Source organism: Pleurodeles waltl, chromosome 4_1 (genome assembly GCF_031143425.1).
Source record: "Pleurodeles waltl isolate 20211129_DDA chromosome 4_1, aPleWal1.hap1.20221129, whole genome shotgun sequence".
NCBI classification, from domain to species: Eukaryota; Metazoa; Chordata; class Amphibia; order Caudata; family Salamandridae; genus Pleurodeles; species Pleurodeles waltl.
The window spans coordinates 343,249,629-343,393,807 of NC_090442.1; the positions used below are offsets into that span (position 1 = coordinate 343,249,629).

The following is a 144,179-nucleotide window of genomic DNA, read 5'->3' on the forward strand; positions in this document are numbered from 1 at the left end:
CTGGGGCTAAATTTGAATACTATAGACCCTGGCATGGAGACTAGCACCTCTCAGGGGCTGTTTAAGTTGGAGGGGCCTGCGGTCCCTTTCGAGGATCCATAGATGGCCCTGAGGACTGCCACCTCCCAGGGCCTTCTCCTGCTATATTCTGAGGTGATCACCCCCCGGAACATAGCTGCTTGCTCTGACTTGGTGGGAGCTTTGGCAGCTCCTGCCAAGACAGAACAAATACTCCAGTCCCAGCAAGTGAGAGCTGTTAAGCAGCTTGCTGGAAGTGAAGGTTTCCTCTGTATCCCTGCCTGCGGATATGTAGGCAGGGAAACAGAGGAAATTATTGCACTCCCAGGGAGGGAGCTGCATGTTTAGCAGCTCCCTCTCTGTGACAGCAATGCGGGCTCCCATAGAGTTGGGGAGCTGGCTGGGATCCCGTGGCCTTCAGGCTCCCCCTGTTGACCCCAACATTGTGACTGGGTGCCCAGGGGTGTGAGAAAAGGTCTCTTTTGTCATGATTAGCCCCACTTTCTTCCTGGTATTTGATGTAGTCTCAAAGTTGTCATTGCCCAGGGCCCCGGCTAACCAGGTTTCCTGGGCCAGATCTCATTCCCTAAAACTGTTGTGATGCATTGGCACAATTGACAGCACCTTTACCTGCCACTATAAGTCCTTAGTAAATAATACTTAGGTAACCAGGGCATGGGGAACCCAGGGTAGGCCCCTGAGGGCAACAGCACAGATTGTGCCAGCCTCTAGGGCCATGCATACAGATGCACCCAACACTGCCATTTCAGGCTGTGTTCTGATGCAATCATTAAAGACAAACTTGACATGGCACACGGCCTGTGTGCTCTGTCCATGGCCTGTGTGCTCATGCACTATAGGTAAGTCACCACCCTGGCAGGCCTTCACTCCCTAAGGCAGGGAGCACTATACTGTATATGTGTTGGTAGAGATAAATGAGCAATATGCCCTACTCTGTCCTTGCCATAAAAGTGAACAGAGCAGCCATTTTAAATGTGTGTGCTAGACACTGGTTAGTACAGGTTCCACACCTACATGATGACCACTCTGAACCTTGGGTTGTTTGATATCAAATAACCCAGAATTATAAATCCAAACTGGTACCAGTAGTCACTGCATCCAGGGGGCACCTTAGAGGTGCTGCCTTCAAAAGCTAACTGCCCTGGCTTGGTTGCTGGCCGGTCACAACCAGTCTTCCCCAACCAGACAATATTCTGGAACCCTGGGTGAGAGATCCTGCTCTCTGTGCCTAGAACAAAGCCCTTCCTGGGTGGAGGTGAAAACAGCCCCTCTCCTCAGGAATGTGCACTGCCCTGCTAGCTAGCTTCAAAGGGTTTACCAGCCCTGAAACATGACCCGAGCCTGCTGCTAGCCGCAGATGGATGCTCCCATTGCAAACCCTCACTTTTGGCAGGCGGAGTGGTCATCCCCAGCTTGCACCACCCCTAACCTGTTGCATGTGAGGTGACCCTTTCATTTCATTTTACTCCATCTTGCATGGAAGGAAAATAGCCAATCAGGTGTAGGGAAGTGACCTCTGCCCACAGGAAGTGGTCACTTAGTGGGTGTAGCCACCCTAAGGTAGATGACCCATTGGTCACCACTAGGTACTCCCCTAAACACCCACTAAATACAGTATTTATCCAGCATCCCTAGACCAAGAAATGAGATTCAAAGGACAAAAGGAGACCAGCAACAAAGAAGATCCAAGGCTCGAGAAATGAAGTGCTGCTGCACAGAAAAAAGGCACCAAACCATGCCTGCTGCACCCAGGGCTCAATAATCGCAGCTGAGAGGTTGCTTGGACACTAGATGGACTCTACAAACCCCCAGTGGTCCTCCACTCTTTGAAAATTGCCAAAGGTTTCCCTCCAGAGTGAAGACGTCAGTCTTCTGCAACCAAGTTCAAAGGCCCAGTGAAAGCTACTTCACTGACTGGCTGCTGACCAAGGAACTAGACACTTCAGCCAGACAAAACTCCACCCAACAGGGAGTGAGGACAAGCCCTACAAGTGTGCCAATCTTGATGTTACTGCATCCTCCAGTGGCCAAACCGTGCAATACCCCACTGGTCACCTCACATTGGACACCAAGAACAACAGTACACTCCGGACTGAAAAAGGACCAAGTGGTAGCCCCAATCGAGTGACTTCAGTAACCACCAGGACCTCCCACCAGAGCGCCCCTGCTGACCTGCAGGCAACTTTCAAAGTGACAAAACTCCTACTTCCAAGGGCACATTTGTGCACAGCTCCTGGTCACCAATTTTCTCTGTACCCAGCCAACCTGTGCCTTGCACAAAAGAACTAGCTACTACTTGTGACCTTGACACTCCAAAGGGATCCTCTGGACTTACCTTTAAGTCTACTTGTGCAGTGCTTTTTCAAGTGGTCCCCCTCAGTGGCCTTGTACCAGCTCTAATGACTTTCTGCAGCTGCTCCCGCCAAAACCGGGAGCAGTCCAAACTTCTTCAGCTGGTCCGTAGTGCCCACTAATGATCTCCACATACTTGTAAAAGGAGACTTTGGTAAACAGATTGCCTAATTTTATGTGCATTTTCAAAGTATTTTCTCCATTGAGTCCAATGGTGAGTAATTACGCACAAAAACTACTTTTATTAAAATTTTTAAAATCCATAACTGAAAAAGTACTTAACCAATTTTGATGCTCTTAGTCTTAAAAATCTTATACAAATCTGACGTATTTTTCTAAATTGTTCTCAAGTTATTCTTTTGAGTGTGCGGTCTCATTTATTGATACTATGAGTACAACAAATCTTTTGCACTTATACAAGATTAGCCTAACTGCTCGACCAAGGCACCATTAAAATTAGAGCATTAGGTGGTCTAGTTTCAACCTCTGTAAACCAACGTGTGATTGCCTGGACCCTCTGCACAGTGTGCCTAGTTTTGCACACTTCATAGAGGGCTAGTCTCCTACAAGGGGGGCACCCAGGTGACATATCTGGGCCCTAGGGATGGTCCCTCAGGCCTAAATTGAAGAAGGAAGGGCCTTCCTCCCCCAATTCTTTTTAGAAGGCTGTAACCTGGGGGATGGGGTCCCTTGGGGCTGAAATTGGCCGAGGGAAGGGGTGGCGTGACCCCCCAAAAAGCAGTTAGATGGCCTGGCCCCAGGGGATGGGGTCCCTAGGGCCGAAATCTGCTGGGGGAAGGGAGTTATGTGGACCTGTGGCTAACTCCCACTGCACTTGGCCAAAGGCAATGCAGAGCATGGGGTTAGGTAGTTAGAGGTGTTGGTCATAGGGACTGGCCACAGACAAGGACCTGCATCAAACCCCACTGCACACAGCCCAAAGCCATGTGCAGCACAAGGTTTTGTTGTTATAGGGGGTTGGCCACAGGGCCTAGCCACAGGCCAGGTCCTGCTTCCAACCGCCACCTCTCACACGGCATGAGTTAAAGTCAGCTTAGGCATGAGTTATAACTATAACTTGTACCTTCACCATGCATTGCTAATTACCCCACAAATGACGGCACTCATGACATCTTTGATAACATCATTGATAATATCAAAGTAATATTTGCAGTAAAATTCCTGACAAAAAAACTGTGCATGGCGGGGGTTCATGTTATAGTTACCTAAGTGCATGAGCTATAGTTAGTTAATATAGTTACTATTTCAGCCCTGGGAACTCCATCCCCCAGGACCCACCTCTATTAAACGGAGGAGGGGTGCCACCTCCCTCTCCCTGGGACGATCTCAGCCCCAAGGACCTCATCCCCTGAGGCCCTACCTTAATTAAATGGAGTGGGCGCACACAGACCCGTTGCCTGGCCTGATTTTGACCCCGAGGACTCCATCCCCCAAAGCCCAGCCATCTGTCCTGGGTGCCCCGCAAGGCACCCACTGCAATTACACCACAGAGGAGCATGAAGGCCCCAGCGGTCCCAGCTGGCTCCCCACCTCTTGTGGGAGCCGACATTGCTTTTTGCACACAAGGAGCTGCTAAACATGGGGCTCCCTGTCTGCAAAAGTAATTGTTTCCTCTGTTTCCCTGCCCACATCTTTGCAGGCAGGGAAACTGAGGAAACTTCTGCCTCCAACAGGCAAGAGCACTTTGACTGCTAAACCCCATTGAAAGCAAAGTGTTTGCTCTGACTTGGCAGTAGCTGTCAAAGCTCCCACCAAGTCAAACAGCTTGGTCAAACAGCTTGTCATAGGAGTGAGCACGTCGGACACAGCAGGAGCTGGCCCTGGTGGGTGGCTGTCCCCATGGCCATTATTGGCTCTCCAATGGGGTCCCCCTCCAATGTTTAAATAGCCCCAGGGAGGTGGTGTCCACTGGGGCTGGGGGTCTGCGATGGACCCTCTTCTATAATTAAGTTCAGCCCCAGGGAGGTGGTGGGCCCCGGAGATGTGGGGGGACATGTGCGGGTCCCCCACATTAATTTCACATTAAGTCCCGTGAGGTGACAGTCACTGGGGCTGTGTGGTGGTGCTCTACAAGCCTCCCCCATTTGAAATTAATGTTTTGCACTGTGGAGGTGGTGGTCCCTGGGGCTAATACAAGCAGCATATTTCTCTGTCATCCCCCGGGTGAGATGGCAGTCCCAGGAGCTAATACTAGCCTTAAGAGTGGGGCCCTGTGCGCCCCCACTCCTCTTTCAATAGCCCACTTCACGCAGGACCTGCAAAAAGGGTGGGAGACTGCCTTTTTTTGTTTTTTAAATGTCGGGGAAATCTGGGGATCCGAATCCACAGATTTTTACTAGGTTTAAAACAAATGCCTTTTAGTTCTGACAGGGTCCATAAGGTACCCCTAAACCTATGCTAGGGTGTCAGGGTGACCCTACCATGGCACTTTTTCTTTTTTTTCAGTTTTTTGCTGGGACTTGGATAAAGCTGAGTCCCCAGATGGCTGCCAACACTTCCTTGTTGAATTGTTGGCAGCCAATCAGATACCAGCATTGGGACAGTTGGATCCGTGGATGATCCGCATCCCCAGATATATATACCTACATATATACTATTTTTTTTACCTTTAATATCTCCAAAACTACTGAGAGGATTTGCACCAAATCACAAAAAGCACTCTTCTGGACTAAGAGCTAGCTTTCTGCCAAATTTGGTGTAATTCCATCTGGCGGTTCTGGCTGTAGCAATGACCTCCTACAGATCCCCTTTTTCCCAGCCCAACTTGACAGATCACACTGAAATTTTCAAGACAGCAGCTGAATGGACCAAAGTTTGTGAAAATTTGTCAAGCGGCGCCAAAGTTATTGGAAAAACAAAAAACGCTCCTCCTATGGAAACTAGGTCCTAACTATAACTACCTACTGGTGACGGCCCGTAGGTAATTATAGATATATATATATATATATATATATATATAACGTAATATATATATATATATATAAAATATCATATACCACAATATCATCTTCCTATCATTATAATCTTAAATACCAAAATATTGGGGACAAATGACACTAATACTGTCAACAATATATAACAATATCTATTTTTTAATACCAATACAGTTTAAAGTAGTAAATGTTAAATATTTTAATATATAAATTTAATTACAAATGTAATCAATTCTAGTAATGTTGAACATTATTCATAAGTATCTATTTAAATAAACATACAATGTATAAATATAAGCATAGCATAATTAATAAAAATAATTAAAAATATGATTTAATATTATATTAATCCCTTTCTATTTATATATACATATATATATATATATATATATATATATATATATAAATATATACACATGTATATAGCATAACATAATTAATAAAAATAATAAAAAATGTCTTTAATGTATTACTCCATTTCTATTTTGTATATACTCCTTTTCTATTTTTTATATATATTATTTATATATATTAGTTTGTTTCCTCATAAACAAAATATATATCGGACACCCTCATTCAATACTCATTCAGCACTATTATTTTGCTATTACAAGTGGCGATATTTGTTATCGGTGGTCGCATTGTGTAACATGTATTCATAAATCATGCTAACATTCACTTCCGATTTCAGAATGGATGTAATTCATTTGGATACAATTCCCTGTTCAGAGCCATTGCCTGGCACGAAAACATAACTTGTGTTAATTATTCAGTGAGTTAAACCTGCATAGGAGGGTTCATTCCTCCTGGAAATATTTCCAAGCTGATAATACATGGAGTGCCGTGGGCCGACAATGGAGTAATTTAATTTCTTGTGTGTGCAGTGAATGAACAACTAATTTATCAAAGTAAACAGATCTCTCACTCCCAGACAACACCCAGCAGTACAATAGATAACTATCTTTTTAAATGCAATAGTTGTGCACAGCACCGCGTGAAATAATTCGGTCATATTTCGTATGCTCCAACCAATGGTTGTGATAGTTCTGAAGTTTCCAGTCCCTTGTTTGGATTCAGCACGAACCTGTTGCTAAATCGCAGCTGGAATTGAATAAATTTAAGCTCAGGAAAAAGGAAAATATCAGCTAAATAATAAAAACGGGGCACAGGCCCAGCCAGATTTATGTAACAGCTCCAGCTTGACCTTTCCTCATCTCAATAATGATGCTTTCGACCAACGGTTAGACTATTGTCATAAAGCATTGGGATAGGTCCACTATAAGCCAGTTAACCGATTTTTATGAACTTGTAAAGCTTTGTGATAGATTGCATGGAGTGACCCATCCATGACCATTGGCATCACTCCATGGCTGAGAGGAAGTGTAGTACACACACCAAATCACTACCAGATCATGATACAGATCACATTGTGGAGAGCACATGTTTTGGCAGTTACAGTTGGAGCAGGAGGAATATGATGTGTATAATCAACAAACATTGGTTATTATAAATGAGGCATTTAACAAGCATTGGATATTGCAAACATGATATTCAAGGATGTAATGAATATACCCAAATACATCTCTGCATGTTGCAAGCAACAGCACCTTACTGTAAGCTAGCTCTTGGATGTGCTAGTGTACCCAGAACAGAGAGGCAGCTGATGATTGGTTGAGGACCAGAGTATGTACCAAGTCCCATGGAGGAGAATCTAAGAAAAGGGGGGTCTGGTATACAAAAACCTAAGGTGGGAGGTCGTAAGCCTACCAAAGCAAACCCCTCAGTACACCAGAACCCTGAAAAAGGAGGAAAGTAGAACCCACTCCCACTCTGACCATTAGAGACAGGGAGACCCAGGGATACAAAAAGAGCTTAACAAACAGGGACTGCTTTGACTGTCATCAGACAGGTCACTTCAGAGGTGATGCAGCCTGTCCCAAGAAGTTGGATAGAACTGGGCTGTCCAGTGTAGCCATAGAGGAGGACCCCTCAGATGATGATGTCCTCATAGCATTACGCTGGGAGACGGATACAATTGGTAGCCAGTGATCCCTGATGGTAAGAGTAGGCACTTTCACTCCCTTCAGGTGAATGGGATTCCTACCACTGGCCAGAGAGACACGTGCCAGTGACACCATAGTGAGTGATAGACTGATATACCTAGATATGTATGTGCCAGGAGAAACCAGGAGGGTAAGGGTAGCCCCAGGTGGGGTCACAACCGAACCCGTAGCCATAGTGCCCCTAGAGAGGGAGGGTACCCTTTGGCTGGTATAAGGTGGGTGTCAGTATTGACCTCCCCTTAGATTGTATCTTGGGCAATGACCTTCAGAGATTGATCTGATCACAGATGGGGTGGTCATCCAGGGCAACAAAAGATCCTGGAGAACAAGTCCCTACAGTTAGAAGACAAGGGCCCCAAAGGAAGGGGGAAAAGAAGAGGAAAGGTAGGCCACTCTTAAAGAGAGATCCAGTGAGCCAAGGACCTTCTGACCCAGGAAGAGGGACACCCAGAGTTGACACTGGTAAGGCTTCACCTGACCGTCAAAAAGCCCTGTTCAGCTGCAGGGTTTCACCCCTGCACTAACAGAAGGGAGAGTGGAGGAAGTGTGTCTGCCACAGGATGTGGTAGCCCCCCACTCTGAGCAGAAAGAGTGATGTCAGGATCCCACAGTTGCCCCTAAAGCAGCTCACCCACATGTCAGTGGAGCCCTTAGGGTGTGGTTCCAGATTCCAACAGATATCAGTAGCCTCTGCTCGGTGCTGGCCTTCATGGCAGCACTACAGTTGGTATGGGAGGCAGACCCCATAGCCAAAAGGAAAGTGGGCCCACTGACCAGTTGGTCATGGTGGGATTACACAAGTGCTGGGTAACCTCTGTGGGAAAGCTATGTATTGCCCTATCAAAGCTATGGATGGAGGAGGTGGGCACCTCCCTACCCAAACTCGCAAACGTGGAGGAGAAAAAACACCTCTAGAGTGAGGTTTCATGTTAAATTGGGTCCAGTTACTGTTGGGATGGGTCAACTGCCCAGGGGGAGTGGCCCTGACAGGAGGCTGTAAGGCAGAGTAGGCCCTGAAATAGTACAGCCAGTTTTCCTCACCGTCTTTCTCACCTGACGAGGCAAGAAGCCTCTCGCATGGTTGGGCTGAGTCACCTGGGTGTGTTGGCTGGTGGGGGCTGTGCAGGAAAACTGGGCTGATTGCAGAATCCCCCTCACTTTTATTTTTGCCATTTTTATCTGATACTGGTGTTTTCTGACTCTGGCACTACCATAGGCACTGATAACCAGTCCCAGGGCCAGCTTAACATGGTATAGGCAAATTAGGCCTAATTCTAATTGGCTCTGACAACCTATATATAAGTCCTTAGTTCATGGTAGGGCATGTAGGTTTAGGGACCACAGTATAGTTAGTGCACCCATAGGTGCACTGTCATGGTGTCCAGTGTCATTGTAAAGGCAGGCTTGCCTTGCTGGCTGCTTTTAAGTTAAATGTAACCACAAATTTGACTTTGGAATTATAAGTACTTTCAAAGTCTCAACCCACCTGATTTTTGCATATGTCATCCCTAAGGTCTGCCCTAGGTGCCCCAAAGGTTTGGTGCATTGTACATATTAGCAGGGACTTTCTAAAATATGTTATTTAAACCCCTGTGAGTGTAAAACAGCCACATTCATTTTTTCCCAATTGTAGTCCATGAGCTTCATAAGTTGAAATTGGGAGGCTTCATTTTAAAATAAGAAAGTCTTATTTCCTATAGAGATGGGCTAAATATACACGTTTGGTACCAATTGAAATGTTATAATAAATCCAATAATGTGCCAATGTTGACTTTAATATACCTAGCACAGGAAAAGAGTTTTAGAACTCTTCCTGAAGGTTACCAAATTCAACCCTCTAGTGTCCTTTTCTGATTGGTCAGCCTCTGGCAGCCTGAGCCTGGCTACATTATTGAGGTGTGAAGTGGCCTGGGCTGTGACAAGGGAATCATCTGGTGGGAGAAGAACTGATGCTGCAGATGGCAGAGCAGGATGGGGAAAGAATAGCTAAACTGGTTTTCAAAGGAGAGAATGTCACTTGGAACAAAAATTGGACCTCCCCCCTTTCATGCTCTTCCAGACAGATGGGAGCCCTAATGATTAGATTAGGAAGGGGGCTGAAAGGGTTGTATTTGCGAGACCTAGCCACACCAGTGGGTGGACTCAGCCAGATCTAGCCTCCAAGGAGGAATTTTCTCCATGTTGGATTTTTAGAGAATTGTGCTTCCTGGGATTGATTTTTGTGAAGTGGTCACCTCAGAGGGTGGCATCCTGCACCCCACTAGACAGAAGCACCCCCCTGCATCCCACCCAGGAGCAAAGATAAATATGGCAGAGCTGTCCCATAATTCGGATGGAAGATGGTACTGGAGAAGGACTGCCCTGCTGGACCCCTGATCTGCACCTGAAGAACTGCACTCACAAGGACTGCACCAACTTCACACTTTTGCTTCACCAAGAAAATGACTTTGCCTTGCTTCTGCAACTCTAGGAGTGGAATCCCTGTAAGCAACAGTTACAAAGGAGCTGACCAGAGTTCCCTGCATCAAGTCCTGCAAGAAGAGCCCAGCTGACCAGTGTCCAATGGCCATTTGAGGATTCTGACCACGTGCATTCTGGGAATTGTAGTCCCAACTCCCAAGGAGCAACTCAGCGCTTCTGGAACCTTGGATCATGTTTGTGGACACTTAATGGAGATGTTTGGAGCAGTTGTGGTGAAAAGCTCTATAAGTTGAAGAGGTACATTGTTCGAGTTGGAATCCTAGGCTTCAAGAGGCAAACCAGAGCCTCTGAATCCTTGGCACTTTCCTGAATCAAGAAACACTTCTGAAAGTTAGTGTAACAGTGTTGCATCATGGTGGGCCTGAATTCTGGACTTTGTCCCTGTCCAGTGTGACCTTTTCAACCCTTTGAGCGGTGTTTGCTTCTTAGCTCTAATTTTACTTTTAATCTTTTTTAAAAAAAAATCATATTCTTGGTTCCCTACATTGTATTATTGTTGTTTTGGTTTCATTTTAAAGATAAAAATGTTTCCTATTTTTGTAAAATTAGTGTCAGATTTATATTATGTGTTGTTTTACTCATTTAGGGCCTGATTCTAACTTTGGAGGACGGTGTTAAACCGTCCCAAAAGTCTCGGATATACCACCTACCGTATTACGAGTTCCATAGGATATAATGGACTCGTAATACGGTAGGTGGTATATCCGCCACTTTTGGGACGGTTTAACACCGTCCTCCAAAGTTAGAATCAGACCCTTACTGTTTTGTTGATATTAAATGCTTTACACACCTGTCTCCTAATTTAAGCCAGTCTGCTCATAGGCCCAGCTGCCAAGGGTTGAGCAAGGATCAATTTACTGAGCTTGACTGGACCTAGTGGGCGTGTGTGGCCTATTGCTAAGTGTAGGTACCCAGCTGCCCTTACCAATAATCTATTTTCCAGCAGTCCCTTCATCCTTATCACTGTCATCTTGCTGGCACATGTCACCAACATTATCCTGGGATTGAAACCAACAGACTTCATCAGGGATTAATGTCATGATTCTCTGCAAGGCAATGTTGTGAAGTCACAACAGGGCATCCAATCTTCTAGTCCTTGTTAGGAGAGTAGAGGACGCCTCTCCTGTCTTGTCCATACATATGAACTGGGCATTCACAAGCCCAAAAGCCCATTAGTACACAGACCTCAGTGATTGAAGTGGACTACCCCTGGAGAAGTGGGGTTCCTCAGAGGTGTCAATCACTATCTAAGACATAGCTACCACAAGTCCCCTGAAAATATAATCACAAACATTAATGAACTGATGTTAGCTGACCACATTTTAACAGATGAAATGGCTGAGATTCACCAGCAAGCCAGGTCCTACCTGGTGCAAGGATTGCCATGTGTTGTGATATGCAGCTGTTACATAGCACCAGCCAGTCATAGGTGGAACCTGGAAATCCTTAACAGACACCGGTGATGTAGAACCTCATATATTTTGTGATTTCCCACCCTTTACTCAGAATATTCACAGTGATTGAAAGGACTCAGAACTTCTTAGTTATGTGTACATTTTTCTAGATCACTCTGTACTGTGTAACTTATGTGTGCTTTTTTATGCTATCAGCTTGCTCCAAGGCAATCAAGGGAGATGCTGACCACTCTTCTTGGAAACAGCAAGAGGGCCTCTGTAAGCCAGAAGGTGCAATTTACAGTGAAGGAGCAAGTGGCACTGAGTGTGAGTGGGCTGGCCAGGAGCACCATCTGCATAAGACTTTGAGGCAATCAACTCTCTCCAGCCATTTGTGGTGGCAGCAGAAATGTTTAAGCTAACAGCATCTGTTCTGGTGCCTAACACCTAAACTAGCACCTGCACCCCCCTCTCTGTAGCCCCTCAGACCAGCCAGCACCAAGTTCAAAAACACACTGGGGTCTCATTTGTCCCACACACCTCTCATCCTGCTCCATCATGTGAGCAGTGGGGTCAAAGGAGGCGCTGGAGGTTTACAGTTGGGCAGGCAACATTGCTGGATGCACCCCAGGGTGTCAGTCACCAAATTACAAAGGTCTTTGAGATCTTGGAGTACATGGTGCTCTGCCATGTCTGACCTACATTAGAGGCATGTCTATGCTAGTGGCTTCAGCGGTGCCAGTGCTTCTGGGATATCTGACCCCATTTCTGACACTGCCCAAATTCTTCCTCCTGCTCTAATTCCTCCACCCTCCACAATTTCACCTGCAGGCCCACATCACCGCCAGATTCCAACCTGCCCAAGACCTCACCATGTTCCAAAAATCTCATTAGGCCCCAAGAACACACTTGCATTACCAGACCTTCCTGTCTAGAATGCTGACGCCCTGCCACTCTCACTAAAATCCTTACGAACTCACCCCATCTTAAAAAAAAAAAATAGGTACATGGTTTACCATCTACTCTGCGAGGATGAAGATCCCCATCAGGAAGAACCTGGGCAGAATGAGAAGCAACCACTGAGGCTGTGCCCTACTAAAAACTTTGAAATTATGATAGGACACTGTCACCCTCCTGGGATATTAGTTATCATTTTTTGACATTTGTGTATATTTTTTAATCTTTTTCCCAGAGGATCAAGATTCCATTTGTCTGTTTTAATTTAGATAAAAATACTTCAATTACAACAGTTTGTATGTTCTATTTTTGATGTAGATTTTTGATTCAAAAGTTATTTTTTTCTAAATGTGATTGCCTACTTCAAAATGATGCCTATGTTAACCTTTTTATTTAATTTCCAGACCTAGTGATCTCCTAGTTGATGCTTTGTAGGAGATTCAGTTCATGCCCTTTACTGTGTGTTAATGGGACTGGAAGAGGTAGTTTGAGGAGCTAACGAGTGCCATGCTTAGTGGGGGTGAGTATGACAATATTATGTGTTGTTACTTTGGAGACAAAGTGTTGTTGTACCTTCAGGTTTTGTGCCACATACAACGTGTACCCAGACCTAAGTACCCTAATTTACTGTATTGTCTGGCTATATGGTTGTGCATTCTGACCTTAATATAAACTTTTAAAATGTAACATAGTATTGAATTGCTTGTGATAATACCTAGTTGAGATACCTGATTTTGTCATTCCATTGTGTAGTGTAAGTTATCTGCTTAAACAGGGACCAAGGATGGTCTCATATTAGATGTATTTTCTAAACAAACCACTTCTGTCATTAAAAGTAGACAGAGGCAAAATATCTGAAATTTCACAATTATTCTGCTTTGCATAATTACACACCATTCAATGTACATTTTAACCTTGAAATGCACCATTTACATTAAAAATGTACCACAAACACACAGGAACAACAGAACCCACATAACTGTTGTTTGTGGTGCTTTTGCTTAAATGCATTCTTGTGCAAAAAATATAGTGCAAAATGACAGTTTCGTATTTCACATAATTATTTGTATGTTTGGATAATTTTGCAAAAATGTGCATAATTACATGAAAGCAAATTATGCAAATTTCACATATTCCAAATTATAAGTATCCAAGTAATAAATAGTGCATTTGTATTAAATGTTTGAATGCCCATGTACCTTATGCAAATATGAACTAGCTTACAAATTTGAGATGGGGAAGTAGTAAAATTATGTTACACGAGTATTTTATGAGGTAGGTAGTGTTAGACATAGCAACAGAATGAAAAAGGATAAGTTATTGTTAGATGCTCTTTGGTGTACACACAGTTATGTTTATTGACAATGGTTGTTAACATAGTAGGGAATCAGCCTTCACAATGCAACATTTACCGTAAAGGATCTTTGTCATGCAGTCTTTACCATGCAGCTAAGTACCATGCAGGTAAGTATTTTGTTTAAAATAATAGAGTTTTTATGTTATGTAAAAAAAGGTGGTTTAGGTATGGGTAGATGTAAAGAGAGGTAAGGGTGATTTTAGGGTTAAGGGGTGGGTAGAGGTAAAATGGGGAAGGGCAATGGCAAGGCTTAAGAATGGGTAGTGATAATAGGAGGGAATAGTGATTTCAGGGTTTTGGGTGGGTGGAGGTAAAGGGATGTGTTGAAAATTGCGTGTGTGAAACCCTGCTCAAGCAGCAACCACCGTCTTGGTCGGAATGAACCACAAGCAAATCTCAAATTAGCCTGTGGTTAACTCTCTGGTAGTTTGGCACAAAGGAGCCAGGCTTAAATTACAGGCAATGAGTAGAGCAGAGTAGCAGGGCAATAGAGTGTCAGCGAGGCAGAACAGCAATCCTTCTTCTGGAGTATCCACAGGTCCAGCAGTGTTCTGAAGAGTTGGGTCTAATGGTCCATCATTTATACCTGGTGCCCACTTTGAAGCAGGAGAGGTTTATAGAAGATTACCTTTGAAGTTCTCACAGTTACCCGCCTTTACTTCCCTGGCTCCAGTCTGGCTGCATGAAGAATGCAGACCAGGCCCAGCCTATTCAGTTGCAAGTGGGGCTGTGTCCATCTCCAACCCTCCATCCTGCCAGTTGATGGCCATCAAGGAGCATCTAACCCATCTATTGTGTGGCTATCTGAAAGGAATAAACAAGGCTCACTGCCAGTACAACAAGTCAAGTGACACAGGAACAAGCTGTTGGCACCAAGTGGTTAGGAAAAGGAAATGCCAACTTTCAAAATGTTGGCATTTTCTGAATTGTGACTTGAAATCCAACTTTACCAATTAGGAAGGTGCTAAATCACAATTCGTTAGACACCAAACTCGAGATTCCAACCTGCTCCAACTTAAAAGTGATCTCTTATTAAATGTAATAAGTTAACCCATTGTTATCCTATGAGGGAGGTAGGCCTTGCAGTAGCGAAAAACAAAATTAGGAGTTTTTCACTATTAGGACATGTAAAGGTTAAAAACACATGTCCAACTTTTTAAATAAATGGCACCCTGCTGTACAACCTGTTCTGGGGCTATCATAGCCTATGGGGCTATCATAGGGGTGACTCATATGTATTAGAAAGGAAGGTTTAGGCCTGGCAAAATATTAATTTTTTCAGGTCAAAATGGCAGTTTAAACCGTACACATAGGCTTAATGGATGGCCTAAGACATGTCTAAAAGGCTACTTAAGTGGGTTGCACAATCAATGCTACAAGCCTATTAGCAGCGTTTAATTTACAAGCCATGGGTACATGTAGTGACACCTTACTATGGACATACAAGTAAACTAAATGGGCCATTTGGATATAAGCCAGTATTCCTATGTTTAAAGGAGCAAGCATACTCACTTTAGCACTGGTTTGTAGCAGTAAAGTTCACAGTGTCCGAAGGCCAATAAAACCAAGATCAGAAAAAATGCAGGAGTAAGGTAAAATGTTTGCAGAGAAGATCATCGTAAGGCTGACAGGTCTAACAGCATGTAAGGGTTATTTGAGGGTTTAGGGATGGATATGGGGTAAGGGTGAATTTAAGGATTCAAGGTGGGTAGAGGTAAAGGGAGATAAGGGTGAATTTAGAGTTATGAGGTAGGTAAAGGGAAGTAATGGTGATTTTAGAGGTCATGAAAGGTAAGCTGTAAATGGAGGTTAGGAGGTTTGTAGAAGCCCCAAAAATACAACAGATATGAATATCATATAAATGGCTCTTGCCATTGTGCAGTTATAATTAGGAAGAGTAGTTTTTTGTTTTGCTAATAGCTTTGCACCATTTGATGAATCTTCACAAAACATTTTTTTTAAAGTTCAACCACCATAGCTCCTTACTGGAAAGTTTTGGAGTGATTTGTCAAGCAGCGGCATTGAAAAAAGAGGGGAGGGACACAAAAAGCTTTTTCTCCTTGCAATTTCCAGGAGGAATTTTTGACAATGATGTAGAAAAAAATTGCTAAACATAATTACACCAAATTTGTAGGAAAGCTAGATGTTTACTCAAAAAGTGTGCTTTGTGTGAATGGGTGTAAATCTGTTAAGCTGTTTTTGAGAAATTAGTGTTCAAAATGTACAGATATATTTACAGTTGGCTCCAGCTATGTTCTGATTGGCTGTTTGAAGGGGACTAGTCACTCCTGATTGATTGATCAGAAACTGAGCAATATGTTGTGGTCCCTGTGCCCTGAAAATTAATTAAAAATATATACGTGGTAAGGTAAGCACACCCTGACCCCAAAGGGCATATGTTGTTGTTCCAACATGAACCCCACTCCTTAATTAGTTAGTCACAACATTAACAAAATGTTTTAGCAGTACTTACAGAACTCTGGGACATTGTTCCCACTTAAAATGCATTGCAGTGAAAGCCTGATGTTTATGGTCACAGAAAGGCTCAGATATAAAGGGTGATAACAGTTTAAGTCACAATATAAATAATTTGTTGATTGGTTTATATTAATTTCATAAATTGTGATGTATTCTGAGGTAATTTTTGCTTGTGTAAAATGATGATCTTGTTCTGGGTTTGATGAACCATGTTTGAGAGAAAACTGATTTCTCTCTTGATATTGTCATAAAGGTCATAGAGGGTGCTCCACAAACTCAAATGGGAGCATATTTTCTGTACATTCACACTATTTTCCTCAGCTATGAGAATAAAATCTGACATACTGAGAAAAACATGCACTTTCTTGTTGAGCAGCAGCAACCTGTCACTTGATTCCACAGTGTTCTACTGCAGCCTCCTTCAGTATTCTAATGAACAACTATAACAATAAGTTTCTTATTTATGGCAAAAGCATGGCAGATGTAGCTATCTTGACTGAACCAAAGCTGTAAAAATGAAAGCATTTCCTACAAAGGATGCTTCAGTAAATGAAGGAATGAAGGAACCTGATACAAAATAGTCCCAAGATGGCTACCCAAGAAAAGAAAAGTGCAAATGTAGCCCAAATATCATCTAGATGTAGCATAAATACCATCCAGTTATAAAAGTGAACACAAAGCTTAATTAAATTATGCAACAAGTAATAAAGTGATCAATTGGATAAAAATCATAAACATATCAGCTAGCTCAAACTCCCTTTGCTGGTATCTGAAAACTCTGAAAATGTTCCCTCATTTAAGCTTTTGAGAGCACCAACAATAATTTCCATGAGAAAAAATCTAATTTTTAATTTCTAAAGGAAATGTTTTCAGTTTTACAGTTTTGATTCCATCAACATGATTTCAGATGTGACATATTTTTCTCATAAAAACAGTATATTAATATTCTAGTTTCTTATTAGAACTAGGCCCTGGTGGTAAAAGTCGCTCTGCTCACAGAAAAATGCGGAGTTCTCAGAATTTCACCATCTGGCACATGGCTGAATTCTTTTTACAGTTGGAGCGTGCAAGAATTGTTTTTATCAGGTGCGAGCGCCACAATATTCTCAGGCTGCTAGCAAGTAGCGTGTTATTTCACATCTGCTTGCACAGCCTCCGGCTGAGACTGCACCTTTATAGTGCAGGTCACGAGTGACTGCGAGTGCACTTTAAGCAGATTTGAGAAGCAGCTAAATCTAATCAAAAAGATGTTTTCGTGTTGATTTTCTACTCCAACTGACTTTTCATGTTGTTTTGCAGTGTGAGAAGCCTTTCTATTTTTGTACTTTTTTCCAACAGGAAGGAAGTGCCCCAGCGATTCCAACTTCCTGTTCCTGTCCAGCAGGCTCCTCCCAGTGCTTTGTCAATCTCTTAGTCACGTTCCACTTGGATTTTGAGGTTGAAGGATCACTCTCTTTGTCTGCTGATTATATACCTTTGGATTTAAGGACTTTGTTTTTGAGATCACACAAGTAAGTTAAACAAATATATTGTATAAGGGTGTTGTTTGTTTGCTTGGGTATGCACCTGTGTTTCTTTTGTACTTTTATTTAATTTTTAAATTTCATTGTTGTGGGTGACTTAGAGTTTCAGTAGGGACCTAGATTTTTTGTATTTTATTTTTCACTTTTTGTAAAGGAAAAATGTTGCACAGTTCAGTACCTTTTCTCCATGTTTGTTACATTTACAATATTCTTTTATTTTACTATGTGATCTAGTCTTACAATGGGCCATCCAGTCAGTAGGCCTAATACTAGACATTAGTGCATGAAAGAAATAGTTTTGTGGTATATGTTTTTTTTAAAACATTATTTAGGGCAGGGATGGCATTGGATTAAATTTAAAGTGTTGGCTATTGTTTGTATTTCATATTTTTTTTGCAAAACGTTTATATGTGGGATAATACGTGATACCATAGGAGAATGTGTGCTGTAAACTTTTTTTTGTATGGTTAATGTGTTTAATATGTATAGTGTTTGGCATTGCTAAATTAATGGCAGTGTTTGCTTCATTGTTACCATGTCTCCTTTGTCTGGCCAGTGTGTGAGAGTGTGTTCGCCATAGGTCACCATTTGTCTTTGTTCTACATGGCATGTGGCCAGTGCCATTTTGTGTAGTCTGTGTCCATAGGCCTGAATGAGCTCTTTGTACTCCATGCCTCCTTGCTTGTTTTTGTTGTTTCACCACGTGGCTGGTGGGCATTTTGTGCAGCCAGTCAGTGTGTGCTTTTTGCCGTAGGCTTGAATGTGTTGTTTCTTCTGCATGCTTGCTGTAGCTGTTTGACCATGTAGCTGGTGGCCATTCTGTGAAGCCAGCCAGTGTGCATTTGCCATAGACTTCAATGTGTTCTTTGTTGTCCATCCCTCCTTGCTTACTGTTGTTTGACCATGTGGCTGGCGCCCATTTTGTACAACTAGACAGTGTGCTTTGCCATAGGCTTGCATGTGTTCTTTGTTCTCCATGCCCCCTTGCTCACTGTTGTTGTTTGACCATTTGGCTGGCGGACATTTTGTGCAGCCAGCCAGTGTGATTTTGTCATAGGCATGCATGCATTCTTTGTTCTCCATGCCTCCTTGATCACTGTTGTTGTTAGACAATGTGGCTGGTGGCAATTTTGTGTGGCCAGCCAGTGTGATTTTGTCATAGGCTTGCATATGATATCAGTTTAATAATATGCTTGAGTATCATTGCAGTGATTGCTGTGGTTTGCACCTCTGACCGCTGCCACATCAGTTGCACAGGCCCAGTGCGGCTGGAAAAAAACATTTCATATTTTAGATGCCAGATATGCCTCTCTTTGTTATTTAAGTACTAATTCAACAAAATACAAAAGAAATAGATCACTACAGTTTTATCTTTGTCTATCATTCACTTTAGGAGTTTTGTTAGTTAACTATTTTAGGAAAGCCAGGTAGTCAAGTCAAGTGAACCATAAATGTTTCGTAATGGAGGGGCAGAGCTTAGTCACTGAAGGGGTCATTCAAGGATAGATGATGACGTCTTGGTTGGCAAATGCAATAAGAATGCCCTTATACTACTTTCCAGTCATGCTGCACTGTCATCTCAACTACTGCATAAGTGAATATTACATACTCGGGGTGGTCCACCATGACCATAGGGGGAGGGTCCATCATGACCATGGCCCCTCACTCATTTTACTGTTTGAGCATGAGCAAGAAAAAAAAGCCATCTCACAAACATGCATAGAAAAGCTGACTTTGGCATGCAATCTTCACGATAGAGTACCTGTCATAAAATCTATCCTCTTAGTCTTATAGTACCAGTAAACAAGATATATAAAAGGAAAAGGGAAAGATAAGCTTACTAACAGAGCAGACAGAAGAAAGCTACAGACTAGTACAGACATGAGGTAGTCAGCTATAGAAACATGAAATATAGAAAAAAAATCAGGATAAGACAGGGATAACAATAATTTAACAAGCCTTAGAAAAAACAAAGATGTGTGGGGAATTTTTTTTTAACGTATAGTAATTTTTATTACTATATGTTCATCCAACCACTGCCATTCATGCCCTGCAGCTGGGCCCTGAGACCAACTCCCTGTAAGCACCCAACCTTGCACCATGCACAGCCTTCCCTCATATGCAGCGGAGGTTGCCTGCAAGACCTGGCCTGCAGCCAGACCCTGAAGCCAACCCCCTAACCCCATGCTGTGCACAGCCCTTTGGCCATGCGTGGCAAAAGTTGGCTGCAGCCTCTTTGGGTGTCAGAATAGGCGTGAGAGGATGTATGTGGGGATGAGAGTGACTGTGAGAGTGTCGGTTTGGGTCTGAGAGTGCATACATCAGTATTTTAGTGGGTGCGTCAGTGTGTGTGGGTCTGTGAATAGGTGTCTGAGTGGGTCTGTGAGTGGGTGCATGAGTGTCTGAGTGGGTCTGTGAGTGGGTGCGTAAGTATGGGTGTGAGTGGGAGAAATTGATTGAAAAAGAGTGAAACAAAGTGAGAGGGAGAGAGAGTTTTTTGGGCTTTGATGTATGGTATACTTAGAATGAGATATTTCTGTACGATTTAAAAAAAACAATGCATCTATAATTTTTAAAAACAAAAATTATTTGTACTTGAGAAAAAAAAAAAAAAATAGGGAAGCGAGACCAGCTGGACTAAAATCCTGAGTGCTTATTGTGAAGGTCTGCAACCTTCATACTGAGCTATTGCTTTTGTGATATTTTTTCATTTATTTAGCCCTTTATGGGCTATCTCTGACCGCGAGGGAGCCCTCAAGGGCTCCACCACAGTCCCTACATATTTATTGATTTATTTTTTTATTTATTTATTTATTTAATCAAAATGCCTTTTACGGGCTATCTGCCACTGCGGGGCAAGGCATAAGGCTTTCCTTGCGGTGCCATTGCTTCGGCAACCACAGAGCAGCTTTGAAAACAGCTCCCTGCTTGCTGAAGCATTTAATCTCTGTTCTTTGCAAGCATGCAAGAGAGAGAGATGAAAGTTTCGTTTTTTGAAAGCTGGTCCAGCTTTACAGGTCCCACTATCAAAAACCGAAGTGTCTGCAGTGGCTTGGCTGTAGCTGCAAAGCTGAAGCCAAGCCACAACAAACAGCTATGTCCTGGGAGTGGACGCCCTGGGGCATAGCAGGAGCCGGCCCTGGTCGGGCGGTTCCCAGGGCCATCAGTGGTGCCATGGGGGGACCCATCTAACAATCATCGCCCCAGGGAGGTGGTGATGCCCAGGCACTGGAGGTCTGAAACAGACTCCCATCACTTTTTTATTATAACCCCGTGGAGGTGGTAATCCCCAGGGTTGCCTGAGAGGGGGCACAGGGCCCCCACTGCACAGTCCTTTGGGACCCCACCACCAGAGCTAAGGAGTCAGGATGTTCATACCCTGGCCCCTTTTCTTTATTTTTACCTTGTTTCTGGGACTCAGCTTCAGCCATGATGGCTGCTAACAATTCAACAGCTTCGTTGTTGAAGTGTTGTCAGCCAATCAGATCTCAGCATGAGATCGGGAGGAGTTGCGAATCCGTCGCGTCTTTATATATACAAATTTGTTTTTCCTTTAATTTACTCAAAACTACTGAATGGAATTACACCAAAACAAAAAACAAAAAAATCACTCTTTCTAGATCAGGATATCTTTCTGCCAAATGTGGTATAATTCCGTCCAGTAGTGTTGGCGGTACTCAAAATCCCCGTGGAAAATTGAATGGGGAAAACGTGTTTTGGAACTCCTCCTTTTTATCGGCTCCCCAATTCATATCTTCAGTTCCCTACATTAGCTTTTGTTGTCACTTCTTATGTGAACACTTCCATTATTTAATTCCTGACATTGTTTACTTTTGCTGGAATGGCTACCAACTCTCCCCTGACAAGTGATTTTAAAGTCTCCCAAAAGGTACTCAGTGAAACTTCACCCATGTTGTTATCCACCCGGTGATTACTTTTTCTATAGGTGTGTATACAGTTGTATAATGTTATCTGTAGGCCTCCATGGGCCTCACTCTCTCTTATTGACATTATCAATTTCACAGAGTGAAAGGCAGAGGTGTACAGTAGGACCATGACATTGCTTTTATTTCCACACTACATACTCTATCTTGCATAGCCAATGTCTCTAAAAATTATCTATGCAGGCATATGTTTTGTGTGAGGCCGAAAAATAAGTATTAACTATTTGTATGGGATTCACTTTTCCCTAAATATCTTCCAGTCCACTCTCCCTCAATCAGTTTATTCCTTTCTGAGTGAAGGTCCTAGGTTGTCCGAGTCATTCACCTAATCTCTTGGTCTCATTATCCATAGCAAGATTTATGTCTTCTTCAATCAATACTACACTATCTGGTGTATACATGATGTCTTTAATCGCCTGCTTCAAAAATGGTTCCTGACATTCATCAAGTGCGTAGATGTTAGCTAAGGCATAATATTCAGCCCCTAATCTTAAATGATACAAGAGTACTGGGAGTGCAGAGAATCCTACATTTATCAAATTTTCTGCAACTCTTAGACACCCAGGAGGCGATCTTTAAAATGGACTAGAAATAGAAGTTGTAATTTTAAATGACAAGACATCAAATATATATCTTTCAGGATTCAATAATGAGAGTTTTAGTTAGAGTTTAAAAATGTTATTTATTGTTTTAAATCTTTCTTCATTAAACAAATTAGATTTACAGAAAATTGCATAAAGTGTGTCTCGAAATCCAGTCTAGTATTCTAAATCAGTAAGATTAAATCAAGATTTCTAAGAAGCAGTCTAGTCAACGTAGCTATCAGTACTCAAAGAATACTGAAACATGCTCTGATAGAGAACAGTCTGGGTAGAGAGCAAAGAGAGAGAGAGAGAGAGAGAAAGAGCAGAGAGAGAGAGCGCAGAGATAGAGAGAGAGAGATACTGAGTTGAGTCCTGAGAGTCTGTGTGTGCGAACAAGCCGTCTTTTCTTTTCCAGGACACTTTTTATAACAAATACAATAATATACTTTTTTGTACAAATTGTTTCAGTTAAGATATTGGACAGCCAATCACAGGCAACAAACGTGTGAGACAAGAACAGTTTCTGTAGAGATGGTAACTTCTAACAAAGACAGCTCTAACCATAAGATACATTTGACAAAATTTCGACATGAAACTACAATATTTTCCCAGTCATCTTGGTTTTTGAAAGAAAAGACAGTCATGTAAATGTTATGAACAAATACCTTGGGTCATATTGATTCTCACACATCTCCACAATAAAGCCTATTCATAAAAAATCAAGTTTCAAATTAGTTTAGCAAGTTTTGAAACTGCAATACAGGTCAAGGGTTAAAAAGAATAAAATAGTATAGTTTTCTTTGTTCGCATAATAGGTTTGTGTCATGCAAAAAAGTTACAATAGAACATTTCTACTGAGTAAATGCTGTTTAGATTTTGTTAATATTATCAATTAAGCAGTCAAGCAAATGTGGGCCATGCAAATTTTAGAATTGTATGTGTATATTTAAAATGCAGTTTTTGGTTAGGATTAGATTTCACTCATACGGTCATAAATTAAATGGATTTTATTTTTTTATTAAATCTCTATCAGTACCCTCCCTCTCACCTCACATATGTCCTTAAGCTCTCCTTGGAAGTTCAATGAAATAAGTATGCCCAATCCTACCATTTTCATGGGCCCTGAGGTCAGGTATTGTCTAGGAAATATCAGTATTGTAGTCTATTCCAATCCTTAGGAAAAAGGTCCATCTCTTGAAAGAGAAAAATATTGATTCCCATCCGTTCAAGCACAAACAGCATTGCTAATCATTTAATGGGGTTGTTCAAGCCTTGTGTGGCGGTTGAATATTTACATTTAAGGTATTAAGGGTTTGTGAGCATTGCAAGCATATTATCCAGTGTTGCTGTGGAAAGCCGAGGGGACAAGATGTGGGGTCAAGATCTTCACATACTGTATCTCACATCTGGGAAGGCACTGCATATTGAGTCATTGTGAGTGAATAACTCAAAAAATAACCCCAAACTTAGTTATACTAACAAAACAGTTATTGCATCTTACCAAAGTGGGAACAAAGCAATAACATCCACTGGGTGTAACCTGGATGTTGTAGGAAGGTGGCACCTTAAATGCCTATAACTGTGCTCCCCTCCTCCCAGCCCAGATCTCACACCCACAGGGATGGATGCCCTGGACCGCAGAGGAACAGCTACGGAGTCACATCTCCATCACCATTGTACAAGTAGTTATGAGTCCTGTAGGCTGGTATCTTCTGACAATCGGTCAAGCACACCCTGCCTTTCTTAAGGAGTAATTACTAGGATCTAGTTGTGTTCCCTTTGGAAATCTATTTATTCTTTGTCAGTTGTTGCTTCTAGGGGCTTGAGCCTGCCTGTTCTGCTAGTTTGTAGCCAGCATGTTTTCTTCTGGGCATCTTAGACTCAATCTTGCCTCTGCTATTGAGCGTATCTGAGGAAAATAGTCTCAACAGTGAAAGAAGAAATAGAATACATGAACCGATCCATATTTACTGACTTTTCATCTCAGAAGTTGATGATAGGCTTGACGTCCCTGCGTTTTTGGAGGGTGATCACTGAGAGGTCCTGGAACAGTGTTATGCTGCTGCCCTGGATGATGGTGGGACCTGCATTTTGTGCTTTTTTTGAGTATCTCTTCATTTAGCTTATTGTTTTGAAGGCGGGCTAGGATGCCAGGTGGTCCTGAATTGCTCCCTTCCAGTTAGCTGCTCTTTGTTACCGCTCCATATTAATGTCACCTTTGTCATTGGTGGCAAGTATGTACTAAAAAAAAAAAGACTTTGCATATACCATTCAACATCAAGCCCATCTGCATTTATAGGATGCAATCAGATGTATATATTTTGCCACAGAGTGAATTTCTGAATCTTCTGTGCATGCAGATAGATTCAGATGGTGTTCTTTCAGGGTTAGTCCTTCTTGTTGTAGCATTTCAAATTGTTTATCTCTGGCCATTTCAGTGTCTTCAAGTGCAACTATCCTATTACCACAAGCACCAAGATCTTGTTTTACTTCAGACTTCCTTGGATAAATCTTGTTTTACTACGTGCAGGTTCTGAGGGATTCAAACAGGAATTCCATAAATGCCTTTGTGTGTGGAGCACTTTCCTCTGAGTAGTGGTGCAGCAATAGGCCTGCCACTGGCTTGTGTGTCAGACCGTCTTTGTTTGACTCAGTTACATATCTTGTCAACAGGTCTTTTACTTGATGGTCCTGTTTTCCCTTAATTGAGGCCACCGATAGGGCAAGGGACAAAAATAACAATTGCTGTCTTGTCAAAATGGGATTTACCTCCTAGGCATGTCAGATGACATAGGGCAGTCTCAGCAGTTGTAGTTCCTTTATCAAGACCTGTGACGGTTGTATGTCCCAGGGGAGGAGTCATGACTGTCTTTTCTTCTACTCTAGGACGTTCCATAGGAAAAACAGCTCAAATTGAGATTGTTAATACAATCAATTAGACATGCTCTCACAGAGTCATTAGCTTATAGAGGCTTCCTTGTCCCTTACGTTAAAGAGTTGGAGGATCGCTTTCTCACTTTGTCTTTAAAAGATCTCCCAGTATACTACTAATGTTGCAGTGAAAAGATATTGAAATTAGTCAGATTTGGGTTGCAAATCCTCTTACTATTTAGCTTTGTACTGATTTTTTGTAATTGGGCTGTAGCTTCAAGTTTTAATCATTACCTGTATTTTTTCTATAAGTTATGTATCCATAAAAGCTCCAACAGGTCAAGTCCCTTGACATATAGGGGCCTCATGTATTGTCTGTAGAGGATGCCACAGCTTCTCACCAGTCACTATCTTGTGCCATTGTCTTTGCCAATTAGTTATGGCCAGTCTCTCCAGGCCCAGGAATAGGTACCAAAAACCTAGTCCCTGGGTACCATACTCTACTCATGCAGCAGCCCACAGTCAGTCAGTTGTTGCTGCTTCTAAGGTCTTGAGCCTGCCCACAACGGTCTATCACCAGGCTCCCATAGAGCCCACAAACTACCAGCTGCACATCCATGAGATAGACTTTCATTTCAGGCCCAGCAAAGAGGGCCAGTCCTCAGATCCATGCTGGGGTTTCTGCTTGAGCCCACAGCAGGCACACATCTCCCCATCAGAGCTAGGAAGGACCCACCACTCCGGCATATCTGTGCATCAGAGCCATATGGGACCGGGCTCAGTCTCTGCTGGGGCAATTGAGACTCCTAGGAGTACCAATCAGCTGATCCTTAAGTTGCTGTAGGTATGTGCAGAGGCCAATTTGAGCAGTGACAGCCTAATGTGTTTGAATTCTCACTTTCACTACATGCCTAGGCATCCATCCCAGTCGGTGGCCAGCAGCTTCTGACTATTCTTCCATGTGTTCTCTGGGCCCAAAAGGCCCAGTATGTCAGCATATTAGGCCTGCATTGGGCAGAACAGCCCTGGAAAAGGTCTATTGAGCTGCCATCTTGGCCACCATCAAAAAGTAACTTTTGTAAACTAACCTTTTCCCTGCCTGAGGGTCCTGAACACCAATTTGGATCTGCGTTCTAGCAGTGGCCCAGTCAGTGCTTAGCTCTGATTAGGTGTGAAAACTGCTTCCAGAGCAGAGACAATGACCAGAGTGTAAGGATGTGTTGGTAGGAAGACCAATGTGTCAAGGAACTTAGGCCTGGATTTATACTTTTTTTGCACCGAATTAGTGTCATTGAACTGCTGTAAACGGGGGACAGTTTACCCCTAGGAACTTTTATCCTATTTGTTAGGGAAGAAACAAGAGTCACCCTAACCTGCAACCTACTGCCAGGCACATATGTGGCACCGAGACACTTTCTTCAGTATATTACTGGACCTGAGGAAGAACAGAAGATGGCTGGCCCTGCTGTCTGTGAGCTCAAATTAGCCCTAAAGGAAGGCACCAACTTAGTCTTATACCCAGGGTTAAAAAGTGGTCTCAAAGGGTGAATTGTTTGCCCACAGGTTTGGGTGCAGGTATGCTATGAGCTTCAGGAGGCCTTTTTCCTGCAACTCCCAGCTGGCCAGATCCAACTGGACCAGACTTCAAGCCTGCTGGATGGACTAGAAGACCTCTGGAGGACTGGGACAAACTTGCCAAGCCTATCCACCCAAGACACAAGCTGGCTGGGATGGAAATTTAGAATATATATTTTTTTTAAACAGTTTCTCCACTATGTTTTTCTGTAGCAGTAAATCCATTTCAGCAGGAACAAGACAAGAAAGTATCCAGCATTGTGGAAACTTAATCTGACACAGCCAGGGGCTATGCCCCACTTAAGGATTTTAAGCACCCAGAAGAGACCAAGTCTGAAGGTACAAATTATTTGACTTCCAGAAATAAGACTAGGACCCAAGGAAATACCTCCGGCTGAGCCAAACCTGGATGGGTGTATCCCCACGAGGGCTCTATCGTGGTAAGCCTCAAATTGCATCTATGTCCAGGTTTATGGTGACCATTAACTGCCACTGATCACTGGCACTTTGTGGTGCTACACTTACTTAAAATGTTTAAGAAATTCATTTTATGTTCTCTTTATTGGATTTTTGGTAATTAGTTAAATGTTACCCTAGTTTTATACATTGGATTGGACTTTTTATTTTGTTGTGTTTTTGACTAACTGTTTTGGTATTTCTAAATGCTTTCACCATTTTCTTTAAGTTGTCTGCTCTGTGCCATTGCCACCAAGTGTTGAGCTCAGTATAAGTTACTGAAACCTTTAACTATACCTAACAATATAATGCATTTACAGCTTGTGGTGGACTTCAGTCCTCCTCAACTAATAAACACTTTCTCACACTTTCTTCAGTGCCAAGTTAGGCAGAGGAGGAGGAAACCATGAAATCCCCCACTACAATGACCTAGTGTAGTGCAGGAGAGTCATTTTCTGTGTATCCTTCAAGTAGAAGAAGCAAATGTTAAAATCCCTTTAATTTAAAGCACTGTGCATATCTATTTATGGGCCCAAGAATTGAGATAAAGGAGAAGGACATTAATTACAAACAACGCATGTCTAGGATTTGGCACTTGGGTCATTCGTTTCATTTTATCTAATCAACTGCTGGTGTTAAGAGTCGAGTTTTGTTTTCTGTTGAGACCATTAGTTTCCAATTCTTGCATCTACATCTAGTTTCAACCCAATATTTCCAGCAGTAGGATATCGTCAATATCCTTAAAGATATTTTGTTACCTCTGAGTCCAATGCCTCTCACTATCTGTGGCCAGTATTTCTCACCGCCATGTTATTTCCCCCTGGGTTGTTTGTTGCCGCCATCACTGGTTTGTGCACTTTTTCACCTTCAGTGGTGGGTGCTGTTAAATTGGTATTCATAGGGCCTTAGAGAGTTCCATTCTGCAACGCTGGTTCAGTTGCACACTGCAAATGGCAAAGTGAGTCACTGCTTGTTTATGCTCACATTCCATGATTGACAGTTGGTTGACTTGTCTATTTTTCCGCTCAGCTCTTATGGTCAGATCAGGCTTCACTAATTTGCTTTTAGTGTCTGCATGGGCCTGGGTTATTATCTCTCTTTAGCTCATGTGCAGGCTTGTTCAGGGTCCTGATGTGTGCAGATTCTGACTTTACATATGACGGTCTTTGGACTACTGCTGGATAAGGTTCTTCTGCTGTGTCTGACTATTTCATGTGTATTGCAACTGTCACTTCTATCAGATTTGGAATTCCTATCCTGCTCTCCTCAGGATCCAGTCTCTGCTTGTGGAATTCCTTCCTAGGTATGTTCTTGATTATGCACTACTGCTTCCACTCTTGACTTTCAAGTATAAGTGGTACCCCCTCATTTTTATTTATTTTTTTAGATGTAGGAATGTCCAACGCTATGTTTTGGCTTTTGGTTCGGTGTTCTGTAATTATTGGTCTCCTATGCTGCGTTTTCCGCTGCCTTTCCTCTCCAATGTCGATTTTGGGCCTCGCAGCACTGTTTTACCCTTTTATGACATGGGTTTTTAGGTCTACTGCCATTCTCTCTGCCTTCTCTTATGTTCAGTAGTTGGTAGACCTTACTTGCAACTGGAATAGTGCGTTTCTGCCTGGCAGAGCACTAAGTCTGTCAGGGAACTATTTTCTGTCCCCTTGATTATCTGTAGTAGTATACTGTTCCATCTTCTCCATCAGGTTTCAAAACACAGGTTGTAGTATGCGGTCAATATATCTAGCCCAGCTTTGTGGAGCTCCTTATGGTGGTCTCTATCCGCCACCCCACCCCCATGTCAGCAATCTATGGGTACCTTTAAGGGCCCTCATTAGGAAGCTCTTCCAGGGTTCTGCTTGTTTGGGTTGCACCACAAGGTATCTTGGATATCAGCTCCTGCTGTTGGGGTGGGCCACCCTTCTATTTGATTTTCTCTGGATATGAAGAGGATTCTTCACTTCCTGAGAGCTCATCTGCATTGACACCAATTGTTCATGTCAATGCTGCTACTTCAGCATGCCAGTGCTGGCACACCCCTCCCAGGCTGACTGTTACTACCACTGGCCCTATCTTATTTTCTGACTTTTTCCCCTAAAGGGATGAAAGATATTAGAGAAACGGTCTTTAACCTGGCACTCTGCGATTGAGCGTGCTCTTTGGTCAGATCATTCTTTCTTCTCGGATAATGAATTCTCCCCATCCTCCTCCTCCCCCCCCCCCCCCCCCTCCTTCCCGCCCCCACCATTATTCAGGGGCATCAGTAGGTCAAAACACAGCAGCTTGTTTGGTACTCTGACAACTGAAAATCATCACATTCTATCAATCTCAGTCATCTCTATTAACTGCCTGTTGCCAAACTGAGCCTTTTGAGGCACCTTTCCTTTGTCACAAAACTCTTTGTTATACCAGGAGGCACATCTCTATGTCCTCCCTTTTTGTCCATTTCCTTCATACACAGGCTCTGCATCACATCTGCTTTGCATGCCTTGGTATTTAAAATAAAAATAAAAAAAATTCAGCACTGCTAGGGATCATCCTCCACATCTAACTTGAAAAGCATTGAATGACAAGCCACCCTCTCTCAAAACTGAACCCAGCTCAAATAGCTGAAAACCTACCTATTTTAACTAACAGTTTAGTGCCAACCCCACAATCTCATGCTCTCGTTTCCTTTGAAGGGCCAGTGTTTAAGAGTGTCTGGATAACTATTTGATGTTTATGTTGCACTATAATAATTTAAACTCCTCATTTCATGCATTGATCTGTGTCTCCCGTTCCTTATTTTAGCTTGATTAGGGTCACATTTGTGTGATTAACCATTGACATAGGGGTGTGCAGAGTTCTTGTGTGTTTTGCTCCTTCTCATACCACATCTTTCCTTTGTGTGTGAGGACTCATTTTCTGTCCCTTAAACCATGTCACATTTGCAGCTTGCCCGTGTGCCTTTGGATGCAAGTGCCTTTTCCTCTGAATTTATTGCCCTGTTTGGCTATTGCAGCATCTTCTTGGTACTTCCTTATACACATAAGAACTATGATGAAAAATACTGATGAGGCGGTAATGGCACAATGTTTTATTCAGATTCCTACCTGTCCTTATTTAATGCCAATGCTTTCTTCTGCGATTCTCCTCTGTGGGTTCCTTCAGGACTTGACTGGTTGGTGATGGTGTTTGGTTTCCAGCAGTTGGGGCCTTCAGATCTGTATGATCTTTTGGGCAAGTGTTTGCCCACTTGTGGAGTTAGTAAGTTTCCCTTTTCCTTGTAACAAAGAAAATTAGCCTTCTTTCCAATTATGAAGAGTATATCCTTTATATCAGGGTCAGAACTCACATCAAGTATGTGAGGTCTGTGCAAGGAAGATTAACGATCTCAATTAACAAGATCACCGGGATAAGGCTAGTAGGGCTGACTACAAAGCAGATGGATAGACCCACCCCCAGGACTAAGATGCTCACTGTCTTCCGATTAGTCAAAGCCCTTGAGGGCCCAGCTCCAGGGACTTGAGGCACCTGCCTTGCCTCTCTCCCTACTGCACACTTCTCTCTCTTCCGTCTCTTACAGTTACTTTTGTGCCACTTCTCTCACACTGCCTTTTCTCTTCTTGCAACTTTGTGCCCTTTGTGCCTTTTCCCCCCTCACTTTTACTGAAACATGTTTGCACGGTTTCCCTTGTTCTTTTTGCCTCATGACATTTCTGTGATTTTTCTGTGCCATTTCTCCAGCTCTTTCTGTCTCGTTGTGCAATTTCTCAAACTTCTGTGCTCTTTTTCGCTCTCTATGCCAATTCTTTCCCTTTTCACACTCCAACGTTCCTGTGCCATTTCTTACTCTTTTCTCACACTGACTTTTCTGGGTAATTAATTTTGCCATTTTGCCTCTTTGTGCCATTACTCGTGCTCCTTTTCTGACCTTAGCAGTCTCTCCAGCTTCTCTGCACCCCTTTTACACCCTCACTGGCCTCTCTCCTTCATTGCTGTCATGCTTGTACTCCACCCTCCCAAGACCTACCCAATGTTGGCCATAACATAGATGTGCTCTGCTGGTGTGCTGAAGACAAGCCCAACTGCAGCAGTCTGTGACTGGACCACACCCAGCACAAGAAACCCTGGTCGTCACCCCCCAACCTACCACTACCCTGCAGCTCTCCTTTGTCCCTTGAACCCCAGATAGCCCACCACCCTCTGTTGGTGGGCCACAACACAGAAGGACCCTTCACTTGCTCTCACTGCTGCTTCACCTGCACTTCCATGGTTGCAACATCAGCCAAGAACATAAACCCCCCCCCCCCCCCACCGCACCCCCTACCAACAAAACACCTTCATTCTCCACACACACACACACACACACACACACACACACACACACACACACACACACACACACACACACACACACACACACACACACACACACACACACCCACCCACCCACCCCCCCCCCCCCCCCCCCCAGCATTCATGCTCCTCAACTCTGCTCCTTCAGCAAGCACACCATGGAGATTTGGGACCTGTGACCAATGCCACCTCAGACCTCCACTTCTGTTGTATTGCATGACACTGCATTAAAAAATGTGTGTTGTACTACAGGCCAACTATGTTCCTTATTGGAATGCTGAGGCCGATGAGAGAAGGCTACAGAAGAAGCTAGACGCCATCCCCGCTGGACAAGATGTCTAAGGTAAGATTGCTAAAACCATCCAGAGGAGGAATCACCATTGTCTACAAAGACAACTTCATCTGCACCACCTCTGCTGAAGCCATAAAGTACATGGAGCACTTCAACTTCAAATTACAAATCACAGCAGATGTCACTTTGGGTAGAAAACTAGTCTACTGTCCTGGGCAAACTTCACAAACATCAGATATCATTGGTCCCTAGTCCTCAATACCAGTGCTTTCATCTTCCTAAGAGACCTTAATTTCCGATATGAAGACTGGACTGACCCAATCTCATCTGCCCTTCTTGACAGACTCAGGAACCTGGGATTAACCCAATGCATCTAGAAGCCCACACATGCCACCAGACACATCCTAGACTCAGTCTTCACATTTTTCAAGAACATTAGGATCAACATCACATGGATATACTATTCCACAGTTAGTTTTACAATGGACAGCCATCCACCTAGAAGAATCACCACAGTGAGCCCAGCATGCTGACACTGGAACAATCAAACAGAGGCAGGCTGAACAACCTCCCCTACTCATGAACAAATCATGCAACATAGAGAACTTCAACAAGTTGATCACTAACTGTGCCCCCATAAAAATTGAAGCAACAACAAATCAGAACACAAGCCAGCTGGTAAACAGAAGACCTCAATAAGACCAAGCAAGAGCAAACAACTGCAACTGAAATGGAGAACCAACAAAGATTAAGTGGAAATACTCCTTCAAATCTGCCCAGAGGATGTACAACCAGCTCATCGAAGAAACCGAGAGAAGGACCTAGTCCAATGAATAAAAGCCAGCTCCAACAGCAGCAAATATTTGCTAATGTCAAAGATTTCACACCCAGGCTGTCACTGAAAATATCAACCCATCACAATATCCATGCAACGGCCTCTCGAACATGTGCAGAAAAATCACAACCACAACCAGACCTCCTGGCCCTCTCCAGAAGTCTCCCAGTGACAAAAAAATTTAACACAATCACCACACAGCACACCATTAGCACAGAGGAAACCATAACAATCATGAAGACCATTCACTCCATGGCCCCAGTGGATCTCTGCCCCCACACCTTCAATGAAGGAGCAATCCCCATCAGCAAGACCCTCAGCCCTTATCCGCAACACCTCCCTCAGTAAAGCCACATTTCAGGAACCATGGAAACACAGCCATCAACACCCTGGTAAAGAAACTCCCTCAGATGCAACCAAACTAATCAATTACCAACTGATATCCCTCCTTCTCTACCCAGTCAAAGTCCCTGAAAAAGCCATCACCAAGCACCTCTCTGACCATCTCCCTAAACACCAACTTCTTGTCATTATCAAACAATCAGGATTCAGACCCAACAACAGCAGGGAAATTGCCTTTATAACAGCAACAAATTACATCCGGATGATCCTAGGCAGGGGGCCGCTGCCCTCATATTTCTAGATCTATAAGCAGCCATCTTCACCGTCACCATCCCCATCCCCATTCCCATTCTAATCCTATTCCAATGACTCCACAAAGCTAGCATCCAGGGACTTGCCCTCAAATGGATCAAGTCATTCCTTTCTGGAAAAACCTAAACGGTCAGCGTGCCCCTATGACTCTGGTGCACAATATCTGATTTGGGGGGTCCCATAGGATTTCTCGCTCCACCCAATGCTCTTTAGCATCTACATGACCCTAGTCATAAGACCTCACAACATCCTCACTTAAACCAACACCCAACTGATACTGTCTATCTTGGACAAAACACACATCAGGAACAAGCTCACACATGGATAACAGAAGTAGTCACCAGGATGAAATTCAGTTGCCTCAAATTGAACTAAGACAAAACTGAGGAGGTAGTCTTCGGAAAGAATGACTCACTATGGGGCTCCACCTGGTAGCCCATGGACCTTGGATTCACCATCACACCCTGCTCGCAAGTGAGAATCCTTTACCATAAATTACAAACTGGACATCACCGTCCAAGTCAACGGAGTGGTCTTGGCACTGCTTCAACACACCAAGGATGCTGAAGAAAATCTTCAAGTAGCTATTGACAACACCAGAAAAATTAATACCCCAAGCCTTAAAACATCCTGTACACAGGGACAACCAACCAGATCACATGGAGACTGCAGACCCTCCAAAGTGCCACAAGCTAGACTAGTCCTTAACCTGTCACGCTGAGCCCACATCACACCTTAGCCAACTCTTCTAGCTCCTGATACACAAGTGTGCACACTTTAATCTACTCATTCACACCTACAAAGCTCTCCACAACACAGACCCTGCCTAACTGAACAGCCTGATTCAATTTCACCAACCTTCCAATCACCTCCACTCTGTGTCTCTCACTAGCACACCCTCTAATCATACACAAAAAAGTAAGGAGCCACACGGTCTCATACCTGGCCCTGAAGCCTGGAACAACCTCCCACAACACAGAGCCACATCCTATCCTCTCGACTTTCACAAGAAGCTTAAGACCTGGCTTTTCTAAGAAGCTTCCAGGGCAGGTCTCACACTAACTACAGAACACCTGAATACACTCACCAATGATGAGCTTTCTATAAGAACTGATAATGTAACACACATTTCTGAAAGAACTAGTTTTGAAAAGAGTAAGCATAAAGTTTTAAATTCAACCCCTGTATTTATTCATGTAGGTTCTTATTAAAATAGCTGTTGAGATGGATACAAGTCCCCTGCTTTGCTTTTAAGTGTGCACCATTTCCTCAAATTCCTTATAGTATCCTGTAATGTTTCTGGCCCCTGCCTCAGCAGCCAGGACGCTAATGTGTGCGGGCTAAGGCTTTTCTGCAAGACCTAAATTGGGGCTCTGTGGACAGAGGGACACATCAAGAGCACAACTTATTTTGGCAAGTGTAACTACCGCAAGCTAAACGCACAGTGGAAGGTTGATGGTGGTGGAATCACTTTCTATTGCCTGCTAGGGAGAACGGTTTTCCAGCCATCTCCTGTATTTGTAAACCTATACTGCTATTTTCTTGTAACCAGGCCCTTGACCCATCCAAATGGGACATGAATTTTGTGAGTTAGTACATCACTTGCATGTTATGCAATGAAACATGGATGTGGATAGAACATGCATGGCCACACTGGGTTCTATTTTAAATTGAATATTTTATAGTGGCATAAAAGATCTGTGATTGTAGAGCCCTAGACAGCAGATGTGACTAGAAGGGCACTTCATTTTTTCAGGAACCCTTTAAACTTTGTCAGAAAAGTGTTAAGGACAGAGACAGTGGGTGCCTTTGAAACAATGGAGTTTTTCGCTTGCCCTTTCCAGCACATTGTTCTGACAAAGACACCCCACACCCCACCCAGACATACCTCCACAGGTTAACATGTAGTTATGTGTGGCAAAGACTATGACGGAACCAGTCTACATGGAAATCACAAAAAAGCAGAATTGCCCAGTCTGAATTGATGGGATCCACAAGGGCTGACCACAACAACAACAAAAAAAACTTATTTTCAGTGTATTAAGATTTCCTGACCAGCAGCCAGAGCTCAAACTCCAGTGGTTCCGAATAAAACAAATTCAGCTCCAGGACTAGAGTACTGACCAACAGACCCCTTTGCCAGGTCTGAGACCAGTTACCTGGGACACAGCTAGACCAGGGTACCAAGATAATCTGCCTAGACTGTACTTCAAATGAGAGTTGACAGATTGCTTAGAAGTGGCGATCGAGGCAAACTTATAACCTTGTACGACAGAGAGAGAGAGAGAGGAAGAGAAAGAAAGAGCAAGAGCAAGAGAAAGAAAGAGAAAGAATAGCTCTTGCAGGGTGTGTGTGTTTCTCCAAGTAGTCCTGTCGATAGCCTCCCATACATGAGCTAGAGTATATTACCACAATGGCCTGGGCCCGGATTTCTATTGTTACCGTTTTCCATTGATACTACCTCCATCTACTACGTTACCTTTTGCAGAGGGCAATTCAAATTGATCCTGGTGAAATTGCATCTGGTTGCCACAATTTCAATAATGCGGCATCATGGAGAGTGAAATGGATTGTTTAGTGCAGAATACAGAGGCCAGGTTCCTTTGTGCAAAACAAAACAGATTCAGACTCTAAATTTTTAATGTAATGCAAAAGAGATTTAATACATTTCATAGTAGATAATTTATAGTTTTATGGTTTGGTATAATTGACAGGATTTGCTCTTCAGTTTTTACTAGAAAGTTACAGCTCATTTAAAATAGCTGGTCGATACAGAAAGCATAAATATACAATAGTTTTAAACACTGATTGTACTAAATGCAACAATACAAAGAAGCAACCAAGAGCACAAACTAATACAATAAAACTGTATTAAATTTGTGCTTCAAATATTACAATACAGTATTTACAACAGTAGTCCAAAATAAACATCTCATGCCAAATGACACAAAAATAAAACAAAAGCAGGCAAAGAAAACAAAAAAACGTCAGCATTATGTACAGTACCCTTAAGAAATATTCATTCCCCAACTTAGGCGATGTAACTACAACGATTCAGTCCACCTTTTTAACACGCGTTTCTCATGTCTCCCCACCTAGGCCGTTCTGTAAATTCTCGTGTCAATTATTATGTACATGTTGAGCAAAAAGATGAAATAATGTAGTGCTTCTTCTTCACCCAGGTCAGCGAACTTGGGGCGCGTAGCCTTCTTTCATTAAGCCTTCTTCATAGTCTGTCTGGCAAAGGATCATGTTGTTCTTCAGGAAAAACTTGTCTCCGACACAAAACCTAAAGCAAAAAATAATAACACTAATAAACATGGATGAAGGAAATGGTTTGCTGATGTCAACCATATTAGCAATACCGCATGTGTGTGAAATAACGAGCTGCCAAAAAAGCTGAGGTTGAACAGAATCAAGCAACATTTAGAGTCTTCGAATCGCAAACTAAGACCTAACAGTCGGAAGGTGACTATTGGATTGCACTATTTTTTATTAGGTTTCCTCACATTTCTTTCAGTTCGGTGGTTGACTCAATTTGTGCAAAGTTAGGATTACATTGGTTACATTGCTATTGTGTAAGAGACAAAATCCGGTTTACTATGAACGAAAGGATACTTTCAAGTGATAATCATTCATCACAAAGAGAAAGGGTTCATTTATTATGTGCCTCGGCATCTTTTATGTGAGACATCACAGTTTCCACAACACTGAAATGCACAAAAAAGAAGGAGAAAACCTGGTAATTTTCTAAAGGGGCACATACCTGTAACTCATTGACAGTTTTACTTTCAGGTGTATTCCATTAAAAAAAACATAACTAGTTTAAACAAAACAAAACCAAAAAAAAAAAAAAAAACTTACAAATTATGTGGCTATAGGAGATTAGCTCTTAGCTAATTTTATATTGTACCTTATACAACATTGGCTCTCAATAGCATTGTGTTTCCTCTGCAACTATTTCGGCACAGATGGAGGGGGGGTTGTAAAAAACAAAGATACGGTTTACATTGTTCGTGGTTGATTTAGGCGAGATAGGAATGTGAATTTCTGTGTATTGTAATATAATTGTAACACTTTAACCTTCAAGCGGCGCAGTCTGTTGTAGTTAACCTTTTGCAACTTCACAATTACACCGGTTGACCGGGATGACCTTCGGAAGGGGGCGCCTCTTCATCAGGCAGTCAATTTCTAATGACGTTCAACACAAAGTCTTCGTCTGAATTGCCAGATTAAATTGTGGATTCAAAGCAGTCCCTTTAATGTTTTGTGAAGCTAGGGGTTTTAAATGAGTAGCAGTTGGGCTGATTTACATTTGTAAAGATTGGAATGCCAGACAAACACTGAAGCCATTTATTTTCCAACTGGATAGCTTTGGAAATGTATCCTTATTTTATCTCGATGAAAGAAAAATATGGTGTAATAACATGAAATGAATGGCATTAGGCTTTGCTCTAAAAGGAAAATTGTTCAATTTAAACGCAGAATTTCTTTTTGCTCAGGATTACTGCCTGCTGAGGTCCCTGATTGAAAATGCAGATTGCGCTAGGATCTTAAAAATCAGGGTTACGTGGACTTTTTTGTAATTAAAAAGAATGTAGCGACACCAGCCATAAACCTAGTAATCAGTATCGGTTAGCGTCTTATGCAGTTCCAAAAGAGTAATATTAAATCGTGTAGTGAATAGGAAACAATGCATCCCCATGATGAAATTAGGAGTAAGGTAACGCAAGTGGAATGCTGAAGCACCCTAAATGTACAAAAACAAAATTTTAACTCAAAAAGGAAAGTTACTCATAGCAGTATGCGAATTTAAATTTCAATACTTGGCTGGAGCTTTGCCTGAGAGCACACGAAGCGAGGCCAACGCAAGACAAAATCCTTAGATAGTTGGATAATAAGACACTGATTTCCTTTTTAAAATAAACATTCTCATTTGCATGTATGTAATTATTTGCATAGTATAGTTGCAAGCGATTGGAGAGGCAACCGAGCTCTGTGAAGTGGATTATTCTACTGTGATGCATTGTTCTTTAAAGATGTGGGTCTTCAGTTGCTTCCTAGTTTAGAGCAGGGTTGGTGCACTCCTGGTGTATAGAGGGATGCCTTCACATATTTTAGATGCCAAAATGGACAATGACCCCATGGACGTATGTTTACATTGGGGCCGCACCATATACAACGTTTTTGCCTTTAAACTGGTCCAGGGTGCCAAAGGAATAAATTATTTAGAATAGAAAGGTAACACCTGGAGGCATTTTTATATTTTTTGGCCCAGACAGTGAGATCCTTCATAATAAAGTGTTCCCAAAAAGTGGCACTGAACCTGCCAGGCATCATTCACAGTACCATGTTAAGTGGGTTTCAGCCCTTCAGGCATCCTTCACAGTAATGGGCAAGGATTTGATGCCACATACCGTGGGGTAACGAAACTTGAGGTGGGAGGCCGCAAAGTACATGGGAGGGGGAGGGGCTGCACAGTACACGGAGGTGAGCCCCCTAACCACTCCCTGACCCAGTCAGAGCTCTCAGGCAAGGGGCCTGCCACCCATGCACAGTGCTGGCTATGCTAAGGGGGACCCCCCTAGAGCAAGCAGGTGCTAATGTTACATCACTGGCCACATAGAAGTACAGGCCACATAGAGTCCAATAAAAAAAAAAATATATATATATATATATATATATATAAATATATATATACACATATATACATACACACATACATATTTCCCCTTGTTCAGTAGGTAAGAAAGATTGTGTAGGAGGTCACCTCCCTTTTGATAGATTCGCATTAAACTCCCTGGGAATGGAGGCATCCCTCCCGAAAAAAGAAGAAGAAAAAAAAATAAAAAATAAAAAAAAAAAAAAAAACACCCCTTCTCATTCCCTTCTTTCCCTGTTACAATTATATTCACCTCTTTCAAAGCTCTGAAAACTGAAAGTGTGCTAAACTTGGCTCTCAAGATTGTGATGAAATGCCCAATATGATTAATGCTCATGTATTTCTAGAGTCACTCCTGGTCCTCTCAAACACACCAACAACAATATCACCACTCCCCTTTGAACCAAAAATATTACTCAACTATTGACCTATTCCCAACTTTTCCTTACTAAGCAAAACTGTGGAAAGGGAGGTGATGACACTTTGAAGAGAATATGAAATTCATTCCACATTCTCCATGACCATCAATCCGAATACCCACCTGGTATGGGTATCAAAATTGTCATAACATTACACACCCTAATGCCACTGTCATCCACACAATACTGTTATATTGATTTGACTTTTGGGCAGACCGTTTCGAACTAATACAATGGGTTGAATAATTTTTCAACAACTACAATAGAGGACCGGTTCTGTCAAATTGTTTGTTCACGTGCCCAGTGCCTTGTGACACACTTAAAGGATTTTCCTCTCTAGAAGGTTAGCGTTTATTATGTATGAAGGACCCCCCAGACACAATTAATCCTTGTTAAAGTCCAAAGGTATGCATAGAATGCACAGGTTCACTTTGGCTTTGAAATGGTCCATGGTCTCCAACTACCATTACTTCATGCCTGAACTTTGCACTCTACTGGATAAATGACTGCTCCAGGAAGGAAGTGTCCTTTTATGGCCACTTCAAATACAGCCTTCAATCACCCATTAACACCAGAGACCAGAGTTAAATTTGAAGTTAAGGGATGATTCTCATACTGGGGCAAAGGTCCTGAATACCATTACAATTAGCAACAATTTACTATTTTCCAAACAGACCTCCACTCTAGATCTTCCCTTTTTCGGGAAACATGACAGATCTTTCTGAGCACAAAGACCAAGACTTCAGAACAACTTTAGTCCTAACCAGGGGTCAGAACCCAAAGACGATTCTGGAAAGCATTCTATTCAAGCTTGGTCATAATGAAATTCAGGGCAGAACTGGGGCTGTGACTAAAGGTTAATAGTCATGGCTACACACTGCACAAGTCAGCACAAATGTCCCTTTCCAAATAAACTTTTTATAGTTTCCTCCACTCACAATTGCTCCTCTGAAGCAATAATAAAGTGACAAGCCTTTGCAAAATCAGACAAAAGTTGGAGCTTATATTTCAGGACCAACTGGTGATTACTCAAACCACTCCACCCCAGTCACTGCAGCCGTCACCCCTTTATAAAGCCCTATGATCACATTTTATTCAACCATGTCCACCTACCCTGATTAGCAGTCAAATAAGGCACTCAGGTTAGCTGACAAGGAATTCTAGACCACTCAGCCTGCATTACCTTACTTTGGGATCACCCACTGCCTGCCTACTTACACACTGATCGTATAAAGAAAACCTGAGCCAGTGATCACACCACCTCCGTACCTGCTCTAATGCCGACCATGGAACATCTTTGCTTCAATATGCACTCCACTGAGAAAGAGGTGACATTTCACCACCTACTAAAAAACAGTGGAGACTTTGTTTAGGAACCTCTTTCATAAACATGTTTTCAAAATCTTCAAAATAAGTGGTGGTGCACAGAATTCTCTAGAATTAGAAGCTATCAGCTAACTACAGAAAGTCATTGTTTCAAATGAGTTAACATGCTTTACATAAGGAATACAATGTGCTTTAAGTGTATAAGAGGTTACACTAATATCCATCATTTATATTAAAATAATAAACAAGAAAACCCTCCTACATTCTTCTGAAGTACCTTCACATCGACTAGACTACGCTCTTGACAAACAATTTAAACAAAAAATTCTACTCAATAGGAATTACAGTCCACGCAATAGAGCATTTTGAGAATGGAGAGAACAGCACGTGATTGTGTAAGGGATTATGAAATGAACTGTAGGAGACCATACAAACAACGTAGTCGTACAAGCTTGCATTAAGTATGACCAAAGCAATGTTGCCCCTTTGATTTTAATGGGAGCTACCTGGAACTCCTGGTGGAAAACATCCACGCTGTTGACGCTTATCCATTTATAAATTCTATAGGTCTCATCAAATATTTATGTAGCATCATGTTACTTTTAAGTTAATTATTTGCATGGAATGAACACTGTGGTGAGAGAACTCATTAGCACCACAGGAATAATGAAAATCAAATGAGAAACAAAATACATGAAAATGTGTGGGATGTTAATTAAGTTAACTTTCACTAGATCTGTGGACAACACATGCACCTGGTCACCCTCAATGCTATATTGTCAACTGGGGCAAAGTGGAGAACAATCAAATTATACATACACAAAGCTATTGGTGACAGATGAATCACATTAAACCATTTAGTAGCCATCTCTCTAACACATACATACACACACAATTGCACACACTTTACTGTCATTGCTTGAGAGTTAAAGAGATAAAGGGGGAACATAGACTGTCAGATGTTTTTATCTGCGAGAATCCTGGAGGCATCACAGGGATAATTGAGCAGGCCAACTTTTATCAAAAGTAGATTGCGACATTCAATGGGATGGATGATCAAGTAGAGGTGGCTGCTTCATAGATCCTCTGTCAAAAGAACAGTTCTTACTTGCATTCTGGGACATTTCATAATTACATCTGGACTTCTGCGCCCCTTCTATGAAAGGGCAGAGATCTTAACCTGTATTTCATTATTCATGAATGACTTTTTGATCCATATTTTACCATTCACATCACATAGGATGAAGTGTATCTACTGAATTGCTAGCTATGCTTCAACATTTATCATGTGAAATAAGGGAGGTGTAAGTGTTGCCCACTGTAGATGGGGCAGCCATTCATAGTATTTAACAAAACATACAAAAATAAGATGTAGCTTTTTTTGATCAAGTCCTTTGCCAGATGAAAACGACTAATTGATAGAACTGAGTCCACAGAGTAGTGGATTAATCAGTTCCCTGCTTGCCTCACAATAATAACAGTCATTTACATTATCAATTACTATTTTTGTAATAATAAGAACGTTAATCCAATAAATCAATTTAATTGTTTTACTTTAGGAAGCAGAATTCAGATGTCACATTTGTTTATACTTTGGAAAAAGCACATAATGCTAATATGGAAGAGTACTGGGGAAAATCAAAGGAATCAGTACCTTAGCACTACAAACACTCAACTTTGGGAGGGGCTAAAGGTGAGGTAGGTTCAAGGTAATGCACAAGGAGGGCAGGCGGCAATGGTGGTGGTAGGATAACTGAGGTGGACAACTAGCATTAAACCTATGAATGCACAATATACTGCAGACTTTTTAAACATTTTATCATTCAAAAAGACCCATTTTAAAGACATTGCAAGAGCGCTACATTGAAATATACCTATTAAATACTAGATCAATTTTTTACAGAAAAAAATTGCACATTTTTCTGTATACTAATTTGCTCAAAATAACTAAGTTTGTACTTAATAACATACTGATAACAGAACTATGGGTGCAGACGTTTTCCTCTATTGAGCACAAATGTTATACTGAGAGCTTCTCAAAATCAAATAGTACTGCAAATTCCACATCACAATTCGCAGAATCCGCATTTATAACAGTATGGCTCTAAGTGCTTTAAAAACCACTAGAAAATGCACAAATATGGAATATTTCCAAAAATCGACATTTAAAATTATGCCCAGGATGTCAGTGTTTCATAGCAGAAGCACACAGTCCAACAATATCAATCTAACTTACTCTACCCCAAAAAACTAGTTTTATTCTTAATAAAAATAAAAGTCTGTAATCACCGATCCTATACCCACAACTGCTAAGTTAACAGCCCCATTTCACCAGCTTCTTCTAAGTAGTTCAACCACGAGACCCCAGCCTAGCAAAAAAAAACTCAGATTAAGAAAAGACTCCATTTCAGCTGGTTCAGGACCAACATTTGCCTCCTGTCATCACATTCCTGAACAGAGGTGCAAAGGATTAAACCAGTCACGGATCGCTCTTCTCTTCCAAAAAGTAAGTCTACTCTGAACCAGGCAGACACAAGCAACTACCTCTCCATCAAAAACCTTCTGTGAATGTCCAAGATGTTAGATAACATAACAGCCCATCTTATAGCACACACAGAATTCAACTGTTATTTATGTTTTTATTTTTAATTGGTGGTGCTTTACAAAAACCTCAGTTACCTTACAATAACCTCAGATGTTATGCCATATACTACAACAACAACAACAACAACAACAGGGCAACAGGTGAGGCTTAGATGGAATGAACAGCCAGAAATAAGAGTCCACTGAAGAGAATCCTCATTCTTGTATGACAGTCGATTATGATAAAACATATTAAGGCAGTCGAAATCAGAAACAATCGTAGCCCAGAGATATTTGATATTTAATGATTCTAGACCTAAACTGATATGACCAGATCCAAACAAGTTGAATCACGCTCATACCGACTAGTCACATTACAAGGCCTAAACAAGCAAATTGCAAGCCCTACTTACCAGTTCCTGAGTCAGCATTCACATACATCCTCAAATGGACTTCTTCAGGCTACATAGAATCCACCATGACTAATATGCCAGCACCAAGCAAAGTTACTTGTGAATTAGAAAGTAGACAAAGTAATTTGATAATGATTTGAGGTATTGCTTCAAATACAGGCCAAAATAGAATGAAGTTCAAAGGATTCATAGTAAAACCCTTGTTTTAGACCCACTCTTTATACTCAAAATACATATGGAATACCTTCTTCAATGACATAATTCCAATGAAGCATCAATTCAAGAAACGAGGTCAAACAGAGTAAGAAATTGCCTTTCCACACAAGTCTGCAATTCCATATTTTGAAAATGGAATGGCACAAAAAAATACATTCTTCTTTCCAACAGAACATCCTATGATGGTAGGCAAACTTTTCATCTCTTGTCTATGTTATGCCAATGTCTATACAACAGCCATGATATATATATAAATAAATTTAAAAATAAAAATAAAAAAAAAAAACAAATGGAAAACCTCTCACCCCACTGAGCTCACTTTATCTTGAAACTACTCAAGGTTCCGAAAGAAGGCCAGAATAGTTTTTTTTCTTTCTCATTACCAGAACTGATTTACCTCAATATGTTTAAAGGAGTCATATAGAAAGCTAAGCATATCATTAAGAGTCAGATTTCATCTCTGTGCAGACGGTCCCAATGTGTTGGTACAAAAAGAGAAAACTAGTCCACACAACCTCTGGCAATGGGGGCAGGACACAAATTTTGAAGAAAAAAAATAAAAATAAAAGACTAGATTAAATTATTTCACGTGTACAATTACAATTTGTAATCCATGTTAAGAAACTGATAGAAAACTGCCCTAGGAAACAGTTTAAGCACAGCCTCAAACAGGAGCCTGGCATCAACTTGACAGCTAGCTTAGAATTTCTGAAAGTGAAGTGACATGGCAAAATCTGTGTGCATCTACCCTACTTTTCACCATTTTGCACGGATAGAAGTCCATTTCTGTAGTGTAATCCAGGGCTGTCACTTTTTTCCTCTCTAAGTCCAGCAAGGGCACCATGGGCAAAGATTGCTCATTATAGTGGTAGCATCCAACTGTCACTACTTCGATTCTGACAACCATAAGAAATCTCAGATCACACCCTGTTTGACAGTCTCAATTGCAGTGGGGCATAAAGTGTGCTCTTCCAGAAAGCACCCATCAAATCATAGGTTAGACTCCCACTCTACTATCATGACCTAATAAGGAAATGTAAATGAAAGCCAGGAGCTTCCTGGCCACAATCTTTTGATGATGCACATGCAGCACTTCCAACTTCACATACTTCGATCCCTCCAAGTTCCTACTGGACGCATTACACAAGATCACCCTAAAGCAACTGGACAGCAAAAAAAAAAAAAAAAAGTGCAGCCATTCAAATAAAGGCAGAAATACTAGACAAGTTAAATGTTTATCCTAATAATAGCTATTCATGTGAAACCTGCCTAAAGATAGGCATACTAGCAAAAAGGGCGTAAAAACAAACTTTATGCTGTATGGGTTAAACAAGCAAATACCTTTAAAAGCAGCTAAAAGAGTATTTCAGGGCTACGAAAAGGCCAAAGAAGGGGAACTCCCACATTAACCAAGAAACATGTATGATATAGAAAAGTATGAATGAAGAACTTGTGAAGTGTGCATTTGTGGTAAATATTTCAAGTTAATGGCCAGTATACACAAAGTTCGTTGTGGCAGCATGCTTTTAGTTTAAGCAAGAAGCTACAATAATTGTACTGGGATAAAGTTATCTGCATGCTTAAAACTCGTGTACCCCATATTTTAAGGAGAAGCATCCATGGATCTTGATACACACATTTGCAGGTTTCCTTCAAGTAACTTCGTGATAATTAGATGAAGTTCAGAGGTTCATGAGCCAAGACTTGATCTGGATTGTCGTCCATTGCAAGTAAATCTTTTAACCTACTCAGTACAATTACATTATAGAAGAGATACCTCACACTGGATCACAACAAAAGCTAGTGATTGTCACATGTTGGTGATCTGTTTAAATTGATCACTACTATGAGTTATTATAGCAAATGGTTCCACCCATCTATTTCCCCTATATTTTTTGCATTTGAAGTTTTGCTGTGAGGGAATTCTCACTACTGTTGTCTCACTCTGAGTTAATTTACCCTTAACGTACTGAGTGTGTTAACCACCATTGTCAGCTGTTTAAGATGAGGCCAGTACTCTACACCTGGGTTAAGACATTCTGGGGTGGTTGTACATGAATACACAAGCGCTCAAATGTGCTGGTTGGCATTTGAGAGACTACCATCTTGCACAGCCTGGTATCTAAGCACAGAAGGGACTTTTCAGAGTTTGGTACGGACTTGGGGTGCACCTTGTATCGTAAGAGGGCATTCCTAGTGTAGGTCTAGAGTGTTTACCGGAGGTCAGTGGTGTTTAAACTGTATTACACATTTTGGCCTAGTTTTCCAGTAAAGTATTGTTTCCCCTTCATTTAACTCTACAGGGTCCAGTGTCAATCTAGGGTTAAATATGTATCCATAGTGTAGTTTATCTATCTCTGACATCAAATCTGTACTCCTAATGCCACTAAGAATTTTCATATTTCCTTGACTTAAGCTCATAATCAGGTTTCAGGCCTTTGTCTCCTCCCCCTCCCCCCTACTGAGTCATGGTAATTACTCTGCTGGCCAGCAAGAGGATTACCCTCCATTTTAAAACCCCTTTACAAAGAAGAAACTGAGGAGAAGACACTGGAGCGAGAAGTAATGACAGGGAAGACTGCCATGCTAGAAGGAGAAGACTAGTGGTGCCTGTGCAAGGATTGACTGACTACAGTTGGACTACTGGAACATGACGGGTCTCTCCTGGGCCTGTGGCCCTCCGGCTGAGGAATATTTCGGGGAAATGGACCTGCTGGAGGACCCTGGATGGTTCTCCACCCCCTCCAAGACTTCAGCAGATTCTCCCTTGACTTTGCTGATACACAGGTGGCCTGTAAGTAGCCAGGAGGCTCATCATCTTGGAAGTGGAGCAGTGATGGTGTTCAGCTGAATCGCTGTGTAGAGGCTGGTGGTGATGGGCTGTCAAAAGGGAGTGACCAACAGAAGGTGAGGCGAAACAGGTCTGATGCAAGGAAACTCACCTCAAAATGAAAAGGAGGCCAGCAGGCCTCAGAAAATGCTCCTGGTGGCCAGAGATGTCCATGAGGAGCAAAAGTATTCCCAAATGAGGAGGGTTGGCTCTATGGGGTAAGAAAACACACACACACACAAGATCAAGCCAAGTACCCAGGAGTGTTTAAAGTATTATCCACCCCCTTCAGGTAAACCACCTCTATAGTGACTTGGCGATCTGGACACAGGTCTAGCCAAAAAGGTAACATTTGTTGCCCCGAAAAGGGAATTATTTCACCACCTAAAAATCGGCTTCGAGTGTTTAGTCTCAATTAAGCAAAAACGCTTTCCTGTGGGCCCAAATTGTTAGGGATATTAAAATGTTAATATTATTTTGTTAGAGAATGATCGTACCCAACAATCAAAACAAACAACGAAATATACTACTAAAGGCAAAATGGGTGCAAAAGGCAAACGAAGCCAGTTGCAACACTTCGCATGTATGAATCTCCTAATTTGAAAACAACCCGACAGTGCGGTGGCTTTCTGCTTCTTTAAAAGGTTTGAAAACTATACTTTAAGTATGGACTGCAAAACCGAGGAATAGTTGTTCCGAGCTGTGTACCTTGAGGAATGCTATAATTTTCTTACCAGGAATCGGAAAGTCCATAATGTTAAAAAGCACAACTCATAGAATAAGCTGCTCACGGCACTTTTGTATGTGCCAAATTGCCTGGCTCGTGGTGCTTACTATGCCTCACCACACAGAGCCTGACCTTTCTGGTATTCTTGCAAAGTAAATGTCACAACCTTCAGCTCTATAATGTTCAATTGCAAAAGTCATTCTGCTCATTTGCTGCTTTCAGTTGATTCTTAGTGTACTGTACTTTGGCGCATATAATCAGGCACCTGGAACCCCATGATGTTTCAGCTCCTGCAAATGCCACCGAAATATGCCTGCCATAGAATAAAACGATACTTATCAGTAATACTAACTCCCTCGTTATGTGTCCCATTTTGAAAAGCCTGAATGATTTAAATGATGGAATCTAGTACCCTCCAGCACTAATACAATGCCCCACGTTTTAGCCTGATTGCTTTATTGAGTGGATTAGGAGCCAGTTTCCCATTAGGTAGACCACCACTAGGATGCCTCACTAATTAACACCAGGTTCAGTTTCAGTTTTAAGTTGGCAGGTCTAGATAACGCATCTGTGCTCAGGAGTGTTTGAGGCATGTTTTTCTTTACAAATGGTGCACACGCTTGAGAATTGCATCTCCAGCTTAACTTTCTCCTTCAGAAACACAAGCTGCCATACAAAGTTTTCGTGGGACTGTTGGGCACAAGTGCCGCAGCAGCTGCCTTGCCCCCAATTAAGTGAGCACTGGAATGAACTAGCATTGGAAAGCTATTCTATCACAAATTGGTTTGCTAGAAGACACCTTACAGATTATTTTTGGTAAATTAGGTTTTCATCCACATGGAAAAACTAAAGTTGATATGATGTCCTTGTAAACATCAGACAATCATTGTTTTCATAATAACAGTGGGGAGCCCTGATAAAATTAAATCTGTCATGCTTGCTCTTGGAAACACAAAAAGATTAACGAAAACAAGTTATGTTGGCTTGATTCAAGTTGAAAGCCTAAAACAAATGAATCCTTATTAAAAGGGACCGGATAAAACTGCAAACCATCCACCACACACATTTTGCAATTTTAAGGAATAGAGAATAGCGGTTAGGCTAAAAGGCTTTCTAGGCTATTGCTGTGCCTAGCCTCGCAAGATGACATAATATACTGGTCTCTAAAAACCCCATTAAACTAACAAACTGGAAGAACAAACTAAATAACAAATTCGGTTTCAAACCTTCAAGGAACTGGTAGAAACACAATGTGAGACATTACAAAAAGGCCATTTGCTGTGAACCTAATCAAAGCACTAAGACTTTTCAGAATTAGGCAGTTTTAATCAAGGGCATCCTCAGACAGGCTGGATAGACCTTAAAGCACAATCTAGAAAAGATGACAAAGCTTCAAGAGACAGATGTTCAATCCTCCAATAGAAACCCGCATGGATGTCACCACAAACCGAATTCCAAACGTTTCGATAAAACGCCATCATTAGAATAAGACGGTGGTAACCTTTTATTTCTATCAATTCAAAGAATGTATCCATTGTTTATATAAATAAATAAATAAATAAATAATGAAGCCCCTTTGCTACAGTGTATTAACTCAGTGCAAAAGAAACACCCAATACCTGCTAGTGCACAGCTATCCAACAGAATCAAGCATTTGAATGCAATAGGTCTCGCATTTGCACGAGTTAGAGGTATTGTTGTTGTAAATAACTAACTGGACTTTTCTTGCCACATAAATTGGTCAACTCTGCCTCATAATCTGGTCCTTAACCACTAGCGGTTGCCAGCTTTCCCAGAACTGATATCAGACCAAAGCTTTCAATCAGTTTACGAAAACAAGTACTGAAAAACACTTATTAGGCATGTTGGGAACAGCATTCTGTGCCACTTCCTAACGAGCATGACTGGAAGCCACCAACAAGGGAAGTTAATTCTGCTGCATAAGAACCACTCATACCCAGCTTGTTGCATTATTTAATAAGGATACTTATGCGGACACTGAAGGTGTGCGGTGGATAGACATAAGTGCCTCCACCCCTTTTCCAAACAGCTGTATCTGCACATCTAAAGCAAAGCTGAGGGGGTTCTAGAAGCAAAACACTGTGCAATGTACTGGGTCTCCCCCTCCTCTTTGCATGGGCTTATTGGTGAGGGGTGGGCACTAAGCATAGCGGCTTGGTGCAATTTTGTACACTTTTCTTCAATACAATGAAATATGCAGACACTGTATTTTGCATCACAGCTGCATTACATGACAAATTAAAAAAAAAAATAAATAAAAAAAAAAAAAAAGAAAGAAAATGTAGGAGTGTCCTTTGTTACTCAAAGGTGTATGCGCCTTTTAAGCAGACCTTTAAGATGACACCTCCTGCTCTGCTAGTGCTGGAAAAAAACCTTTATTTTGAACAACAAATCACATGCTGTGGGTCTGTTTTTCAGTGTGGGAAGGTTGGTTCCCACAGTTCCTGCCAATTGAGTTTGCGCTGAATTAAATTTCAAAGCGCAATAGAGAGCAAAGTGGAGAGGAAAAAAAGTAGTCCTCTCACACTAACGCATATTGGCAATTGTGCAATTATCCATGGAAAAGGGTCACTCTGCAAGTAGTAACAAAACAGCCTGAGGCGGGACAAATGTAAATCATTTACCAATTACATCCAGGGATTTTTACAAGGCAAGCCCAAGAACGAATGAAAGTGATGGATGTGGTTAAGCCCCACACATAGCTCACAACAGGTCAAAGAGCAGCGCTTGAGTGCTGCTATTCTCAACCTAAAAAGGGAATGTCCTTGAGAAAAATACAACCTATAGCATAAAGCAATGCAAAACCCTAAACATAGCAGTCTTGGCCAGTGCAGATCAGTATGTCTGTAACAATTCTTGACCTGTAGTTATTTCAATATGGGGTTTTGCGACTGAAGTGAAATGACATTAACAAATAGGCTGCTTAAAACTAAGAGTGTGAGTGGATGAAGGATATTCCTTCTCTTATTATCTTGTCTAGAATTGTGTTTTCTTCTGGACTCGTTTTGTATGATTTCCCACCAACTAGCATCCAAGTTGTAGGCAGCATACCTGTATAATGTTACAGCTCAAACAGATTTGATCCTAAAAATAGTGGTCCTCAAGCCACAAGAAGGGTTCTTGATGTCTTCCCGTGCTTTGAGACATATGAGCCTGTGTTTTATATTTAGGAGAGACAAGAAGGGGTGGTCACCCATCATAGTTTCATATGTACAGCCCACATCATATTTTTGAGTAAAAGCATGGAGCAAACTAGGCTTCTGAGTTCCAGACTTGTGCTTTCCGTGCCCGATAGGATATACAGCCCAAGTGATTTGAGCAGGATTCTGAAATGCAGTTTTGTGCCTTATATTCATTCAACAGTCACCACCTGCAGCCAAACTGATACTGGTTTCCTTCTCAGTAGCACTCAAATGTGTACCCCTTACCTCTGATTGCAAAGCTGACAGGCAAAGCAGTCCAGGTGGTACACATTGTCCTTGGCCCTCATTACCATCTCAAATGCAGGGATGAGTTTACTGCAGGCTGCACAGTTTCCAGTAACTCCAAATAACCTGGGAACATGAAAGACAGACATTAGTGTGCCACGTATGCAAATGAACCACACCTTCACTTTAGCACAAGTTTAGGTCTCAGTGGAAAGCAGACCTTCATTAAGAGCCCCAATTTAAATAATCCTAGTTCTTTCTCAAGGGTACGTGAAACAGAGTACCCAGACAGATCTTAATGAACAAAATATTAATCCACCTCCCTGGTAAAGTCCAACCTTCTATGCAAATAGACTGCCGCTAGTACATCACAAATTATTCTGTTCTTAAAGAAAGTGTACCCTTGTTCTAAACTCAGGTAAGTCTAACAACAGTTACAATGCACAGATTAAAACCGGTCTCTAAAGGCAATCCACCACCATGCAGTACAATGTACAACACACCCTTTTCCAGAGCATTTCTAATTGCACACGTTCTATTTATAGTACTATAATCAAAGTGCCAAACAATTAATGATAATGTATATATATATATATATATATATATATGTCTGTTTCAACCGCACTTCAACAGAAGCAGGGCAACAATGTACTGAAGTCAGAGGAATAATACTTATGCATTACCAATGTATGATAAGGAAGTGATGCAGATTATAGTCTCAATAGTTCAAACTGGAACAACCAATGTATGGTTAATTACAAATATGGAAAGATTTTTGTGTTGTCACTTTTTTGATCTGCCGTTAGCCAAGACCTTTTGATTTTTGAAAAAATATATATACACAAGATATGCTGCTTTGAAGAGGCGTTCAGCCAGCTTCCTTTATGCATTAGTCTGTTGGTGTGTCATTCACATTTTGCTTCAACCTATGACAGTAGTATACAGCATGAGGCTGCGGGTCAGCCCTCTTCAGCCACAAGATCACTTCACTGAGTGAGTTCATTTTGCTCTTTCACAAGAAGCACATCCACACACAAGTGAACTCCCTTCTGTGCCTTTTTTTTTGTATTTTTTTTTTCAATGTTTTATTGTTAGTTTGGTGTTGCCTTTGTGTTTAGAGCCTGACCTGACAGCAGGACGCTTCACAGCAGATGCAAGAACAGGCTACATTACACACTTTCAGCTCATGTCGCCAGCAAATGCTGTAGTAAAATCCTTTTGCATTGTCCTCGATTTGCGGCTTGACTGCTGGTATGTCATAACATATTGTGACCATGGGAAACTGTTCTGTATAAAATTATCAAAGGCTTGTGAAGGTGAAATCATGAGCCGATAATTATTCAGAGCACGTTTGTTATAGCCTCAGTTTCACCAATGGTTCTTTAATAATTTTTGCCCAGGAAATATGCAGCACGTGTAACACTTTTATTGTCTTCTTTAATTTATTCTTTCAGGCTTTCATTTTTTCTTCAATTCCTTCTTCCGGTCTTTCCTTCTCCTTTCCTTCTTCCCCTTTTTTCCCCACTTTCTTGCCTTTTCTTTCCTTTCTTTACTTTCTTTCCTTCTTTTCCTCAAAGCCCATGGCATAACAATTGATTTTAAGTCTGTGTTAAGATATAGCCACATGAGAGTTTTTAGCCACTCTTCCTATATTTGCCTGTAGTTGTGCGTTCACATTTTTCCCCAACTTATTTGAGCATGCATCAATAGGCAACGAGTTACCCCACTTCAGTTTACAGATTGAGTTCACTATGAGTTGAGGCAGCTTTTTTTTTTTTTTTGCAAAACTTTGGAAGCTACCAGGAGTTTGTCAAAGCCATGACAAAACAAGAATTGCCAAAAGGTCGGCAGACAACTCCAGACTTATTGGTTTTGCCAGTGCTCGTTCAATCATGGCGTGCACATTGCACTTTAGAAGGACGTGAAGCCCTTCAATGTTGGATTGTATTTAGCTCGTGAGACGTATTTCTTCAGAATACGTTTAAATAAATGTATTTTCTTCACAGAATATTCTGGCTGTATTTATCCTAACTTATTAGCAAAGGGTTAATGGAGCGCCACAATTTGGGGTATAAAATATTCGATAATTAATATTCCTGTTGAGACGTTTTATTTACGCATACCCTACACCAGTGGTTCCCAATCAGTGTGCTTGGTGCCTGGGTAGTTTTGACGGCGCGCCAGGGTGCTGCGACGCACAGATTTGTAACCACTGCCCTAGACCACGCTAGGCCTTATGGAAACTATAACGAGGCACTAATGCAAGCAGGATGCATGCAGGCACTCCAGCAGCGTTCCAGCTCCGCATGGGCTTTTTAACAGCTGACCTTTCCTGGTGACAAGAGATTATTACTTCCTCAGCAAACAAGGAAGTGGCAAACACATTACAGATGTTACAGTACCACCGACATCAGAGTTCAGCCCGTGTCAACGAGTAGCAAGAGCACTCTCCTAGGATCATGTGGTAAATTGGACAGAGGCTCGCGCGTTCCAGCCTCACTTCTGTGTTTCTTATTAGCGCTAAAGAATAAATAAATAAAAGAAACCACTAACAAACAGCCAGAGTACTTCACTCTGACATCTAATGCTAAAAGCATTTCCATTATTAAGAGAGCATTTCATGAACGAGACATTGCGAGTCGTCCGCGGCATTAGGAGGTTCACTCACCTTGCTGCCCCGCGCCAGGGCTCCTGAAATGATTAGTTTTTTTTTACATGGCACATTAAAGTAAATGAAGCTGTATGGAGGGGCCCGCGGGAAGCAAGAGCAACGCTCTAGTCTTCCCGCGGGTCAATTCGGGAAAGGAAGTGACGGCGAGGGACAGGGATTGGGAAAGGTAAGTGGGGGCGGGTCTAGGGGGAGGAAATAAAAGGGGTTGGGGGTGGAGGGACCGGCCTCTTTTCCGCGCTTACATCGCGCGTTTTAATTTGGCCTCCCACCCACCCGGCAATTGGAAGAGCGATTGGAGGGACGGAAGTTAGAGTCGAATAGCAAGGAGGGGAGGGAAATTGTCAGTGAGGGCAGGTTGCAGGGGTGAGCGAGCAGTAGATGGGGGAGGGTGGTGAGTCAGATGCGGGCTTGGCCACCCTTCTAGGGAATAAACAAGCAGGTGAAGGCTCTGAGTGGGGGTACGCACGAACCAAATGGGGCATGAAAGGAAAAGGGGAGTGCGTAGGGGAATGGAAACGAGATAAGGGTTTGAAGAAGAAGGATGAGCGAGGAAATGTTAGCGTTATTAAAGTTACGGTTACCTTTGAAAGTTAATGGGTATGTTATTTATGCAATCCTGTCCTAATAAATGACCTTTTACACTAAAACAGCTGTCACTGAATTATTTCCCGAAACCACGCGCCGCCAGTGAGTGACGCAGGAATAAAGGGCTGCAAGAACATTTTGCCATATCAGACACCACCAGTCCAATGCTTGAAAACGTTTTGGAAAAAAAGAAACTAATTTGCGACAATTCCCTCGAAACCCATTTACTGCTTGGAACGTTGTAGAATATAGTTTGCCCCTTGAAGGCAGACGCAGCACGTTGTGTTTTTGCAAAAGTGTCATTAAAACATGTCCTGCCTGATCTTAGCAGGGTATGCACTTATTTTAACTGAGAGCCAGGTCAGATGTCACATACGTCATCAGCCACAGATCCGTGCTCTCCCCCAGTACCAGACTGACAGGAGACAACTATAATGCCTCCCTCGAGAGGCGCCCAAATTAAAAGTATTTATGTGCTAATGACCACAAAAAGGTGCTCGGCAGAAATATTAGACAGACACTAAAATATGACTGCACTCCCTCGATTATGTTCCAACCATTTCTCAGAACAATTTCATTCCGAACAAGCCCTCCCGCATCCTAATTCCTTGTTAAATTCTGTTCCTGCTTAAGGCGCACGAAAGTCCATATTATGCAAACTGCCTCATCTCCCAGTTCGGCACAAATCTGCCATTAATGTATCCCTTGTCTTTCCTTGAAAAAGTTCTGTTTCAGCAAAAATAATATGTGGTAATGATAGATGCAATTGTTATTGGCAAAATCGAAGCAAACACGACCCACTTGAAATAGAAAATATGGATTTATGCTAAATAATAAGGTTTTTCATGTTATACTTTTGAAGGAGATCCCGACAAATGTGGTAGAGTCGAGTAACAAACTTTAGGAGGACACTGCCAACAGGGTATTTGGTTTTCATTGCAAGATTCCTGCAACCAATGAAATAACACTTTACTAAAATGTGCAAGGTTATCGCAAAGAAAAGTATTTAATTGTCCTGGAATAGGTTTTATAGCGTGGAATATACCTGGTTCCAAAATAGTATTACAGAAAAAAATGCTCAAAAACACCATTTGAAATTCTGGACATGGTTTCTTTATCCGTTGTCCCCAGGTTTCAATTGCTCGAGCTCCCTGAGCATTTATCAGCCACCTTATTAGAATTTGTTTCCACACAAACCATTGATCATCAGCCTATTACTAGGCAAATGACAGTTAATTACCCACTACATTAACCACTGGGACCTGAGACCTGCTTCTGCTGCCATCAGTCAACATGATAAATGTGGCAAGTTCAGCAATGCATGGCCAGCCCTGAGCTGCCTGCTATAGTGTGAACAACCCTCAATCTCACTTCCAGGCCCGGGAAATCCATGGCAATCTGCATAATTACAAGCTCTGGGTTAATAACAGACAAATGATTTGTTGCATCCAAACAAAGTCCCTGGAATAGGACTTGGGTCTCTCGTGGTTCCCCGCACTGATATTCCGCCACTGGTGTACTTGCTATGACAAGCAACAAAAAAAAAAAAAAAAAAAAGGGAAAGATAAAAACTAATCGGAGAAGTTACATCCATCCTGTTTGTTGACCTCAAATTTATTGATTCTACATCTGCGATTTTAATCGTTAAAGAGCTTGTGAAGCAGTATTATCTTAATTATTCTCTGGTGCAACCAGCCAATTGGGCAGATAAACACCCTTCCCTACACGCAGGCCAGCCCCTTACTCCCACCCCAGTTGGAAGCCCCATCAGTTTTCATCTGCACCTGGACTGGGAGATCCTAATGATGAATTATTGCACCTTTCTCTGGGAGGGGAAACCTTCCAAGGGGCCATTTTACTGAACTGTCAGTTCACAGGCCGAGGGTATAGTTGCGGAAATCTGATCTAATTAACTGCAAAACGATGCATTTGTTAAGCTTTCTCCACAGTTTAGTCCAAGAATCGGGGAATTACTCAGCACCCATTATCACTTCATCATGTTCTTCGGTTTTTGTAGTACCCAATGCAAGCATTCGGCTTTACGGACCACAAAGAAATAATGAATCAGAAACTATCAAGTAAAAGTCGATAGGGTTAAAGGAATTTTGCGCGCAAAATCGGACACCAAATAAAAGCAAATGTTGGTAAAGTCAAGTCAAAAGGTCAGGCATTGGCAGTCAGCCATTTTGCTTCGTCAATGCTAGTTTTGTTATGTTCTTCACAAAAGTATTTATTGGGGAATCTTCTGGGACCTCAATCAAAAGAGCAAAGCACTGGCTAAAAAACAATCTGGTGGGCAAAAAAGGAACCAAAAAAAAAAAACCACACCACAGTTATTGGCACAGTAGTCCCTGGCACAAAAGGGGACTTCTTTGTGTATGGAAGTATTACTGGTCAAAGGGTAGAACACAGTGACTCACAGCAGTGAAGTCAGCTAAAATGTGAAATGGTCTGACCCACTGCCCCATTCTGTAAATCGTAATTAGTGACAAAGATTTGTATGACACAATAACGAACCAGTGGATATGTGAGAAAGCTTATGCAAGTACATTGTACACATTAGTAAAATCAACAGGTTTTGGCCAATTAGAGTACTAATAAGCTCTTGCAAAATCAAAGATGTATATGGAATTTAATTTCAAACACCTATTTTAACAAACGTAGCACTACATGGAAAACTAATGAAATGTATTTTTATATCAATTTACTGCAGATACAATGAGTCTGATGAATATAAATCATAGTATTATTTTGGTTGGTGTCTCTTGTGACTCCTAATGATTTCATTTCCATGTATCAATTTGTCGGATACTTTGGGTTTCAGAAAAGCCACAGCCCAGGCCGGGTACCTGGGTGTGTGGCTCACCTCTCCTAGCACAAAACCACATTGAAGTGGAACACAGGACAGAGCCAGGGGGCATCGGCATATCAAATCTTCAGATTTGAAACTTTCAGCTGCATTTATTTTATTTCATCCACGAGGTATTGATCAAGGCAGGTTATTGAAATGTGCGCACCAATAATGTCTAAGGCTGTCCCAGCTAAAATCAAAAAGGAGACTTTATGCTACTGGTGTGGGCTCTTCATACCGGCAATCTAAGTGCATAATACCACTTTTTGGGCTATTTATATGGTGTTTTAAAGCATATATCGGTCCTGCTCATTTTTGCATAAGACCAGTAGAGCAGATGGTTGGCTGTTGTGTGCAATCATGGTGTGGAGTACTGCACATGCCCAATTTGTTGGTCCTTACGTCATGATTGTTGCATACATTCAGGATATCTTTGCTAAAGCAGGGTTGGATCAGCCAAGAGGATGTTCAGGGTGATATAGGTGTGTGGGTGTGTTGGGGGGGGTCCGGATTTTAGGAAGTGTTCTGCTAACAGCAACATTTTGCTAGAAAGTTGCCATTTTAGAGGCTCTCAAAGTGTGAACATTATAGTTGGCTATATGACTTCCATGAGGTCACCAGAAATCAAACTATGGCTTAAAATGAGAATAAGGACTCGGGTAAACAAAATGCAGCATGCACCCAGGAATTTAATACCATTGAGATACAGGTACTATAAGAAAAAGTTGGTAAATAAATGACCAACGTATGAAAATGGTAAACAATGTTAAGCAATCAGTCATATGTATAGAGAAAACCATGCTTTTGGTGAGAAGAAATGATTGAGCATGCTGGCTTGCTTGCAAAATGCACGACTCTAAGCTATTGGCATGATGATTTAAACTAAGTTGATGTCGACAAATACAGAGTTCTAGAATGGGTATTTTCAAACACCTCTTGAAATGTTTCTAGTCTCTGACTAGAAACAAACATTAATGCTCTAAGATGAAGGCATTTGGGGGGGGGGGGGGGAGGGGAAATCAATGTTTCCTTCGGTGTGAGGATAGACTAATTGGGTATGTACATAAACATATGTAATCACAAAAAGAGCATCTCAGTTAATCCAGAGGATCTGGGTAACCCGAGGAGGTTTCGGGAAACCCACTCTTCTACGAGCTCTCTTCAGAGCGGGTGTGCCTATATTTGTGGTTTTTACAACCATGGACCCTCCTAAAGGGGCACTTTTACATGAATATATTTCATAAGCATATTATTTATGGTAACCTGGTGTGTAAATGGATAATAAAAATTAATTAAAAAAAAATTAAAAAAAATGTGATGATAGGTTAGGATACACTTATGATCACAGACCAGACATTCGCTACGGATTAAAACATGCAAACCTTTCCAGAAGAGAAACAGGAGATGGTATAACGCAAATGTATGGACAGGGAACACAAAGCTACAGTTGCTAGTACAGAGGGAAAACTCTACTGCTAGCTCCAAAATATTTAATGGAGGAACCACTAAAATCCTTGATGTCTTTATCTGACAAAGTGTGGATGGTACAGCCAACAAGGAAGGCAGTAGGAGCATGCAAAAATGACAAGGTTCTAATGATAGTTTTGAATACAATCACCTCTGCCCCTCCCCCTGTGTTGCCAGTGTATCCCTCTTAATGTGTGCGATCCACAACCAGGAAACCCCACTAGACACCAGGGATTTTACTTGGTAAGCGTGAGGGGGGACGGGAAATCAGCCCCATCTGAAAATGGTCCACTCCTGCCCCCCCTCGGGAAATATTTCCAATTTAATATATATAAGTTTACCTCTGGGAGGGGGAAGCACAATCGCACCCCACAAGGGTTAAAAATAAATAAATTTGAAAAAAAAAAAAAAAATTAAATTGATATGAGGTCGCCAGTAATGTATGGTTTCCCTTGGGGACAAGATCGCACTCGCCCTCCCCCCAGAAAACCACAGAGAGAGATCGAGAGCTAGAGAGACCACTTTTGTCAATGCATGTGTGATTTCCCTGGGGACTGCGAGCGCCCCCCCGGGAAACTGCATCCACATATAAAAGTGATCTCTTTACACATAGATATAGATCTATCTATATCTATATGCGCATCACCTGTTATCTCGCAGCCAATGCGTTCCAACCGTAGCTTTTAGGCAGCAATAAAAAAAAATTTTTTTTAAAAAGGCAAGCTAACTCTTGTGATTATGTTTGCTAGAGAAGAAACAAACTTTTGTCTAGTGGCTGTTTTGATGCCATAAAGTAGCGCAGAAGGTTTATATGCCTGCTACAAAAATCAAATCTGTATTTTATTTGAATAGCCGAGTGGATTAGTAAAGCCAGCCATTATCTGCACTATAATACAGATGAAATGTATGAGCGAGGGGGCTATGGAGGGATGAAGGGCACTTTTGCTGGGGGGTAGTGAGAGAATCCAAGGAGGAGGTCATGGAAGTGGGAGCACCAATAATGATGGTCTGACTGGGCACCACAGGTGTTAAAGACTGACGACGGATATGTGACCAGGTGAAGTAATAGTGTGTCTTTTTTGTTTTTTGGAGTGTCTTGAGAGAACATGCTGACTGAGGGAAGAAGCGAAGGTAAGATGACGTAATTTTAGTGTTACACATATCACACAGACACACACCAGCAATTTTGTGACCGTCTACGTAGGCTAGTGTTTTAGAGGGACAGTTTAGCCAGTAGGAGAGATGGCGTCTCGTTGGATGACTGCTGCTCAAGGCCTTACTCAGGTTATGGAGGACAGCTTTGACGTAGGATCAGAGACTGAGGTAGCAGATGCTGAGACTGCATCTGAGAGAGGAAAATGGAGCAGACTCTGGGAGTGATTTTTCAGTTGGAGAAGTCCCATCTGACAACTCCTCTTCCATTGATTGAGGGAGGTGATGAGGACAGTCGTGCTGTCCCATCGCAATTACAGTCTATGCAGCGGGACAGTAGCAGATTAGACCAACCCAGAGAGCAGGTGCATGCGGCAAGCACAGAACACTCTTGGGAGCTCCCCAATTTCATTCAGCCCCAAATTCCACTGCCACAATTGTATTGTGGAGACATCATAATTATCTATCACTAAACAACCTGGTTTTGTATGGCAAGCACCTGGGTTTTTGGCCCTGGCCTTGGTGGCCATGTAGGGCAACCTATCAAACCCAGACATTTCTGTAAACTAGACACCTGGGGGTGTCCACGGAGGTACGGCTTGTGAGGATTCCCCAAATTTTCTTACCCAGAATACCCTGCAAAGGTGAAATGTTGGATAAAAAAAAAAGTTTTCTTGTATTTCTGTCACACAAACTACAGGAGTATGCTGGGGTCCACAAAATTTCTACCACAAATGTGTTTCCCCACATGTCCTGATAAAAATGCTACCAACTAGAGTGCCTGCGTCAGGAATGGATCACCTCAGGATCAACAGTTGCCCTCATGTATGGACTAACAGACCATTGTGTGATCCATTCTTGTCACAGGCACTAGGCCTACGCACCCAAGTGAGACACCATTTTTTGGGGGAGACTTGGGGGAATGCAGGGTGGAAGGAAGTTTGTGGCTCCCCTCAGATGCCAGAACTTTCCATCACTGAAATACACAGTAAATGTTTTTTAGCCAAATTTTAAGGTTTGCAAAGGATTCAGGGTGACAGAACCTGGTGAGAGTCCCACAAGTCACCCCATTCTGGATTCCCCTATGTGTCTACTTTCCATTAATGTATAAGTTTGGTAGGTTTCCCTAGGTGCTGACTGAGCTACAGCCCAAAATCCACAGGTAGGCACTTAGAAAAAAACACATCATTTTTCAATAGAAAAATGTGGTGTGTCCATGTTGCGTTTTGGGACGTTTCCTGTCACGGGCACTAGGCCTACCCACACAAGTGAGGTACCATTTTTACATTGGGAGACTTGGGGAAACAGACTAGAAGACCAAGTGTTCTTCCCAATGGTCTTCCTCTACATTTTGCCTTCCAAACATAAGGCAGTGTATAAGAAAAGCCATTTTGAGAAATGTCCTATAATTCACATGCTAGTATGGGGCGCCCCAAATTCAGAGATGTGCAAATAACCACAGTTTCTAAACTCCTTATCTTGTGCTCATTTAGGAAATACATAGGTTTCCTTGATACCCATTTTTCACGCTTTATATTTTACCAAATTAATTGCTGTATACCAGGTATATAATAAAAACCGACTGCAAGGTGCAGCTCATGTATTGGCTCTGAGTAGCTTGGGTTCTTGATGAACCTACAAGACCTATATATCCCTGTAGTCAGGAGGGTCCAGCAAACATAACTATATATTGCTTTCAAAATCTATCATAGTTGGAAAAAGTTACGGAAGAAAACAGTTAGCAAGGGCTGCTTTTTCAACTCAATTTCAATTTTTGTTTTATTTCAACTGTTACTTTCTGCAGGAACCCCTTTAAGGATCTACACAAATGACCCCTTGCTAAATTTAGAATTTTGTCTACTTTTCAGGAATGTTTAGCTGTCCGGGATCCACCATTGGTTTCACACCCATTTCTGTCACTAACTGGAAGGAGGCTCAAAGCACACAAACAAAAAAAATAGTAAAAATGCGGTATGTCCCAGTAAAATGCCAAAACGGTTGAAAAATATGGGTTTGATTCAAGTCTTCCTCTTCCTGAAAGCTGGGAAGATTGGACTTTAGCACTGCAACTCCTTTGTTGATGCCATTTTCAGGGGAAAATCCAGAGACTTTTTTTCTGAAACACATTTGGGTACCTTTACAATCACCAGAATATTGGGGAAAAAAGGACACAAATTTGTGGTGGATAGCTTATGTGCACAAAAAATTATGGGAATCTAAGCACAAATAGCCAAAAAAGGGCCAGGGGTGGGGGGGTGAAAGGGTCATGCAAAGGTTAAGAGGACCGCATTTGGTCCCCAGTCCTACTGTGAGTATCACAGGCCTAGGTGGTCAATCACGAACTGGAATAGATCGACCATAAAATTCATTCACGGAAATTAGGCAGCAAGTTTGCAAATGGGTTATGGTCAAGTTAGCAGGAGAAAATATGTTAAACATGCTCTACTATGCTGTAACTTAATCAATGTAATGGAATATTTACATTTTTAGCTCTAGAGAAGATTCTGTGCGAAGGTTATCTGCTCCAAGAACCATACAGGATTTGTTGTTTAAATGGGCAGGGTGATCCACTTAACCTACAGATGCTGAACTTATATGTACTATATAAAACTTAGGAAGTCAAAAGTTGCAGGCGCTTCAAAATTGCAGACTAGCCAGTATCCTGCAACAGAAAAACCCAAAGGGTCTGAAAAAATGTCCAGGCTATCTATTTGAATTTGTATCTTGGCTATATTCCAGGAACATCGTGTAATGTGGGTGCAATACAAACAACCAGTGTCAGTAAATGTCTTGTTATTCTGGATGCATTGCCAATCTATCCTTTCATTCGGATTATTAAATTCATCGTCTAACCTGTAAATCTCAGTTGTGATCAGAAATCAAAACAAGACCACTAGAAGGGAGCATTTGCCTGCTTTCCTGAAGACGTGAGAGGCAATGGAGGGATGGGAACCAGGACAGCGGTTCCCACTGTACCTTTTATCAACCATTCACAAAAAGATTTTTAAGCGTGAAACCTGGATTCAAGATTAATAGGACTGGTGAAATGAGAAAGCCCATACATCACAAATCAAAAAAACTCTGTGGTATACTGGTATACCTTCAAGCTAGTCAGAGTTGCAAGGAAGGACACAGGGTCCATGACAACAGAGGTCAAAGTCACCACCTGTAACTGGGGCGTGGACAATGACATCTAATACTTGTATGCAATAAATATACAAAGATGATTTGTCGCATTTGAATATAGAGCAGAAACAGAGGACGTCAGTATCCTTGATTAACGATGTGATGGGTGCAGCTGCCATCAGCTACGGAATTAGATTAGTTTACCGACGGGCTTGGTTTTGGCGATTTATTTTGCTCTAATTATTGGAATCTGAGTCATACTATGTCCTTTTCAAAAGGTTAGTGAGGAATGGGGTGATACTGAAGAGTTCTGTCAATGTGTGCTTTTTCTTCCTCTTACATAGTATCACTTCGATAAATCAAGCACACCATCCCCACATCCTTGGATAGGTAGGTTCTAGTATGACAGCAGTATTATCCAGAAAAATTGGGCCATCCCATTTTCCTTGAATTTCGGATAGAGTAGACGTGCTAGCAACTTTTGTCTTTTGGGCTCACTGGCAGAATTCAGTATTCTCTAGTGTGTGGTGCAGTAGCACCAATGTTCTCAGTATTGCAAGACAATTTGTGTCAAAACTCAGTATTCAATAGTTCCTTTGCCTTTACGAAGAGTTAACTATGCCACTTAACTGACATTTAACATACACTTGGCATTGATCTTCCCTAGCCACAATTTAATCAGTTCAAGTTGGGATCGTAGCAATTCAAATGCAGTCACTGAAATCAGAAATTTGTTATTGTTAACTAATGATCAATGGGGCAAATGAAACCAGAGTTACCACCTGCAATACTGTAAAACATTCCCTCTTTGGGGAGTAGCAAGATGTTGCACAGAGCAGCATAAATGTGCTCGGTAAAGTGGGTCAGAAAAACCTTAGTCTCCTTAATAATGGCCACCGTATTAGAGAAAACATTTTCCGGACAGACTTCATTCATTATTAAATCAAAACATTACAATCTGTGTGTAAGATCCTAAAATGGCTCCCCATGAAACAGACGGACTGAATGAGTTTTGCTGACAGTGTCTCATAACACTGGGCCTGTTCTTCCATCTAACTTGGTAGACCCCTTCAGACCAGGCATGAGCACTATGATCTGCTCCTCTTTTTTGTTTTTGTTTTAAGAATCTAGTTAAAATGCAAAGGGTGACAGAGCTTTCAGGGCAAGCTGTTGAATGACTTCTCTTGGTTTGAGGAATTTGCAATTTCAAAATGTTAAAATGTATAATCAATTGCATCTTCCCTTTTATTTATGTGTGGTCTGTACCAGTTTCCAAACTGTGGTGGTGGAAGTAATACTATGAAGCATTTATTCTGGTCTGGGGACAACTAGTTAGAGCTGGTATTGCAGTCATAGGCACCAGTGGTAATGGGTTAATCAGATTCATATCATTTGGCATCTGTTGGAAATGGCCATTTTTGCAGGGTTATCCCCAAATGTATGCATAGAAACTCTTGTTTTTGACTGTGTGTAGATTTTTTTTTTTGCTGGTTTTAGGACTCTGTGTACTTTACCACTGCTAAAGTCAAGTGCTCCCTGTGTAAATTGCATTGGTGATTGGTTTATACACTATTGGCATATTTAATTTACTAGCAAGTCCCTAGTATAGTGCACCGGGTGTGCCCAGGGCATGTAAATAAAAATGCTACTAATAGGCCTCCAATATTGATTGTGCCACCCACATGATTAACCATGCAAACATCTCAGGCCTGCCATGTCAGTGCAGTTTCATAAACTACCATTTCGACCTGCCAAGTGCACTCACTTGCCAGGGCCAAACTTTCCCTTGTACTACATATAAGTCACCCCTAAAGTAGACCGAAGGTAGCACCATTGGAAGGGTGCTATGTACTAAAAAAGGTAGGATGGTGTGTTTTACATGTCTTGAAAGTGAAATACTGCTAAACTCGGTTTTCACTATAACAAGTCCCATCTCTCCCATAGAGAGACATGTGGACTGCCTTTAAATAGCTTTTAAGTGCAATTTCCCATTGGGTGCATGTTGGACTTTTGGCCATACGCATGGTCATCCCTAGTCTTTTTGCCTCCTTCCTCCTGGGTTTTCTGACCTCTCGCTGTTGGCTCTAGGACTCTGAGCACTTTATCACTGCTGACCAGTGCTAAAGTGCAGGTGCTCTCCCATCTAAAGTTGGTATGATTGGCTTATACCTAATTGGCATATTTAATTTACCTATAAGTCCCTTGTACAGTGGTATCTCTATACCCAGGGCCTGTAAATTAAATACTACTAGTGGGCCTGCAGCGCTGCTTGCGCCACCCACGGAAGTAGACTTTCAAACCTGTCTCAGGCCTGCTAGGGCAGGGCCTGTGTGCGCAGTTCTCTGCCACAGGGACCTGGCATCTAAATTTACTTGCCAGGCCCAGAACTCCCCTTTTACTACATGTAAGTCACCCCTAAAGTACGCCCTAGCTAGCCCTATGGGCAGGGTGCCATGTATGTAGAAAGGCAGGACATGTGCCATATTGCATGGCCTGTCCTAGTAGTGACAAACAGCCTAACTTGGTGTCTCACTGCTGTGAGTGCTGCCTTCTCATAGGATTGCATTAGAAATGCCCTGCCTTAGGTGTAAGGGGTATTGTCTGATTTATGAGGGGTAGCGTAGGCGTGTTTGGTATGGTTGTGATGGTGATAATAAATACTGCTTACTGGTGTGGGTGTATTTTTTATTACTATCACAGAAATGCCACTTCTAGAAAGTGCGCATTTATCTGTGCTTATAATTCTGGTGTTTTGCAGCTTGACTCCAATCCACGTCTGGGCAGAGTGACAGTTGGGGCTTTGTGCATACTTTTCAGACAGCCTGTACACAGGGAGGGTGGAGGTGTAACCGAGGTGCATCTGCATACTGAATAGTCTTCCTGGGCTGAGAGAAGGGAGAGGCGGGGCACACCTGCATTTGTAAAGACTGTGCCCTGGCCTCACACAATAGGGTCGTTAACCCCCCACTGATGTTTGGAGCCTGTGCTGAAAGGAGAGAGGGGGCACTCCCAGAACCAGTTGTAACTGGCTGGAACCTCCTCTCCCTACCATTGTAAAACACTAAGAACTGACTATAAGTACAGGGGAATTTTCCCCACAATTTGAACATTCTTGGAACTTGAAACTGGACACAGAACGCTGATGAATGGACTCACCAGGAAACCGCCATGGACTGCTGCTGCTGTGCTGACCTGTGACCTGCCTGGTCACTAGGAGGAACTGCCACCATCTGCACCCCTTGTGCTGGCCTGTAGCTGGGCCCAAGAGCCCTGTGCTCCTTCTTGTTGAGTTGTTCCCAGGGGCAGGGTGCTGTGGCCCCTGACCCCTGCAACGATCTCTTACATCTTTGCCAGGAGGGAGCGTGAGGTGCCCCCCTCCCCCTTTAAAGGATTTCCCTGACTTGGGCCCCCCCCTTGGAGAGGGCCGGTGGAGGCCCGGGGGGCCCCCCAGTGATCACGGGTCCCAGAAGGGGCCCGTCAAAAATTCAGAGAGGGTGCGTGCCGCCCCTCTCGGTCTGCCATGTTGAGGGAGGCCCCCGTTTTTGCGCAGAGGAGCGCCGGGGGCCCCATTAGTTGTTTTAGGCACTGGAAGTGCCTCCCCATCAAGACAGGTACTTTTAAATGGACCAATATGTTCCTAATCTAAAGTTCTTTCTACAGACTTTGCTATTATGATATATTGCCTACCTGTTCTATGATGCTTTTACATATGTGTGCACATGTTCCTTTTATGGGCGTGACTTGCTAATATGTTTCCCTAACTTGCCATAGGTTTTCTAATGTTCCTACTATGGGCGTTTTATGATATCCTTATGACAAGTGTTCTAATGTAATTACGTGTTTCCGGACTACTGCTTATGTTGCAGAATACTGAGTAACCTGTGTGTTATGTGTGACTACTGCTAGTTTGCAGAGTAACTAATGTGTAACGTTCTGACAACTGCTAAGGTAGCAGGATAGTACTGTTATGTGATGTTGGTCTGATAATTACGTTGTGTACAATACAGTATATTTTCATATAATCTGGTGTTGTGTTTCCTTTGTGGTGGGGATATTGCGTCACATGTATGTGTGTGTTGTGCAAACACTTTACGCATTGCCTCCGGGTTAAGCCTGACTGCTCGTGCCAAGCTACCAAGGGGGGGGAGCAGGGGTTATCTTGGACGTGTAACTCCCTTGCCCTGACTAGAGTGGGTAAGTTCTGCCTGGCTGAGGTGCATACCCTAGCCAACCAGAAACCCCATTTCTAACAGTGTATATATAGATATTGAGTTTGGGGTCCCTGAAATCACAGTTTAAAAATACATCTTTTGGCAAAGTCGGTTTTTAAATTGCAAGTTTGAAAATGCCATTTTTAGAAAGTAAGCGTTTTCTTGCTTAACCATTCTGAGCCTCTGCCCATCTTCTGAATACATGTCTGGATCAGGATGACAGATGGACTGTTTGCAAATTCTTTCTAGTCAGTCACACAAAGGGAGCAGGGGTATGCCCATCACCAGGCCGATGGGTTTTCCTGGTCTAGAGTGGTGGGAGTAGCTGACACTTCCATCTGAATAGGGCTGTGCCTGTCCTCACACAAAGCAGTCTCCGACCCCCTGGAATGTGTCCGTGGCCAGGGCGGGGAAAGGCAGAGTCTTGTGCACTATAAAGACTTCATTTTGAAGTTTGCTTACTTCAAAGACAGAAATGGGTATAAGTACTGGAGCTCTGACACCACATAGTTAGAATCCTTCTGGACTGAGGAAATTCAGCCAAGAAGAAGAGCTGGATGCTGCAGAAGAGACTGCCACTCTGCCTGCTGCTTTGCTGTGCTGCTTCTTTCCTGGAAGTAAAGGTAATGGACTTGGCTTTCTACATTCTGCTCCCACAGGTTCTCCAAGGGATTGGACTCATCTTGCCTCCCTTTAAGAAGGCTCCAGGACTTCACCTGCAGGCACCTGGGCTCTATTGCTTAGAGTACGGACTTGCCAAGTGGAGCCAAATCCAGTTCCTAGGGCATTAGGAGTGAGTTCTGGTGCAACAAGAAGAAACTAGTGCATCAACTTCCAGATTGACTTTGGAACTGGCACTGCTCTCTGACCACCCCCCACCCCATGCCCCATGCCCCACGCCTCTGCCTGCACTGGAGCCATGGTCCCCTCTGGGTGCAACAAAGGTGACTTACAACACAGGGCTAATGCAGCCACATAGCCTCTGAAGTTAAGCAACAGCGTGAGTCCAGGGTGGGGTGTCACTAGCGTCTCTGGCACCAGACTCCACCACAGCACCTGTGGCCCCATGGTGTGATCGCGACACCACAAATTTGACGGTTCATGTCTGGACCTGCAGGATTCATTGACCCCGGCCTGGTCTTAAGGAACTGACGCCACGTCACCAACACTGCATCACCTACTCTACAACTGTAAGGAACCGATACCTCCCCTGCGTAGCAGTAAGGAACAGACACCTCACCTCCTCTGTGGCTGTAAGGAACCAAAGCTGCACAACTGCCATCGATGCCTCACCTCCCTGACGCTGTGCAATGTATTTCCTCATCGTTTTCCAAAGTACTGTAACCAGGGTCTACTCAACTCTGTGGTGGGCTGCAGCCCCTTGATGGTGGTGCCAGGCTGTTGGAAGCAACTCCTTCAAGCTATTTTAATAGCCCCAGTTGGAGTGATTGTGTTTCAAAGTGCTATGCTACATTGAATCTTTGAAAACTTGCATCTTTACATGTGTCTGTAGGATTTTTGTTTTACCTTGATTAATATTGGCTATTTTTCTAAACTGGTGTGGAGTACTTTTTCCCCCACTGTATTACTATGTGTGTGTACAAATACTTCACACATTGCCTCGGAGATAATCTCAGCTGCATGAGCCAAGCTGCCAAGAGGGTGAGCAGGGGTTATCTTAGCTGTGTGACTCCCTTTTTCGGACTAGAGTGAGGTTCCCTACTTGACAGGGTGCAGGCCACTGTCAACTATATACCCAGTTTCTAACAGCATCCTTAAAAAAAAAAAAAACATCAAAAGTCAAAGTTGGAATAAAGACCATTACCAGTAACAAAGAAGGAGTTATGCAATTTCCCAAACTTTCTGAAGTAGTGTCACTCATATCATCGATTCAGAGCTATTTGTGGCAGTAAGTTCTTTTGCCTAACACCTCAATTGGAATAATTGTGCACAGAGCCTATGATTGCCCACAGAAAGTGCATGGGGTCGGATGGGCATACATTTAACGACAAGGTCTGTGTTGAACAACTCAGCAGCAAGAGATGTAATCCTTAGAGCACTTGAAGATGGAAGGTGAAGCTTGTGATTGAGGGGAATTCTAGTCTTCTTAGATCAACAGGCAATTAGGGCCAACAAAGTCAGTGACCTGAACATCATAGGAAGTAGCGGCATCCCCAACTCTTCTAGTGGCCTGTGCTCCTATTATGTGATCGTGCAGACAACACCCCATAGGAAACCCCACATATCTATGGTTGTCAGATTATAGACATCAAGGAGTATTTTCTTAGTAAGCTTTTCACGACCTGTTTGTCCCTTTGAGAAAAGCAGCTAAATATTTAGCAGATTTAAGAAAATCTCTACATTTCTCATTACATCTTAAGAGTGCAATGAGATTTTAGCAGGGTAGCACCAATATATCACCCCTAATGTGATGGAAAAAGTATTGTTTGTGTAGGTTCAAACAAAATAAAGAGATATATAGGTTTGTAAAACCTAACTTCAAAATGTTTAAAAATAAAAAATAAAACTCTGCACAAGAGCAGTAAAAGGGGTTAAAATATAACAAAGCTCATAAACCACAGGGCATAGGGTGGTTCCAAAAGGACTTTACATTTTTACACGGAATGCAAAGGACTGTGGACAGGACATTGAATTATGAGGGGTCATAAATAAACGGAGCATATTGTTTACAAAGTACTGCAAAAAGCATGTTAGCTCCAGAATGATGTGTGTATACAACCTGTACCGTACTCTGGCAAGATAATAGTAATAGATGCATGAGAGCAATGCACTGCCCCTCAAATGGTGCAGTTTAACATGTTTGGCTGTTTTTCTATTTTTTCCCTGCCACTCATTCAAGTAAAGTCGTCTGAGCAGATCAGTCTTTGTGATGACATTTTCCTCTGGGTACCCTTCAAAACATTTCCCAAGTTGACCCTGGGTACAGTAGCATTCATTTCATAAGTGTGCATGTGAGTGAGCTGCTCTCACAACAATGTGTTTTGCTGAAAGAATGAGGAGGGGTAGGGTTGGCTTCAGAGTTTACAATTGGAGGTCAAGCAAGTGTGTGTCCAGATGGAGGAGTGGCCATATTCACGGACCATCAGTTTTTTTGTGAAACGGATAACATTGTTAGCTGTGAACAAAGAATATTTGTCAGCTGAGGGCCCAGGATATGCTGAAGGCAGCTGGTAAGCTCACCGGGACCTGGGGGGTGGGAGGGGGATACAGGGGTGATTGACTCAGAACAAGGAACAACAATGGGTAACACAAAGGAGCAAACTGGCACGAGGTTACCAACAAAGAGTAATAGCAAACTACAGCCTTGGTCTAGAGTGATACCACTAACCGGACAGGAATGTAATAACTGGAGAGATCTGCCACATGCAACTGGTCATTGGAGGACTTTAATTTAGTCCCAACGAGCTCCATACTACAATTGCTTTTTCTTCATATGACAATTACAATTAGGATGATATTAAATTCCATCCGAGCAGATCTCAGATATCTCTCCCTAAAATCTATGCCTGCTCAGGACTCTACCTATAAACCACAGAGGGTAACCCATATACCCAAAAGGGCTGGGTAGAGACTAGATATAAAAAACTACAATGCCCCAAGGGAAACAAGAAATATTTACATATATCCTAAAACAGCAAAGGTGAACATACAAAGGAAGAACAAATCATTTTATTCATTAACATATCAACATTAAAATCATAACTCTCTATACATTCCATAGGAAACAACCCATCTCAGAAATAAAAACCGGAAAGACAAACCAAAAGCTTTTTTTGGCAAGAAGTTACCAGGAGACGCTCTTTGTAAGAGGATAGAAACTCCACCGGAGATTGAATTGGATGAATGTTTGAGATGGTATCTATGGGAAGTATTGGGAATGGAATGCAAATAGATTCAACTGTTTGAAGAATGAATACATAACAAGTAAGAGTGTCCGGAGATACGACAGGTTAGTCCTGAAGACGACCCAGTATGGAGCAGTGATTTGGCCCAGGATATAGAGGGGTCGAAACGTCGACGTATACATATCTCAGTCTGGATTGGTTTCTGTGTAGGGTATTAAGGAAGGACTCAAGAAAGATTTAGATTCTTTGATTGGATATTGTTTCAATGCAGTGAAAGTAGAACCAACCAGCTGTTTTTTACTTCTATTTAGTCTGTGGATGATTGGTATATTGATTACCTTTTTCTTTGCTATTCATCAAAAGCACATTTTCATCACTTTGGTTTGTCTTTCCGTTTTTTCTTTCTGAGATGGGTTGTTTCCAATGGGAAGTATATAGAGTTATGATTTTAATGTTGATATGTTAATGAATAAAATGATTTGTTCTTCCTTTGTATGTTCACCCATGCTGTTTTAGGATATATGCTCAGGACTCTAAGCTTCAAAATAAAATATCTCAGAATGGATACCCCTGTGCACTAACTTGGTAAGTGGATTATGGTAATAAATACCATAAAGGGATAGCACAGTTGTTCAAAGTTGCTGGCTTATTGAATACCATAAAATGTGTGCCTCTTCATCACACTTCATCCCTCATACTAATGAGCAATGCCTCCCATCATGATAACCACATATTTGATCATCACGCATAACATGGAACTATTTCCCAAACAGGATCATAACAAAGACAGCACGCTTCCAACCATACACAGCATGCTACCCCTGTAGGCAAGCACGTATGCACCTATTAAGCAGTAATTAATCAATCAATCAAGTTGATTTATATGGTCTGATTATTTACCTAAGGAGTTTATCTGAGCCTATAATACTCATGCAGCTGTGCTCAATTTAAGAGCAGTACTCTCTCTGAAAGCAAGCAGTCAGCGGTGTATCAAAGAATGTTCAGAGACAAGAAAATAAATAGGGCCATGAGGTACAACTCAACACAATAACCAAATCAGATTAAGACTTCTAGATGTCAGGTGAAATAGGAGACAACAAGGGACTTGGAAGGCAAAATGTGGACATCACGTTTGTGGATTTAGTGTGTCAAGAAAGAACTTCAGTTGAGAAGATTAATGTTTTAGAGTATATGGAAAGTTTAAAAGTAATACCAAGTCAATACTAACACTGGTAAAGTACATCTTGGCACAAGAGATGTGCTGCATTTTCTACTATGACAAATGGAGCTGTATACAATTAAGTCACATACACAGGTCATTCTACTGGACAGAAGACAGAACAGTATCTTGCCTCCATGTCTTACTCATCTGGCATTATAAAAACTACAGCCGAAGTTACAAAGTGTGGCCTATAAAACCTACAGCAAGATGAGAAAGAAATCACGAGCAGTTACACAAGGCAAAAGAAGAAGGCAGAGAACATGAATATTGCATCTACTTAAGTCTAAAACAGAGCACATCAACCAAAACTACATATCCCCACTAAACCATCAGTAAAGTAAACTTATGCAGAAGTTCCAAATAAGGTACCATTCCATTAGGACGTCTCCAGCAACAAAGACAACTACACAACAGTGGAACAGGTAAAGGAAATCTAGTTTACAAGTTTTCCCCCTCACATAGCTTCTACCAGTCTGGTAATCCTTCAAGACATAAGCCATAAATAGTGCAGAGCACCAAATCACTATATATTCACACAAAAAGGCAAACCGCAACAGGACAATGGCACTCGAATTTGATAGGAAATATAAAAAGGCTCTTTGCCTCCCCCAAGGCGGTCTTTGACACATACATATTCATGCATTTTGCATTAAGACTTAGAACATGTGCCTAAAAAGTAATCTAAATTCTAACGTCTCTATGTAGAGAAGCCATGGGACATTTTAGCTCTGAGAATAAAGGTTTAGACGAAGTAAAAAAAAAAAAAAAAAAAAAAAAAAAAAAAAAAAAACACTAGAATTAAGAGGGTTTCAGTATTTTGTGCATGATGGCATGATATTTATTCAGCCAAATAAATTAAGCCAGTCACTGTTCCATAAAGTGCATATTATCTGCGAGAAAAACAACGTCGTGGCCATAATGACATTAGAGGAAAAACACTCTGAATAAAACGGAGCCTTGCCAATATAAACACACGCTGTAAATCTGCTTGAAATACTGTACTGTGAAATCAATCACTTAACGTAATCAGAAACTCCCCGCCCATACTTTCACTATGGCCCTAAAGGCCATATAGTTGTACTTGAAGGAGACACCTGTTTTAGGTGGGGGATGCATATAGAATTGCTGTCAGTGCATGTAATTAAGCGATCACATGAAGCCCGTCTTCCTACGTGATTTATAATTGACAGCTCATAAAACCTCGGGATTCCTTTGCGAATTCAAGAAGTTAAGAAGAAAGCAATTTCTCAGCTAAATTGCTTTTTCCGTAGAACTGACGTCAAGTTAAGTTTTCTTCATTGGAATATCGCCCTTGTGAGATCTTCATAAATAAGGCAGCAGAACCGAAGTGTTTCCTTTGTTGTGTCCCCTTTAGGACTTTCCTATTATTGGAAGCGTTTCTTTGAAATTGCCATGCTACATGTGATGTGGAGAATATTAAGTAAACCTTAGACCCGTGTACGCCGCACAATCGACTCCTGGCTGCTGCTATGAAAGACACTCCCCAACAATATGCCACCTGCCTCAAATTAGAAAGGTTTGTGAAAACGGCCCAGAAATGACGGCTTTGCAAAATCATAAACATGAATGTACTCTCCTAATCTCATTTCCAATCTACTGGCAAATGCCAAGTAACGGGACATGAAAAGAACTCAGAGAGGTGGTTTCATTTGCATTAAACGCTATAAACTGTTCAAAGCATTTAAAATGCCATCGCAAGTAAACGGATTTTCTTCAAAAGCCATTTATGAAATTTGAAGAAAAAAAAAATGTGCTTTTACATCTCATCTTAAAATTGCTGACTGAGAACTACGATGACTAATGTTCTGAAGACCAAGATTCTAGTGCTTCGAAGTTACAGAAGGGTGATACTTTACACAACAAATAAAAAAAAAAAAAAAAATATATATATATATATATATATATATATATATACGCATTATTTGGTTACAGTAGAGTCAAGAAGTACTCCTCCCCACTGATGGGCCTACATTCTACATTGAAAGAACATATACCAGTAAGACTGATGTACCGCATAATCTACACCTAGTCTAAATGCCCGAGCTGAGAATTTGAGATCGCATAAAGATTGCGTTTCTAATATGAGCAGAGCGGGAACGGGACAGAAAGCCGTCAAGGAGACACCAGGTGTCATGTTTAAAGCAAACGGAGAACCTTCTACCAATATCACGTGTATGAATTTATGTATGCATGTATGCGTAAAATGACAAAGCCACAGGCAATCAGAAGCAGCCCTACCCTTCTTCTGCTTAAGAAAGAGCCGAAGACACCGATTTAAAGTCCAGTGCAGTGTTCGAGTAACCCGTCCAGCTCCATGCCTACATTCACTCCGATTGTATTATCTGCCTTTGACTCTGCGCGGAGTTCCACTGCCTTCAGCTAGGTCAGCTTTCTAGAACAAACGCCACAAACAGCACGAATATGCCGGAAAGTTTCCTGGTGCCAAAGCAGTAACTAAACGCAACGTGTAACGTAAAATGTAACAACCTAAGGGAACAGTACAAGCATTTTTTAAGGAATTATAATCAAACGTTTATAGAACTGGGGAAGGGGGCGTAGGTGACGACGTAAGTCCATATTTGATTGGCCAGAGCTTAAAAAAAAAAAAAATCCTCAAAAGCAGGTATGTGTGGGGGGGGGGGGGTTGGGTTATGTGGGAAAAGCCAACAGCCCCCCCAGATTGACAAAAATTTGCTTAAAATAGCCTACGCCCTTTCTTAGAGAGAATAGACAAGCACCGAGAGGCTCGGAGAGGGTGGGTTATAGGGTCAAATTTTCAACCACTCAACCGTCTGTGAATTTCTAATGCGGATGGTCTCAGTGCTCCACAAGACCTACCTCACCCCAGATTAGTTGCAAGGGATTGAGAAGTAAATCATACAAGGCAACTTGTTAAGTGAAAAGTTGATTGTAAGGGGTGGGGTGTCCCGGACTTCTGATCTACTATGTTAACCATGGATATCAAGCAGTACTAGATTGACGTAGTCAAATCACCATCCCAATACCACCACAAGCCAGGAGCTCATCACACCCGAAAGAACCTTGGTCCATCATCATGGTACATTAATGAAGGAACACATTACAACGGTGTAACCATGATCTTTTATGGATATTTTCTACCTGCCTCATTTAAGGCCGATTTGAGCAGATTTTTTAAGTTACTGATTGTCATACGCCACTTATCAGATTTACCTTTGCATTTGCTGTTGAGCTACCCTTCCCAATGACCTCGCTAGGTTAGAAAATGGCAGATCTACCTGCAGGACTATAATTCTAACCTTCATGAGGAATGTGGCCACAATAAAAACGCTTGATGGGAGTACTTTAAATTTACAACACTTTCAAAGACTGGTATTAAGTCTCCGAAGACGAAATTCAAAAAGCTGTAATTAAATTGTCTCTCAGATAAATTGAGCCCTCCATTACTTTAACGCGACTATTACCTCTACTTGACTCTAGTTTGAGAGGACAGGATTTACAATAGAATAGTAGCTGCCCAACTGAATTAATGACAAATCAAATTAAATGACGAGGGCAAATTAATTGGTTGATATCCAAATCACAAAAGAACAAGAGTAGTACTTTGCGGGTAACTGCACTGTGAAAACAAATTCAGATAGATTTCGGGTTATAAGGAATCAGACATAACAATGCAGTTGTCACACTAGTTCCTGGAGCATACATTAGGCATGGCCCTCAGCAGCATGCACTTGGCTCAATGACACCACAATCATCTCACCCTGGCAGCCAGAAAACATCCTTGCATACCCAGCTCCCGCCGGCAACTCTTGGTTCACTGCTTATAAAATGTGACATTCACGCAAAGACTGGCTGTACAGTTGGCTGAATTTGGCATAAGTTAGCAATGTATGCATAAGAGGAGTAAGATAAGATCAGGCTGCTGGAGATTAGTTAACTCGCCAAATTCACCACTCATGAAGATGCTGCAGCAGAAAATTGAATTGCATCTTTGGCTTCATCATCTTGGTAGATTCAATGGTGCAACCTCTGTCTGCAGACTGAAGACCTTTCTGTTAACGCTGGAAAGTCTGCTGGGCATTGTAACAAACTAAACAAATTCAGCAGCCACTCAACGCTTTACCAATGTCTAGAAATAAAAAACAAAAAAATAAAAAAGGAAGGAAGGGGGAAATCCTGTGTTTTTGCCGCTCTCCTCTAGTTCAAAGATGCAACTTGGTTCGTTAGTTGCCCAGCGATTGGGCGAATCGGAGAAAGGGCTTTAAGGAAATCTGAGCCCTGAAATTCATTAAGTGCTACCATCAAAGTAGCAACACAGTTAGCAGGCAAGGGAGGGAAACGCTGGCAAGAATAAAAAACTAAAAAACTCAACAACCTGAGGGCCAGACTTATTTTTTTTAAGCTCAAATCAGCAGGAGCTGCAAAGATGTGAAAAATGAAAAGCAGCATTCAAAGCAAAGACTGGAACATCCATACTGACTGGGAAGAGGAGGCTCACAGATGATGCAGTCATTATCACAGATTCATAGGAAATGCTGCCAAAATGGATGGATGGAAGCCGTATTCGAAATGTTACAGCTAACACCCAAGTAATTTAAATTCATGATAAAACAATCACCACTTACCACAATGAAACACGGACAACAAACTGCTGGTCAAATACACTGCCAATTGTGAGTATTATGGCATCTCAACCAATGACTGAATAAGCCCCCTCAAAAGAAAATAATTAGATGCTGCAGACATATGTTGTGGCATAAAGTAGGACAGTCAGAGGTGGAGTACCAATGAGGTATGTTAGCGTGAAACTGATTTTTCCATCATAAACAAGAGGAAGATGCCGGATGCTGAAACAAGGCGTGACAGTTCAGAATATTGCCGAAAGAATGGAGGAATCCACTACGTGTTCAAGCCACAAAAAGTGTACTATCATGAAAGATCAGGAGGGAATTCACTAGCCCCTTTGATTCTTACCAGGATTACTCCTAGGCAATTTAGATGGGTTGCCAGCAGAAGGTGGAGGATAGTGTGCTCTTAGCAGTAACAAATCTAAAGCTCAAAGGATGAAATTGTCAAGTAGAAACACTAAACACGCAAACGTTAATAAAGCATGTTGGCAATAAGTCTAACCACTGGCAATTGCTCAGAATAACATTCCTACCCATTGTTCTGTTGTCCACCATGCATCCTAATATCAAACGCAGGTATATGCAAATCAGTCTTGATTGTGCTCCAATGGGAGCAAGTCCAGCCTGAACTGACAGTCAGGTCCTCTCTGAACCCAGAGCAAAAGCAACCTGAAACTTGTTTCATCCTGGTTGGGACTTTTTCAGTCAGGTGTAGCTTGGTTCAAGTGACACAGTGAGCAAGGGACACAAGCCTGGTCATAGGAACACTATGCTGTGATAATAGGCAAGGAGGTGGCTTCATTGTGAACAAAGATACTACTGAGGAGGAAATTAAGGGCAAGCCTTTTGAAAAGAAGGCTAAGAACAATTGGCACAGTCTTCCACATTTTTACAACAAGCTTGTCATTAAGTAATACAAAGTAGAGGTAACTTAAGCTACAGAACAATCATGCGGAATCATGACCTGTGAAAAGAGCAATCATCGAAGCCTAGGATTAAGAAAAGGTTAAATCTTTTTTATCCATAAATAGGAGTCGCTCTGGCTCATTGACTAAACAATGAGACTAAGAAAATTGGATGGTCCAAGCCTAAATTTCAGTCGGAAGATTCAGGATTAGTTCATGTATAATGGAAGATTGTGCTTAAAGAGCACCTTTTACACCATATTGGCAGAAATGCAAAAAGGCTACCAGTTAGGCTACTACATACACCAACAATGATTTGGCATAATAGATGAAGAAGTGTTTATACATGTGCAGAAGTCCTCAAAGGAGAAGGGAGTACTACTCTTGAATAGATTACAGTGACGTCCATTAAAAACACATACAGCCATGAAGTCCAAAGAAGGTCAAGGCATGCAGATCACAACAAGGACATTCCCGAGGCAAAGAAACTCTAAATACACATCATTTTGCACAATTATTTCGAAAGGAACAAGCAAAGTTCCATCAGTCCCACTCCCCAAGCACAGTGTCATTCACTTAGAAACCCAAAATATAGATAACCGTATAGTTTCAAGGCTTTATAGTGATTAATTATTACTAGTTGAGGGACGCAGAGCATTTTAAAAAGGCAAGTGATTTTTTGAGGAAGTCAGGTAGTTGAGAATTTAGAACATTGATAAATAATTGCTAGTATGAAGTAATGTCAACCAAACTAACTGATGTGCTAGCACGGATGGGGTTTGATTGATTTTTGCTCCGCTTGGGTCGGAGGTGCAGGAAAGTCAATCAAGCAGTTGCATACGTTGGAATTATAGTTTGTGATTTTAGGTGGAAACATGTTGGGATCTCACTAGTTTAGTTGAACTGCAGCCTTCTCTTGAGAAGGAACTCACCAGTATTAAAGGGGGGGGGGGTGAGGGGGAAGAGTGAAGTGTGTTAGAGGAAGAAGTTCGTCCCAGGTTCGGAAATGCCCTCAAACATTCAGTCATAGCCATATTGATATTTAGGATGGTTATGGAGCATTGGACTAACATATTAAAGGAAAATAAATACGACAAAGCATTGGCAGCATATTCAAGTGCAGGCTTTAATGCTTCAAGAGATTCATTCAGAGGAGAAAGCCTGATTAATCATTGCAACATTAAAATAGATACTCAGACTTTCAGTTCATCAGGCTCAGTACAGAGGAGAAATGTTATTTTGTTGTGGTCTGGCATGTAAATAGGTACAGAAGGACAGTAGGGGTCGGAGGCTCATTTTCAGCTGCCAGTAGTGAAGATTGCATCCCATGGATATTATAGCACTATAACCGATCCTTTTCCAATGAAGGATTAAATACTCACTCTGGGTACATTTACAACCCCCTATATCATCAGGGTGTCCAACATTCCACTGCCAGCATAGGAAAACAGATTATTTATGGGATTAGGCGCAAGTCTAGATGCAAACTGTAAATATACTCCTACAAGCCTAAACAATCTGACATCTGCAAGCGAAAGCAGCTTCTATCCGGTCTCACACTTGGCTCAGGTAGCAAACCTTGTCTCAGGATAAGGACTATGATACATGTGCAAACATGGGGTGTCACCCACCATAGACAACATTTTCACGTCTGATGATGGAGTTAAAAATAAACAATTTCACCATTTTAGTATGCTTTTTGGCTATTATAACAAGTGGACCTTAAACTCTGGTATGTGCCGAAACTCTGGTTAACCTGAAGTTCATGTCAAAATATTTAGAGCTGGGAAAACAAATAGAAAATAAAGGATGCCATAGATAGTCATTTTTTTAAAAAAAAAAATTTTTTTAACTAAACTCAGCACCTCGTCCGGTCTTTAGGAATTTCATTTTGAATAAGTGCTCAATTTAGTACTACCAATTGTTTTCCATTTTCTTCACTCAAATGTCTGTCTTAAGACTGGTTAATCAGACACCAGTCAAGGAGTGGCTGAAGGGGCTTCTCATTACCTTGATTCAGGTTCATAGCAAAATGCCATGTCCATGTGTTCCTCCGATTTCTCTACATCTCCAGATTCATTTATCCACCCAACTGTGTTCCTGGAGCATGTGGGGGTTTCCACAGGAATACATCAGAGAAATGTCCATCTATAACTGGTCTCCAGATTTTATCGCAATAGGCCACCATCTCTGTTCCGGGACCTTCTTTACTCACCAGTGATAAAAGAGTTCCGATAGGGTAAAAGCATGCTTTGCAGGCATGACCAGGACATGTGTATCCTTTAAGGTTTGCAGGAGAGTAGAGCCACTATCTCTTCAAGTTGAGAGCTGCAGGACACCTCTCTCTCCAATACAGAAAACGGTTGGAAACTAATATTGGATCAAACAGGGTTGTCACCGTATCTTATTCTATTCCAGGCAGTACTCGTCCAAGAGAAAAAGTAAAGTTGAGCAACATAAAGGCAAAAACAAACTAGCAACTGGCAAGAATACTGAAGCAAGTCAAGCAAATATCAATAAGTTTCAAACCGGTCAAGTTTTGCAGCACTGACTCCATTCCTATGCAAAGGATGTGATATCAGATAAAATCTCTCTCGTAATCGATTTCACCTCCATCATTGCAGAACTCTTGTCTCCGCCAGGTCTTCTCGCACCTTCCCTAAACCCCTTCCATAGCTAGTCCAGTTCCTTTCACTAAAGGGTCAAACAAAATATTTACATTCAACCACCACAGTACCCATTTGCCAAAGTCCAAATGCTGATCTTGGGAATGAAAGTCAGGGACTTGGCACCCCAGCTAAAAAATGAAGTTTGCTACTGTCTGTATTCAAATTCAAGCAGGTGTGAGCTGCATAGCATGCAGCACTTTATCTCCATTCCAGAGCTGAAGCTACGCTGCATATGATAAAAACAAACAAAACAAAAAAATCACATGCTTTCATTAGTTTTCTTAACCTACATACTGTGCACTTGAGTGGGGAAGGAGGAGTAGACATTAACTTGACAAGAGTTAAACTTCATGCACTTACTAGTTGCCTTACTCTGAATGTCCTAGTTAAATCCAGAACAATCAACTTAGCCATGCCATGCATTTCTTTAACCAAAGGACCCGCTGCCAGCCATAAGGGCTGCAAACAGTTTTAGTAACACTAACAAAAATACGCAAGTACATATTAATGGCTATATGGTAAGGTATTGATGTGATCAATCTATTTCACAAATTATCACTTCTATATCGCTTAAATCATCAACCACAAGCCTCCATCAGACTCATCAATGTCGGGTAGACTCGCTCTTTTAGGGAGTCATCTGTCTTTAGAGTTAATCTGGGGCCCACTCAGTCCTAAAAAGATTCAGATTCAATAAATCAAACACTTTACAATGTAAGTAAGACTGCAGCATTACATTACTGGTCAGTACATATTAAGCCATCACAGACAACCCAGTGAATGCAATTCTTCTATTCTGCCAGAAAGATTCAGTATTAGCATTTTTAATCTCTTCCTACAGAGTCCCACTATGTGAATAACAGCTCTAAAGTTCTATGGCTAACCACATCTATGCCAATTTGCTGCACTAAAAACACTGCAACTTCCTTGGGGTAAGGGGACTGGCTAGTGGATGAAAAACTAAGGCCTCATGAAGCAAAGGGTGGGGGGCACTAATGGTTAAAATAATCAGCTGCCAACATTGACCTATATTCTACTACAGAAGGCAAGCTGTGAGATCAAGAGATCCATGTATTTGATGTTCAGGTTTTTGGGGGCAGTTTAGCTTAATGCCGGACTACTTTCAGGATGGATAGGATAAGAATCAGCAAAGGAATTGGCCTGTGCTGCTAAAATTTCAAATAGAGGTTATGTAAAATCATAATATTCAAAAGATCATAAAATATCACCTCAACTGTCAGTTAAGTTCCTTCCCCATTACTCTTCTGCCAACAGATAAGGCGCGGACAAGACCAATAGGCTTGGCTTTTGTAAATCTCATGCACATGGAAGCACACAAAGGAATACAAGCAGACAGGCCAAGATCTTAAGACTTCCCTGCACCAAAAGAGCACACATTTATGAATCTGTCAAAATTTCCTTACTACAGGCAACTTGTGACATACCCAGTGATCTCTAAAAACTGACATAGCCCCTCAACTGTAATAACTTACTACAGCTGAATTGTGATGACAGTGCTTGCTGCCAGCATGGAAAAGGGAGATCAGAGTATAATTAAAGCTGTTGCTCTGGAAGAACAATGACAAAATGGAAACATTTATGATAATGTTTATTTTCCTACGTGTAAGAAACAAACTGCATTTTTCTACACATTGAGCTACTGCTGTTTTTTTTTTTTTTATGTCAATTTTGTATTGCTTTGGTGGGTTTAATTTTGCCCTAGAGATTCTAATTGTATTCTTAACGTTTGCAAACATCTTACCTCTTTCACATGAAAGAGCATCAGCCCAAGACTTAAGCATGTTGAGGCGTGGCCATGTATTTTAAAGAATAAATTGCCCTCTACTATACATTATAAGGATCTTGCAAATCACCTCCGAGTTCCATGACCTTAGTAAAGAACATAGCCTTCAGCCTCGTTTCTCTATGTAGTCATGAAACTCTGCTGTAGAATGCAATATCCTTAATATGTACTTCGGGGGTACTTTACCACATAAGTAACATCGCAAACTGATCACTGTATGACGTACTGAGGAATCACATTCAGGCCCTCTTTAGTACATTGGTGTTTTTTTGGCAAGACCGCCATCAGCACGGGCACCAAAAGACAGTCAGTGTTGGTGGTCCGAATACCACTGTATAATGACTCGCCAACAGATTTCTCGAAATTGAAAAGCAGAAATCTGACATGGTCGGCCTGACCGACGGTGGGTGCGAGGCGGTTCAACCGCCAGCACCACCACGCTAAAAGGACTCCGCCCACCGTATTACAAGACACAATAAAGTATTGCAGTCCCTGCACGGCAGTGTGGCGCTAGTGGTGCAACCGCCAATACCCATCCCAAACGACCACCTCACCCAAGGGAAGAGGGAAGAGGGAGCATCAGAATGGGTGTACATGTGTGTGTGTATTCGTGCATATGTATGCATGCATGGACGTTTGTAAGTATGGGGAACGGGTGTGAATGTATGCAGAGTGGGGTGGGGATGTGAATGTATGCGGGCTGGTGGGGTGCATGTGTTTGCGTGCGAGTGGGGGTGTTTGTGTTGGTACATGCGGTCGGATGGGGGTGTGTGTCAGGAAGTGTGTGTGTGTGTGTGTGTGTGTGTGTGTGTGTGTGTGTGTGTAGGTAGGTAGGTAGGTATGGACCTGTGGTGGTGCATGCCGGCGACAGGAATAGGGATTCCTGTCACAGAGTGCATTTTCACCAGGGTTTTTGTGGCAGTGTGACCGCTACGAAAAGCCTGGCAATTTGCTGAGTTGTAATGCCTCATGCGGTCTTACAGCTGCCACCGGGGCAGAGCTACTCAACTCTGGCCCGGCAGTCCGGGCGGCGATGTGGCGGTTTAGCTTCAGCCAAATCACCAATGTCATAACACGGTGGTCTTTATCGCCGGGCGCACAGTGGTAAGAGCACCACCACCAGTGTGGCAGTCTTCAGAATCGCCACACTCATAATGAGGGCCTCAGTATTTAAAAATGATTGTCATGTTCTAATGTTAACCCATACCAGCATCTACATATTTTAGTCCAGCGTCTGTCAATACCCTACTGTGGAACATGCATGTACATACCTGTGAATTATTGCTAACCATGCAGCTTTAACCATCCCAAGTCACTTTTAACATAGATTACACTTTTTCCAAGTCTGGGTTCTCTCCATTATCTCACCTCAAGAACGTACCAAATACAGAGTGTACTTCCGAGCAGTCCAGGTATTCTCAAAATAGGAAATTAACTGACAAATGTAAAGGTTTTAGTGCCTTTCGGGCATGATGGAGTCATGCAACTTTCTCCTCCCTAGTAGCAAGGCAAGCATTCACAAAGCCAATAGGTCTCTTCTTTGCAACCTACTGGCTTTGCCATTGCCTTTTGGCAACACTGCGGCGATGAGCTTTTTCCTGATGCTTTGCAGATTTGTGAACATTGTTGTTTTAGTTTATTTTTTTTTAACAGTGTGATGACTGTTGCAAGAGAAAAATTAATTTCACTGTCATGTGCATGTATGCTAACATTTGCGAGGATCTGTCAGAATGCACGCACATGCCAGAGGAATGCTGCAAGTGCCATGTGCTTTAATTTACTAATTAAAGGTGGTGGTGGTCTCCACTTGTATCACAAAAAAAAAAAAAAAGGTGGGTGGTTAACAAAAACGTAAAATGGGGATGGGGGTGCGGATGGAGGAAATGAGGGGCATAAGCATCACATGAGATGAGGGATAGCACCACAAGCCAGGGAGAAGCGCACACAGAGAATAACAGAATATAGGAAAAAAGGAGCGTAAGGGGTGGGGCATATATGGGAGGGGAGGAGAGAGTATGAAAACGCAGGCACTCACTGAATGCTTAATCAAATATAAAAAATAAATAAAAAAACTTCTGTTAAAAAAGTGAGCAATGGGAAAGCAGAGGTCAGCCAGACGGAGAGAAGATAAAGGGGTTATGCTCCAGGGCACAGACTAATACAGGACGGACAAGTTGGGACAAGGAAAGCCATTGGATTAGAAGTCAAAATATTTTGCAGCCGGGCAGCAAACCAAACTATGGCCACATTTACCGGAACGTCAAACTCCGTAAGGAGAAAAGGTAAGAAATGGAGATGTTTTCCAGGCCTTATCTACAATACCACATCGGCTTCCTCATCTTGCCTCTGCTGCCCAGGTGACTGGCAATGACAAACCATACAGCAATGGTTCGCGCATAGGTTTGTCCTTTGAACGTGATGCCCCATATAAACGCTCCAACACGCCAAGCTTCAGAAACCAAAAGCCACTGCGGATTTTTACATTTCAGTGTTGAAGATAAAAATACAATCACTGCAAGCATTTGAAAGGGCAGGTAAAGGGCACAACCTTCACTTTATACTACATTTTAATTAAAACACAAGAGGATCCATAATTCCAGGACTGGTAACGGGTTGGGAGTGATTATCATTTTCTATTCAAGTCATGAGCACTCCACACGTCTGCATTGCTGCGCCGCAGCCTTTTCACGTTCTCTCCGTAGGCATTAGGGTTTCTAAATCTGCAGAATTTGTTTCAGTACGATTTTCTCCAGTGTTCGTAATTACAATGCTTCCTGAAGTAACAATTACAACAGCAGATGTAGACCAGGAGTATATACACCAATCAATATTTTACCCTCTGTGAAGGCAAGATGGCTCATGGCGTGAAGGCTCACTGCTGACATCTGTGCATAACCTGGAGGTCAGGAAATGGTGTCCAGACTACGCAAGTTCAGTGTATCACTCTCAAAGGAATGAAAGGTTGAGAAGCACGGGCTTTGAAGACGCTGCAATATTAAAACCGATCTGCAGCAAATCCTCTTACTATGAGAGAACCCCCATTTTTATTTTACTATAGAACTAATGTTTGTCAAGCCAGCAAACTAACAGGGAGTGTAGAGCCGAGTCAAGGGTCTGCCTGGGCACAACGAGCCAGACCACCTGGAGTCAAAGTGGAAATTCAGATGGGTTCACCAACAAACCCCTGCAGAGTGCTGTGAAGATGCACGGCGAAAGGTATATGGGTAATGATTTTTCACATTGTATGAAAAAGCAATGCAATCCCTCAGAAAGCATTTTTACAACACTCAGTTGGGTCATTATGATCAGTCCATCTGCAAACAGATCACAGTGCAACACATGCTCTGGAAAGATGCCACACAAAGGCTTAGACCTTTTTTAGCTCGAGGGTCCAAGAGGACTTGTAGCCCAGACAGAGCCAGGTATCCTGCTTGATTATTTGATGCACTGTTTACCTCTATATATGGCCAGTCTTGGCATCAATGGAGCACAGGCTTATGGAAATTGCTAGCAGTAGTTTAGTCCAGAAAGCTCCAAATGCTCCAGTGAAGCTTCAGATAGCATTAGTTCACAGCACAACCACAAGTTTTACCGCACAGATATTCCCAGGAAGTGTCTGCCAAAATGTGTCCAAGAGAAATAGTCAATATAAAGAGGAACATGCAGTAATCTTTTAAAAAACAATGATTCGTAAAGTAATGACACATTCAGAGACTGCACAGGTTATCTTGTGATCAATACTGCACTTCTGGATATCAGTACTTAGTTGGTTTGGTAACTACAAAAAGCGTTCCACATTACTCAGAATTAAGGTCAAATTACTTCTGAAAGCCCTTGGCTCAAATTAATGAACCATACCGAACTTCACATAAAGCCAAAGCTGGCCACAACCGAGCAAAATGTTCGGACATGTTCAATAGAAGCGTAGGACATTCATTTCTCAGTCTTACCCTTTGATTTACCAGGATGAATGTAAATAATCAAGAAACTAAGTCTTGCCTCAATCCACATTCACCTTCAGTATCACTTAGTCAAAGCCGAACCCTATCAAACTTCTTTATTGGATAGAGTGGTGTCCTCTTTCATATTGCTGCAGGTCAGCTTGAAGGACAGGTGGCCATCATCTTGCACCAGAAACTTTACGGGTTTGGCCCATCGTTTTTAAACAAGGACAATATCAAACTTCACAGATAATTTTCTACAAGACGTACCTTTGAATGTTTGTGTCCTCGTCTACTCCAAATGGGAAGCTCAACAATGTAATGATATCCACATTCAAACCAAGGTGCCTCCTACTTACATCAACCAAACGTCTACTAATATTAGGCTATGCACAATGAACTAATCAATACTGAAACATTTTCAAAGTAAAGCAAACATTGACAAAGCCAACTGCTTAGGCATTTGCATAGGGGAATAGATTCTTAATCATCAGTAGAATACAGAGAACCATCATTCCATGGCCAGCAGAAGTTGAAACTTTTCGTACAAAATATACTGGAGCAGCATTAACTGAAGTCAAATATTATGCAGCCCCAACAGCCTGTAAACATTAATGAACACTTTGAAGACCGTGCAAGCTTTCTTCACAGCAGTGCATGCCTACCTCAAATAGAAGAGGTAGCAATGTGACAGTACCCCATACACAACACAGACAGAAAAAGCAGGTATTAGGAGGGCAAACATCACCCACAGAGAGACAGGCAAAACAGTCCACTGCAGTGAAGGCTTGACTCGCACAGAGAACAGGTAAAGTAGAGTCAGCCGCAGGGGAGAACGTAGACATAAATATAATCCTGCAGACCAACAAAATAGCTGAAGGGACATACAGTGTGCCACCTTGGTTTAGCTGCTTAAACAACCTGCAGAAGGTTGCTGTGCAGTGGACAGGATCTAATAACTGAAGCACCAGAATCCAGCATGGCAACTATTAAAACGGTTACTGGGGTGGCTGGCGTGAGGCGAATGATTCACTGACTCACCTAGCCTCGGTTTCCTCGACTAGAAATCTACTCTTTCCTGAGAACAATGGCTTGGTAAGGAGTTTGATAAAAGCATTTCTGGCAGAACTTCTATAATGCTGATAACATCGTGGGATGAGATGAATAAAAGATAAAAAAAGATAAAAATAAAAACAAACAATTAATTTCGGTTAACAACCTTGACCGTGACCCTTTTGTACATATAACTATTGATATAAAAAGGGCAGCATAATATTGCTATTTGTTCACGTCTACCTCCTTTAGTTTCCAACGTTCACTGACATTCTTGGGATGAAGAGGTGAGAAATCAAATGCTTCCGGCTAGCTTTCCCGCGATATGATTGAATACAGCGGTCACATTCTACCTCTAATCATCATAGTTCTAACCACGTTGTCCGTGGAGCCTCCACTCACTCTATATTCTCACTGTACTTGGCATTCAAAAGAAGATGTTACTACATCATCTCTCGAAGCTGCTGTTAATTTCCCAGCTAACATCCAGTCAAAGGGACCTTTTATGTCACTTACTCTTATATGGACTCATCGTTTTCAAGGTTATGCATAAAAAGAATAAAATCAGATACTTTTGGTGCAATGTCCTTTTAAAACTGCAAAAATATATTTTATTTGCAGCCCATATTTAGAAACGTAAAAATATTAAAATGTGCGGATGCCCTAGCATTCATGTGCTGTGTGGTAATAAACTCAGTTTGTTAACATCTTCCTTGTACAAAGTGTTAGCCAAAATGGCTTGCCCCACACTCTCAAAGTCTAGTAAAAAATGTTACACTAATGGTGCATTCAATAAACTGAAGATGAAAATCCTATGGTCTCTTGTGAACGCTAGAGCCTGCTTAGGCTCCCTCCACCGTATTTAACCTTAATTTATTTGTCAGAAACATTTTAAGGCACGGACAATGTGGGCAACTGCCCAGGTTTCCACATTCCAAGGTGCATCCCTTGGAAAGTAAAATCTCTCTATGTAGCACACCTCTGTCTATTCTTTATCTGAACCTTTTGTTCTCCTCTTGGCATATCTCTACTCGGTTCTTTTTCCTCAGTGTCATCTTAAGAATTTTTAAAGGTCCTTAGAGAGACACATTTCAACTGATTTTGTGTTAAACCCATTTTGAAAAGTTTTTGGGGCAATGCGAGCTACAACTAGCACAAAAATGGGTAGTAAAATTCAAAGTTGTTACAAACATGGCACCCCAAAATATGTCTTATCCAGAGCCCCAAAAATCCTCTTGACAACACTGCCCTTTGTCATTATGTACATTTCAGTGCCTACCACAATCAATCAATCAGATATTTGTATAGTGCGACTTCTCACCCGGGGGGGGGCAGGGGGGGGGGGTCTAAAGACACTGAAACGCAGGTCGAAGAGTCAGGTCTGGAGGTCCTTCCTGAACTGAGCCAGTGAAAGGAACTGCCTGAGGTGGAGCAGCAGCGTTTTCCAGGTCTGTGCAGCGAGGTAGGAGAAAGATCTTCCTCCAGCTGTGTTGTTGCAGATCCTAGGGATGGTGGCGAAGGCCAGATGAGACAGCGTTAACTTGGCGGGCCATGGGCAGTGAGGAGTCGAGGATGATGCAGAGGCTGCGTGCTTAGTCTGTGGGAGATGAGGCAGTTCCGAGGGCAGTGGGCCACCAGGAATCATTCCAGGCAGTGGGTGGGGGAGGGGGGGGGGGGGCAAGGATGAGGATCTCAGTCTTGTCCAAGCTGAGCTTGAGGCAGCTGTCCTTCATCCAACTGGTGACTGCCTTTATTCCGTTGTGAAAGTTGCTTTTGGCTGTTGATGATTCTTTGGTGGGGGTAGAGAATTAGCCATTTGTCATCAGCATATGACACTATGTTGAGCCCGTGGTGTCTGAGTACCTTTGCGAGCAGGCTCATATAGACATTGAAGTCTGATAGTACTCCCAGGCTAGTTCTGTCCTACTACTCTTAAAACACATTACATTTGCTTGACTGACAGGAAATTCGACCCTAGTTGTTAAACATTTATATGATATCGTGCATTCCCCAGACTGAGTACTACTCTGTTCGTATGAAGAATTAGATCGGTGAATCCACAACATTTTTTTAGTAAATTCAATCTGACAAATACATTAACTATGGAAAAACGCACTAGCTAAACCACAGAAAGTTGTATTGTAACTGCTAATGGTAACCCCAGTCCCCACTACTATGAGAATAATTTGCTCATAAACTCACACCCACATCAAATAAATGAAAGTTATTATTTAATGTATTGCCCCGTATTCCTTTACTGGCATCTTGCATGCATGAACCATTGTTCAAGATGCTGCGAGTTAAACATTTCTGCAAAGAAACCTTGCTGAATTGCTGCTTTCATTAATTTTCAAGGGACTAGACAAGCAGCACGGATGGCGGCGTCCTCCAGCACGCACGTTTACCTTCATTGCCTGCTAGAAGCAAACATGCTCTTCAGTAGAGGCCTGGCCTTGGGTTTTGCCCCCCACAACAGTAGCCTACATGGTTGGTTACACTCGGCGTCAAACGATCTTAAATTGTATTTGTCAGTATATCATTTTTAAGCAAGGGGCCCTGTAATAGCAGGCACTCTTCTGTCAGGAGTGCATTTTAAACAGCGTGCTATGCGTTTTTCACTACAGGAGACAAACAATGATATGTATTACATGCTGTAAACACTGCCTTTGGTACACAGGGTTCCCTTAACATTCATCCATCTAAAAATCTCATTGTCCTGAACAAGCAGAGAGTGGGGAGGCGGGTGGAGTAGAGGAGAAAAGCGGTCTCATTAACTACTGCCGAAGGCTGCCAGTTTGTAAACTGCCAACCACACGTGGTCGCGTTTTTCTTCTGAGAAGGGCTTGCTTGGGTAATGGACAACACGATCTGAGCAGCACAGTGAAGGGCGAACAAGAAAAGGTTCTTTAATTATACGTGAAGCTTAGATTATATACACCCCATATATTATAATACACTGCACATTTAAAGGGTGCAGATAAAAGTCAAGATGAGGCAGGGGCACAGCGTGGGGGGTGGGAGCAACCCTCGAGGGGCGCGAGTTTTATAAAGTTGGCGGGGGGGGGGGGGGTGGGGGGAGGAGTGCTCACTCACCCAAAAGCCAATGAATATCTGCGAGATGCAGGACACTCATGGGCCCCTCATTGCATTCTGTAGGGGGCCCAATCATTTCGCATTACATTAAGACAGGGCCTCAATCAACCTCAAGGTGCAGGAAAATGTCAAGTTATTCCAGTCCAAGATGTAGATTCTCCAGGGTAGGATAACCCTTCATTGGAGGAGATGAAAGCAAAACGCCATGGTAAAGGAATGCATAGACTTTGGTTTGCCCAAATTCGATGCTACAGATTGCAGTGCAACCACAATCTTGGCATACTGAACGACAAAGTAAATCTTGTTGGGAGTGCTCATTTCTCAGAGTAAGAGAAGAGTATCTAAAGGGAATAGAAAATTACTAGATTTTAGACGAATGCGACAGTCTGCAATGCAAAGCCCTGGTTGCAAAAGCAGCTTTGCTTTGAATATTCAGTGACATATATAAAGGCTAATAAATTAACAATGAGTTTGAAGGCCAACACGGTCTATTGTTTGACTCAAAGGCTCAAATAGTGCCCCATGTGTCCTCTCCGTCAAAGGAGACATAACATAATTGCAGAATGGAACTGCATGTGATCAGTTATATCAAAAGTTGTTATCTTATGGATTTCTTCAATCTTGCATAGCCTCCTTTCTATAATGAGGTATTCGACCAAATCTTTTTTTATAATGTTACCCTTCAGTATAATGGATCTTTTTTGAAGCCAGTTACTGGAAACACTAATAAAACACAAGTTTATCTATGCAGACATATGATTTTCACCAATTCACGTAATGGCAAAATTTGTTGTGGATAAAATCAGAAGAATGTTTGGTCGTGGAAATGTTAAGCCAGGACCACACTCTTGCAAGTTATATAAATGTCAATCTACAAGCCCACCTTAATTAGAATTATGTCTTACAAACAAGAGCAACTTAAAGGTTCCATGCTTCAGTGAATGGCCAGAAGACATTGGTCATCTGCAGTGCATCCCTACAATAAATCTGCCGTCTAAGCCATGCAGATCTTGAATCAAGTTAGGAAATACTGTGTGGCCTACTGGTGAAACCACAAACTGGCACTATGTATCACCCAACATTTTATAACCAATACTACAGAAGCAGATTCCACACACAAGTTTATAGTTATGGCAAAGGACAAGTCGTCATGGAGAGAATAAAAATCAGGAATCAATATGTCCACTGCCCATCAGAGTCCACAGTAGAATGCAAAATATGCATACTGTAAAGTACCCCAATTTGCACAAGAATAGGACCGCAGGAAATCTAGATTAACTAGGACACTCACTCGCATCACTGCTACTTCAGAAACTACTAGACGAATCAAATGACAAACTGTTTGGCACATAAGACTTGCAGAGCCATCGTGAACCAATCTATGTATGCTACAGTTACATTCATTCAAATAACAGTTAATATCTTGGTATTGGCATAAAAGGCAGAACAGGCCTTTAAGCCAATCCGATTTATGGCCAAATCCACAAATTGTGACTTAATTCAAACCAGGCTTTCACTGAGTGAATGGAGAATTGTCAACCACAATAATTAAGAAAGATTATGAATGGCATAACAAAGCCCTGCAATTTATGCTGGGCATTAATGTCAAGCATAGTCATCACTTCGCATAATGTCCACCCCTGGCATTTGGTACATAATCACACAACATACAATTCCATTCCATAATAATCTGGAATCATAGGATCCATTGGATATGAACTTTAATACTCTGGGTTATACACTCAAGTTATTAACATTTTCAATTACGAAGGAAGGTTAACAATGAGTTTACCTGTTAGGCCATTACAACCAGACATTTCAGCGGATGTTCCTTTTATTTAGGCTTTATAAACACTCATCTATGACTGCAACAAAAATGATGCCCTTTTCTTAAACCCCTGTACCACTCTGATCTAATCAGGGGATCAATTTCATACAAATCATTTTTAGCTTACAAAAAGCATAAGAACATAATTCTAGGAGAAACAAATACATTTTTAGATTTAAGAATAGAATAAGAAATCGTTTTAAACTATTGGTCCGTCATGGCAATTACCTTATCAGGTTCAATAATAACAGACGGGCTGAATTTTAACAATCAATTTCTTCACCACTTAGCAATAGACCTGTACTCTTAAGAAAATCAAACAACGGATAGAGGAGCAAAACCGATGCTTTCAGCTCACATTTGACTAGTTTTTGGATACTCTGCTTGCCATTGGCTACAGTACAAACAACATCGTTTTATTTACTTTTAGCACATTTATAGAAACCATACCGTACTGCAACGAGAGCTATAGATAAACCTTTGACCAGTTCATATAGGTGCAACTAAACTGGTGCACAAAGTGAACGAACCATATGTGTCAGGCAGATAATCTATCAACCAACTGGAACCTCAGAACTCTCCAAAACGACAACGCAAGGCCAAAAATGTTAATGTTAATAAAAAAAGGTGGTCCTCTATTCCTAATTGTTCCTATAGAGAAAATGCTTAGAAGTTTCGGAAAAAATAAAAAAATAGTTGTATGTGTCTTTTTAACCAGATGAGAGACAAAGGCCCAGACACTGGCATTTTAACACAACGGGAACACTACTGCAAATCTTCTATTTACTCTCTACAGGTTGTGGCTTTCTAGCATAGATTTGGCCCAGCAAACTTTTTTCCATGAGAAAGAATATTCAGCATTACAAATGATTTTGCAGTACACACGACAAAATAATTCAAGAAATATTGAAAATCAGTCATAGTGACATCATACGATTACCGGTTACATGGTAATCGTATGATGATTTGCTCAAACACCTCTTTGGCTGGGGTTTCCGCATTTATTGGAAATCTCATTTGGAGGGAGCAAGTATTTCTTACATAGTCAATATACTTCAAAATCTCAAGCGGGAAACTATTTATCCAAGTCTATATTCATACTTCAGTTCAAGCCCAGTAAACATTACACTGCCACCCGAATTCTGTTACAGGAGCTACTGGGCTAGCCTACATGCAACTTAGCTAGCATACTCGCAGCTCCTACATAGTAATTAGAAAAGGGGAGCCCATGCCTCACTCAAAAGAGGAAACCCCTCAACTTCTTTATTGACAGGACAGACAACAACCTTGGGTAGCAATAGCTCAATTTTTGTCGAGGGAATGAAGCGGACATTTGAGTGTGTAATTAAGGATGGATTCTTAATTCTTGCAGGTTGTTAGACCTGGCATCGTTTCCCCATAACTTTTTGCCTTCAGACCTCCTGTTTTTGTTGGCCTTCGGATTCTGCACACTTTACCACCGCTAACCAGTGCTTGTTCGCGCCCCCTAGAATATGGCAACATTGGCATATAACCAATTGGTATAATTAATTTACTTATAAGTCCATGGTAAAGTGCATTACACATGTCCAGTGCCTGTAAATGAAATGCTACTAATAGGCCTGCAGCACCAATTGTGCCACCTACTTAAGTAGCCCTTTAATCAGACCTGCCATTGCAGAGCCTGCGTGTAGTTTTGAACGGCCATTTCGATCTGGTAAAATCAACCTTTTGCCATGCCTTAAACTTCCTTTTTAAATACATGTAAGTCACCCCTAGGGTTAAGCTTTGGATAGCCCAGAGTGAAGGGTGCAATGTATTTAAAAACTAGGACATGTACTTTTTAGTTGTGCGTGTCTGGGTGATGATAATCTCTCAGATTAGTTTTTAACCATTGCAAGGCCAATCTCTCCCATAGCTTAACATTGGGAAGAGATAACCCCTTCATGTTTGGTGTCTCTGGGAACAAAATTTAAAATCTTATCTTACAGATTAGTCCGATTTTTAATGGCAAACTTGAAAGTGCCACTTTCAGAAAAGTTAAAAAAAGAACAGTTGATGGACTGAATGCAGAACAGTTTCAGAAAAGTTGGCATCTTGCCTTAGCCACCTGCTGCCTGCAGCCTATCTATTGTCACATGACTGAGTGTAGTCAGACTTTGTGTATTCATTCTCGGCAAGCACACACCGTGGGAGATGGAGTACGACCAGACATCTGTGCATTTCAGAGGTAGGTCTTTGAAGTCTCCCCCACATCAAACGCACCACTGAATATAAGAACTGGACCTCAGTCACCACCATTTCAGTATACTTATGGACCTGTAGATACTCTGCCAGGAAGGACTGCTGTGCTGTGGAAGGAGTGTCACTCTGCTAGACTGCATTCTGCTTCGCTGAGCTGTTGCCTGCTGCCCTCTTTCCTGGGAGTGAGAAGGACTGGACGTTCATCTCTCTAACTCAGAACCCAGAGTGACTCCAGGGGCTAATTGGCTGACCTACTGACTTGAAGACTCAGGGAGATAAGACTTCCAACAACCCTCCTTCTGCACCTGGGCTCTGCCATCAATGAGTCAACCCTGCCAAGCGGTGCCATCCTAGGCCTGAACCCTTGGAAGCAGACCTAAGGTGCTAACCAAGAAGATGCATCAGTTCCTCTGGTAAAGTGGTGCAGCCTCGAGCAGAAGCAAAGCATTGCCACTTATCCATTGAATTGGACCCACTGCAATGGAATTACATCACTGCCACACCCCACATCTTGTGTTTTGCTCAATGCCTTCAATGTTTCTCCGGAGAAGGTCCTCATAGATGACATCCTCAACAACAACGCCGAACCTCTGCATCACAGCTTTACCGCTCATCAGAACTGATGCATCACTTCCACTGAGCAACACATCCGACACTGGCCTACGCATTGCAAGCCTGGTCAACAGGATCCTCAATTTCTACTCAACAGCACATGACACTGTAGACTCACCACATTTCAGAACCAAAATATCGCCTGCATGATGAATCTTTGACTACGATCCACACAAAGCTCCGCACCAGGATTTAAGGTGCTTTGCTCAGAGACCTTAAATGGGACCCGGCAGCCAGCTTACACCCAATCACGGTCAGCCTGAGTCTTAGGACTTTGTCCTTGTCCCACAGGACTAGATATCCCCGATTGGCACTATGTTTATAAACGCTAATGATTGGATGTGTCATTTTGGTCTTGTTTTATTTATGAAAATCTACTCTATTTTTCCTAACCTGGTATGGATTCCTTTTGTTTGAAGTGTTGCACAAACACTTACAAATTGCCTTAAAAAGCCAGATTGTTCGGTGCCAAACTACCAAAAGGTGAGCACAGGTAACTTTTGGGTTTGCTTCTGCCTTGCCCCAAACAAGAATTGTGGTTGCAGCTTGACCAAGGTTCATATCCCAATCAACCAACAACCAGATTTCTCACACCAAAAGAACCTCTGACTCACATTAATCTATTATGAAACACACATATTTATAACAAAGTAAATTATTTTGTGAATAAAGTTAAAGTTTGTTTGTAAAAATCAGAAAGTCTTCCAAAAAATAGATTAGGTAAAAAAAACATTGAAATTCCTCTGTTATTTTAAGCTATGCAGACCTTAAAACTTTCTATCAGCAAAACATTGCTCATGATCTCACGTGTGGTCAATTAACTCAAATGACATTATTAATGGAAGAGAGGACAGAAATGCTTTAAGGCAGCATTTCAAAAACAATTAACAGAATCTGACAGTTTATGCTCATTGTAAGGGGTATGGGCGAAGTCACAGGTTAGACAATACAAGATCAAGGATTCACAGCAGACATCAGTTTTTCCATGCACAGTAGTCATAGCACACTATGTGCCCAGTCCCCATTACTCCCAATGGAGCTGTACACAGCTGTTGACATCCACACTAACCATGGGCACCCAGAAACAAACAGATTTCTACATTTATCTTGTCTTCCTTCCCCCACTTATCCGGAAGGAGAACCTCTAAAGACCTAACCTATGTTAAAACGTACTGTACATCAACGTATTCTTTCAATAATCATGTCTATGTGCTACTGCCACTTGAAAGTACACAAGAAGGCAAGGCCAAGCATGCATACGTAAAAAACAAGTTTCAAACATGATTAATCTTAGTCAGGCAACTAGGTTTTCCAAGACAACGACTTACTGTGCCTTAGCAACTTAGTACTTTTGCTACAGAAGTTTGGGAGTTACCCATAATGGTTCTCAAAGTGTGTGCAGACCCTTTACAGGACTCAGCAGGCACAGCTACACAACAGGTTTAGGAAACAGAGGTCAAATGTGCAATGATTCCTCACACTTTGGAAGACACCAATAAGGACTTCATTCTAAACCTTTAGATGCAGGATTTGACGCAAGTCTGTCCACCTGCTCCCTCGCTCCTGTGCCCAAAACCATATGGCCCGAAACTCTGATGCAGTCCATAACACAAAAATCATTCACATGGCAATGTGCTATCTTCTAAGCTAGCTGAATTATCTTATTTCCCCGCACTTTACTCTTGGCTTATAGAAAGAATAGACGGTTGAACTTTTACTTTATTTGACAACCTAGTGGCACAAGGAAGAAAGGAGGAATAAAGGTATGTGTCTTTCTGAAAACAAGTCACCAGATCTGCCTTACCATCTTTCAATTTTGGAAAGCATCAAGACATACTGGTATTAATGCTTCCTTCAACCCCCCTGATTCAAACATCCACTTCACTCCATGCTTTACTACTCCCCTTCTACTATGACAGCCAGTTAAAATGCTGCATGGGTGTGGCAGTCAACAGATTGAGAATACCAGGGGCTTAGCGGTGACAGCCTGAACACAGATTATATTAAACAGTCCACGTTTTTTTTTTTAAACAACAAATGCTATTGAGTATCACAACATCTGAGAACCGGCACTGTAGAACCAGATTTACCATTGGAGTAATTCAGTCGGATTTGACCATGTTGAGCTTGACTTGCTGGGTACAGCTCTGTTGGCCCCACTGCTGCTAATTCAAATAACATCCTTTTGTCATGTCCAACATGCGTAGTTGTTTAAACCGAAGGAGTGAACGATAGACATGGGAGCTGGAGGACCAGTGATCTGTGTAAATGGCAAAGCTTCAATGCATTATTAGGGAAATTAGATTTCCAATATTTTTCAAATATTACCACAAATTAAAAAAACCTGATCCATTTGTGAAAACGGAATCGATCATATGCTGAAGTACTCAAACATTTTTTAATTACTCTGCATACATGCACGGCAAACCAGTTGTCAGGAAATCAATGGAAGTAACGTTTTCCCAACTGGGTTTGCAATGTAATAATTTTGTCTGGCTTAGAATAGATATTGAAATCTCTGCTTACATGTTAAAAAATAGTGCACAAGCAAAGGCTCAAAAGGCAGGAGGCCTTCAAACTTGTAACGCATTTCTAGAAATGAAAGATTCCAAGCATGGATCCAGACTTCTAAACCGCCTTTCTAGACCAGGTTTAGTTTCAAGCAGACAAATTAAATGTTGAACATTTAAAAGAATTAGAGTGACCACAGCCCAGGGCCTACACCACTGTCCTTTGGGCAGGAAAAACTTCCTGCCCATATCAGAAATTGTTCCACAAAGAATGGTTCTACCCATCATGTTAAACAGTGAAGAAAAATGAGGCAATTACAATTCACAGTAATTTAGTTCTACAATTTGATCAAGGATCATGAAAGAGTTTAATAATGTGCCATTGTTGCACAACCTTTTGGTACATTTACCTAGTCTGGCATAAATGTTTGGGAAATCTGGAAGGGAACTGGGACCTCTAAATAACTGATCAAAACAGTCATTTGACATGAAGGTATTAATAATGTAGTTTTATAGAGCGCATAACTACTCGACAGGGTTTCCCAGCGCTAGGCACGTTTAGTAAACTATCAGAACCGGTATAACAAAAAGGTGAATTAGAGGAGCCAGGACTTCAAAAGTTTCCTAAAAGCACTTTGGGATTGGCACAGTCTCATCAACACGGGCAGTGCATTTCACAGCTTAGGACCCAGATAAAAAAAAAAAAATAAAAAAAAAATAAACCTCGACCACACTGATGAGTTTTTCTGCTTCGGAATACTACACAAAGATTAGTTACTAAAATGGCAGGAATGGCTGGAACAGAAACGTGTTCCCAACAATCTTAAGTACAGAGGACCTGCATTTGGCATGGCTTTAGGCATGTAGCATAGTACTTTAAACTGCATTTGCTTTTCCACCAGCAGCCAGTGGAGATCTTGGAGAAGATTGGATATAGAAGAATATTTAGGGAGATGCAATAACCATCTAGCAGAAGTATTCTGTTCCAACTGCAGACATTTGAGTGAGACATTGGAGGACTCAAGATGAAGAATGTTGCCAGAGCCTGAATTACTGTAAATTGGGCAGAAACTGGCAGTAACCTAAGAATTTTCTTAAGCCACCTTAAGATAGTTAGACAAGTAGAGGCCACCTTGGACATTTGAAATTTTATTGCGAGCTCATCATCAAGCCAAAAACACAAGTTCGAAACCACAGAGTCAGGAACTGGGGAAGTTCCAAGGATATCTCCCCTGAGAGGAGGGTTAATACCCACTAGCAAAACCTCAGCCATGTCTCCACTTACTTTCAGGGAATTGTTGTTCATCCAGGTGGCCACCTTCAGATGTTCAAGGTCTCAGAGCTATGAGCTATGATCTTCCTTAGGTGAAATGGAAAAGAGGAACAGAGTATTGTCTGCATAAGAAACAAAGACCACAGCCTTCCACAATGGCTGCCAGGGGGTGCACATAAATGTAAAACATAGAGCTAAGAGCCAATACCTAAGGTACTCTTATGGGAAATAGATGGAAATTGGAGGTGTGGTTGGTGGCAAAAACCTGAAAGGTCTGATCTTGTAAAAATTAAACTAGTCAGGTCAGAGCCTGGTCTCTAACACCCATATCCTCCGATCTCTTTTAGGAGTAGCTTGTGTGATAATGTTGAAAGATGCACAGAAACTGAGTAGAATCAGTGCAGCTGTGCCTCCACTATCGAGATGAATTCTGAGTTGCTGTGACTTCGAGCTAGAAAGATTATGTGCTGTAGCCAGCCCTAAAGCAAAATGGAGAAGGAATTAGAAGAGAGTCCATGTGAATTTCCATTGCCAGGCTGCTTTTGAGCAACAGCAGTCGTGGTCCTAGCAAACGTGAATTCTGATTGCAACTGATGCTGAAAAGTCAGACAATAAAGAGGCTTGAATGTATACCACCTCAGCCGGGACCAGCCAATTGTTCTCATTGCAGCTGTGAGGGAGGAAGGAGATGGTATCCTCCCAGGATCAGATAGTTATTTGACCACTCAAAATGTTTTAGGACATTTCTGACCCATAGTAATCTTGTCAGAATAGAAATTAGGACATCGGTACAGCATGCTTTGTGATACTCTTTCAAAGCTAATCTGTACTTTCTTTTACCTTCCTCATCACAGTATTTTCACCAAATCCTTTTAACGTCCTTCCTGTACAGTGCAAAGTAGTGACCAGGTTTTCCCTTAGAGAAGGCGTGTGCCCATTGTTACTATAATTGATAAAGTGATAGATTCAGTTAGTGGTCTGTTATAGTCTAGATATAGTTCAAATAGCATAACCTTACTTTTTAATAGGGGTTTCAGAGATTATTTTTTTCACATTTCCTTCTTTATATGTATTATAGTTGCAACAAAAAGCCAGAGTAAATATTTCTGTTGGATATATGTAACGAAACGGTTTTCTTGAACAGTACTCAAATCTGACAGGAAATAAGGTTCTGATCTTGGGACCTACCTATATACTGGCTGGTTTGGAGGTGAGAAAACCCTACCACTATTAAGACAATACCCATCAATGTTAAATTCTGTGAGTGTAGGAATAGATGTTAATGTTGTAGGTGGGTTGTGCAGGGGAGTCTTTATTACCTTTTCCATGAAGGACAATAAAGTGCAGCAATCATGAACTACAACACTGGCCCTGAGAAAAATATAGGGAAACAATACTTCTGTACTTCCCTGCACAGGACCAGGACTGCAGTTGAAAGGAACGAAAAGGATTTCAGAGGATGTTTTGGGCTGCTAGATCATGACAATATTTGACATCTGAAAGGCAGACAATACAGTCTATATCAGCTACTTTGTACCTAAAACCCCCCTACTTTGCTGATTCAGAAAAGTATCTTCTTAGTCTGCATACTATCTGTAGTAAATGGATTGATGGTGTTTTTTCCATGGGTCTAGGTTGAGACTACTTGGGGAACGAGGGGGAAGTGGGAGGAATGGAATACCATTCCCTGGTGCAATTATTTACAGGCAGTCAAAAAGCTTAGAGGGTATGTTAAAAGTTGAAGATAAACATGGGTGGCAACTATTGGGAGCCCTGAACAACCATACCCACTTATAGACATATTGTTTTCCCATGGACTGCAGTCACATCACAGTATTTGTTTAACCCCAATATGGAGTCAAGCACCTAACTCCTTTGCAAAAATCTTACCCATCAGATTCACGATGGTGGCATTGTTATCAACCATCCAGTTGATCCTACACCATAAAGGACATATGTTCTACAATACATAATGATCTGAGCTGATCAAGCCTTTCCCACAAGAGTTTGCTTTCAAGAGCTATATCACCATTATGGACAATATTATCAATCCTTACTAATAGCCCAGTATTTTTATAAGAAACAGCTGTGCTGCAATGTTGATGTCTTGAACGTCCTGGACGGATAACAAAAGTAGAGGGTATTTCAACAGCTTATAAATCCCATCTCTTTCAGTTGAAAAGAAAGGACTATTTTGAATAGCTCCAGATAGTGTGGGGAAATGGGAGGCATATGATAATGGTTTTGTGACCTTCTCAAGCCAGGGTACACCTGGATGCAGGACCAGAAAAGTGCCCTGGGATCATTTTACATATGTTTTTCATACCTGTACCTGCAGGAAGAAATAATTGGCCTTTACCAAGAAAGTATTTCTAAGATCATGGATTTCAGCTTCAATGGACAAAACCTCCATAAGATGGAGCGACAGTGCGGGAGTGACCTCCATCAACATGTACCGATCAGAGTGGTCCCTTCTAAAATGACCCCTCCAGTGCATAGAATTATCCAGTGATTCTACTACTCAAATGATTGTCATCCCATAGACCCACATCTTCAGTTCAGTCTTCCTTTGCACATATTCAGCTATTCTAATCATCTTGTCACCAGCCATTAACCCAGAATAATACAAGAACACTGTTGGAGAGAGTACAGCAGGAGCTGGCAGAGTTAACCATAAAGTCACTGAACTCTAAACTTCATGGAAGTTCATAAAGCAAAAACGGCTTAAGAATTTTCCAGTACTGCAGCCATTCAATTCTGATGGAAGCCTATATAGTAGTCCAGCATCTGTTAATACAATTCAATCAAGCCTGAATATCAAAATAGAGTGCATTTCATGTAAGAAGGTAGAATAAAAAGAAAAAAGGTAACTTGCTTTAGCTTCAGAATAAATCCTGAATAAACTATTACAACTGCACATTCACAACGTGTGTCTTCATTTTATTTTCCTTCAACCAGAAACAATGGTTTGAATGTAAATGAGGCTTACCGGTTCAACTTCCTATAATCTTCCTTCCCAATCAGAGGAAGGAGACCTTCCCCACACCTTATTGAGCTAAATGAATGCATAACTCTCTGTACAGAATGAGGGTAGCAAGATTTACAAAGCATGCTTCAAAGAGCAATCATAAGCTCACTAACAGATTTGCACAAACAAGACCGGGGGGAGGGGGGGGGGGGGTGCAGGAGGGAGGCCCTAGGAGCTGAAGATCTGGTCAATTTCTGGTAGTCTGACTCAATATGCTGTTGTACCACAAACAAAGTCCCTGGGCAAATCCAGGTGAAACAAGCAAGAGGAAACAAATATTCCTGCCTGGATGTATTACAGGAGCATCATACAATGTGCACCACAGTTATTGTATGGTCAGTGCCAACATGGTCCACCTGTTGGAAAACCCTCAGACTTCTGCAGTGGGAGGAAGGACATAGGAGACGAGAAGTGGTTCATTTCTCCATATTTGTCTATGTGGCTGATCTAGGAGGACCCTTAAGCAGAAACGCTCCACTTTGTTGTTCTTTCAACATATCGTCCAAGCAAGGATAAAAAAGTGCCAAGCAATGGTGTGTGAAAGAGAAAGTTCCCATCCTGCATTTAGCTAGGTTAGGTGAGTTTTAAACAGTATATTATTTAAGGTATTAGAGCTTCACTGACACTAAAAGTGTAATGCAGAAAACGTCCCTCTGCACCCTTCTAGGTACCTTACAGAAAACATTTAGAAATAAAATATATATTAATAAAAAAAGTGTAGATTTTGTAGTTCATGGTAGACTACTTCAATCTTTATTTGCATCTATTTCCTCTTCATTACATTCAGCCCATGGCAAAGCAAATAAAAAAAATAAAAAAAACACACACAGGAGCAAGGTTTTCTGGAAGACAGTCAAAGCCAACTACTGACCGACACTGATGTTTTGGGGTGCTGTATCTTAGAATATGGATAGCATGCCGGCAACAGGGAATAATCATTTTAGATTATGCCAATAGCAGACTACCTTCTAACCTTCCACAGCAAACCATGCTAGCACTGGTAAGAATACGGAGAACTGCAACAACTCAGACATTTTTGACATAAGAGAAGTATGCTTCCTGAAGAAACCCATTTTACAGATTGACTCAAAAATAAAGGCTGTAGAAGAGGATTAACTATTGTGATTGCATGAGGTTCCAAACACAGCATTGTTACATCAGCTATCATTTGGACACTCATCCTATCCTGGCGAGGTCAAGAGTAGAACTTATAGGTGCAAGACAGACAGATGGCATTTCCATATGCATAAAAGTATCAGTGAATGAAAGTTTTTTTATTTATTTTTTTGCGCAACCTACATCAGAGAATGGAAAAGTGAGAGAAACAGATATTGGTTTATGCAATAGAATCTTACCCATATATAATCAAGAGCATTCTAAAAAGCAAAATTATTATAGACCATCTTAATTCTGTCTCTACATCATCTTATAAAGTGAACTATTCTGTTATTTTCTAAGAAAAGATTTAGTAAATTTACAAACTGCAAGATAGAAATGCCTTAAAACATTCCAATTCACCATTGTTCATTTTGTTACAAAAATGCACCTGTACCAAAGAAGTGAAGTTGAAATCTTTTTTGTCAAATTAAGTCTGTGAACGGTTACAATTTACATGAATACAGCAAAGTTTTGAACTATGGTTATGAAGAATCTGGGGGCTACGAGACAGTGCGGTCCCCCTGGTCGGCTGTGATGGGCAGATTGCATAGGACCATGGCTTTGAGGTCTGATCTGGTGCTACATCATTGCTTGACCTCAGAAAGGTAAGATGTCTTACCACTTCCGACAGCTGGCCTTGGTTCTGGCCTGGCTGCGGGTGACTAATACCTGCATAGGAGTAATGGTGCAGGGGAGGCTCAGTGGGTCTAGGATGTTTCAAAGTAGTCTCCGGCTGAGGAGGAGCAATTCAGACGTGAGAAATGATGACAAATTGCAGGGGGATCTGGAGGCTTGGTGGGTGCCAAGTGAACAGTTTTTAGGGACATGGAGTGTGTTCGATACCGGTGGTATCAAGAGGGAAAGCTAGTAGTCTTTGTCAGACGAGGATGAGTGGTGGATTGATTATGAAGATTATGGCACTGAATTGTATGTTTCAGTGCTTGTACTCTTTCTCACACCTGTACTGCACTTAATATTCAAATGGCCTTTTGTGGACCATGCAAGCTGCTATTTGTTCTTTGTTTGAAGAAAACAATAGAGGCCCTGGCTGTGCACAGTTTTCTCATCAATAATTTCACTGCAAATGTTGCAGTGATATTATCAATGATGTGACATAGCATGTGGACTAATTAAAAGGGCACGGCAGGATGCAAGCTATAGTTACCCCAGGGTATGAGTTATAGTTACTTGAGATAACTGTTGAATTTCTATGGTTGTGTGTATACAATCTTAGTCTGATTTAACGTCCCTGTAACTTTTTTTTTTTTTTTTTTTGCGCTCCAGTGAATTTCCAATTTTGTTTTATTTATTTTTTATTCTGTTTCCTATTGATGATGTCCCTATAGCCTTTAGCTTTTTAGTGAATTTCTGTTTTATTGATACCATTTCGAAACTATAATGTTCTTCTTAACCTTTGTTTTTTTAGTGAATTTCGCTCTTAATGTAAATTGTACTAGATTTGACTCCCAAGTTCAACTTAGTAACATACATTTTCACAATTTTAAAAGTGCATTTTATTCACATTCATTCTTATTATGCATTTTAAAAATAAAAATGTTAAAACTAAGGTAAGGTAACTCATGCAGTCTTTCCACAAATGCAATGCACCAAGTCTTTAAAAAAAAAAAAATACATTTTACGGATCAGTTGAGAATCCTCAGACAAATAAGAGGTCTTCCGGTAATATCGAACACATTCAAAACTAAAATAGCATATTAATAAAGATATATGCTATTGCAATTTCTAAAAGTGTATCACTGTGTGTGTGTGTGTTAGTGGCTGTGTGAGTGACTGGCTATGTGTGTGGGCGTATGTTTAATTGGGGTCCAAATAAAACAGATCCTCACACGCTAAAATAAAACATTTTTGGACAGGGGTTCCTTACAGACCCCCACTATCAGGTGGTCACGGGGTCAGGTTATCTCTACCCTGAACTCTAACACTTTCACATTTTGTTTTCCCTCCTTGTGAACAGTGCCCTATGCACAAAACAACTTTCCTCTGAGGTTGCAGTCAGCCAATCACTGCATTGCTGTAGTGCGAGGATCCACAGATCTGGCAAGAATCTGCATACCTAGACATACACAAATATTTTTACTTTAATAACTCCAGAATTACTAAACAGATGTACACCAAACTACAACAACCACTCTTTCTGGACCAAGATCTAGTTTTCTGCCAAATTTGGAGTAATTCTGCTCAGCTGCAGTTGTGTCTAAAATCACTATGGGAAACTGCATGGGGAAAATGAATTTTGGGATCTCCCCTTTTTCTCTGCCGCTGCTAGAAAGATCACTCCAAAATTTTCCAGACAACAGCTGAATTAAGTGGCAAACTAGTATTGAAATTGATGAAGATTCGTTAAATGGCGCCAAAGTCATTAGCAAAACAAAAACGCTTTTTCCATGAACACAAGATTCTAACAGTACCTATTGGTGGCTGCCAGAAGGTAATATGACTCTATATTATATATAACACACACTTACACATCATGAAATGTTGAGGGCCAGAACAATTAAGCATGGTTGTACAGCTAAATATCTAAAGGGTCCGATATGTAAGGTAAACTGTACTATTATGACTAAGTAAATGGTCAATTATTAGGGATGGCTGAGTGATGTGTACATAAGCCAAACTGTGTGTTTTTTGATAAAGAGCCTGGAGCGTAGCATGTGGTTGATGTAATGTTATACAGTTTTATGCATTTCATTCACTCTATTTGTAAAGCAATGAAGGAGAAAAAGACCACAAACTTTGTTCACAGTCAAGAATGATCGAACGTGGATTAGAGTGTTGGTCACCAAACAAAAGTGAAAAAAAGCAGTTGAGATGCAGTTTTACACTGTTGGGTGACTTTGGGTCAAAAAAAGTTGCAGGGGGGGGGGTCTTGGCTGCTAGCAGGAAAAACACATTTTACTGTCTAGGTCAGAGTCCTTCCAAGTGTCACTCAGCTATTCCTCTAGCCAGCTTTCTTCCCTTCCTATCTTAGCAGGCCATTCAATGCACCAGCTAATGCAGATAAGTGAGTAAAAAATGTATGAGGCAAATTACTTGCGCTGCTGGAGCTCGGCAAGGAGAGAGCTCCTCCCCTTACTCCCTTCCCCAGCACCTCCCATATGAAGCCCCCCCTCATTGCAAAGTAAGTCGCTTAGCATTTGCCCTAAGATGGATGTTGCAGTGGTCTTCGTTAAACGGATAAACCTACTGCTGTATCACAATAAGGAGTGCAGTTAGGCAGTGCAGCGAGTGTGGAGCAGTTGATAATTACGCACATTTGCTGCCTCTCTAACAGATCATGTGCTGCTGCAATTTAGGAAAAATTGACATATGAAAAGAAATATGCTCAAGATTCAGCAAACTGGCAGATACATTCAAACAATGGGCATTACACAGCAAATAATCATGGAAAATGTCAAACCATGTCTTGTGCAACACGGTGTTACTTCTGAATTTCAGTCACTCCAGTAAAGCCATCCTGTTTCCATGCTCTTTCCTGCAGTCTCATGTTCAGGCAAAGTTGGTCAATGTTCTATTCTCCATTACCACTTATTAGCCTTTGACTCAGTTTTCAGGCCCATGTTGTGGGGAAGGGCGGTAATGGAGTGAGGTGGGGCTGTTCCACACTTTGAAAGAGGTGGTAAGGGAAGCATTGTTTGCCAATCATTCAAGGTATACCGAGTACAAATAGAATTGATTTAGGAAAAGAAGCTTTCACCAGCTTATTTGAACATCTTCAGTAGACAGGAAAGGCTAGATTAATCTCCTGTGTTGTGTAAAGCATAACAAACTTGACTGAGCATCAGAGTACATTCAAATATTTTGAGGATGAATTAGTGTTGAAAGTAGATAACTTCCCTTAAATACGTGTGAATAGATTCTAAGCAATACTATGAATAAATTAACAGACAGAGCCCACCCTGACTTTGTGTTGCATTGCTGTTTGGCTTGCGTTACAGTGGCAACTGTATCACAACTTCAAATCTGGATGATCAGTGGTCACACATTAATTTTGTCTGAGCTGATTTCAAAGGTCTGTACGTAAGGAATCTATGAACTCATTGGAAAAGCTTCAGAAAACGAAAATTATACTAAGTAGTTCTGTCCCAATACATCCCCATCACAGAGAGAAAATGCAGGACGTCTAACAAATCCAGCAACCGATGAAGACAACTTAATGCGCAGTGCCAGTTCACCTGTTAAAAAAAGGAAGGCCTGAGAGATGAGCCTGCTACAAGATCCTTTCAACACTCACATGACATGTCAAGGATCCTAGTTTTGTCACAGGCTTCAAACGTGCACTATATAATTAAGTAAATGCAGACTCTTATCCACGTCAGGTAAAAATGTATTGAATGCTTGTGCCTATGGATAAACTTACATTCCCGATTGTATATTAAATAGCAAAGAAAGGGTGAGGTTTGAAAACAATACAAAAACAAGTTCCATCGAGTGAGTTCGTTTAATGAGGTTTTAGTTTCCAACTGTACTTCGTTCATGGTTGTCTGGTTACATTAAGAAAAAGATACTGCATGACAAGCACGTGAACGAAAGACCTAGCTAAGTTAGTTTATCAGAGGCAAGCAGCTAGGCAAAAAAAGATGACCGGCTTGAGTTAAGTGGCAGTATCTAGATGTGGGGGCTATCATGTTCCCCTCTATGTATTTAAAGTTGACTGCTTCCCTGTCACAGGGGCCAGCTTTAACATGCTCTTTGTGCTCTTGATGGCAATCTAGGCCAAAATCGATTGTACAATGCCCCACAAATCCACGAGGTAGCCATTGCAAATTGATTTCCTACTTATGTGGTAAGTATGCAACAAATGTACTATATTGTGTAAAAACATTCCACAAAATCTCCTTATATTTTGCTTAAATGTCTCCCGATTTGTGCAAAAGTACTTTAAATATGATAGATGATTGACAGGACTTTCGGCTTAAAGTGTAGACGGGTATTATACGGAGAGGGCGTGGATGGACAGTATATTCCACAGCTAACTCTCTTGGTGGGAAGGCAATAAAGGTCTTCGCTAGCTGCTGTAATTGGGGCTTGTGAAATGGTCCCTTCTTTAGCATTTTGCAGCACTTTCCTGAATGTTGAAGTAGGGCATTTGGCCAAGGCAAATTCGACTCAGTGAAAAGGCGTGAGTTAGATGCAGAAGCAAGAAATATATCTGCTGGTGAGTGGCAACCAAGTGCTATTATCCCATAAAAACAAGATCGTGTAAAATGTAGTCACTCATGAGAAAGCAATTAATTTTAGAAGATCTGAAGGGCTCAAGGAGGCAGAAGAAAGGAGTAACTAAACAGAGCTAGGAGAAATATCAAAGAGAACGTGAATCGCAAATTGTGCATTTCAAATATTGCAGTTAGTTATTCTCCTTTCAGAACAATGAAGCAATGTCGATTTCAAATTATGCTTCATAGAGTAGAATCAATGCTTTTACTGCACAACTTTTTTGGGAATGCCTTACAACACAAGCATATTCCATACTAGTGGATGAATGAGCTATGATTCCCAGAAAAATTGCGGTCCTGAAAATAATGACCGCAGTTGCGGCTCTGATCACTGTAATGCTATTGGGGCACGACTTAAAAAAATAGTTTTTATTTTTGAGGCAGTGCTTAATCTTTCAATGTTTTATCGGTCTGTCAAGATGACTTTGGTACAATTCATTTCGAAAGCAAGTCCAAGTGAAAAATGATTCATGTAGAATTGAACGATTTGTGAACAAAACAGGTTATCAATTACAAAATCGTACATCATTGCAAAGGAACAAGTTAAGCATGTTTCCATGCCTCACAGTGGCTATTTCAGAAATTATATATTTTTACAACACGAGGACAAATCAATGTGGCCTCTAGTCTTTGGAATGAAGCACCCAAAGAAAATTAATTCTTATAAAAAGGTAACCGGTTGTTGTAAATGCTTCTTGCTTATCAAAATGTGCAGTTTGTACCTGGAAGACGTGGCTACACTAGTGTAGGCAGATCAAATTTTAAAAATAATTATAGGCATCTCTACATAAACATGAAATTACATGTTATCAATTAGCATTTGCTGCTTGCGGTCTAAACACATTTACCCTATTGCTTAAGTCCGCAAGTCAAGTTCCTTCTGTATTTAGAGGTGTACTTAATACAAGGTGCATTCTATGGAGCATAAAATAATTAACGAGTGGTGTGGCAGGATGCTATCTGATTCTCAATGATTAACGTCACAGAAACTATGAAAACTCAAGGGAAAAGGTTTAGTTTAGAACCCGTTAGGTTAGAACCCCCAGAAAGGACAGAACGCCACACTGTTGGCTACCATCTACAGTCTGTGCGATTTTCAATCGTAACCAAATTAGAAGAAGAAACAACCATATTGAACTTCAATAAACAATTATAGATTGGACCTTATATTAAGGTTGTGTTCGACTCATTAGCTGCAGGGCTTGCCGTTTGTACATATACTTAATTACACAATATGTTTGCACCGTAAACAGAGATGTGATCATTAGGTAACAGTCCGAGTAGTGTATGTATTTAAGGTATCCTTTTACAGTTCTGATCTTAATAGACTTCAAGCACTAGTAATAATTCCAAACCCAAAATCTTATTTCACGACTTGAGGAAGCTTGATAGTGAGCAACTGAAAGACAATTTTATTTGTACACTACTAGCGGATGTCACATCAGTAGCCACTGAATACAGGCATTTTCCAAATATATAAAAAGGTTCATTTATTTGCAGTGGACGGGGGCACTTCCCATAACATAATCACAATGTAGTAATACTCCTACTTACAGCAGGCAAAGTCAGGAATAATTAATGTCATCTACAGGAATAAATCTATGAAGGAAATATGAATAGAATCACAGAAACATGGTAGCACAAGTGTGGTATACAGTGCTGCTTTCTAAAATCCATTTCAAGAAAGCATTAGTGAACAGGACATGTATCCTTTCAAAGCATAGACTGGGCTTCCAGAACAATCGCAGAACACATTTTAAGTGAAAAAAAATAAACAGACTGAATATACAGTTCTTTAATTATTATTTTTGAGGATAGACAAAGTGCTTTAGCCTACTAAACCACATTTAAATACGGGTAAATTGTATTTTTTTTTTTTTAATTTATATATTTTTAGCACAAATATTTTACCACAGAAATGCAATTAAACATAATGAATTGCCAAAAAAAAAAAAAAAAAAAAAAAAAAAAAAAACACACACAATGTAATCAAAAGCATCTTTTAAGTTCTAAATAGGCTTTAAAGCAAAATAAAGTGTTATTTAATCAACTAGCACCCTAGTGCACAAGTGTAGCTTACAAAAGCAACAAGCTATGTGTTCTAAAAGAAGGGGGAGAAACTTTCTATCTCTTTAGTATGGAAAATATCCCATGCTTTTCCAACACAGCCAATGTTCAACATATGTGAGAATTAATGATAGGCAGTACTTCTACTTGTAAATAAGTACTTCTACTTGTAAATAAGTATATCTAGTGGTAGTTAAGCCACAATTTCCCTCCAGCCAATACCAACTTGCACATTCTCCTTGTGTTCAAATGAAACAATGTGCCTTTACTGAAAACAGCTGAAAACGTGTCTACATCCAGTTTTGTGCATTAAAAAAAAACCTTCTGTACAACTATTCCCATCCTGCATGTGCAGTAAATATTTTTAAAAAAATAAAATAAAAAAATAAAAAAACACTTTTACAGTGTTACATAGCCCACATAAATCTTCCAAGGCATAATACGGTTGTGCTAAATGTATATTGACTTTCTATTTGGGGGCGGGGAGGAATACAGACTTCTAACCAATGGTCTTAGAAAACCAATCCTCAAACTGGCCGTAAAGTGCTTGACATGTATGAACTATAAGTATTCCTATAGAGTTAGAGTTGAATGTACAGCCTAAAAAAGAAACCCATGTTCTCCCATTATTCATTCTATTCAGATAACATGCAAAATTAAAATGAAAATTAGTAAAAGACAGTCGCTGTTCTCTATATGAACACTTGATCCAAATATATTACACATACAAGTACATGTAGGCATATGATCTTCTGGGATAGAAATAGTAAGTGACTGCCTGACTCTGTATTACTCTGTAGGAAAGCTCAATTCTGATTTCATCAATATGACTGTTGGGATGGCATGCACCCTGCTGTATGCAATAATGCATTTCCACAACTCATCTTACCCTTGTCTAGAGAGCTGCCAAATAGAATCACTGGAAAATTAATATCACAGAAAGTTGACATGTTAACAACTATCACCACACTACAGATGCCACATATGAAGATTTCCCAACATCAAATCCCATGGAGCTTCAACATTCTGAGAAAGGACTACAGAGTAGTTCATGCTTCCCATTCATTCACACCTTTGTCCTTCAGATAGCAGCTGAGCATTGCAATTCCAATGATAGATGATCATACATAGTTTCAGAGGAATAGCATGCAGACCAACCACAGTCTCACAGAATAGGACAGCACTAGCCTCTTTGAAAAGCTTTTCAAACCCCACAAACAAAGTAATTGATGTAGGAGATTAAGGACAATTTCAGTGGCCCTTGGGCAAACTGGTTTACAAAAATGACTGTCCCCAGATGAACTCACCTTTTGCAGAATGTTTACAATTTCTTAAAGCAACCCCACCAGACATTTTGGTTGTAGATTTTAAGAAGGAGTTCCTTAGATTAGAAAATATAGGAGTGTAAAGTCATGAATAGACCTGCTAAGGTAAAAATGATAAAGCCTAGCAAAACTACTAAGGTCAATGAACTTAGAAAGATTACTTGCCACAAGGGCTAGGAGTTTATAGGGGGGGGGGGGGGGAAATAGATGTGTCCGCCTAAGCATTCTGGGAAGGCCAAATATAAATACTGATTGCAGAAAAAAACATTAGGGTCCCTGTGTTCAGTCTGTATCCCTGTCTGATGCACCTCCATTCATCTTCCCAACTGTCCAGTTTTTGCACTTATATTTCAAAGTCTCCTGTGTGAGTTCACGGATTATTACAACCAGTGAACTTTAACAATTGGCTAGAGAGTCTGAGTAAATTTACATTAAACAGTCAGTTATGCAATATATTAAAACTTTACAATATTTCAGGGATCCTTATAAAATTACTCTACATTTTATACTATTTTATCCTGAAGTAATACAAATAATGACCTAAAAAAATAATTCAAGCCATTTTATAAATAACACTTTCAAGAAAGAAGGAACAAATACTGTAGCACCTCACTGCCCTTTCCTTTTAAATACCGCATGCCTTCCTTTTTACGTTGACTCCTCACCACACTTATTCCCAATTTCACCCCCCCATCTATCCTATCGAATCACTCTGAAGATAAACCTGCTATGAAAAGATAAAAAACTGAAGACGTTGATCCTGTTTTTAACACTTTCAACATACAAAGATGCCTCATTATACAGCACTCCAATGCCCTCTGGGTCAGTTTCACTATTGAAGCCCGCAAACAAATACATTGTACAAGGAATACATTTTTGGTGTACTGACAAAAATAATACAGGAGATCTAACTAAAGTACTTCTTGTTTTCGTAAGATCAGTGAACAAGTAATGTTTGAAACCATGTACTTTTAAGGCCTCTCTCAACAAATTTCTAAAGTTTGCTAGAAAGATTGTTCAACACTGAGAAAGATGTTGAATACTTTAGAAGCCATTTGTAACTTCCGGATAATTCTTTGGAGAACCCACAGTTCATAAATTGTAATGTAGAGATAACTAAAACAAAAGTTGATCCGTTCATAACAAAAGAAACATGTCAAAGTGGAACAAAACAAAAAGAGATATAAATACATGTATACAGAGATAGCCAAAACTTTATTTACATTAGTAGGTAGAACATTTGTTTTTGCAAGGCATTCCCTTAGATTCTTTAGAATGACACAGGGTACACCAGGATGTAGGCTGCGGAATCCTACCTTAAATAATCTCTGCGACAGAGGATCAGGTTGGCTTTTGTGTACAGGGTGGATCCCACCTCACCCAGGCGGCAGTCACAACAGGCACACTTCAGGCAGTCCTCATGCCAGTATTTGTCCAAAGCCTTCAGAAGATACCGGTCCTTGATCTTACGGTTGCAGCCAGCACAACCTTTCGGTTTGGTGTCTGGCTGGACTGATAGCATTTGTATACCTGAAATAGAAAACACCGAGAAACAAAATCTTATTAGAGTCTGTAGTGCAACACATCTCACACACAGGCAGACAACTATTCAAAATTCCTAACACTAGTTCATTTTAATAAGAAAGGTATTGAAAATGAAAGAGTGCAAATCATAAACGTGTTAAACATTTGAAATAGGACAGTATGAACTGAGTCTTTACAAACTATATAAAATACATACAAAGGTTTGAATTACATTTACTAGATACGTAATCACAAGAAAATAACTTGAAGCGCACAGATAGAGGGGTAGTGAGAGGTGCAGGCAGTGTTTGTGGGTTGGGGAAGCAAGAGGCGCACACTGCTAACCTAGAAGTCGTACACAGGTGCAATGCAGTGAGGCATACCCAGGTGCAGTTGCTTGGATCAGGGAGGCACGCGCGATGATAAGAGCCGAGTACCAAATGCAGAGAGGCACCTGTGCTTCAGCAGGCCTAAGTAGAAAGAGCAGCTTCAAATACTAAGTCAGCGTAGGTTTTGGTGGCTGGGGTGTAGTGCAAGGCAATTGTCGACGTCTGCCACTCGGTCCCATAAATAAAAAAAATAAACAAATAAAAAATACTTAGAACGCCCCCCCCCCCCACCCCCCCCCCCGCGAATAAACTGCAGGACCTCACACCGCAAGTCGCCTAGAAAGAGTAAAATTGTCGGCGTGCGGAAAGACAGTGTGCACACGCGAACAGCAAATACAAGGAAATCATTCTTGCCCGCAAGACGCCTCCATTCTGAGATCTGTGGCAGTTTAGGGGCGATCATAATTAAAAACACCACACATAATAGCCCGTTCAGCGCGCTCTGCAGAGAGAAGCAGAGCCATTTCATTTAAACTCTGGTGAGCTTTTAATTGCCTGGATCGCTTTGTGCGCTTTCTAACGCTTGATTGAGCCCATTATGCCCTCTTGTTCTGTGCCATTCATCCGAGCAGGCGCGGATTCAGTGGTTAACACAACACAAAGTAACCGCAAGCGCATAAAACGCAGCATAAATATACACTTGCACACAATGCCAGGACCTGGCTGCGCACGGTTGTGGTGCACCTCGAGTCTGCAAGAGCAAACTTCCTCGCAAGTTCCGAATTGGGTTGGGCTGAGGCAGAGCATCCCTTACAAACAAGTGCTGGTAAAGTGAAGTGGCAGTGAGGATAAAGGAAAGCATCTAGGGCCCCACACTCTCCCCACCTCCGCAAGGATAAATAGAAAATGTAGCCAACGTGCTCATTCATTTGCCAAGTGAGGCCAAACAAAAGCCGCCGTCCCCTCCCTCTTCAAACCCTGACTTGGCTTAAAAAAAAAAAAATCTCAGTTCAATGGTTCAGAGAATCCCTGCAGACTGCAGCCATCCCTAAGCCTCCAGCCGGCAAGCGGGGGTACCACCTCAGAATCACAAATTGCTTTCTAAACCAGCACCCCAGTCTTAGCTCGATCTGTGCTTTTAAAGCAAGGGATGGGAACCAATTCGATTCACTTCTCCTGTGCAGCTGCAAGGCTCGGAGATACTGACATTTTTCCACTCTTATCAGTTTAATTACAGTTACCATGGCAGCAAAGTGCTAGTGCTTGGCAAAGGCCAACAAGAGATTTGCAAGACTGCGTTCAATTCTGATGCATCTCACATGCATAAAGAAGCAGAAATACAAAAACGCACAGACTCGCACTGTGTCCAACCGCTGTGTAGGTGCGGTGTATAGCTTGGCCTTGACGCGTCATTCCAAATCAGGAACTGACGAGCACCGATTGGCGTTTGCTTCGGATCGCAGCAGGCAATAGTTGTTTAACAGCCTCCCGAGGCTGTTAGCAACAGCAGCATGTCAGACTTCGTGAAGTAATGGAGCACAGGCACAAAAAAATCAAAAGAGGGTGAAAGGGAGGCGATAGCTCAAAAAAGTGCTAAGGAGAACGAAACAAAGGGAGATGGATGAAGGAAACGATAGAGGCCAAACTAAACAGACAATAAATGGCATTGTTCTAGTACACAATGAGCAGGTAGTGAGAAAGGTGGCGCAAGCCCGTAGTCTTACCAAAACTTTTCTCGTTTTGCTGCATGGGTTGGTCTGGCGACGCTGGACTGCTGACAGGATGCCTGGCCTGTTGGATCGGTCCTGAAGGGACCTGCTTTGAAAGATGGGCAGTAAGTGCCTCTAGGCGGTAGGGCGTGCTCGGGTACCGAGACTACTGGACGGGAGGATGTTGTCTCATAGGTAGGACGACAGGAAATAGTCTGGCTGCTTGGGTTGATGCGTCGGCAGTAAATTAATCCCGATGCTTCAATGCCTGGCCTGTAGGGTGTAAAAGAGTTCCTGGCTGGCGAGAGTAGTCTGGACGCTGGGACCCGCCTGCTGCGGTAGCCTGGCTTCTCGGATCGATCGGAGGGTGCCCGGCCGCTAGGAGGATGTCTTGGTGATCCGGATTCCCAGGTTGCTAGGTAAACCCCTGCCCGCTTGGATGAAGCGAAGCTCCTGGACGCGGAGAGAACGCCTGGCTGCTGCGAGGACGCCTGCCTGCTTAAGAAGGTCGAGCGGTATCCGGCTGCTAAGAGGATCTCTCGGTTAGCTGGGAGTCTCTGGTAAACGTCTGGTCGCTTTTATGAGCCTGAGCTGTGGGATGCCGAGACCGCCGGACTGCTTGGATGCGGAGAAAACGCTCGGCTGCTTAGACGGGTGGGAGAGTGCCTGGTTGCTCAGAGGACTCCTGGCTGCTTGGATGGTTCGCAGGGCGCCTGGCTGCTAGAGAAAGTCGGAGGGTGTCCGACTGACTGCAGGCTGTCCCCGTTTGGAGCTCGTGGGAACAGCTGTATGCAGACACACCGAGCCAGCCTATTGTTCAGACTGACAGCCGGAGCCGAGCGCAGCAGCGTGTCACTCGCTACACGCACGCACGCACAGAGCCCGCGCATGTGGCAGCAGTGTGCAAATGATGGCGAAATGACAAAGCCACATGCTTCCCTAACTCGCCTGTAATCCTATAATCCCACTGGTCTTCTTTAGCTGGCTGGTAACAAATGGATTTGATTAAACTGTCACATGCAGCGTTAGCATACCATATCATGCTCAATGGGGGGGGGGGGGAAAGCACTATAAAATATAACTTGGTATTTCACATCAGAGCATCGAGTATGCAGTACAAGATGCGCTGCAGTCGGGCGAATTTCAAATAGGGCTGCCCATTGTTCACTTCCAGCCTGTCATTTGCATTACATTGCAAAGAAAGAGGTTTGTTTATGTGGGAAACGGGAAACGTTCAGTGATGCTCTGAGAGAGGGATAAAGGAGAGAGGCGAAGTGTGTGTGCGCGCTAGAGAGAGAATTAGGGGGCGTTGCTAAATTACCACAAGAAACCTAGATCTACACACTGGAAGCTAAAATAAAAGGCAATTCTAAGTTCAAAATTCGATCTATATACCGCAACACTTGGGCGAGTATCTGCAAAGCAGCACACCTTTTTCAAAGAGTTTGGCTCCAAGGTACGTGAACTTAAATCGATTTGGAAAAGCATTGAAAAGTTTACTGAACAACATCGTATAGTCTAATTGAAAATGCCAAAATAAATTGCTATCCCACCAGGTGCATGTAAACTCGGCCTGTCTGCGCGCCCAGCTTCGGGCGGTGAGCTCCCTCCCTAGATCAGCATCTTGCAAATGACAGCATTATATTCCATGCCTCATCATAAAAATAATGAAGCCTCCCAAGGATTTCCAAGCAGCCCTTCTCACCAGAGCGGGCTCTTCATTTAGAAACAAAAGGCAGCAGTTGTAGAGCGGAGCCCTGGGCAGCCCGATGTCCGCCTCATTAGGGCTGCGGAGAGTCCTCCTGCCTCACTTACCTCCTCAATTAGGCCACGCAGAGGAGGCAATTCAGCCGACACGGCGGCGGCTTTGTAGCTCGTCTCTGCGCGAGAGGTCAGGCAGAGGCATTGTTTGAAGCGGCCACGGCGAGGCTGAAGTTTTAAAATAATGAGCTCCGCCAGGAGCTGCGCGTAATTGCGCACCGCAGCCGAGCTACAGGTGTTGTGCTCTCGGCCCCCACCGACCAGCCCGGCTCCAGACAACTCACCCAATGTAGCGGCAGCAGGGGCAGCTTGCGAGGACCCGGGCTTGATCATCTGTGCGCTCGGTCCCTCACCAGCCAGCCATAGTGGAGCGGGGGAAAGGTCACCGGCGGAGCAGAGAGGGCCGAGCTCGGGGAGCACAGAGGCGGGCACGTCGCATGCCACAATACACCATGGCAGTCGGCAGCCCCTTCCTTTATGCTCTCCTCCCCCCGATCCATGCAGCTGTCCCCTCCTCTAGAGTCGTGTTTACCTCACGCTTCCTAATGGCCCCCGTATGCCCGTCCCTTATCCACACCCCTCTTCTCAGCGCACCCTGCCCCTCCCTTTTCAGAACGGTCTTGTTATCTGTCCCGGTTAACTCTCCCCGCCGCCATCGTCGAGACCACCCCTCCCCGTGCACGGAGTAAACTATGCCTTCTGACCTTTGTTACCTTGTGAAAGGCCATCTCCCCATTCACGTAATAGAATTATAGCTATAACTACCCCGAAAGTAAGATTTAGCCATCCACCTACCTCTTCCAAGGAGCATCACTTCTCCACCCCCTTACGTTGTCCTTCATTACAGAAGACTGAGCGCAGGCACGTACTCCTGCAAGCAAACTCCCTCCTCCCCTTTCCCCAAAAAACAAATATCACAATATTCCGAGGTACAGTATGCCTCGTTTCTTATTTTTCATTATAAAAAAACTGTATAAAATTAGCCGTGTGGTCAGTAACACCGTGCACTAGACACGCAGGGAGGGCAATGTTCCAGAGACGTGTCCCTTTGAATCCTTCGGAGAGGGTGGTCTGGCCTCCCTATAATGTGGCAGGCAAGCACATGCTTTTGTCACCTTCTCACCTAGACGAACTTTTAAGTCAGCTTATGTATTACACGAGCTTCTTTACACCACACTGGAAGTCTCTCTAAAGAGCCCTTTTGGCGGGAGTGCATTGGAATGGCAGCCGTCTTTCTGTAATGTTTGTAGACGAGTCTCTGTCCAGAAGGGTATTCTGCCAAAGAAGTTCACTCGACTCCAAGGTCACATTGCTGTAATCAACACTTGCAGTCTAAGCCTTCAATTAATAAAAGCACGAGTTAAGGCGACGGTTCCCCCATGGTCACTTACATGAATGACCCCGAATTATCTTGGCACTCAGAGTCACTACAATCTAATAAACATCGATGCGGCTTCTTGTGGCTGTTAGCCCCACCATCGCCCTATTTCAGTCGCCTTTGCAGAGGTACACCTCAAGTCGCGACTTGACAAAAGTTGAATTGTTAAAAGAATAAGTACTCGCAAACCTTCAGTGACGCCCCTTCCCTTCACCCCTGCTAACCCTTGCCCCTAATAATCCCCCTCTCCCAGCCAGTGCCTGGCCAGAACAAGTAGCTCCTTCTCCCAGTACAGAAGAGACACTACCCACGGCTCGGGGACTATGAGAAGACGCGTCCACGGACTAGGGTATTTCTTCCCCTCCACGTCCCCTGAAATGGTAGCATCCGCGGACACTCACCTGATCAAGAGCATACAAGGTATGGCCAAGGAAGCAGGCTAACGAGTTGGCTCTGGGAGGAAGTGTCTGTCCATCAACGACGCCCTCTCTTCCCCTTCAGAAGACTCCCAATGGGATCCTTCACTCACACACCCGGAAGATGCCCATGGCTGTCTGCACAGACACTCACGAAAACACTCTACCAGAGCTCTCAAAAGGCAGAGGAAGGAACCACTCTGTGCGCGCGCGAGGAAAGTGAGAAACAACAGCAAAACAAATGGTACAGCTAATGAGGACAATTAAATTAATTATGTGCAAGGAGATGAGATTGCAGCCCCCCACCCAATCTACTACTCCTCGTTGGCAACTGCTGCTCGCTATTTCATGGCAACTGATTGCCGCATCTATGCAAATCTTTGTTTAAATCATTTAACTAATTACATGACGGGATTGTTCCTCTGTCTAAGGTGACTTAATTCGCTGTAATAAGCCTCCCACTTGGAGTGTGGCGATAATACGATTTCTGATGTCAACAACCAACGCCACACATTAAATGGGTTCATCTCTCCCAGTCCTAAGTGCTTCGCGCCCTCAAAGCGACCCATCCAATCACAGCTGCGTTACTTTACAAAAGAGGCGCCTGAAGAAAACTTTGAGAATCAGTCAAACGTCGTGCGTAAGAGGGAATACTAGAATCAATAGTTAACATTCAGCTCCACGCCATTCGTTTCCCTTTAAAATGCAATGATAATTAGATGGGTCATAAAATGCTCTTCTTTTCATTATGACTGATGAAATGCATTAAAGCTGACAGGGTATTACCTGGCAGTAATTAGGTTTTGTCATGAATTAAATTATTTGAAAGCAGGTTATCTCCCCAATCATGCAATTTACAGAGAGTCTTTTTTAATCTCTGCTACGAGGGTGAGGGGAAAAACTATTTCCCCATTCTCTTCATAATCAGGCATTAGTCACAGCATGGAAGGAAGAAAATAAACTAAAAAGATGGGTGCAGACGAAGAAACGGGCCGAATTCTTAATGCTCTGATGTGGTCAGTAGGAGTGACTAGCGACAATGAAATATAAGAGATCTCGTGAGCACGAGATGGAATGTAATCATCTCATGCTTACACTTGGCAAACAAACAAAAAACACACTATTAACCCACAGTAACCCCCAATTTCCCCCATCCAGGGCTTCACGCAATCCTATCTCAATTCCAAAAAAGATTAACCTTGAATTAAAAAAAAACAAAAAACACACACATACGTTCTGAGTTTCGCACGCAGTTACTCTAAATGGCGCTTTGACAAGCAGTGTCAGTTCCTTCCAGACTGGTCTTTAACGACTTAATTACTGTTCTCCAGAAAACCAGAACTACCCCTCGCAGACAATTACCATAAAGCGTCCTGTGAATAGCGCCTTTCATCCGGTGTCCACGGTCTCACGACACTCTGCACCTAACGGAAGGATCTGCTTCGCATTCTTTCCCGCTCCGCACACGTTATTTTGTAACTAGTATCATTACCCCACCGACAAAACACCAAACCTATACATTTTGGCATATGAGAGAAGATTTGAGACTTTACCTTTTAATAACAGAAGGTCTTTGCAAATGAAAGGAGAAGAACTCTCGAAAGGTCCGCCGCCTTGCCCTGGATGTCGACGACGCGTTCCGTCAGGAACTACAGGCGCACCTGGTCCCTCATAGGTTCCGGTCTTTCGGTTTCAATAAAGCGCGAAGGGCGAGGGAAACACGACGTGGGTTATGCGAAGTTAAGATGTGAAAGGGCTTCCCACGTTAGGGAGAGCCGTCGCCCCCTCTCTTTAATGAAAAAACCGCAGCCGCACTGATAAAACGATCACCTGTGTCTCCCTTTCCGTTTACCCCCTCACTGTTCCTTGCTTTGCTCCCTTCACCAACTACGCGCCAGACCTGAGTGGGCCAGCTCCCTCCTCCACTATTTAAACACCTCACCGGGTCCCTAGTTAGCGGCTTCCTTCAGCTCATCCAAGAAGCTGACAAGTACTGTTAGAGGAGGCTGTACATGTTGCTCTAATGGACCTCATTACGTTCTACTTACAGATGTTCTCTTAACATAATTGATCTGCGGTGAGTTGAGAGGACTGCAACTTATTCCCTAGCCCCCAATTATGGTTGGGTAATTAGATCCCCAACCTCCAATTTTTCACATTCACCCTTCTAACATTCCAAAATATCAAAGTATCTCTTTCTCACAAAAGCTCCCCCGCCCCCCTCGCCGGACTCCACTCCACTCTCGGTATTGACAGTTGGATCTGCTAACCTTTGTAGTGACGCCAGTTTTAATGGCGCGCGCGCAGCCCATTGACAGAGCTCCAGTTTTTCCCTTTTTCTTTTTTAAACCTCGGAAACAAAAGGGTGGAAAAAACTAACTTGTATAGTTTGTACTTTTGATAAAAGGTTGCAGTGATGAGCTCTGGCAGTCGAGTTTCTTTCTCTAATGTCGTTTTATCTGTATTAATTCCTCAGATGAGAACTTTAAGGAAGAAGTGAAGGAAGAGACGCAAAGGCTCTGAAACGGTGAGGAGGAAAAAGAAGAAAAAAAAACACACACAGCACACCTGGGACAGATGAAGCCAAACCAGTGCTTTTATAATGCCAATCAGCAGAGCTGTTATCATCCCTCTAATTAGGAAAGCAGCCTAAAACAGAGAGCACTTGGGGAAATGGTAATGTTATGGTTTTGCACTTAAAAGAGGAGACATTTCCTGCACTGTACGGATCCGGGATTGGGGCTGACACGTCCTTTAACTAATAGGCAGGATTCTCTGTATGTGTGCGCCTCTGCATGTTTTAGCTCATGAAAGTGGACACGGGGTCTGTGCAGGAGGCACAGAAGCTTCACTAGTTGAAGGGGAAGCGGGTTTGTACTTCTCTCGCCTCCCCTGAGGGCCCGCGCTCCATTGTTCACCGTTCCCGCTGAGAGGAAACTATACAACGTCAACGCGGCATGCACTGAGGCCCTACTTTGCAGCGTAACTTTGACACACGTTCCAGCAGCACTTTAGCAAGTTTGCTACTTGCACAAGTCTTCAATCACAATATAATTATATTGGTATTTATATAGCGCTTTCTACATCCATTGTGAGGCCTATAGCAGTTTTCCGGTTGCCCGGTTGAATTATTTATGCAGCGCATCATATGCCTGGTGACACTCTGAAGTGCTCTGATTTATATGTGATTCCTGTGCGCCCTTCTGAGTGCATGTCTGAAAGGGTGTTCTTTGTAGTCCGGTCTAAATAAGACGTTTGGTGAAGTTTGTGGTGTACTTTATACGAATATTACAAAACACTAAGTTGTTCCGCCACCAAATAGACTATATAAGGTAATAAAACTCCGAGGTGACTTACAACAACCATATCACGTGGAGCGGGCAGTACTTTGTTCTTTAAAATACTTGGCGACACTATCACCCTTCCCACAAACCACTTAACTCCTTGGTGCCTAGACGATTCATAAGAAAGAGAGAGCATGTTTGCAAACATGAAGGATAGGAATAGAATATCTAGTACAAACTTCAAGACATCCAAAAACCTGTTAGATATTTGTTGCAAAAGGATATTAGAATTGATAGAATAGAAGTAATTTTTTTTGGGGGGAAAAAGCACTGTAGTTCAGAATCTATAGAAATATGCAGAACAATTCTAACTTTTCTATAATTACTTTAGAAGCTCAGACAAACATGTTGCCATACTTTTCCCCTTTCTGGTTATGGGCAGGGGGCGTGCACCAAAGCATAGCCGCCGCACAAAAAAAATTGAAAATCACACTCACCCGAGGGGTGAGCCGTTTGTTTGAAGGAGGTGTGGTGGGGGCTCCTAGGCGACCGGCAGGGGCAGCCAGAACTGGCTTAAAAGGGGACTCATGTCCCTCGAGGGTCAGGTTGTTTACTTGACCCTGGCTGCCCCTGATGATCAGTGCACACTTCCAGAGGGCTGGAGGAATTCTTTCCTGCCCACCCATCACCAAAGAATAGCAGGAGTAGAAAGACCTTGGGAGGGAATGAGTAATGTTTGGGCACAAAGCAGGTGAATAACCTTGGCATCAAGAATACTAGTGCAGGTGAACTGAAGACGGTATCAGAAGCTTTTTGGCTCAAACCAGGGTGGCGGTGCTGTGGGTATAGGAAAGGGGCTCGTGACAACCGCTACAGCAAATGTCCATTTCTCCCTCCATGGTACTCCATTACATGGCCCTGGAATTTTCAAATTTAGGGGGATGGAGACTGTGCCTGGGGACCAAGGTATGGCCCGGTTGCCCAGGACCATCCCCATCTGGTGCTGGGGGGATCCGTTGCTTAGGGTTGGCTCTGGCATGGTTGGATTGGGGGACGGTTTTCATGCTGGCCCACGCCCCTTCTATCTTGAGGGGTAAGGTGAGTCTTGCCTTGTGAAGCGTAATTGGTTTTGGGGGGAACACGGCCCCCCGTCTACAGTCTATGCCCAAGGTGCCTGGTGGGTGGACAACCATGACTCCTTTTAAAAGAACCGAATCTATGACTTGAGATGCATATTGTAAATACATTTTGAAATTTAAGGATGAAAGAAAATACAGTAAATATGATGACGTTTTTATGTCGTGCTCATGTGGTTGTGAATAAATACGGCCTGAGAAGTTTATATATTTTCTATCGCAGGAAGGTTTCAGTCTGCTTAGTTTACTGTAAAAATTTAGTATGCTCCTCCAAGAAGAGGATCATAGATGGGAACCAGTGTGAACTATTTGGTTGGAGGTATCGATACGGTCCCCCACCTGTCACCATACAGATAGAATAGAGAAGAAGAAACAAGAGCAGGATTTCATTTTCATTTTTATTCTTTAAACATTTGTTTTAATTATGCTCCCTGACCTGGCTTGCCCCTTGGCTGTTGGCTCTGGCAACAGGCATTGTGATTCCAGAACTCAAGAAGTATTTAGTTATTAATACGTTATTACAGTTTAGTGGCTACTTCATTTCTTTATAATCAGCTACTCACTGCATCACAAGTCACTGATTACAAATAAATAAGTCAAAAGGGTTTTAATACAGGGACTTTAGAATCCCATGTATTGTAAGTATACTAATGAGATGGAGCCCGCCTGCAACACAGGATCTCTACTGCTGTATTTAGAAGACTTAACTTGCATCAAAACTCTCCTTGCTCTATTGAGGTTGGGTTTGACTGTTAGCTATCCATTCATGCCTTCAGAATAATATCATTGACTCTATCTGTTAAAATATGTTCTATGTATTTATATGGTGTGCAGCCTTCCACTGGTAACGAATTGCAACACCTATCAGGTGTAGAACCCTCATCTCCTAGTTTTGTGGACTCCATTGCCGACCAGTGTCAGATGTTTCTGGTTTGTGGCAAGTAGCATGTAGGGTGAACATATTTGATGTTTTCTTCTTAATATATAGGTGCATTATACGTTTGTCATTTCTTGTGGCTAGATGCCCAGCTTAGGTGCTTAAATGAAAACTGGGTTAGTTGTCTTGCACAATACTTGATAAGTTTGCAAGTGTGTGAATGAACTAGAAGTATTGGTGGTGCTACAAAGTACTGATATCCATCTGTTGGCTTCTCTTGACATTGCTGAATGAGTGCAGTGAGTTGTGGGTAGATGTGTACTGTTATATGATGGTAATTGTGATGACAAGGGCATCTCAGTACGTATGGTAAGGACTGTGGCAAGAAGGAAGAGGCATCATTCAGACATTGCATCCATGTCTGTGTGAAAGATCGTTTCGTCACCCATTTCACTTACCTGAAGCCTTCCTGGCAGCTCCCATGAAGGTCCCTGAGGAACGCTAGTGGCACCTAACAGAAAAGACGCAAACACTGCATTAGGAGAGGGGAGAGTCTAACAGGCCAAGCACAAAAGCCACGTAAACTGGCAAAGGACTTGTGAAGGGGTCAGGGTAATGTGTCCTTGGAGTATGGTTCTGTCTATAGTCAAGCTAGAACAGACTCAGTTAGGTCTGTTTCTTTTTATTTCTGTTGCTTGCACAGTTTTTGTCTCTTTTCCCAAAGTATACAGTTATGGTACCTGTTGTTTACCTCTCTCTAGTGATTCTAATTCTCTTGCTTTCTCCTTTTATTCCTTTAGGACAGATACCAGAGATCCCTCAAGGCATCTTTCCATCAAGAGGCGTTGGAGAAAGAAATCAATACAGGACCGCTAGTATGTCTTTATGCTGAGAGTTTTTTTTTTAAGTCAAGTGAAGGAGTGAGGGAATATCAGAGTGGATGCCTTTCTACATATGCCATTGTCACCAGTTCTGAATCAAGTGCCAGGTTCCCCATTGTTAAAAGTGTTACCCAGTGGCTACCTTGCAGTAAGACTGCTGTGCTACCAAGTATCACCACATTTTATCATGTTCCACTCGCACCTTCTTCCTTCCCCTATCCACAGTGCCAGCGTATGCAAGCCTGTACCTTGGATAGCCACATTCCTCCAGAAACGTGGCTGGGTGCCTGGGTCTCTGGCTGACCCCTGGGTGTTAGGTGTTAGTGACCTTGCCGGTCCATGTCTCTCCTTCTCCTAGGTCTGTTTCTTGCTGTGTCACCTCCTCTCAATCAATCTGATGAGCATCTTCTCCTTTTCCCGCTCCTTTAGCATCTTCCTCCTTCTATGCTTCGGTCACGTCTTCCTTTTTCTCAGTCACGCTGAACTGCTTCCTGAACCACATTCTCCCCCTATGAGCAGGTGTTCTCTTGATGGTGGGATCAGACCATGAAGTCAGCGGAGCACGGGAAAGGAAATCCGCAGTTGTCTGACACCGACCAGGTAGATGGATAGCCTGGAACGAAAACGTTTGTGGAGCTGAAAAACAGCGTAACACCCTGGCATTAGTGTCCTTATGTCTCGCCAGCCATGTGAGTGGAGCATGATCAGTGAGTAATGTGAAGAATGCCCCAAAAGGTAATATTGCAGCGTTTTAATGGCCTATTTGATTCACAAGCAATCCTTCTCTTTTGTGGGGTAGCAACCCTCATGGGGCAAAAGTTTCTGGCTAATAAAAATCACAAGATGAAGATGGCTGGAAGAGTCAGCCTGATACAAAATGGCTCCTAATCCCTGATTAGAAGCATCAGTCTGAAGTCTTTTAAAACCTGGACATATCAATACCTGATTTTAACAAAAGACAGTCTTAAGCCAGTCAAAACTGTCACATTGTCAGAGAGTCAGGTTGTCTATTTTGTTGGGTTGAGTGTACTTTAAGAGATCTGTCAAAGGTACAGCACTTTCTGAAAAATTCAGTATAATCCATCAATAGTAACCCAACAAACCTAAAAAGGCTCTAATCTCCTTTTTGGTGGTGGGGTAGGAATGATCTCTAATGGCCATTCCTTTGTCTACCTGGGGGATTATTCTCTTTTTTTATATGTGGTACCCCAAATACTTGATAGAATCCATAGCTAGATTGTGTTTTTCCGGATTTGCTGTGAGACCAGCATTCGGAAGGGTTGAGAGTACTGCCTCTAAATGCTTGTCCCAAGTCACGCTATAAATGACAAAATCATCTCAGCAGGCAGCTGCATGTTGCTGGTGTGGCCTTAACAGGGTGTTCACCAACATTTGAAAGGAGTCTGAATGGCAATACTTTGAGTTGGTAAAGACTGAAGGGTGTAGAAAAAGCATTTTTTTTTCATTGCCAGTGGGGTGCTAGGTATTTGCCAATAGCCTGTCTTTTGTAAATAGTGACATGTGGACAGGTCTCTGCCCTTCCTCCCCCTCATCTTCTCATTTTTGTAAGAGATTGATATGGTATATCTGGCCCTTCTCTGGGGCATAGATAGATGGTAGGTCACAGGCATGATTTGTGCAATTATTGGGAAGGGCCATTGTGCGAGCAATTTGTTGTCTGATGATGGGAATAAAGGCAGGACTTTGTCTCCGACCTGTAGATGCCTTAACTTACTGACCTGGTCTGTTTTTCCTGTGATCTTCCCATATGAGTATTAAAATCCTCCCATAGGATATGTATACTTTCTTTCAGCTCCCCGATATAAACAAGTAGTCCCTTTCCTTGATCCTACTCAGCCTCCCATTGCTCAGCCACTGTGTCTAGGAGAGTACTAGGCTGCCTCCCAAACGCTAGCTCAAAAGGACTGTTTCCTGTGGTGGATTCTGTATGGGACCATGTGGCGTACAAGACCAAGGGCAGTTGTCTGTCCCAGTCCAGACCTGAGTCCGAGATTAGTTTTTTCAGTATTGTCTTAATGGTTTTACTGTACCTTTCCACTAGACCGTCCGTTTCAGGATGATATACAGAGGTTTGTGATCTGTTTTAACCTTAACAGTTTACATATGAGGGCTATGAGTCAGGACATGAAAGGAGTGCCCTGGTCTGTAAGGAGTTCCTTAGGGAACCCTACCCTAGAAAAGAAATTGATCATGGCCCAGGTGACTGTTTTAGTTGTCTACTGGTATCCTTGAGTCAATGCTATCAAGGGTTCAACCAGATCCATTCCCACCCTGGAAAATGGTATGTCTATAATAGGTAAGGGTCTCAGAGGTGCTTAGACCATATGTGGGGGGTTGACCAGTTGGTACCGGGAACAAGCAGCACAAAATCTGCGTATGTCGGAGAATACACCTGGCCAATAAAACCATTGTGACAAATATTCTTTGGTTTTCTCCCTCCTATAGTGTCCTCCTCCAGCCTGACTGTGTGCTGAATGGAGTACTTGTTATCTAAATGGTCGGGGTACTAGGCGTTGGGTGTGTCCCTCATCTCTTTTTTTACATTTCTACACCACAAGCCCTTTTTTATACTAAAGAAATTTCCTACCCATCCATTTCCATCCATTACAGCACCGGCCCATGCCTGTTGCAGAGTGGGGTCTTCTCTTTAGGCGGCCCGGAAACTACCAGGTTCTTGGTCTATGCCAGTGGCTGGGGAAGAAACAGGGGGTGGATTAGTCTCATCATCTACAACATATTCCCTATTGTGTTTGTGTTTTTCTCTACGGGTCTTTTATCCTTACTCCCACTTATCATTTCAGTTTGGAAGGGTGCTTCTCTTAGCCTGTCCTGGTGGCTCTCTGCCTGCCCAGCTGCATCCAATAGAAGAGGGAACTGAGCATAGTCGGTGCCAATGATCATCTCTTCCACTAAGTTTGTTATACCCCCTATCTTTGTTTTCATTCTGCCCCTTCCAATTGATTGTTACTTCTGCCACAAGGTACATTGTGCTTTTCCCATGTTATGATTGACATTTCTCCTTCCTGCCATTGTTGGGTTAGTACTCTTTTTGAGATGATCATGGAGTGTCTGCACACCGAGTCAACTAACATAGACATAATGTGTGTATTGCCCTCCATTTTTTTTTTTAATGTACCTAGGTTTACTGCCTCGCACCCATAGGGTTCTACCTCATGAATATCCCACCTCCATGGGTTCTGGAGTTAGTGCCTTTTGGGGACAATTTATTGCTATGTGACCCCACTCGGTACAGTGAAAGCATTGGGTTCCCTGACTGTAATCTTTTCCGGGTTATCTAGGTATCGGGTGCACTTCTGGGGGTACCTTTGGGGTAGGTTTTGGGACTGGTGCACTTTTCCAACCTGGGGTCATAAGGGAGGGTCCCCGGGGATGGGCCAGTCTAAAGTTGGGTGACCTGTGGAAGGCACAGGCTATGTCAATAGCTACTGAGACAGTGACATTGGGGTTTTGTCTGCTCCAGTTCCTGGTGGGAACTGGCAGGAGCTCTAGGAACTGTTTGAGCAGAACTTCATTCACTATTTCTCCTTTGTGGATTCCATGGGTTTCAACCACTTCATTCCTAAATCTTGGATGTGATGGAACAGGACTCTAGTATTGTCTTCGTAATTGCATTTCTCTTTTCTAAATTTGGTGTGGTAGTGTTCACTGTCATAACCTAGATGTTGTAATATTGCCCTTTGTACTTCAGTATCTGGAGTAGTTCCAGCTGGGTTGGCTGCCTGATAGGCCACTTGGAGTTTCCTCATTAAAGGTGGGACTAAATACTGACTCCAGCATTCCTGATGCCAGGCGGTGGCAGTGGATAACCTCTTAAAGCTGGTAAAGAAGGCATTTGGGTCCTCTCCAGACTGATTCTTTTGTAGCATTGAATTCAACACATTGGGATGGCCCTTGGCACTAGCAGTGGTCTCTGTTAATTTCTGTATAGCAGCCTCATGTACTAGTTGATTATCAGCAAGGGCCACAGCTTGGAACTTAAGTGCAGTCTGGAGGTTTTCTTCGTCTTGTTGAGCAGCTTTAGCTTGTTCTTCCACAACCAATTGCAGGTGCCTTTGGCCCTCAACTAACTGTTTGATCATATCATCTAGGGTCACGGTTGGTTCCATCCCTATACCCAGTCGCTTCCTTAGTATCCCACTTCTGACACCAGTGTGATGGGGGTTGGGGTAAGGTGTTCCTGAAGTATGGATCTGTCTATATTCAAGGTAGGACAGACTCAGGTAAGACTCAGTTAGTTTCTTTTTATTTCTGTTGCTTGCTTGCAGTGTTGTCTATTCCTAAAGTATACAGTTATGGTATCTGTTGTTTGCTGCTCTCTATGGTTTCTAAGTCTCTTCCCCTTTCCTTTTCTTCCTTTAGGACCAATACCATGAATCCCTCATGGTATCTTTCCATCAGGAGGCCTTGGAAAAGAAAACAATATAGGATCGCTGGTAAGCCTTTATGCTGAGAGTTTTTTAATGCCAAGGGAAGGGGTGGGAGTGAGGGACAGAATATCATAGTAGGAGCCTTTTCATGCACGTGGTGTCACCAGTTCAGAATCAAGTGCTGGGTTCCACATCATTAAAAGTGTTGCAGAGTGACTACCGTGCAGTAAAGACTGCTGTGCTACCTGGTATTGCCACCTTTTATCCCTTCCCACTCACCCCGTCTTCCCTCCACCACCCACAGTGCCTGCATATGCAGGCCCGTACCTTGGATAGCCACGTTCCTCCAGGACCGTGGTAGGGCAGCCGGGTCTCTGGATTGCCTCCAGGTGGCAGACGTTAGTGACCTTGCCGGACCGCGTCTCTCCTTCTCCCAATGTCTGCTTCTTGCCACATCACCTCTGGCTCCTCCCCATCATTCTAATGAGCGTCTCCTCCTGTTCTTGTTGCTCTTATCTTCCTCATTTTCTGCTTCAATTGCATCTTCCTCTTCTTCTGTAGTGCTGAACCGCTTCCTGAATAACTCTCTCCCCCTATCAGTGGCTGCTCTCTCGATGGTGGGTGTGGCCTGAAAACTAGTGTGTGTGCTACAAATCTTCTCTGTCGTGCCCCTGGGGCACTCCCTTTGAGGATCTTCAGCCTCTCCGTGTCACCGATGTTCTTCCATCCTGGAGCCTCCCTGCTACAGGACTACCTCTTATAGCAGAGCGAGGGAGGGGCCAAGGCATAGAAAAGGATGCTGAGCAAGGAAGAAGTGGTCTCAGGAAAGATGCCAACTCGGATGAGGGAAGAGATGCCAATTTGGAGGATGGGCAAGATGTCGAGACGGAGGAGAACCACGACGACTTCTCAAAGGCAGTGGAAAAGGGCAAAGACTCAACTGCAGAGTTGTTCCACAAGGAGAGGAAGGTGACGCAAGTAGCAGACATCTCAGAGGATATAGAGGAAGAGAACCACGAGAGCTGGATGAAGGAGTGATGGTCACCACCAGCCCATAAGGAGACACCTGACACAACTCTGAGTGTTGTGCCTACAGAGGTAAGTGAACAAAAGGAGGATGGGCACCAGCCCTCAAGGGGGACAGACGCCATCACTCACAAGAGGTGGGGGCTATCCAAAAGGGAAGGGAAGAGGACAGGAAGCACCTTACAAAAGGGGGAAGACCACTGAAAGATACATAGTTTGTTACCAGGCCCAGGAGAGGCTAAGAACACACACTCAGAGGTGACGATATCTGGGCACAGGTGGCTGGAAAACCAAATTTAAACACCAAGGAGCGGAAAATCGTAACATATGGTCTACAAATTATGTTGGAGACAACCCAGAAAGCTGACGGAGGGTTCCCCCTGTCTTTTTCATTAGATGTACTGCTGATGGGATCACACTGGATTTGCAAAAAAGGAATTACATTAATAAGGGAAGCACAGCTCTCCTCATAGTAGGATAGTACTCCATACCGCCTTTCTAAATCACTTACCTGAGTCTTTGCCTGTTTCTTGAGGGGCGCTGGTGGCAGCTATCACCAAGGTCCTGGAGAGGAGAAGAGGAGAAAGGCTATTATCCTGTGATGTAATTCACAAGGAGATACTATTCAGGAGAATTAATGACTGCAAAACCATGGTTTTGAGATCTCGGCACATCCCTAACTATCTTTGTCTTGCGTAACACTAATAAAACCCATCATAGGCAAACTGGACAAGCCTCCCAAGCCTTATTTGCAATGGTCCCTCCGCAAAGTGGTGACAGAGGAAATTGAGGCATTTGAGGCTAAGTTGACAGAGGGCTAGCAATACCTACAGAAGCCATTTGAGAAATTCATGATACTAGCAACAGAAGAACAGGAGTATTTCCGGAAGGCTATCCAGAATCAAGCCAAACAAATGGGCAAGGTGCTTCAAACCCTGGATGCCACAGTTGGCAGATTGGCAGATGTGGTGGGTCAACGACCCTCAGTAGTCCTAAAAAGTATGTGGAAGGGTAAGTTCCTGAGATCTTTTTTAATATTTTTGAGCATTTAGCTCAATCTGCTGCCTGATTGGGAGATTGCTGGTGACAGGATAGATGGTTGAAACCGAAAATGACTGCCAAAGAAGAAATGTTAGAGAAGGTCACTCTTGAGCAATTTGTATCATTATCACTTCCTCCAGTGCAAAAATGAATGAAACAACATACCCAGTTAACCTTGGAAACCATGGAGGAAATAGCAGATGCCTACAATCGAACCTAGAAACCCAGAGGAGTAAGAGATGATAGGGTTCAAGGAGGAGGGTGTGTGGTCCTAAAAATCCCTTGACACTTATAGGGGCTGAGAAAGCCTAACTCTGTTCCTCTGGGCCCAGGAATAGGTAAGATACACGTTTCCCCTGGCCCTTAATGCTTTGATTGTGGGGGAATAGGCCATATAGATTGATAATGCCCTCAGAAAGAAAAAACCATGGGGATTGACTATCTAAACCTATATCGTATGCTAACCAAGACCATCAAACACCATACCATTGCTTCCTGAAAGTAAATAGAAGCCTGATGTATGCTCTGCTAGATACAGGATGTTGACAGAGGATGATGAGACCACAGGTCTTCCACGGAGAAACTCCTGAACAAGCAGGTGCAGTGACTAGCCAGTGTGTGCATGGAGATCAAAAAAAGATATATCCAGCGGTGAAGGTGGGTATAGAACACAAAGATGAGAAACCAGTACCTCCTTAGGTGAGGTTGATCCCAAAAACTACCTTAACCCCCTGTTACACCTGTGAGCCTAGGATGATCTCCCCCTCCCAATGGTTTACCCCCTTCCCTCATGTTTTTGCTGATTCCTTTTGTTGGCCTTAGGATTCTGTGTATATTTTACCACTGTTGACCAATGCTAAAGTGCATGAGCTTCTTCCCTTAACATGGTAACATAGGTGTATACACAACGGACATATTTAATTTACTTGTAAGTCCCTTGTGAAGTGGAAGACCATATGCCCAGGGCCTGTTATATAACTAGTGAGCCTGCAACACTGATTGTGCCACCTAATTAAGAAGCCCTTTAAACATGTCTCAGGCCTTCCACTGCAGATCCTGTGTGTGCTGTTTGACTACCACTTTGACTTGGCATTAAATACCCCTTGCCAAGCCTTAAACTCTCGTTATTGCATGTAAGCAGGGCCACTGGAATTATGTCGCAGGAGAGGATCAAATTATGCGGCAGAGTTCAATAAATTATGTGTCAAGAAAAGGCAAATTATGCAGCTTATTGCGGCACAATTTGCAATAGCATAATTTCATCCCTTTTAAGCTTGGTAACACTGCCTGGGCATTGGTTGCACCTCATTAGTACCAGTTTAATACCAAAATATAACAATAAGCAACAGGAAGGTGATGAGTCCACCTATACAAATGGCCTTACATGACGTATTTTTAGTAACTTTTGAATCGTGTGAGCTAGAAACAAATAGTTTTTTGGGTAAAATCTGCAGAATATATGGCAGAAGATGGATTGTGTGGCATATCTATAACTATGCGAAAATCACAGCAGCCGCACAATCTCATAATTCCAGTGGCCTTGCATGTAAGTCACTCCTAAGGAAGGCACTAGGTAGCCCGTAGGGCAGAGTGCTATGTAACTCAAAGGTAGAACATATATTTTGAAGTTTTACATGTCCTGGTAGTGAAAAACTCCCCAAGTCATTCTTCACTACCGTAACACATAGGTTAACACTGAGAATTCCTTATTCCACCTTTAAGCTGCAATTTCTGATTGACAAGGAATAGCTATGTCATTTAATTGAAATGGTAATGATAAATCCTTTTTACAGACCAAGTGGGATTTAACATTACTATTTTATAAATGCCACTTTTAGAAAGTGAGCCTTTCTCTCATTTTACAGCTCTAGGTGTCTACCGCCTGTCTCCAATGCACGTCTGGGCTGGGCGACAGCTACACTTTGTGAATTGCCTCTAGACAGCTACAAACACAGGAACGTTAGGTGTGTCTGAGCACTCATCTGCATTCTTATGACCCTTGCTGGGCAGGAAGGTCAGGAGGGGCTGACACATCTGAATAGGCAGGAGCTGCCCCCACACAAAGGGCTGATTACCCCCTACTGATAGTCTGGAGCCAAGGGTCGGAAAAAAGGACCTCTGTACACTTCAAGGACCCTTGTTCGAAGTCACCCCTACTTCAAAAGCACAACTGGATATAAGTTCTGGGTCTCTGACCCCACCAAATCAGACACATCTATGCCTACAACTGAACTTTATCAGAAGAACGGATGTGCTGAATCAATGACTGTTGCTCTGCTGACCTGGAAAGGCTGCTTTTCTGCGGTTTTGTTAAGAAAATAATCTATTTTTCTAAACCTGTGTGTTTTTTTTTTTTTTTTAGGTGTTTTCATTTTGTTACTGTGTGTGTCACATAAATACTTTACACATTGTCTCTTTAGATTAACTTGACTTCTCTGTGCCAAGCTACAAGAGGGCGAGCACAGGTAATCTCTGAATGTGCATGTCACTTACCCTGACTAGTATTGTGGTTCCTGCTTGTACATGGTGCATGCTCTGACAAATGGAAACCCACTTTCTACCAACCCCTCATCATAGGGACAGAGTATCCCAAGCCAGAGTCATTGGTCAAAGGTTCCATGTCAGAGGAGGACTCTTGGTGGAAGGAAGCCCCTTTTCTGGGATTAGAAGATAATGAAAACTCTCCAACCTATAAAAATGCAAGAAACAGAGAAGAGAGGAAAAACATGGAATTCAGATAACCTTGCCTGCTTATAAAGAGTAGAAAATCTGGGAGTTGGATATGAGTTTTAAAGCTATACAGAGGTAAGACCCCCCTGTTCCATGAGGCCTAGAATAGAGCCAAAGAAGAGGAAGACCTCCAGATGGTAGGTTCACAGTTTGTTCAAGCAGGAAGGGTTGTTATATCGAAGGGGTGGGGGCACCTCATACAGCTGCTTGTTCCAGAACCTTTTAGGGATAAAGTTTTTCTTTACTCAGTAATTTGTTAGGGGGCAATGTGGACCAGAAAAGACAAAGAAGAGTATCTCAGAGACATTTTATTGGCCGATATTTATGGGCTGATAAAGTGTTCCGGAGAACACCATTTGCCAGCAAAATAGAAAGTACTGCCCTCCAAGGGCTCCTTTATACCTGCTCCCTATTATAGATGAACCCTTCTCTGGGGGGATGGATATTATGGGGCCCCTCATTTACTCTTGAAGTGGTTATCTCTTTGTCCTAGTCATGATACACTGTTCAACGTAATATCCTGAAGGGATCCCACTTCAACAACCTAAGATCACCCATATAGCCAGAGCCATGATAGATATTTTCAAGAGTAGCATTCCCTCGGGAGATACTTACTGAGCAGGGGAGTCCTGAGCTTATGAATGAGGTATCCTAAGTTTACAAACAGGTGTGAGAATATTTGGGAATACACCAGATAAGAACAACTGCGTACCATCCCCAAACTGACAAGCTAGTCGAAGAATATAATGCCACCTTGATAAATACTCAAAACATCTCCTAGAGTTAAAAACCAGAAAATGGGAGCAAACGTTGAAGGTGCGTTTGTTTGCCATATGTTGTAAAGAACAGAGTATCACAGGGCTTTCACCTTTTGAATTGTTGCTTGTTCGGAAGCCACATGCATTACTAGAAACAGATTGGGAAGGCAGGGAAAAAGAAGAAAGAGGAATCCAAAACTCTCCTGGAAAATGCCAGTGACCTATAAATTTTTTTAAATGAAATTCGAGAAATAATAAAAAGAAATTTAGAACAAGATCAGCATACTCAGAAGGAACAGTATGATAAAAAATTCAAACTCAAAATGTTTGCGGTGCAAGACTTTATGCTTCTGTTATTGCCTACCTCTGACCACAAGATGTTGAGGCAATGGCATGGCCCCTGAAGGGTGATAGAACAAGTGTTTCCCGGTATCCTACAAACTAGAGATTAATACTGCAAAGAAATAATCTCAGATTCACACTGTGAATCTGCTTAAAAAATTAGAGGGGCCTCTTCCGGTTCTCCATATTGAAAATGAGGTGTTCAGTGAGCAGGACCTGCCATGTATAAACCCAAGATTGGAAACTCAGAAGAGACCAGAGTTGGGAAGCAGCTAGAGTTATGTACAGGTGTTTTCCCCACAGCTCCCTGGTTTTTACAAGTAAGACAGCATTCTGTTATCACAGAACTAGGGAAACAAGTGCAACTCAAACCCTATAGAATACCCGAAGCCTGGCATAATGCTACAGAAGAGGAAGTACAGAAGATGCTACAAATGGAGTTATTGAACATTCTGTGAGTGAATGTATTTCACCCATAATATTATTCCCAAAGCTGGGTGGCACTATCTGTTTCTGCATAAACGTACGATAATTCAATACTATCTAAAAGTTTGATACCTACCTGCTTCCACGTATAGACAAAATTATTAAAATGCTTGGACAAGCACAATATATTAGTACTTTGGTTTTATGTAAAGGATTCTGGCAAATACTTCTGAATCCAAGAGATAAGAGAAGACCGCCTTTTCCCCCCAGGGTGGACTTTATCAATTCACAGTCTTACCATTTGGGTTACTTGAAGTGCCAGCCAAGTTCCAAAGGATGATGAACACGATACTGAGGCCCATGGGACCTATGCAGCTGCATAAATAGATGAAATAATCATTAACAGTCCTTCATGGAGGGTAGATATGGAACATTTACAGGCCATCCTACAAGCTTTACAGCAAGTGAGGCTTAAGGTTAACCCTATAAACAGCCATTTAGCTGCTAAAGAAGTTAGATATTTGGGTTCCTTGCTGGGAAAAGGACTGATTCAATCATAAGCAAAGAAAGTGTCAGCCTTCCTACAAGTTCCCTTTTCGAAAACAAAAAAATATTTGTGAGCATTTTTCGGGATGGTGGGATACTATGGAAGGTTTATTCCGAGATGTTCCTACTAGGCCGTGCTATTGACTGACCTGTTAAAAAACAACAGAGAAGCTGACAAGGAATTAAAAAATCTGCAACCTAGTATGTTGAACATTTTTATAACATTGCAGAACATCCTAATCTAAGTTGCAGAAACAGAGGGAAACCAAAAGGACAGCTCAGAGGCATTGGAAAGGACGACTCAACCACAGGGAGATACCATGAAGTGAGGAAGGCAACTCGAGTAGCAGATATCCCAGAGGAGATAGAGGAAGAGGACGGCGAGAGGTGGACAAAGGAGTGGTAGCAACCTGCCCATGCAGAGACACTTACCATAACTCTGGAGTGTTGTAGTTCGAGCTGTAAGTGAACAGGGGGAGGACAGGTGCCAGCATTCATGTTGGACGGGCACCCTCACTCATGAGAGGCATGCACCATCTGAAAGGGAGGTCAGGGAACACCTTACAAAAGGAGGAGCATGGGGAGTACTGCTGAAGGGCATGTTAGTTGCTATCAGGCCCAGGAGAAGCTAAGAACACTGAGGTGAAAATAACCAGGCACATGTGTATCTAGAGTACCTAGAAAATTGAAATTAAACCCCAAGGAGCAGAAAATAGGAACATAGGGCCAGCAAGGTATGCCTGAGACACCTAAAAAAACCTAACAGATGGTTCCTCCTGTCGTGGCACAATATGTAGTGGTGATGGGATATATTTGATTGTCAAAAAGAGTCATACTTAGGATTGGGATAAGGGAAGCACAGATCGCATCATAGCAGTTTAGTACTCCCTACAGACTTTATGACCACTTTCCTGAGTTGTCTTCTATTTTTTGAGGGGTGCGGGTGGCAGCCCTCACCCAGGACATGGAGAGGAGAAAAGGGGAACGGCAATCACTCAGCGACATCACCCACAAGGAAAGACTATACAGCAAAAGTATGAACTGCAAAAAACCTGGTTATGAGATATGGCAACATCACTATATACAATTTTCTTGAGTAACACTAATAAAAGTCATCATATGCAAACTGGACAAGCCTCACAAGCCTTATTTCCAAACTTCCCTCCACCATCTGTCTTTCACACTCTCCTCCATATGTTTAAGGGTTTCCAAACACATATTCAGCTTTTTCCTTGGAAGTTACAGAAAAAGCTACACAGCATTCATGTAAAGCTGGGCAGTACACATTATAAATTTTATTCAGTCAAAAAGAGCTGACCAAGTCACTAAAGAGAAGCACAAAGAACCTCATCACCAAAACAAGCTTTCCACTAACCCCTTGTACCCTAACAGGATGTCACACTTCCCTGCAAGCGTCAAATGGATGAATCCTTCTAACATATAACTTGGGTGCTGCCATGACCTTAGAATAATAATGTAAGGCACTTTTATGAGGACGTTGGCCACAGGAGTAATTGGCATTATCCATATGTTTATATTGAATGTGAGAGGCTTTCTGGTCCTGAAATAAAGAAAACAAAAAGAGGTTATCTGTTGACTGTACAGTTGTCAGACCCTGTTAGAGGGGCCACGTGGCAGACCGGCAATACTGGGCCCCAACTGTGGTGTTTGAGGTGTTTTGCTACTGGTGTCCTGGTGCCTATCCTAGTATGCCTTTAAAAACTAGTCCAAGTACATCCCTTTTCAAATTTAACACTCGGGGTACCTGGCAGAGTATTTGCAGGTTTCTCAGGGAGATAGTGTTCAGGGGGTGGGGGCAAAAACTCAACAATCAACCAACAGACACTCAGGGGGTCACTACAACCCTGGCGGACGGTGTTAAAGCCGCGGTAATACCGCAAACAGGCCGGCGGAATAAAAAAGGGAATTATGACCGTGGTGGAAACTGCCAACAAAGACAGCCACTTTAACACTCCGACCGCCACGGCGGTACAGACAAGCAGCGCGGCGGTCACCGCCAACAGACAGGCGGAAGACAAAGTACCGCCCACAGTATTACAATCCGCCAATCCGCCACCTTTTCCGGGGCGGATTCACTGTGGATAAAAACACAGCGGAAACAGCTTTTGCAATGGGAAAAGGCTCACCTTAACACACTCAACGAGGAAGGAGGACACCATGGAGCCCAAACTACAAATACTCCCTGCCCTTGTCTTCCTGCTCGTCTACAAACACCAGCAACGGCGGCGCCGAAGACAACAGTGAGTACTGCACCTACGACATAGGGGAGGGGGGAGGCAAAAGTCAGGGGGACACACACGCAAAACCCCCACCCCCACCCTCGCACACTACAACACACACACCAATGCATTTCCAAACATCACAGTAACAACCCACAACCCCCCTGAAAGAATGCAAAGACAAAAGGAAATCAGTTCAAACATTGTAATGTATCAAAATACAGTTACCAAATATATACAGATATATATATACACAATCAAAATATTATACATTACGAGAAGTAGTGCAGGTATGCACATATCAATGTCCGTGCACCACTGGGCCAAAATGCATGGGCGAGGCCCACTCTAGATGCCTGTCCACAAACGGAGAGAACACTGCAGGGGCATCAGATAGAAATAAAACAGGCACCTCAGGGGGAAGGGGAAGGGGAAGGGGGGGACCTCAGCCGGATTACAGCACCATGCCAGATCCACGACGGGGCTCCATGCCCATTGATGTATCCTGGGGAGTGCAAAGCCACAGTCTCACAAGTCTCTACAGTGGGTGGTTTGCCCACTGTACCATCCTGGGGAGTGCAAAGCCACAGTCTCTCAAGTCTCTACAGTGGGTGGGTTGCCCACTGCACCATCCTGGGGAGTGCAAAGCCACAGTCTCTCAAGTCTCTACAGTGGGTGGTTTGCCCACTGTACCATCCTGGGGAGTGCAAAGCCACAGTCTCTCAAGTCTCTACAGTGGGTGGTTTGCCCACTGTACCATCCTGGGGAGTGCAAAGCCACAGTCTCACAAGTCTCTACAGTGGGTGGTTTGCCCACTGCTGTATCCTGGGGAGTGCAAAGCCACAGTCTCTCAAGTCTCTAAAGTGGGTGGTTTGCCCACTGCTGTATCCTGGGGAGTACAAAGCCACAGTGTCTCAAGTGGATAACAGTCTCCACTGGTTCAGGAGGGGGACTGGTGCCCAGAGTGCTTCATCCTGTTAAGGACAGACGGAGTGGATGCATGTCTCCACTGGTTCTGGAGGGGGACTGGTGCCCAGACTGCATCAGGCAGCCCGTGACGGTTCCTGTTCCGTCACTGTCCCAGCTGCACATGGGATAACGATGCTTGATGTGGCGGTTTTTTCCCTGTCCAGCGGTGCTTTGGCATGTCGGTCTTTGCCCTGTTGAGTGGTGCTTTGCCCTGTTCAGCGGTGCTTTGGCATGTCGGTCTTTGCCCTGTTCAGCGGTGCTTTGCCCTGTTCAGCGGTGCTTTGCCATGGCGGTCTCTGACCTGTTCAGCGTTGCTTTGCCCTGTTCAGCGGTCTTCACCATGGCGGTCTTTTCCCTGTTCAGCGGTGCTTTGCCATGGCGGTCTCTGACCTGTTCAGCGGTGCTTTGCCCTGTTCAGCGGTCTTCACCATGGCGGTCTTTTCCCTGTTCAGCGGTGCTTTACCATGGCGGTCTCTGACCTGTTCAGCGGTGCTTTGCCCTGTTCAGCGGTCTTCACCATGGCGGTCTTTTCCCTGTTCAGCGGTGCTTTGCCATGGCGGTCTCTGACCTGTTCAGCGGTGCTTTGCCCTGTTCAGCGGTCTTCACCATGGCGGTCTTTTCCCTGTTCAGCGGTGCTTTGCCATGGCGGTCTCTGACCTGTTCTGCGGTGCTTTGCCCTGTTCAGCGGTGCTTTGCCATGGCGGTCTCTGACCTGTGCATTGGTGTGTGGCACGACGGTCCCTCATTGCCCAGCGGGGCTGTGGCTGCCGGGGCCCTCCTGGGCACTGACTCCGGCGGTTGTCTCCTGACCAGTTACGATACTTCTGCCCTCCTGGGCACTGACTCTGGCGGTGGTCTCCTGACCAGTCACGATACTGCTGCCCTCCTGGGCACTGACTCTGGCGGTGGTCTCCTGACCAGTGACAATACTGCTGCCCTCCTGGGCAATGACTCTGGCGGTGGTCTCGGGACCAGTGACGACAGTGCTGGCGGTGGCGTCCCGGCCGCCGGGGAGGATGGCGCCCTTCTCTGCCGTGCTGCTTTTCCCAGACTGTGCAGACTTCCTCTGGCCCTTCACCACCTTTGGAGGAGTCACAGCTGACTCAGCTCTCCCCCTGGGACCCTTGTGAGCAGGTTTTCCGCCAGGAGTCTTCACCCTGTCCCGTCGGCCACTTTCCAACTTGAGGTGCTTTACAGGGGGTGGACTGGCAGTGCTTTGGCTCCATGTCACACTGGCTGCCCTGGTGGCTGGTGCACTCCACACACCTTTGACACGCACCACTGGTACTGGACTTTTTTTGGCTGAGGTGCTACTACGGGACCTATCAATTGGAGGTGTGGGGGTGGGGGCAAAGAGGTCAACGTTGCTGAGGAAGAGTTGCTGATGAAGACTGGGATGGGTAGCTGGAGGGGGTCTGGGAGTGGAGGAAGAGGAGGTGGTTGTAGGAGGTGTAACTTTAGGTGATTTGGGTGCAGGTGCAGGTACTGGAGGCTGTCGTGAGGTGGATGGATGTTGGGTGTGTGAGTGGCCGCGTTTGTGTACTTTGGGAGGGGGCGTCACAGACACACTGGGAGTGGACACAGGGGACATGTAAATGGTAGTGGGGGTGGTGAGTGCAGGTGAGCGGGTGTGGCTCTGTGTGTTCTGGTGCGAGTCTTAGTGCCTGTAGATGTAGTGCATGCAGGTGAGAGTGTAGACGACACTGGGAGGGAGGAGGGAGACGACAAGGAGGGGGACACAGTGGAGGCAGTTGATGTTGCTGTGTCTGTATGTGGGTGATGCTTGTGTGAGTGCCTGTGGGTTGTGTGGTGCTTATGTTTGCCTGAGCTACTTGTGTGTGTTGAGGTGTATGCATGCTTGCCTGATGGTGTGCTTGGGATAGGCTGGGGTGCAGGGGATTGGGTCTGGGTGGAGGAAGTTGGAGGGGGGAGGTTAGACACAGGGACAATGGCTGCCATCAGTGCTGAGGCCAGAGATTGCAGGGTTCGATGAAGGGCAGCCTGACCAGAATGAATGCCCTCCAGGAATGCATTAATGTGTTGCAACTCCCTTTCTACACCCAGGTGGCATTCACAATGGTAGACTGCCCAACAGTGAGTGACCTGAGGAGGTCAATGGCCTCCTCACTGAGGGCAGCAGGGGTGACTGGGGCAGGGCCTGAGGTGCCTGGGGCGAAGGTGATGCCCACCCTCCTGGGTGAGCGGGCACGGGGCGAACGCTGAGGGGCTGCTGGAAGGGCAGTGCTGGTAGGGGAGGTGGCGGCTGTACCTGTAGAAGTGGGAGGCACAGATGGTGCCACCACCACAAGGGAGCTCCCATCGGCGGACGATTCTGTGTCGCTGTTTGGTGATCCTGTGACCAACGTAAAGCTCCCCTCGCCCTCCGTCCCACTGGTGTATTCAGAGTCTGTGGTGTGGCCCTCCATGGCCATGTGGGATGCAGCTCCCTCGTGCTCCAGTGCCACTGTACCTCCGCCTGATGATGCTGATGCACAAAAGAACAGGGAGAGCAGAAAAAGGGGGGGGGGGACGACAGAAGAAAGACAGGTTGAGTGCATGGCTTACCGCTACCGTTGGCGGACAATACAGACACAGCAGCCCCCTGTAATAAGCCGTGCTCTTGGCCTCTACAGATGCAATTCCTGGGATCTGGCCTACATGGCTATGGTGGACATCTGCACACATAGATGCCACAGGGGCATGTATACCTGTACTTGGCACTCTACTGAGGTGGGGTGGAGTGACACATGGCCTGCATTACGGAGGGGCCTAGCCTACGTAACTCGCCCTGGCCTAGGGAAACCCACAGCCCTCCCCCCCCACCCAGACCCCTCAACTGCGCGCAAAGTCCCCAGAATGAGAGTGTACTCACCCCCTTGTGTCTGCTGTGATGCCCTCAAGTGCCCATCCAACTCCGGATAGGCCACCGCCAGGATCCGGAACATCAGGGGGGTCATGGTGCGACGGGCACCCCTCCCACTTTGGGAGGCCATCCCCAGCTGAGCCTCCGCCGTCCTCTTGCTCCAGCGGCGAATGTCCTCCCATCTTTTCCAGCAGTGGGTGCCCCGTCTCTGGTGGACCCCCAGGGTCCGGACGTCCTGGGCGATGGCACGCCAAATGTCCTTCTTCTGGTGGGCGCTGACCTACATGACATGCACAGGGGAAGAAGAGAAGTCATTACCAATTGCACCGTCGATGTGAGTGGCCCCCATCCCTACCCTTGCCATGTGGCACATGCATTCACCCTCCTTCATGTTCCCTGAACTCTGCCCCCTTCCAACTCACATCCAGCCCTCTCCACCCAGGCATAGCCCATACAACGTGCTCCCTGTGTACTTACCTGTTGGTCTGGAGGACCGTAGAGTAGTGTGTACTGGGGGAGGACCCCGTCGACTAGCTTTTCCAACTCCTGAGCAGTGAAGGCAGGGGCCCTTTCCCCAGACGTAGCAGCCATTGTCTCTTCCAGACCGAGGTCACAGCAGCACTTGCAGTGTAGTTCCTCTCCTGTCGAAGATCAGGTATCAAGTGATTGAACAGATAGAAAATGGCGGTCACGTCCGCGGCGGTGCGTGTCATCACTGCCGGCGCACTTCATCATTGGCTCCTGGGACCCATAGGGTCCAATGTTAACCAAGGCAGCATTGTGCCGCGGTCTACGACCGCCTACCGCGACGGTGTACTACGCCAGCGCAGATACCTCACATCCCATTGTCCCAGTTTAGAGGTCAGACAGCCGCCATTTCAGGGGCCCACATGGCTTCATTTACTACTGCATCACACATACCTAGGCCTACACTCAACATACATACAGGAACAGTCTTGTGTTTTGTGTAGTGTTCTGTGTATCTGTGGGTACATACCTGGGAATTTGTTGACTCTGTGGTCGCTGTTGTCCTTCCTAGGCACCGTCAGCTGGGACATTTGAGAAGATGGCGGAATCCTCCGGTGTACCGACCGCTGGTGGACCTGTTGACAATGGAGGAGCGACATTTGATCATCACCTACAGGTTTGACCGTGCCACTATCCAGGAACTATGTACCCAGTTGGAGCCAGACCTGATGTCACCAATCCGCCATCCCACTGGAATCCCCCCTGACGTGCAGGTGCTGTCAGTGCTCCATTTCCTTGCAAGTGGGTCTTTTCAGACAACAGTGGCCATGGCATCAGGGATGTCCCAGTGTATGTTTTCTAACGTGTTGTCCAGAGTGTTGTCTGCCCTGCTGAAACACGTAAGGAGCTACATCATTTTCCCTCAGGTGGAGGATTTGGCTACAGTCAAAGGTGACTTCTATGCCCTTGGACATATCCCCAACGTCATAGGTGCTATTGATGGGACCCATGTAGCTCTGGTCCCCCCCCACAGGAGTGAACAGGTGTACAGGAACTGGAAGAGTTATCATTCTATGAATGTACAGATGGTATGTTTGGCAGACCAGTACATCTCCCAGGTAAATGCTATGTTCCCTGGCTCTGTGCATGACGCCTACATCCTGCGGAATAGCAGTATCCCGTATGTGATGGGTCAACTCCAGAGGCACCGTGTGTGGCTAATAGGGGATTCTGGTTACCCTAGCCTGTCCTGGCTATTGACCCCAGTGAGGAATCCCAGGACCAGGGCAGAGGAACGCTACAATGAGGCCCATGAGCGGACTAGGAGGGTGATCGAACGCACCATCGGCCTCCTGAAGGCCAGGTTCAGGTGCCTCCATATGACAGGTGGTTCCCTATTCTACTCACCATGGAAGGTGTGCCAGATCATTATCTCCTGCTCGATGCTTCACAATCTTGCTTTGCGACGCCAGGTGCCTTTTCTGCAGGAGGATGGTCCAGATGGCGCTGTTGTGGCAGCTGTGGAGCCTGTGGAGCCTGTGGACAGTGATGAGGAGGAAGCTGAGGAAGAAGACATAGACAACAGGGAGTCAGTCATACAGCAATATTTCTAGTGACACACAGGTGAGAACATTTTATTTTACTATCACATTCACTTTCACACTTCTACCTCTATCCTGTCTGTCATTTAGTAGCAGTATTTGGTAACTGAGTTGTACCTTTCAATTACGGTTTCACAGGTGTGGTTACCAACGTGTGTCATCTGATTGCATCCTTCATGGACTTGTGATGTGTG

At 42.8% G+C, this 144,179-nt stretch overlaps 1 protein-coding gene across 5 annotated transcripts; it reads right to left on the reverse strand.

The window, feature by feature from the left end:
• Nucleotides 1-35,773: 35,773 nt before the first annotated feature.
• LMO3 (LIM domain only 3) lies at nucleotides 35,774-120,915 on the reverse strand. 5 transcript variants are annotated; one of them, XM_069228481.1, is made up of 4 exons: nucleotides 119,942-120,915; nucleotides 112,588-112,801; nucleotides 50,770-50,895; nucleotides 35,774-36,433 (listed from the first exon to the last, which is right to left on the reverse strand). In XM_069228481.1, exons 2-4 carry the CDS (start codon nucleotides 112,791-112,793, stop codon nucleotides 36,328-36,330), a joined length of 438 nt encoding a protein of 145 aa, XP_069084582.1. In that variant the 5' UTR covers nucleotides 112,794-112,801; nucleotides 119,942-120,915; the 3' UTR covers nucleotides 35,774-36,327. The 5 variants fall into 5 exon arrangements, with proteins under 5 accessions (XP_069084582.1, XP_069084583.1, XP_069084580.1 ...); XM_069228482.1 differs by lacking the exon at nucleotides 119,942-120,915 and adding an exon at nucleotides 118,374-118,684; XM_069228479.1 differs by lacking the exon at nucleotides 119,942-120,915 and adding an exon at nucleotides 116,879-117,117.
• Between the last annotated feature and the right edge of the window lie 23,264 nt (nucleotides 120,916-144,179).

What these genes read in the sequence shown, in the direction of transcription:
- LMO3 (XM_069228479.1), bottom strand. Translation starts at nt 116,927, where the DNA reads ATGATCAAGCCCGGGTCCTCGCAAGCTGCCCCTGCTGCCGCTACATTG. An exon ending in TGTCGCAGAGATTATTTAAG is followed by an intron (nt 50,896 to 112,587) that starts GTAGGATTCCGC and finishes TCATGTTCCCAG; the next exon opens with GTTATTTGGAGTTACTGGAA. An exon ending in TGTCAGCTTTGCAATCAGAG is followed by an intron (nt 36,434 to 50,769) that starts GTAAGGGGTACA and finishes TTTTTGCTTTAG; the next exon opens with GTTTTGTGTCGGAGACAAGT.